We start from the raw sequence: 125,604 nt of genomic DNA, 5'->3' as shown, positions 1-125,604 counted from the left end.
TTACTTATAGTGTAGGTTTACACAACCATTGAGGGACTGTGAGACTAACAGGAACCCCGCCCGGTACATACTTATAGTGTAGGTTTACACAACCATTGAGGGACTGTGAGACTAACAGCAACCCTGCCAGGTACTTACTTATAGTGTAGGTTTACACAACCATTGAGGGACTGTGAGACTAACAGCAGCCATGCCAGGTACATACTTATAGTGTAGGTTTACACAACATGGTGGAGCTCTGCACGTAGCTGTCTTCTACTGCGGAGACAGTGCCAGTAACCATGACGACATGTACCATTAAAAACACGTGCCAAACAGCACGCGTTGCTAGGTGATATAGTCAAGAATACCACCACTTATATTGGTACTCACGCAAAGGTCAAGAGGTCAACATGTCAAGGGCTGCCACTTCTACGTTTGTACTGTTCACATCGATATTTTCATCGTGCCCTCTGCTGAGAGTTTTCATCGTGCCCTCTGCTGAGAGTTTTCATCGTGCCCTCTGCTGAGAGTTTTCATCGTGCCCTCTGCTGAGAGTTTTCATCGTGCCCTCTGCTGAGAGTTTTCATCGTGCCCTCTGCTGAGAGTTTTCATCGTGCCCTCTGCTGAGAGTTTTCATCGTGCCCTCTGCTGAGAGTTTTCATCGTGCCCTCTGCTGAGAGTTTTCATCGTGCCCTCTGCTGAGAGTTTTCGGTGCGATACTTTTACATCCACAACATAAATAAAGATAAAGGACACATTGTCTCACACGGTAAATACTTCGTGGTGCAACCACGTCATCACCATCATCGGGTTGTCGAAAATGAGCAAGTTGAATAATCGTATCATCTCTACAGCAATAATATCTGAACGTTTTATATGTACAACAATAATATCTGAACGTTTTATCTGCAACAATAATATCTGAACGTTTTATCTGTACAACAATAATATCTGAACGTTTTATATGTGTAACAATAATATCTGAACGTTTTATCTTAGCAGCAATAATATCTGAACGTTTAATCTGTGTAACAATGATATCTGAACGGTACATCTTAGCAACAATAATATCTGAACGTTTTATCTTAGCAACAATAATATCTGAACGTTTCATCTGTGCAACAATAATATCTGAGCAACAATAATATCTGAACGTTTTATCTGTGCAACAATAATATCTGAACGTTTTATCTGCGCAACAATAATATCTGAACGTTTTATCTGTGCAACAATAATATCTGAACGTTTTATCTTAGCAGCAATAATATCTGAACGTTTAATCTGTGTAACAATGATATCTGAACGGTACATCTTAGCAACAATAATATCTGAACGTTTTATCTTAGCAACAATAATATCTGAACGTTTCATCTGTGCAACAATAATATCTGAGCAACAATAATATCTGAACGTTTTATCTGTGCAACAATAATATCTGAACGTTTTATCTGCGCAACAATAATATCTGAACGTTTTTTCTCTACAACAATAATATCTGAACTTTTGTCTGTGCAACAATAATATCTGAACGTTTTATATGTACAACAATAATATCTGAACGTTTTATATGTGTAACAATAATATCTGAACGTTTTATCTTAGCAGCAATAATATCTGAACGTTTAATCTGTGTAACAATGATATCTGAACGGTACATCTTAGCAACAATAATATCTGAACGTTTTATCTTAGCAACAATAATATCTGAACGTTTCATCTGTGCAACAATAATATCTGAGCAACAATAATATCTGAACGTTTTATCTGTGCAACAATAATATCTGAACGTTTTATCTGCGCAACAATAATATCTGAACGTTTTATCTGTGCAACAATAATATCTGAACGTTTTATCTTAGCAGCAATAATATCTGAACGTTTAATCTGTGTAACAATGATATCTGAACGGTACATCTTAGCAATAATATCTGAACGTTTTATCTTAGCAACAATAATATCTGAACGTTTCATCTGTGCAACAATAATATCTGAGCAACAATAATATCTGAACGTTTTATCTGTGCAACAATAATATCTGAACGTTTTATCTGCGCAACAATAATATCTGAACGTTTTTTCTCTACAACAATAATATCTGAACTTTTGTCTGTGCAACAATAATATCTGAACGTTTTATATGTACAACAATAATATCTGAACGTTTTATCTGTGTAGCAATAATATCTGAACGTATTATCTCTACAACAGTAATATCTGAACGTTTTATCTGTGCAACAATAACCTCTGAACGTTTACAAATAGCAAAATATACTCTAAGCTTCTGATATCGTATTGTAGTAGAAACAGGTTTGAAGGTTGTTCAAAGCTCGACATGATAAACAAAAAGACAAACTTAATGTGTTATGTTCTGCTTCCGTTGACATATATCTGATCAAATAGCAAATAGTAGACTAGTTATATCACCTTTATAGTATTTTCAGCAGCAGTAGCAACAACAAAAACAACAACAACAACAACAACGCTGATTTCGAGTAACCTGGAGACAGGCCATCCCGACACGCCACCTGACCAACACTGCTGGACATGGCGGTTGAAGCGGTCATAAAATATTCAATGCGTAGATACGCAGCCATGGAGACCCGCCAAGACGTGGTGGTTTACCCTGGTGGTGTGACAGATACGCAGCCATGGAGACCCGCCAAGACGTGGTGGTTTACCCTGGTGGTGTGACAGATACGCAGCCATGGAGACCCTCCAAGACGTGGTGGTTTACCCTGGTGGTGTGACAGATACGCAGCCATGGAGACCCGCCAAGACGTGGTGGTTTACCCTGGTGGTGTGACAGATACGCAGCCATGGAGACCCGCGAATGGCGGTTTACCCTGGTGGTGTGACAGATACGCAGCCATGGAGACCCGCCAAGACGTGGTGGTTTACCCTGGTGGTGTGACAGATACGCAGCCATGGAGACCCGCCAAGACGTGGTGGTTTTACCCTGGTGGTGTGACAGATACGCAGCCATGGAGACCCGCCAAGACGTGGTGGTTTACCCTGGTGGTGTGACAGATACGCAGCCATGGAGACCCGCCAAGACGTGGTGGTTTACCCTGGTGGTGTGACAGATACGCAGCCATGGAGACCCGCCAAGACGTGGTGGTTTACCCTGGTGGTGTGACAGATACGCAGCCATGGAGACCCGCCAAGACGTGGTGGTTTACCCTGGTGGTGTGACAGATACGCAGCCATGGAGACCCGCCAAGACGTGGTGGTTTACCCTGGTGGTGTGACAGATACGCAGCCATGGAGACCCGCCAAGGCGTGGTGGTTTTACCCTGGTGGTGTGACAGATACGCAGCCATGGAGACCCGCCAAGACGTGGTGGTTTACCCTGGTGGTGTGACAGATACGCAGCCATGGAGACCCGCCAAGACGTGGTGGTTTACCCTGGTGGTGTGACAGATACGCAGCCATGGAGACCCGCCAAGACGTGGTGGTTTACCCTGGTGGTGTGACAGATACGCAGCCATGGAGACCCGCCAAGACGTGGTGGTTTACCCTGGTGGTGTGACAGATACGCAGCCATGGAGACCCGCCAAGACGTGGTGGTTTACCCTGGTGGTGTGACAGATACGCAGCCATGGAGACCCGCCAAGACGTGGTGGTTTACCCTGGTGGTGTGACAGATACGCAGCCATGGAGACCCTCCAAGACGTGGTGGTTTACCCTGGTGGTGTGACAGATACGCAGCCATGGAGACCCTCCAAGACGTGGTGGTTTACCCTGGTGGTGTGACAGATACGCAGCCATGGAGACCCGCCAAGACGTGGTGGTTTACCCTGGTGGTGTGACAGATACGCAGCCATGGAGACCCGCCAAGACGTGGTGGTTTACCCTGGTGGTGTGACAGATACGCAGCCATGGAGACCCTCCAAGACGTGGTGGTTTACCCTGGTGGTGTGACAGATACGCAGCCATGGAGACCCGCCAAGACGTGGTGGTTTACCCTGGTGGTGTGACAGATACGCAGCCATGGAGACCCGCCAAGACGTGGTGGTTTACCCTGGTGGTGTGACAGATACGCAGCCATGGAGACCCGCCAAGACGTGGTGGTTTACCCTGGTGGTGTGACAGATACGCAGCCATGGAGACCCGCCAAGACGTGGTGGTTTACCCTGGTGGTGTGACAGATGCAGCCATGGAGACCCGCCAAGACGTGGTGGTTTACCCTGGTGGTGTGACAGATACGCAGCCATGGAGACCCTCCAAGACGTGGTGGTTTACCCTGGTGGTGTGACAGATACGCAGCCATGGAGACCCGCCAAGACGTGGTGGTTTACCCTGGTGGTGTGACGTCATTGTTCCTTTGTTTGATTGTTTTACGCCGCACCCAACAGAGTCTGGACCAGACAGTCCAATGATTGACGCCATGAGCATACATCTAGGGACATCTATCAAATACATCAGCGTGCCTGAGCACCCGTTCCCACTCGTCCCCTCCTGTGACAAGCATATTCGTCTTTAGTGATGAAAAGGGTTGCTGAAGTCCTGCTCTTACCCGGATCTGCTGGGGGAAGAGGAGTGACCGATTCTAACTCGGGAGCAATGTTCACGAGTGACACAATGACAAATACCATAGTGGGTGGTCCATTCTACAGATGACAAATACCATAATGGGTGGTCCATCATAAAGATTACAAATACCATAGTGGGAGGTCCATCTCAAAGATGACCAATACCACAGTGGGTGGTCGATCTTAAAGATGACAAATACCATAATTGGTGGTCCATCCTAAAGATGACAAATACCATAGTGGGTGGTCCATTCTACAGATGACCAATACCATAGTGGGTGGTCCATCTCAAAGATGACAAATACCATAATGGGTGGTCCATCCTAAAGATGACAAATAACATAATGGGTGGTCCATCCTAAAGATGACCAATACCATAGTGGGTGGTCCATTCTACAGATGACCAATACCATAGTGGGTGGTCCATCTTAAAGATGAAAAATACCATAGTGGGTGGTCCATCCTAAAGATGACAAATACCATAGTGGGTTGGCCATTATACACATGACCAATACCATAGTGGCTGGTCCATCCTAAAGATGGCAAATACCATAGTGGGTGGTCCATCCTAAAGATGACCAATACCATAGTGGATGGGCCATCCTAAAGAGGACCAAAACCATAGTCGGTGGTCCATCCTACAGATGACCAATACCATAGTGGGTGGTCCATCCTAAAGATGACCAATACCATAGTGGATGGTCCGTCCTCAAGATGACAAATACCATAGTGGGTGGTCCATCCTAAAGATGACAAATACCATAGTGGGTGGTCCATCCTAAAGATGACCAATACCATAGTGGGTGGTCCATCCTAAAGATGACAAATACCATAGTGGATGGGCCATCCTAAAGATGACCAATACCATAGTGGGTGGTCCGTCCTACAGATGACCAATACCATAGTGGGTGGTCCATCCTAAAGATGACCAATACCATAGTGGGTGGTCCATCCTAAAGATGACCAATACCACAGTGGGTGGTCCATCCTAAAGATGACAAATATCACAGTGGGTTGTCCATCCTTAAGATGACCAATACCATAGTGGGTGGTTCATCCTAAAGAAGACAAATACCATAGTGGGTGGTCCATCTCAATGATGACCAATACCACAGTGGGTTGTCGATCTTAAAGATGACAAATACCATAATTGGTGGTCCATCCTAAAGATGACAAATACCATAGTGGGTGGTCCATTCTACAGATGACCAATACCATAGTGGGTGGTCCATCTCAAAGATGACAAATACCATAATGGGTGGTCCATCCTAAAGATGACAAATACCATAATGGGTGGTCCATTCTAAAGATGACCAAAACCATAGTCGGTGGTCCATCCTACAGATGACCAATACCATAGTGGGTGGTCCATCCTAAAGATGACCAAAACCATAGTGGGTGGTCCATCCTAAAGATGAAAAATACCATAGTGGGTAGTCCATCCTAAAGATGGCTAATACCATAGTGGCTGGTCCATCCTAAAGATGGCAAATACCATAGTGGGTGGTCCATCCTAAAGAGGACCAAAACCATAGTCGGTGGTCCATCCTACAGATGACCAATACCATAGTGGGTGGTCCATCCTAAAGATGACCAAAACCATAGTGGGTGGTCCATCCTAAAGATGACAAATACCATAGTGGATGGGCCATCCTAAAGATGACCAATACCATAGTGGGTGGTCCATCCTAAAGATGACAAATGCCATAGTGAGTGGTCCATCCTAAAGATGACAAATACCATAGTGGGTGGTCCATCCTAAAGATGACCAATACCACAGTGGGTGGTCCATCCTAAAGATGACCAATACCATAGTGGGTGGTCCATCCTAAAGATGAAAAATACCATAGTGGATGGTCCATCCTAAAGATGACAAATACCATAATGGGTGATCCATCCTAAAGATGACCAAAACCATAGTGGGTGGTCCATCCTAAAGATGACAAATATCATAGTGGGTTGTCCATCCTTAAGATGACCAATACCATAGTGGGTGGTTCATCCTAAAGATGACAAATACCATAATGGGTGATCCATCCTAAAGATGACCAAAACCATAGTGGGTGGTCCATCCTAAAGATGACAAATACCATAGTGGATGGGCCATCCTAAAGAGGACCAAAACCATAGTCGGTGGTCCATCCTACAGATGACCAATACCATAGTGGGTGGTCCATCCTAAAGATGACCAATACCATAGTGGATGGTCCGTCCTCAAGATGACAAATACCATAGTGGGTGGTCCATCCTAAAGATGACAAATACCATAGTGGGTGGTCCATCCTAAAGATGACCAAAACCATAGTGGGTGGTCCATCCTAAAGATGACAAATACCATAGTGGATGGGCCATCCTAAAGATGACCAATACCATAGTGGGTGGTCCATCCTAAAGATGACAAATGCCATAGTGAGTGGTCCATCCTAAAGATGACAAATACCATAGTGGGTGGTCCATCCTAAAGATGACCAATACCACAGTGGGTGGTCCATCCTAAAGATGACCAATACCATAGTGGGTGGTCCATCCTAAAGATGAAAAATACCATAGTGGATGGTCCATCCTAAAGATGACAAATACCATAATGGGTGATCCATCCTAAAGATGACCAAAACCATAGTGGGTGGTCCATCCTAAAGATGACAAATATCATAGTGGGTTGTCCATCCTTAAGATGACCAATACCATAGTGGGTGGTTCATCCTAAAGATGACAAATACCATAATGGGTGATCCATCCTAAAGATGACCAAAACCATAGTGGGTGGTCCATCCTAAAGATGACAAATACCATAGTGGATGGGCCATCCTAAAGATGACCAATACCATAGTGGGTGGTCCATCCTAAAGATGACAAATACCACAGTGGGTGGTCCATCCTAAAGATGACAAATATCATAGTGGGTTGTCCATCCTTAAGATGACCAATACCATAGTGGGTGGTTCATCCTAAAGATGACAAATACCATAGTGGGTGGTCCATCCTAAAGATGACAATGGATAATACTGCCAGTGCAAACAGTATTACATGATTAAAAGCGAGAGCAGAGTATTACACTGACTGACTGAGTTTGGTTTTACGCCGCTTTTAGCAATATTCCAGCAACATCACGGCGTGGAACACCAGAAATGGGCTTCATACATTGTACCCATGTGGGGATTCGAACCCGGGTCGTGACGAGCCAACGCTTTAACCACTAGGCTACCCCACCGCCCCCAGAGTATTAAAACTAACGTTGTATATGACAATGTCAAGGACACGACTACGAGTTGAAATGACGGTGTAGATACCACTGAACCCACTGTTGACCGACAACATACCCGGTAGAAGAATTACTAACATGAACAGAGAAATCAAACTTAAATCACGTTAGCCAGAACATTTTGTTTGTACAGACGGGCTTTATTACATGAATACCATCCGTTTACCCGGAAGTGTTTTTAATGTGGGAATAACGTTGGAATCCCTACGTTCGAATTAACAGAGATCTCTGAGATGGCTATGTTCGTAATTACAGGGATCTCTGAGATGCCTACGTTCGTAATTACAGGGATCTCTGAGATGCCTACGTTCGTAATTACAGGGATCTCTTAGATGGCTACGTTCTTAATTACAGGGATCTCTCAGAGGGCTACTTTCGTAATTACAGGGATCTCTGAGATGGCTACGTTCGTAATTACAGGGATCTCTGAGATGGCTACGTTCGTAGTTACAGGGATCTCTGAGATGGCTACGTTCATAATTACAGGGATCTCTGAGATGGCTACGTTCGTAATTACGGGGATCTCTGAGATGGCTACGTTCGTAATTACAGGGATCTCTGAGATGGCTACTGTCGTAATTACAGGGATCTCTGAGATGGCTACGTTCGTAATTACAGGAATCTCTGAGATGGCTACGTTCGTAATTACAGGGATTTCAGAGATAGCTACGTTCGTAATTACAGGGATCTCTGAGATGGCTACGTTCGTAATTACAGGGATCTCTGAGATGGCTACTGTCGTAATTACAGGGATCTCTGAAATGGCTACGTTCGTAATTACAGGGATTTCCGAGATAGCTACGTTCGTAATTACAGGGATCTCTGAGATGGCTACGTTCGTAATTACATGGATCTCTGAGATGGTTACTGTCGTAATTACAGGGATCTCTCAGATGGCTACGTTCGTAATTACAGGGATTTCCGAGATAGCTACGTTCGTAATTACAGGGATCTCTGAGATGGCTACGTTCGTAATTACAGGGATCTCTGAGATGGCTACGTTCGTTATTACAGGGATCTCTGAGATGGCTACTGTCGTAATTACATGGATCTCTGAGATGGCTACGTTCGTAATTACAGGGATCTCTGAGATGGCTATGTTCGTAATTACAGGGATCTCTGAGATGGCTACGTTCGTAATTACGGGGATCTCTGAGATGGCTACGTTCGTAATTACAGGGATTTCCGAGATAGCTACGTTCGTAATTACAGGGATCTCTGAAATGGCTACGTTCGTAATTACAGGGATCTCTGAGATGGCTACTGTCGTAATTACAGGGATCTCTCAGATGGCTACGTTCGTAATTACAGGGATCTCTGAAATGGCTACGTTCGTAATTACAGGGATCTCTCAGAGGGCTACGTTCGTAATTACAGGGATCTCTGAGATGGCTACGTTCATAATTATGACATTAAGTATTCCAAAGGTAAAGGGGTTACACAGGTTCTGGTCAGCCATGTCTGTCAATACCTAGTGTGACCGCCATTAGCATTGATCACGGCCCCACATCCCCTGTACATTGAGTGGATCAGACGATTTGTAAAGGCCCTAAGGATACTTCTGCCCAAACCCTGAGCAGCTGTGCGAAGTTCATCGGCAGTTGTGGGGACTGGATCGTACATTGTGCAGACTCCATTTAACCTCATCCCACAAGTGTTCCATGATATTCAGATCAGGACTGAGGGCTGGCCACGGTAGAACACAGTTGTTGTATTGTTGGAGAATGGCCATGGTGTCTCTGGCCACGGTAGAACACAGTTGTTGTATTGTTGGAGAATGGCCATGGTAGCTCTGGCCACGGTAGAACACAGATGTTGTATTGTTGGAGAATGGCCATGGTAGCTCTGGCCACGGTAGAACACAGTTGTTGTATTGTTGGAGAATGGCCATGGTAGCTCTGGCCACGGTAGAACACAGTTGTTGTATTGTTGGAGAATGGCCATGGTAGCTCTGGCCACGGTAGAACACAGTTGTTGTATTGTTGGAGAATGACCATGGTAGCTCTGGCCACGGTAGAACACAGTTGTTGTCTTGTTGGAGAATGGCCATGGTAGCTCTGGCCACGGTAGAACACAGTTGTTGTATTGTTGGAGAATGGCCATGGTAGCTCTGGCCACGGTAGAACACAGATGTTGTATTGTTGGAGAATGGCCATGGTAGCTCTGGCCACGGTAGAACACAGTTGTTGTATTGTTGGAGAATGACCATGGTAGCTCTGGCCATGGTAGAACACAGTTGTTGTATTGTTGGAGAATGGCCATGGTAGCTCTGGCCACGGTAGAACACAGTTGTTGTATTGTTGGAGAATGGCCATGGTAGCTCTGGCCACGGTAGAACACAGATGTTGTATTGTTGGAGAATGACCATGGTAGCTCTGGGCACGGTAGAACACAGATGTTGTATTGTTGGAGAATGGCCATGGTAGCTCTGGCCACGGTAGAACACAGATGTTGTATTGTTGGAGAATGACCATGGTAGCTCTGGGCACGGTAGAACACAGATGTTGTATTGTTGGAGAATGGCCATGGTAGCTCTGGCCACGGTAGAACACAGATGTTGTATTGTTGGAGAATGGCCATGGTAGCTCTGGCCACGGTAGAACACAGATGTTGTATTGTTGGAGAATGGCCATGGTAGCTCTGGCCACGGTAGAACACAGTTGTTGTATTGTTGGAGAATGGCCATGGTAGCTCTGGCCACGGTAGAACACAGTTGTTGTATTGTTGGAGAATGACCATGGTAGCTCTGGCCACGGTAGAACACAGTTGTTGTATTGTTGGAGAATGACCATGGTAGCTCTGGCCACGGTAGAACACAGTTGTTGTATTGTTGGAGAATGGCCATGGTAGCTCTGGCCACGGTAGAACACAGTTGTTGTATTGTTGGAGAATGGCCATGGTAGCTCTGGCCACGGTAGAACACAGATGTTGTATTGTTGGAGAATGACCATGGTAGCTCTGGCCACGGTAGAACACAGATGTTGTCTTGTTGGAGAATGGCCATGGTAGCTCTGGCCACGGTAGAACACAGTTGTTGTATTGTTGGAGAATGACCATGGTAGCTCTGGGCACGGTAGAACACAGATGTTGTATTGTTGGAGAATGACCATGGTAGCTCTGACCACGGTAGAACACAGATGTTGTCTTGTTGGAGAATGGACATGGTGTCTCTGGCGACATGGAGACAAGTGTTATCCTGCTGGAAAATGTGTTGACGACGTTGTGTGAAAAATGGAACAACGTGGGGTCTGATCACTTGGTCGATATAACGCTGAGCAGTGACGCCGTGTCCCCGACCTTGATCAACATTCTGGAAGCACCTGGTCCAAGTCTCTCACTAAGTCCAATCCCGGGCCAGCTGCAGATCAGGACGCTAGGTCAACCTCATACATCCTATTCCAAAACGTTTCTGTCAGCGAAACGATCACCTCGACGCCGCAACATTCTGACTCTTCTGTCTGCATGGGACACACAAAATCGACTCTCATCAAAGAAGATGACACGTCTCCACTCACGATGACGCCACTGATGACTCTGTGCCCACTGAAATCGTGCACGACGTTACCGTGGTTGAGGAACAGGTCGACGCTCTGGTCGGCGACGTCTGAGATTGTTGGAACGGAGGCGTCGGATCACAGTGTCCCAGCTAATGCGTCGAGGTGTTCCTATAGTGCCAGTGTCTTGAGCATTTTGGTTTGCAGACAAGAACAGATCTCGCCGGTGTTGGCGGGTAATGTGCCGATCTTGCCGAGGTGACCCTAGGACGACCGCTGTGGTCTGTTGCGTTGTATCGAAGATGGAGGCGGTAAATCGTGGTTATGTTTACGTTGAAATGACGGGCAACATCTGAAACGTCTGATTGCCTGGTTTCTCTCAATTTGAGCTACGCGTGGCATCGTTGAACAAAGTTTGTGCACACTAATGGTGGTGACAATTCGTGCATGTTCGATTTCACGAGAAATGTGTGCATGCTACCCACATGTTCATTGGTTTTGGTGATTCCTTCTGTTGATGTGTTTTTATTCGGGCCTTCCAAAATGCAACAAAAATATTGATAATACCACCAGGCTTCACTATATACCATAACTATCTTTCAATTAGGACTCCGTCACATAGATGAACACTGTTTACAATCCACCGTCATATAGTTGAACACTGTTTACAAGCCACCGTCATATAGTTAAACATTGTTTACAATCCACCGTCAAATATAGTTGAACATTGTTTACAATCCACCGTCATATAGTTAAACATTGTTTACAATCCACCGTCATATAGTTAAACATTGTTTACAATCCACCGTCATATAGCTGAATATTGTTTAGAAACTGCTGTCATATAGTTGAACATTGTTTACAATCCACCGCCATATAGTTGAACATTGTTTACAATCCACCGACATATAGTTAAACATTGTTTACAATCCACCGTCATATAGTTGAACATTGCTCACAAGCTGCCGTCATATAGCTGAACACTGTTTACAAGCTGCCGTCATATAACTGAACACTCTTTACAACCCGTCGCCTTATAGTTGAACACTTTTTACAATCCACAGTCACATAGTTGAACACTGTTTACAAGCCACAAGCTGCCGTCATATAGCTGAACACTGTTTGCAATCCACCGTCATATAGACTAACATTTCTCACAAGCTGCCGTCATATAGCTGAACATTGTTTACAAGCCACTTTCATACAGCTGAACACTTTTTACCAATTGCTGTCAGATAGTTGAACGCTGTTTACAAGCCACCGTCATATAACTGAACACTGTGTACAAGCCGTCGCCTTATAGCTGAACACTTTTTACAATCCACCGTCACATAGTTGAACACTGTTTACAAGCCACATTCATACGGCTGAACACTGCTTACAAGCCACGGTCACATATTTGAACACTGTTTATAAGCCACCGGCATATAGCTGAACATTGTTTACAAGCTGCCGACATATAGTTGATTATCGATTACAATCCACTGTCATATAGTTGAACATTGTTTACAATCCACCGTCATATGGTTGAACATTGTTTACAAGCTGCCGACATATAGTTGAACACTGTCTACAAGCTGCCGTCATATAGCTGAACACTGTTTACAAGCCACCGTTATATAGTTGAACACTGTGTACAATTCACCGTCATATAGCTGAACATTGCTAACAAGCTTTCGTCATATAGATGAACACTGTTTACAATCCACCGTCATATAGATTAACATTTCTCACAAGCTGCCATCACATAGCTGAACACTGTTTACAAGCCACCGTCATATAGCTGAACACTGTTTACAAACTGCTGTCATATAGTTGAACACTGTTTACAAGACACCGTCATATAACTGAACACTGTTTACAAGCCGTCCCCTTATAGCTGAACACTTTTTACAATCCACCGTCACATAGTTGAACACTGTTTACAAGCCACATTTATACGGCTGAACACTGTTTACAAGCCACGGTCACATAGTTGAACACTGTTTATAAGCCACCGGCATATGGCTGAACACTGTTTAAAAAACTGCTATGATATAGTTGAACACTGTTGAGAAACTGCTGTCATATTGTTGAACACTGTTTACAAGCCACCCCCATATAACTAAACACTGCTTACAAGCCGTCGCATTATAGCTGAACACTTTTTACAATCCACCGTCACATAGTTGAACACTGTTTACAAGCCACATTCATACGGCTGAACTCTGTTTACAAGCCAAGGTCACATAGTTGGACACTGTTTATAAGCCACCGGTATATAGCTGAACACTGTTTACAAACTGCTCTGATATAGTTGAACACTGTTTACAAACTGCTGTCATATAGTTGAACACTGTTTACAAGCCAAAGCCATATAACTGAACACTGTTTACAAGCCGTCGCCTTAAAGTTGAACATTGTTTACAATCAACCGTCATATAGTTGAACACTGTTTACAAGCCAAAGCCATATACCTGAACACTGTTTACAAGCCGTTGCCTTAAAGTTGAACATTGTTTACAATCAACCGTCATATAGTTGAACACTGTTTACAAGCCACATTCATACGGTTGAACACTGTTTACAAGCCGTTGCCTTATAGCTGAACATTGTTTACAATCAACCGTCATATAGTTGAACACTGTTTACAATCTAACGTCATATAGTTGAACATTGTTTACAATCAACGGTCATATAATTGAGCACTGTTTACAAGCCACCGTCATATAGTTGAACACTGTTTACAATCCAACGTCATATAGTTGAACACTGTTTACAAACGGATGTGATATAGTTGAATACTGTTTACAAGCCACCTTCATACGGTTGAACACTGTTTACAAGCCACCGTCATACAGCTGAACACTGTTTACAAACTGCTGTGATAAAGTGGAACACTGTTTACAAGCCACCCCCATATAACTGAGCGCTGTTTACAAGCCGTCGCATTATAGCTGAACACTTTTTACAATCCACCGTCACATAGTTGAACACTGTCTACAAGCCACATTCATATAGCTGAACACTGTTTACAAGCCAAGGTCACATAGTTGAACACTGTTTATAAGCCACCGGTATATAGCTGAACACTGTTTACAAACTGCTCTGATATAGTTGAACACTGTTTACAAACTGTTGTCATATAGTTGAACACTGTTTATAAGCCACATTCATACGGCTGAACTCTGTTTACAAGCCAAGGTCACATAGTTGAACACTGTTTATAAGCCACCGGTATATAGCTGAACACTGTTTACAAACTGCTCTGATATAGTTGAACACTGTTTACAAACTGCTGTCATATAGTTGAACACTGTTCATAAGCCAAAGCCATATAACTGAACACTGTTTACAAGCCGTCGCCTTAAAGTTGAACATTGTTTACAATCAACCGTCATATAGTTGAACACTGTTTACAAGCCAAAGCCATATACCTGAACACTGTTTACAAGCCGTTGCCTTAAAGTTGAACATTGTTTACAATCCACCGTCACATAGTTGAACACTGTTTACAAGCCACATTCATACGACTGAACTCTGTTTACAAGCCAAGGTCACATAGTTGAACACTGTTTATAAGCCACCGGTTTATAGCTGAACACTGTTTACAAACTGCTCTGATATAGTTGAACACTGTTTACAAACTGCTGTCATATAGTTGAACACTGTTTACAAGCCAAAGCCATATAACTGAACAATGTTTACAAGCCGTCGCCTTAAAGTTGAACATTGTTTACAATCAACCGTCATTTAGTTGAACACTGTTTACAAGCCAAAGCCATATACCTGAACACTGTTTACAAGCCGTTGCCTTAAAGTTGAACATTGTTTACAATCAACCGTCATATAGTTGAACACTGTTTACAAGCCACATTCATACGGTTGAACACTGTTTACAAGCCGTTGCCTTATAGTTGAACATTGTTTACAATCAACCGTCATATAGTTGAACACTGTTTACAATCTAACGTCATATAGTTGAACATTGTTTACAATCAACGGTCATATAATTGAGCACTGTTTACAAGCCACCGTCATATAGTTGAACACTGTTTACAATCCAACGTCATATAGTTGAACACTGTTTACAAACGGATGTGATATAGTTGAATACTGTTTACAAAGCCACATTCATACGGTTGAACACTGTTTACAAGCCACCGTCATACAGCTGAACACTGTTTACAAACTGCTGTGATAAAGTGGAACACTGTTTACAAGCCACCCCCATATAACTGAGCACTGTTTACAAGCCGTCGCATTATAGCTGAACACTTTTTACAATCCACCGTCACATAGTTGAACACTGTCTACAAGCCACATTCATATAGCTGAACACTGTTTACAAGCCAAGGTCACATAGTTGAACACTGTTTATAAGCCACCGGTATATAGCTGAACACTGTTTACAAACTGCTCTGATATAGTTGAACACTGTTTACAAACTGCTGTCATATAGTTGAACACTGTTTACAAGCCAAAGCCATATAACTGAACACTGTTTACAAGCCGTCGCCTTAAAGTTGAACATTGTTTACAATCAACCGTCATATAGTTGAACACTGTTTACAAGCCAAAGCCATATACCTGAACACTGTTTACAAGCCGTTGCCTTAAAGTTGAACATTGTTTACAATCAACCGTCATATAGTTGAACACTGTTTACAAGCCACATTCATACGGTTGAACACTGTTTACAAGCCGTTGCCTTATAGTTGAACATTGTTTACAATCAACCGTCATATAGTTGAACACTGTTTACAATCTAACGTCATATAGTTGAACATTGTTTACAATCAACGGTCATATAATTGAGCACTGTTTACAAGCCACCGTCATATAGTTGAACACTGTTTACAATCCAACGTCATATAGTTGAACACTGTTTACAAACGGATGTGATATAGTTGAATACTGTTTACAAGCCACATTCATACGGTTGAACACTGTTTACAAGCCACCGTCATACAGCTGAACACTGTTTACAAACTGCTGTGATAAAGTGGAACACTGTTTACAAGCCACCCCCATATAACTGAGCACTGTTTACAAGCCGTCGCATTATAGCTGAACACTTTTTACAATCCACCGTCACATAGTTGAACACTGTCTACAAGCCACATTCATATAGCTGAACACTGTTTACAAGCCAAGGTCACATAGTTGAACACTGTTTATAAGCCACCGGTATATAGCTGAACACTGTTTACAAACTGCTCTGATATAGTTGAACACTGTTTACAAACTGTTGTCATATAGTTGAACACTGTTTATAAGCCACATTCATACGGCTGAACTCTGTTTACAAGCCAAGGTCACATAGTTGAACACTGTTTATAAGCCACCGGTATATAGCTGAACACTGTTTACAAACTGCTCTGATATAGTTGAACACTGTTTACAAACTGCTGTCATATAGTTGAACACTGTTTACAAGCCAAAGCCATATAACTGAACACTGTTTACAAGCCGTCGCCTTAAAGTTGAACATTGTTTACAATCAACCGTCATATAGTTGAACACTGTTTACAAGCCAAAGCCATATACCTGAACACTGTTTACAAGCCGTTGCCTTAAAGTTGAACATTGTTTACAATCAACCGTCATATAGTTGAACACTGTTTACAAGCCACATTCATACGGTTGAACACTGTTTACAAGCCGTTGCCTTATAGTTGAACATTGTTTACAATCAACCGTCATATAGTTGAACACTGTTTACAATCTAACGTCATATAGTTGAACATTGTTTACAATCAACGGTCATATAATTGAGCACTGTTTACAAGCCACCGTCATATAGTTGAACACTGTTTACAATCCAACGTCATATAGTTGAACACTGTTTACAAACGGATGTGATATAGTTGAATACTGTTTACAAGCCACATTCATACGGTTGAACACTGTTTACAAGCCACCGTCATACAGCTGAACACTGTTTACAAACTGCTGTGATAAAGTGGAACACTGTTTACAAGCCACCCCATATAACTGAGCACTGTTTACAAGCCGTCGCATTATAGCTGAACACTTTTTACAATCCACCGTCACATAGTTGAACACTGTCTACAAGCCACATTCATATAGCTGAACACTGTTTACAAGCCAAGGTCACATAGTTGAACACTGTTTATAAGCCACCGGTATATAGCTGAACACTGTTTACAAACTGCTCTGATATAGTTGAACACTGTTTACAAACTGTTGTCATATAGTTGAACACTGTTTATAAGCCACATTCATACGGCTGAACTCTGTTTACAAGCCAAGGTCACATAGTTGAACACTGTTTATAAGCCACCGGTATAAAGCTGAACACTGTTTACAAACTGCTCTGATATAGTTGAACACTGTTTACAAACTGCTGTCATATAGTTGAACACTGTTCATAAGCCAAAGCCATATAACTGAACACTGTTTACAAGCCGTCGCCTTAAAGTTGAACATTGTTTACAATCAACCGTCATATAGTTGAACACTGTTTACAAGCCAAAGCCATATACCTGAACACTGTTTACAAGCCGTTGCCTTAAAGTTGAACATTGTTTACAATCCACCGTCACATAGTTGAACACTGTTTACAAGCCACATTCATACGACTGAACTCTGTTTACAAGCCAAGGTCACATAGTTGAACACTGTTTATAAGCCACCGGTATATAGCTGAACACTGTTTACAAACTGCTCTGATATAGTTGAACACTGTTTACAAACTGCTGTCATATAGTTGAACACTGTTTACAAGCCAAAGCCATATAACTGAACAATGTTTACAAGCCGTCGCCTTAAAGTTGAACATTGTTTACAATCAACCGTCATATAGTTGAACACTGTTTACAAGCCAAAGCCATATACCTGAACACTGTTTACAAGCCGTTGCCTTAAAGTTGAACATTGTTTACAATCAACCGTCATATAGTTGAACACTGTTTACAAGCCACATTCATACGGTTGAACACTGTTTACAAGCCGTTGCCTTATAGTTGAACATTGTTTACAATCAACCGTCATATAGTTGAACACTGTTTACAATCTAACGTCATATAGTTGAACATTGTTTACAATCAACGGTCATATAATTGAGCACTGTTTACAAGCCACCGTCATATAGTTGAACACTGTTTACAATCCAACGTCATATAGTTGAACACTGTTTACAAACGGATGTGATATAGTTGAATACTGTTTACAAGCCACATTCATACGGTTGAACACTGTTTACAAGCCACCGTCATACAGCTGAACACTGTTTACAAACTGCTGTGATAAAGTGGAACACTGTTTACAAGCCACCCCCATATAACTGAGCACTGTTTACAAGCCGTCGCATTATAGCTGAACACTTTTAACAATCCACCGTCACATAGTTGAACACTGTCTACAAGCCACATTCATATAGCTGAACACTGTTTACAAGCCAAGGTCACATAGTTGAACACTGTTTATAAGCCACCGGTATATAGCTGAACACTGTTTACAAACTGCTCTGATATAGTTGAACACTGTTTACAAACTGTTGTCATATAGTTGAACACTGTTTACAAGCCAAAGCCATATAACTGAACACTGTTTACAAGCCGTCGCCTTAAAGTTGAACATTGTTTACAATCAACCGTCATATAGTTGAACACTGTTTACAAGCCACATTCATACGGTTGAACACTGTTTACAAGCCGTTGCCTTATAGTTGAACATTGTTTACAATCAACCGTCATATAGTTGAACACTGTTTACAATCTAACGTCATATAGTTGAACATTGTTTACAATCAACCGTCATATAATTGAGCACTGTTTACAAGCCACCGTCATATAGTTGAACACTGTTTACAAACGGATGTGATATAGTTGAATACTGTTTACAAGCCACATTCATACGGTTGAACACTGTTTACAAGCCACCGTCATACAGCTGAACACTGTTTACAAACTGCTCTGATATAGTTGAACACTGTTTACAAACTGCTGTGATAAAGTGGAACACTGTTTACAAGCCATCCCCATATAACTGAGCACTGTTTACAAGCCGTCGCATTATAGCTGAACACTTTTTACAATCCACCGTCACATAGTTGAACACTGTCTACAAGCCACATTCATATAGCTGAACACTGTTTACAAAATGATGTCATATAGTTGAACACTGTTTACAAACTGCTGTGATATAGTTGAACACTGTTTGCAAAATGATGTCATATAGTTGAAAACAAATAAGGCAAGTGTTGACGAGATGTCCAGTGTATGAGGTGACACACTTGTGAGTATTTAGATGACTGAATGATGACCAACCAGGTATAAAGCGTACTGAAAACCCTTACATACCGGACTGACGTTCTAACCGGTTGAGTGGTTATAGGGTACCAGACATATTCCAGCACTGTCATGGTGGGATACCGGAAATGGGCTTCACGCACAGCACTGATGTGTGACGAACGAACGTTGTAACCAATGGCTACACCTCACTCCACGAGTGAGTAGACTGCCACTACAACACATCATCGAACCCAGAAATACAATGTAAATATGTTAAACCAAACAATTAAAAGCCGTTATAGAAACCTGCAATGATGGCAGGTATATAGGACCTACCCATCCGTCTCATCCCAACCACGGGTTTCATGAGTGTGAGAACCTAAGTGCACAATAAATATGATTTAAATATGAACTAGATGTGATAGATTATGTTTACTATATAGCTGGGATGGGTTCTGCTGCGTTGTGAAGGTTCGTTGCCAACAACTGAAGTCATAACGCTAATGGAAGGGCACATTGCCAACACTGTGCAGGACTCCTGTGAAATTGATTCTGTCAAAGCCTAACTGAAACCCCTTTAATGAAAACGTGCATTTCAACGGTAAAATTGATTTGAAAGAGTATCAGGACTTAAACCAAATCGATCAGAGATAATGAACATTCGTGATCGAGACGGGCACAGTCATCAGCCAAAAGCTTTCACTTGGCCGGCGAGAGAAACCGACCACAGCGCCTATGCTGTAAACAGAATCAGACCAATCAAATTAATATTTTATAGTCCCAACTGTCGATACATAGCATTGCATGCAGGTGCTACTCTTCAAGCTGGCCTCTCTTGTTTCTTTAACCCTTTTTATCCCAACTTGTAGCAGGACTCAATCAGTTGGTTAGCAGTGAATGTTACTTAGAGAGCTATCACAGAACGTATACTGGCTTTCCATTCGTTAACATAGTGGAGCAAAGGAGTTTTGATAGCATGGCAACTGTTGTTATATAACGCTATACTGAAAGTGATTTAAAGGGTTAATAATTTGGTTAGCTTCATTTCTGCAGTTCAGTTTCCCGGTATTGGGAGAAGTGTTATCGTGTATACTCGACAACACTGACGAATCGTCTTACACTTCCTGTGGCCAATTAAACTGAGGACCTGAAGCACGTTACAGAGACGCTGTGTACAAGTCCTACAAGTAGCGGGGACGACTCCGACCTATGTCACACCATGGAACATGCGCAACGTCCACGACTGTGACGGATTCTGGGGTAGCGGTTTACTAGAGTTCCATGTTTTCAAGCACTCAGGGTGATTACTGAGTGGCTTGACTATCGACCTTCAGCCTCGCTCATAGACTCCTGAACATTTGTGCATAATTATTCTATTGAAGCTGTTTCTCTGTGCCATCAAGTCCTTGAGAAGTCGTCGCCGAACATTTGATACTCCAGGCGAAATGGGGCATTTATCAGCGTGTGTCTGGGTGGTGGCCGCTTCTCTTTGTGTTGTGGAATTTTCTCAGTCTAAGCCGATTAAAAACGACAAATGTGAGTATGACTTGGACCTCGTCGAGAACAACATCCGGGTGGTGTGTCAGGGAAGGGGGGGCCAAGGTCAACATCTACGCTACAAACGCTGAGTTGAAGGACGCGGGAGCGTTACCCTCGAAAAAGGACAGGCGACCGATGAGGCCTCAGCGAGACTCGGAACACACCAGGGCTAACTTGTACTATTTCCGTGACGCCAGTCCGATGTCCTATACCATACGGAACTCCACGAAGAAGATGGAAAGGATCAAACGGAAGTTGTCCCGAGTGGCTTCCTCCATGACCAACATATCCCATCATCTGGCTTCCGGTGACGAGAAGTTGCAGTCCGACCTGGACGCGATGAGGCGCATGCAGTATCAGTCGGTGACGTTGAAAGACACCATGTTGGCCGCCATTCAGAACCAGTACTCGTTCATGAGAACCGCCATTCTGTCACACAGCGCCGAGATGTCCAAAATGATGGACTCGCTTCAACTCATGATTGACGTGACCTCCAAAAGTCTCCAGAGCGCCGCGAGGTCAGAGGTCGATCTGTACTCCGAGCTGGGGTTCGTTAATCAGACAATGTTGACGATGAGGCGGATGTTGTCCCGAGAACTCAAGAAGAAGAGAAGGCGGCCAAATATCAACAAAGAAGAAATAGGTGAGTACCTGTTTTAACGTCCTCTTCGTCAGGTGAGGCGACGTTTTGACGTGGTTTGCTTCTCTGTGTCCACGGTATAGTGTATGTATCACTCTGTGTCTGGTGTCTGTGTCAATCTGTGTCTGTGTCTGTGTCTGTGTGTAGTGTCTGTGTCTGGTGTCTGTGTGTTTCTTTTGTCTGTGTCTTGTGTCTGTGTCAGTCTGTCTGGCGTCTGTGTCAGTCTGTGTCTGGTGTCTGTGTTAGTCTGGTGTCTGTGTCTAGTGTCTGTGTCAGTCTGTGTCCGGTGTCTGGCGTCAGTCCGTGTCCACGGTTTGGTTTCAGTGTCTAGTGTCAGTGCCCGTCTGTGTCTGTTGTCTGTGTCTGTTGTCTGTGTTTGTTGTCAGTGTCAGTCTGTGTCAGTCAGTGTCTGGTGTCTGTGTCTGTTGTCTGAGTCAGTCATTGTCTGGTGTCTGTATCTCTTGTCCGTGATTGTCTGTGTCTGTCTGTGTCTGGTGTCTGTGTATCTCTTGTCCGTGACTGGTGTCTGTGTCTGGTGTATGTGAATTCTGTAATATACAAGATGCTGGCATAAGTGTAGACACATTACGACACGCAATTCATGCTTTGTGTCCATGGGGATTATTCGATGGTCAGTTATGGCACGATTCCGGCAGAGGCCCTCACTGGTGAAGATGTGGTCACTCACTCACTGTGACAGTGTATGGAACGTGACAGTGTATGAGACGTAACAATGTATAAGACGTGACGTGACAGTGTTTGAGACGTGACAGTGTTAGACGTGACAATGTATGAGACGTGACAGTGTATGAGACGTGACAATGCATAAGACGTGACAATGTATGAGACGTGACAATTTATGAGTCGTGACAATGTATATGACGTGACGTGACAGTGTATGAGACGTGACGGTGTATGAGACGTGACAATGCAAAACACGTGATAGTGTATGAGACGTGATAATGTATTTGACGTGACAATGTATGAGACGTGACGTGACAATGTATGTGACGTGACGGTGTATGAGACGTGACAATGCAAAACACGTGATAGTGTATGAGACGTGATAATGTATTTGACGTGACAATGTATGAGACGTGATAATGTATGTGACGTGACAATGTATGAGATGTGACAATGTATGAGACGTGACAGTGTGACACGTGACAGTGTATGTGAAGTGACAATGCATAAGACGTGACAAAGTATGCGACATGACAGTGTGAGACGTGACAACGTAAGTGACGTGACAATGTATGAGACGTGATAATGTATGTGACGTGACAATGTATGTGAAGTGACAATGTATGAGACGTGATAATGTATTTGACGTGACAATGTATGAGACGTGATAATGTATGTGACGTGACAATGTATGAGTCGTGACAATGTATGAGACGTGACAGTGTGACACGTGACAGTGTATGTGAAGTGACAATGCATAAGACGTGACAATGTATGCGACATGACAGTGTGAGACGTGACAACGTAAGTGACGTGACAATGTATGAGACGTGATAATGTATGTGACGTGACAATGTATGTGAAGTGACAATGTATGAGACGTGACAATGTATGTGACGTGACAATGTATGTGACGTGATAATGTATGAGACGTGACAATGTATGAGACTTGACATAGTGTTGTTGGCAGGTGTTATCAGCGAAACAATTTTTCAAAATTGAAAGTCTGTTCACAATCTAATTACTTTCGAGCGAGCTGTTGCCGAGATTTGTTTAAGATACACGTAAGCAAGTTATAAAATGAAAATGTCTGACCCCACCATGGTCCCTAAATATTGTTCAAATGCTACTCTCATGGGGGTTATATTTGGATGAGAAGAACTATGTACTACAGTAAATCATATCATCACCCCATAGCACCGACATGGAGCAGCCTGTCTAAATGGCCGTCGTGTGAGAGTGGCGGAGTGACCTGGCGTTACAGGGCAGACACAGTGTAAACAGTCCACACAGTATCGCTACGCTACTGATCCCCCAAGCATTACGTTAATTGGTAGCGGAGTAACACATGGACCTGAGTGAGTCACACGAAGCCTACTTGACAACATCTACATTGACTTTCCTGTATAGCATGGGAACTAGGAGCTGAGGGGAACTTCGCGCTGAACGTTATTGAACTATCGACGTGCATGCGCGTGTGTGTCTGTGTTTGATTGTGTGCATGTCTGTGTTAGTGTGTCTGCGTGTGACTATGTGTGTGTCTGTGTCTGTCTGTGTGTTAACCTGCACCAGCCCTGCTGATGCCTGTTCTATGGCGCCCAGGGATACCATGACGCAGTTGATGGCGCCTAGTTGACCAGCGTTTGTCTCAACCCTTCATACCGAGCGCGTTTCCCTAAGAGTGAGTGAGAGTGGGGCGCTCTGGTCAGTATTTCAATTACATCACGTCGAGCCAGCCTAATGTGGGAGTGACGTCCAAGGTAATGCAGGCTCACGATTCCGTGTTTGGTACTGACAAACCTAGATTCAAAATCGCATTGAACCGGGAGTCGAACCCACGAACCTATTGACACGTTTCCTGACGTGAAGGGGCTCATCGCTGTAACCACACGTTACTTCAATGATATATATTATGTCCCACCAAGACATGTCTTGGAAACCTGCCTGCGTATATATAGGATTGGTTTATCCCTGATTTGTGTGAACACGTGGCAAGTATCATAAACACGCAAAAATAAAAGCTTGACTGTCTAATTTAGCCAACTTCATAATTACAACAAAGGTCTATATTTACCCTAGCAATTAACCTTCGTTATATAGCTGCAGGTAATCTGCCTTATTGCCCAGAGCGTTTTCTATGGTTTTGTTTAACGTCAGTGTCAGTAATATAACAATTAATGATCTCGATTCATAAATATTAGATTCTCGACCAGATAGTCCTGTCATCTTCCAATAAACGGAAGAACACTGTCTCCAGAGGGCACAAAATGAGACTCTACAACACGTGTATTTGAGAAAACAATAACTGACTTTGTTTTTTTAACGTTCCAGGAACTTGCCCTCAACAAATCGTGGCCATTGGCGCCGGGGACGTCATTAACGTCAAGGGGAAACGTGGCGCTTTCATGAAGGACGTAATGGACGACACGGGGACGATCTACATCATGTCTGGAAGTGGGAGCTCCGACAGACTCGTGGAGTACGAGTCAGAGATTGACCTTCAGTACGCGTTCACCTCCATAACCTTTGACCTGCCATTCAAATGTCAAGGCACTGGTCACGTGATCTACCGGGGCTGCCTCTTCTGCCAGAAGGAAGGCACGAGCAAGATAATCAAGTACAAGTTGGACCGGATGGAGAATATGGGGGAAATCGACGTCACCAAGACAGGCATGGAGAACCAATATGCGTATGAGTTCGGGGACATCAACGACATCGACCTCGCTGTCGACGAGTACGGGCTGTGGGCCATCTATAACACGCCGGAAACAGCGGGGAAGATTATGATCAGCCGCATCAACGACGCCAGCATGGAGATTGAACACACATGGCTGACAAGCTACCCCCGTAGCCTGGCTAGCAACACCTTCATGATCTGTGGCGTCCTTTATACCGTGGAATCCTTCAACGAAACGCCCAACTACATCAAATATATCTTCGACACCGCCACGGCCAAGGACACTGTTCTGAAGGGAGGGAGTCTTGTGTTCCCCGCCCTGGACGACTCTGACGTCCACGTGTCCATGTTGGACTACAACTTCAAGGACGGCATCCTGTACGCGTGGGGGGGAGGCAAGGTGTACTCCTTTCACGTGTTTCTGGAAGATGGTTCCAGGATCCCGTAGTTCATGGGCGTCGCCATTCCAATCTGGTTTTTGACGCCTCGATGGCGGATTGAGGGCAACGTTTTCACTTCCTGAATTGCAGCGTCGTCATCGGCACTGTTAGGGAGATCTGATCCGTTCAGAATACGTGTCACGGTCACGTGTTGTCACTTGTCGTGGTGCACTGGATTTTGTGTCGGCGCCAGAAGGACTTCATCTGACGTGGATTGGTAGAGTGACCTAATGACCTCGTGACGTAATGTCATTGTTCTCACAAGCAGCTTACTTTCTGCATCTGTACCTGGCAGGTATTGACAGATGCTGTGTGTGGATGCCGCGAGGGTTTAGTTGAAAAACGTGTGATTCACAATTAGAAAACACGTAGAATATGAAGGAGAGGTTATTCGTTCTCAACGCATAGTTTTATAGTTTTGCTTCATAATTTGTTCAAGGCCAAACACAATCGTATCTTGTCGCGTCGTCTCAGCTTCACGAAGATTTACCGCAGGCCTTTGTACATTATTGACATCACAGTGCATGCCCCCAGTCTAGAGCGCTTTTTAGGGTATTAGTGGTATTAGAACACCGGTACCTAATGGGAAATTAGTTTATTCTAGACATTGGACGTAAACAATATTCCAGATATTGGAAGAAAATATATCTACGACACACCTAGAGAGATAATCAAGGTACCTGTAAAATGGAATTAAAGGTGTAATCACGTTTGTATCCAAGGTGTTGGCATGGTAAAGGTCACTCACGGCATTTGGGATTTCCAGGTATGAAATGTTTGTGGATATGACGGTCTCTCAAAAAATGTTTCATGTACGGCATTTTTTTATACATAATATATGAAGGTATTGTGTTTACGGATTTACGGCACTGTCCGCATGGATCCACACACTGTCTTGTTTCAAACCGTCAACATTTATTTGTATTCGCGAAACTGTTGTCTGTCCTCAGACCAACTGAACATCGTGTGATGTTAAAATTCTTGAAAAAAAATGCTAGTCATTCGTTTCGAAAGCATCAAAATTGGCATCACGAGATGGGTAAAACGGGAGGCAGTAACTTTTGACTTTGAGTATAAGTCTACAATCGGAAAAATCAAAGCTACAAAGTAAATCAAACGGATTCGTAAAATCGTTGGAACTAGTCGATTTTGTATTTTCTCATTTTTTGCAGATAGCTAAGTCTATACCAGTAAATCGTATCTGGTTAGCTTTGTCAGGGGAGACGATCCTAATGTTTTTTTCAGGAGAGAAAAATCTCCACGTTTCAGGGGAGATAACCCTGATGGTTTTTTATCATGGGAGACAATCCTGATCTACCTCCACTTTCGCTTCTGCAACTTTACAGATTTTTTCGCAAATATGTCTGTTATGTACAGTCGTATAGAAAATACAGTTTGCTGAAATAAAGAAACTCTTTCTAAACATAGAATTATTGTTGTGAAGACCGAGACTTCGATTCTGTGGGTGCATCGGTCAACTTTGTTTCTAAAACCATTTAAATCAACCATTACATGTCATGCCAGTACATACAATTATGACCCGTGAAGGTCCGGGTTAGAATGAGCCATCAGTAACCAATGCTAGTCGTAAGAGGCGACTAACGGGGTCGGGTGGTCAGGCTCGCTGGTTGACACATGTCATCGGTTCCCAATTGCGCAGATCGATGCTCATACTGTTGCGATCACTGGATTATTTGGTCCAGACTCGATTATTTAGAGACCGCCGCCATATAGGTGAAATATTACTAAGTGCGACGTAAAACTAAACTCACTCACTCACATAAAATTATGTGAACAAATTATCTCTCACCTCGGTTGCCTCCCTTAGTAGATCGCTAGTCCAGGTTTGGAATCTTGATTTTTTTCAGCATCATCTATTAGCAATAATATTCCACGATGTTACATTCCCTGTACAGTGTTAGGTGGATGGACAAACCAGGGTGTTGGGGGTGAAAATGATAGGTCATAATTAATAATCCAGTTGTCATAAGTGTTAAAGACTAAGCACATAGAGATTAGACTTTTTCACTTACATTTTTTCCGGTATGTTTCAGTATATTATATTGTAATTTTAGATCTTTTATGAAAGTGTCAATATTACAATCACTTCCAGTGACTTTGCAGGGATACACTATAAATTTAGCAAACATCAATACATAATTAAATAATTTACAGTCTGCAGAGTCTCCATCAAGGCCATATAAGACAACATCTCTGTAATATGTATATACCCTACCCTGAATATTTGCTTCTGTCCGTTTAATATAGGAAATCCAGAATGGTAATACACGAGAGCAATAAAACATATAATGTCTGATAGTGTCAACATTGCCACAGTGTTCACACAGTTTACTATCTTTAACGTTTAACCAGTTCAGATATATGATTATACCTGATCTAAGAGGACCTGCCCCGTGTTCGGGGTTCCACTGACGGGATAAGCAAGTTGCCCTCCTGCATCTGTTTTCGGGTTTGTATACCCAGTTGGCCCTTGTTGGGAAACGAACCCGGGCCATCGGCGTGACGAGTGAACGCTTTAACCTCGAGGCTATCCCACCGCCCCCAAGTACCTGTGAATTACACTATAACAAGTATGTTGGAAAAGGGAATAGAATCTGACATGGTTGGCATGGATGTGAAAGGCGAGGGTAGTGTTGTGACAATATACAGGCATGTACGTATCGCGTGTTTTGTGTACGAATAACTGGTAGCATGGAACATACGTTATATTTGGGAGTACACCTTCTCAGTAAATAACAGATTCTAGTACTGTTCTTGGGCTGCGTCCCATCCGGGATTCGAACCCACACCCTCAGAGTCAGACACCTAATCGTCAGCCCACAAAGTCAGCCGCCTAACCAACTCAGACAACGCGGGTTTGGGTTCGAATCCCGGATGGGACTCAACCCAACACAAGTACTAGAATCTGTACTTTACTGAGAAAGTATAATCCCGAATATAATATATGTTACATTCGTTTATTCATGACTAGTAACTTGTCTAACAGTACATATACCGAAGGAACACCCTTTCACTCTAGTACAAAACATTGTGCATTCTAATTGTATTCAGAAACTTGAACCTTGATAACACGAACACTTCAATAATCCACACCACCCCATCTCTAGCTTGGTCTTAGTAATTGTAATCCGTCTCCCTGTGAAACACTGTGAGATATGTTGAGTTTTACTGTAAGTTTTAGGTGAGAAAATGGGTGATCGACACCACACTGCACGAAGCGTAATAAAATCTTCCCCCTTTGTGATCAGATATTGGGCGGTGGTGCGCATGGGTGTGATGTCATTGAGATGGTGACAGAGTGAGTGAGTGAGTGAGTTGGGTTTTACGCCGCTTTTAGCAATGTTACAGCAATATCACGGCGGGGGACACCAGAAGTGGGATTCACACATTATACCCATTTGAGGGATCGAACCTGTGGCCTCGGCGTGAAGAGAGAACACTTTAACCACTAGGCTACCCCGGATGTTGAAAGAGATTCGTTGTACTGCGTAATGTATCATCAAATTGTTGGTCACATTTATCTTCAGATATTCGTTATCTAAACGCGAAATTGTCTTGAATTCAGGTTTCCAGACATGGACTGTGAACTGATTAAGCAATTAGAGATAAACAGTGATGAAGCGTTGACCTAGTACTAGGACCTAATAATTCGAAGGGGTAATCAATTCATGTTTCTATAGACATTTTATGTTACAGTAAATGGATAAATTGCAACATCAAGTGTTCATAAGAAGCAAGGGATAGTATAACAATATATAATAATATTAATAATAATAATAACAATATATAATAATAATAATAATAATGAGAAGTCTTATAATGCGCTAATCTCCACGCAACAAAGCATGCTCTAAGCGCTAACACCCTTATTATTATTACCCCGGATAACCCAAGCTGCCTGTTATATGTTTCTATAGATAATTGTTTACGTACTTAGATCCTTAAAGGGAAACAACTCCAACTTTAAAAGCATCGATATGTGGTTCGGTTGTTTCTTCGCGGAATATAATTTTGCTAATTATGGACTATACTTTTGACCGGTTTTACTTGTGTTCAGCGCTATTGTCGCCACGCTGCACAAAGGTATCCTTTTGGAGGACCAGACAATGGGAAGCTGTCTTTCATATTATTTGAGGATATACAGCATAGAGGAACCAGCAAACTGACAAGTGTTTTCCTTACTGATTAATGCATACAAGATTTAAAGTGTGAAGCTATCAGTGAACGTCAGTATTACTCACAATAAATATACAGTATCCCTGCAGGTAGATTTCAGGTAAACGAACAGGTGATATAAACATATCTGATATTCATCATTACTAGATATGCTAATTTACCATTGTTATTGTATTTTCGGTTCACCTAGGCATAGTTATGCACAAACCTACAGGTGATTCGTCTAAAAAAACTCAATAATATTACTTTAAAGAATTTAGCATCATGATCAAATGAAACTTATTTTATCAGAAATTATATCTTCCAATATCGAGTCATTTTACTTGCAGCTTTTACTACATGTTTTTTAAAAAATAAAAACACTTTGGAATAATTACTTGCTGTTACCGGATTGAATTTTTACAGTATGGGGAAGTTTGATCAGTAAACATTGGGGCCTCGCGGGTTCCTGCTGCAGCCACCGAATGAAGACAAAATGCAGCATTTCTCAGCACAGTCCAGATTCTAGCATTTTTGTTGGGCTGAGTCCCTTACGGGATTCGAACCCACAACCTCAGAGTCAGACACCTAATCGCTAAAGTCAGCCATCTTGCCCAATCAGCCTCAACAAAATCAACAAAAGTACTAGAATCTATACTTTACTGAGAAAGAGTAATCCCATATAACGTGTTGGATTTGATCACTTGCTAAAAGGCGTTGTGTATTCAACATGCATATAGCATAACAACCAAAGCAAGTTATATGATTGATATCAGGCAGTTACCTTGTTACAGGAATATCCATAAATAGGATTCAGTTCTTGTGTAACGCCACCCTCAGCAATATTCCATGCATATGGTTTCGGTCTGTAAATAATCGAGTCTGGACGTGAGCATCGATCTACCCATCGACAAGTAGGTAACGCGCAGTTAATAGTAAGACAGTTATATGACAGGGTAATATCACACGGAAGTTCCTGTCAGGAATTGTCTTGTAAGGAATGTCCAAGAAAACTCTCCATTCCCTTAACATAATGGAGCTTAGCAGAGGATATGGCCCGTCGCAAGAAACGCATTCCTACTTGTACACCTTGACACACACACACACACTACTGTCTCTACTCTCTCTCTCTCTCTCTCTCTCTCTCTCTCTCTCTCTCTCTCTCTCTCTCTCTCTCTCTCTCTCTCTCTCTCTCTCTCTCACCGCACTGACCCCGTACACGTGCATGGAAGTGCATGGGGTGTCATTCTTGATTTTGACGGTCTTTTAGAAAGTCGATAAATCACTGTAGACCATCAATTTTGACAATTAACTTGTTTCACACAGTTGTTAGTGTTTGTTTCCAGACAAAATATTAGAATGTCGCCACAGATATGTTTTAATAGTATTTCATAAAGTTGTATATCCACAGAGTAGTTCAGAAAGGTATCAACTAGCCTAAACAGCACGCATATCCCCATAGTTGGAAATATTTTGCACAGAAACAAAACAAAACAACAATATTGCAAGATGAGCACAAATCCGAAAGATATAGATTCGAACCTGAAATGTACAGTGCAGATGCGAGATGCGAGGAACAGCTAGAGCACCAAGAGTGACGTCCCTTGTATTCACGACGTGACAGACCGGTGCATTGATTTTGTGATCATCAACAATCGACCTGGAGAGCAAGTGGAACACAGCAGGTAACACAGATGGTGTTAGATCGTCAAATAGGATTTCCATGTTATACAGAGCTTTATATTCCTCTATGATGAGTGACAGCGCCGGCGTGACTGCCCGGCGCCCCGACCCGCCCTACTTACTCTCATGCTCTCACTCTCAGACAGTGACACTGACAGATAGATCCCCTAATCTTATGTTTTCATCTCATCTGATGTTTGGCCCGTCATCATGAACAGGTGAAGGGCGTGGCAGGTGTGATCTGAATGTTGGTTTATGTCAACCCCTCACGGTATTCATTAATTTAAAAAACGAAATCAGACAGGGATTTTATTTTTATTTGTGTTATCTTAATTATGTTTTAGAAATGTCATATTTGAATTGTAATTTTTTTCCAAGTGAGCTTTTATGTTCTGATGAGCTATACTTGTTGAAATATTCAGCAATGGTTTATAAGGCACCGTTCATAGTTTATGGCTAGTGGGGGTGATGATGATTTTCATGGGGAAGCATGTACGAATGTGAATGACCCTCCCCCCCAAAAAAAATCTATATGTACAAAGTAAGCGACCCCCCTGTATGTCATGTACAATTATCCCCCCTCCCTTCCCATAATTTTTAAGCATAATATTGTAATATTTTTGTGTACACAATTGCTGATACTATTGCAATAGTGTTTTTCTCCTTGAATTGTCTCATCTGAAGTCATTTCCCAAATGAATGTATAGTTTTGATGAGAAAAACATAAGTTGAAGTAGTTTGAGTTTCTTTTAATAATTGACAAGAAACATGAAACCCAGATGAAGTAAACAGTTAAACAGAAACTTATTGTTATTCACAAAATCCAACTCTGTGTCGCATGTCTCATGTTTACAATAATCCTAGTAACTGTTTTACATAACACAGTGTGCCCCATCAGGACCCCCTTAGTCTATGTCATTAATTTGACTATTTAGTATAGATAAAAGTGTATGAAGGCTGTCGTACATTGATTTCCGACAGAATCAATTCTGCTTACATTCCTGACTCTGACTGCAGGCAGGTGGCTGAAGTCCGGCTTGGCAAGTCATTATCAGCTTATCAACACAATCAGTGAAAGGCTTGTCCCTGTTTACCTGGTCCATATGTTTAAGCTGGTCTTACGACACTGTGGGGGTCCAGTGTCAGGGGGACACCTGTATCTGCAGGGGGTGAGACGCTGCTGTGTGACGTCATGAGCTTTAGACAGGGAATCCTTGGTTTGGGCAGAGGGAATCCTTGGTTTGGGCAGAGGGAATCCTTGGTTTGGGCAGAGGGAATCCTTGGTTTGGCAGATCCTTGGTTTGACAGAGGGAATCCTAGGTTTGGTAGAGGGAATCCTTGGTTTGGGCAGAGGGAATCCTTGGTTTGGGCAGAGGGAATCCTTGGTTTGGGCAGAGGGAATCCTTGGTTTGGCAGAAGGAATCCTTGGTTTGGGCACAGAGCATCTGAACATTTGTCGTGTGTATTATCAGAACACATATATCAGATAAAGCTTAAATGTACATAGTGGTATTCATAAATACTGACACGCGTTGAAAACGTACACTGGAAATTGGAATCAATGAATTTTATTTAGGAAAGTGATCCGTCATAAACTGACCGTAGGTCATCACCATGGATTAGCCAATAACAGGTTTGGAAATCGACCCCACTTTTTTTTTGTTTCCTTATGTGGGTTTTTCATCAACAGATTCTTAAGAAAATATTGTTCTATCAACTAACAGAAAGCCAAGTAATTGGTGTTTGGTAGTTATGTTACAGTTGTCTGAGTTTGAAACCTCATCCCGGTTGTCCTCCCTGGTGAGGTGAGGTGAAATTGGGTTTAACGTTGTGCTGGAGAATATTTCGCTCATATGACGACGTGCATGCTTGTGTATGTGTATGTGCGGATGCTTGTACTAGCCCAGACTTAAGCTGGTTTTATAGTGCTAGCCCGCTGAGATACCATGCTGCAGTGAAGCATGAATACCCACTCAGACCGATTATACTGACTCCGAGCCGACCAGTCCTTGTTGTACCCATTTATGACGAGCGCCAGGCAGGGACCAACAAGTACCATATGTTAACGTCTTTTGGTATGACGCGGTCGGGGATCGAACCTGCGACCTTCCGCTCTCCGTCCTACCTGGACAGTTGTCTGAGTTTGAGTCCTGCCAGAACAGTTGTCTGAGTTTGAATCCTCATCCCAGTAGTCCTCCCTGGACATAAGCTTCCGGTCACCTTTCCCTTGTGACTGTCAACAGTCAACAGCTGTGTGTTTTCTGTTCCAGTGATATTTCACGAATGCTTGTACTACGTGGAACGTGTGGCGGAGACCTTTGCCTCCTTTCTCAAGTCATGTTCTCTACGGGGTGAATATTTGACATCCATGGAGACACAACATAAGTTTAATGAACATACGTTTTATACCAAGACGCCGCTGACAAGGATGAACAGACATATCACTCCTGTAGTCACATGACATCAGATGATCAGATGATAAGTTGTTGATATGATTACCATAGTTACGTAACATCCAATATGATGTTGGTATCATGGTTATCTAACATCAGACGATAGCAACATCAGATGTTGGTACAGTTACCACGGTTTTGTAACATCAGATGTTGGTACGGTTACCACGGTTTTGTAACATCAGATGTTGGTATGATTACCACGGTTTTGTAACATCAGATGTTGGTACGGTTACCACGGTTTTGTAACATCAGATGTTGGTACGGTTACCACGGTTTTGTAACATCAGATGTTGGTATGATTACCACGGTTTTGTAACATCAGATAAGATGTTGGTAAGGTTACCATGGTTACTTAGCATCAGATATTGGCCATGTTTACCATGATATATGTAACATGAGATAATTACATGTTGGAACGGTTACCATGTCTTCCTTCAGTGTATGATTTTATGGGGAACTTTTATCGGGATAATCACTTTTTCGAAGCATTGATAATTATTAGAAACAAACGCTTTCATTGAAGTAACAACAAAAAATGAGAAAAATAATTATTCTGATTTTAAAATACTGGTACATTTACTTCTGAGATCCATGGTAACAGATGTTTGCATTACGTGTTACACTCTGTTACAGTGTAGCGCCATCTGGTGCCAGCAATCACTGAGCAGGTACTAGGCTCATTAAACGTGTTCCTTTGTTGAGCTATCGGAAATAAATATGTCAGAAATATGAACAATTTTGTCCAATAACAATGCAATACTGATGCAAACATGTTGTTTCCAGCACTGTGTCTCGGGTAAAACTCAATGTTTCTACATTTTCTGTATTTTAAGTAATGATTTTGAAAGTGTTTGGGTGGGGTTAGGAGTGAGTTAGTGAGTGAAAGTGGTTGATCATCATGAGTGTGGGATGATGGTTGAGTGAGTGAGTGAGAGTGGTTGATCATGAGTGTGGGATGATGGTTGAGTGAGTGAGTGAGAGTGGTTGGTCATGAATGTGGGATGATGGTTGAATGAGTGAGTGAGTGTGGTTGATCATGAGTGTGGGATGATGGTTGAGTGAGTGAGTGAAAGTGGTTGATCATGAGCGTGGGATGATGGTTGAGTGAGTGAGTGAAAGTGGTTGATAATGAGTGTGGGATGATGGTTGAGTGAGTGAGTGAAAGTGGTTGATCATGAATGTTGGGTGACGGTCGAGTGAGTGAGTGAAAGTGGTTGATCATGAGTGTGGGATGATGGTTGAGTGAGTGAGTGAAAGTGGTTGATAATGAGTGTGGGATGATGGTTGAGTGAGTGAGCGAGAGTGGTTGATCATGAATGTGGGATGATAGTTGAGTGAGTGAGTGAAAGTGGTTGATCATGAGTGTGGGATGATGGTTGAGTGAGTGAGTGAAAGTGGTTGATAATGAGTGTGGGATGATGTTTGAGTGAGTGAGTGAAAGTGGTTGATCATGAGTGTGGGATGATGGTTGAGTGAGTGAGTGAAAGTGGTTGATCATGAGTGTGGGATGATGGTTGAGTGAGTGAGTGAAAGTGGTTGATCATGAGTGTGGGATGATGGTTGAGTGAGTGAGTGAAAGTGGTTGATCATGAGTGTGGGATGATGGGTGAGTGAGTGAGTGAGTGAGAAAGTAAGTGAACGTGGTTGAGTTGGTTTAGTTGATGAAGTTGGTTGAACAACGTTGAGTGAGGCCTGTAGCTCAGTGAGTGAGTGAGTGAGTGAGTTTGGTTTTACGCCGCTTTTAGCAATATTCCAGCAATATCACGGCAGGGGACACAAGAAATGAGCTATACACAATGTACCCATATGGGGATTCGAACCCGGGTCTTCGGCGTGACGAGCGAACGCTTTAACCACTAGGCTACCCCACTGCCTCTGTAGCTTAGTGTGTGGATGGTTGTTAGGAAGAGTGGTATGATGATAGTTGTAGGGTTTTGGTGAGTGAGTGTTATTTTATGACAGATGTGCATTTGTCTAAAGAGCTGAGGTATATTAATTCCGTTTATTGATGTTATGAGGAGAATTACGGTATGGCTACCATGAAAGAAAAAATACTATCGAACCATTCCAGTTTGTCTAGTGGTTGTCCAGTTGGCAGACTGTTGTGGATTAGTGGATTGTACTGAGAGGGTGAGTAGTTTAGTTGGGGGACATTGTGGGTCCAGTTGGCAGACTGTTGTGGATTAGTGGATTGTACTGAGAGGGTGAGTAGTTTAGTTGGGGACATTGTGGGTCCAGTTGGCAGACTGTTGTGGGTTAGTGGATTGTACTGAGAGGGTGAGTGGTTTAGTGGGGGACATTGTGGGTCCAGTTGGCAGACTGTTGTGGATTAGTGGATTGTACTGAGAGGGTGAGTGGTTTAGTGGGGGACATTGAGGGTCCAGTTGGCAGACTGTTGTGGATTAGTGGATTGTACTGAGAGGGTGAGTAGTTTAGTGGGGGACATTGTGGGTCCAGTTGGCAGACTGTTGTGGGTTAGTGGATTGTACTGAGAGGGTGAGTGGTCCAGTTGGGAAGATTGTAGATAAAGCCCGCAAAAACTGATCATGCAGAGACATGGGCCTGTCTTTGAGACCCATAACTTCAATAGAGTCACAGACATGGGCCTGTGTTTGAGACCCGTAACATTGATAGAGTCACAGACATGGGCCTGTGTTTGAGACCTGTAACATTGATAGAGTCACAGACATGGGCCTATCTTTGAGACCGATACATTGATAGAGTCACAGACATGGGCCTATCTTTGAGACCGATACATTGATAGAGTCACAGACATGGGCCTATGTTTGAGGCCCGTAACATTGATAGTGTTACAGACATGGGCCTATCTTTGAGGCCGATACATTGATAGAGTCACAGACATGGGCCTATCTTTGAGGCCGATACATTGATAGAGTCACAGACATGGGCCAATGTTTGAGACCCGTAACACTGATAGAGTCACAGACATGGGCCTATCTTTGAGACCGATTAATTGATAGAGTCACAGACATGGGCCAATGTTTGAGGCCCGTAACATTGATAGAGTTACAGACATGGGCCTATGTTTGAGACCCGTAACATTGATAGAGTCACAGACATGGGCCTATGTTTGAGACCCGTAACATTGATAGTGTTACAGACATGGGCCTGTGTTTGAGGCCCGTAACATTGATAGAGTCACAGACATGGGCCAATGTTTGAGGCCCGTAACATTGATAGAGTCACAGACATGGGCCAATGTTTGAGACCCGTAACATTGATAGAGTCACAGACATGGGCCAATGTTTGAGACCCGTAACATTGATAGTGTTACAGTCATGGGCCTATGTTTGAGGCCCGTAACATTGATAGAGTCACAGACATGGGCCTATGTTTGAGACCCGTAACATTGATAGAGTCACAGACATTGGCCTGTGTTTGAGACCCGTAACACTGATAGAGTCACAGACATGGGCCTATCTTTGAGACCGCTCAATTGATAGAGTCAGAGACATGGGCCTGTGTTTGAGACCCGTAACATTGATAGAGTCACAGACATGGGCCTATCTTTGAGACCGATATATTGATAGAGTCACAGACATGGGCCAATGTTTGAGACCCGTAACATTGATAGTGTTACAGACATGGGCCTATGTTTGAGGCCCGTAACATTGATAGAGTCACAGACATGGGCCTATGTTTGAGACCCGTAACATTGATAGAGTCACAGACATTGGCCTGTGTTTGAGACCCGTAACATTGATAGAGTCACAGACATGGGCCTATCTTTGAGACCGCTCAATTGATAGAGTCACAGACATGGGCCTGTGTTTGAGACCCGTAACATTGATAGTCACAGACATGGGCCTATCTTTGAGACCGATACATTGATAGAGTCACAGACATGGGCCTATCTTTGAGACCGATACATTGATAGAGTCACAGACATGGGCCTATCTTTGAAACCGATACATTGATAGAGTCACAGACATGGGCCTATGTTTGAGACCGATACATTGATAGAGTCACAGACATGGGCCTATGTTTGAGACCCGTAACATTGATAGTGTTACAGACATGGGCCTGTGTTTGAGGCCGGTAACATTGATAGTGTTACAGACATGGGCCAATGTTTGAGACCGATACATTGATAGTGTTACAGACATGGGCTGTGTTTGAGACCGATACATTGATAGAGTCACAGAATTGGGCCTATGTTTGAGACCCGTAACACTGATAGAGTCACAGACATGGGCCTGTGTTTGAGGCCTGTAACATTGATAGTGTTACAGACATGGGCCAATGTTTGAGGCCCGTAACATTGATAGAGTCACAGACATGGGCCTATGTTTGAGACCCGTAACATTGATAGAGTCACAGACATGGGCCAATGTTTGAGACCCGTAACATTGATAGTGTTACAGATATGGGCCTATGTTTGAGACCCGTAACATTGATAGAGTCACAGACATGGGCCTGTGTTTGAGACCCATAACATTGATAGAGTTACAGACATGGGCCAATGTTTGAAAGACATAACATTGATAGAGTCACAGATATGGGCCAATGTTTGAGGGCGGTAAGATGGCAGGCTGCAGGTTTCTTTCAGTTGTTATGTAGCCTGTAAACTATAACTCGCTCATATTATCGCGCTCCCCCTACCTCCCCCCTCTTGACTCATATTACACCAAATAAGTCAAACATCCTTTGCTGATTGTATTACTGGACATTATGGTCTCAGAGGCTTGCTACATTGGATTTAATATGTACTGTCAAATATGTTTCAATAATTCAAACAGACAATGTACTTGTCTCAACTAATCTCTCTTCCACTCACTCACTCTACTATTCTACCTCTCACTCAACCACTCAACCACTGACTCACTCATCGTCTGTCCGACTGACTCAACTATTCAACCACTTAACCACTCGCTCAACCACTCAACCGCTCAACCACTGACACTGACTCACGCATCGTCTGACTGACTGACTCAACCATTCAACCACCTAACCATTCACTTAACCACTCAACCACTTAACCACTCACTCAACCACTTAACCACTCACTCAACGACTGACTGACTGACTGACTGAGTCAGCTAGAATCAGATAACATTAGCTGGTGATTGCTGAGATTGCTAACCTGTCGACTCGTAACACCAGGTTAGATCCCACTGACAGAAATGGAACACTGATAAACAAACTTGGGTCTACTTCTGGGGGCTCGTAGCACCAGCCCACCTGGGTTGTGTGGGGAGTGTGTGCAGTGTGATCAGTAGGAGGTGTTTCACCACATCTGTACCAACATCAGCAATTGTAACAAAAGTAAATAGTTCTGGACAGAAGGGCCAGTCTCTGGATCCTTCAAGCTTTCTGCAGTAAACATCCCCTGTTTGAAGTTTAGACCTATGGTTGAGGAGCTGATACCCTTGAGTTCAGGAGATCATTGCTTGGTGGTCGTCAACTGTCAACTTTAAAGTTAAATATTTTGAGTATGTGAGTATGTGTTTACGCCACGTTCAGCAGTGTCGAGGTTGTGCCTGTACTCCCTGTACCCATGAGGGGAATCACACCTTACGTTCTATGTTAACAGGAGCAACAGTTATGTTAACAATGCGACTTCCGTGGACGGAGAATGAGAGTTGACGGAGGATGCGCCTCACCCTCATCCTCCTGTCACCGCTACAGCGACAGGGCGGCAACTTCTCCACCATCTCCAGAATCAGGTGAGCGTCCATTTATAACACCCATGAGCTTCACTCACAGAATTAGGTGAGCATTTAAACATTTCCAGAATCTCGTGACCTGCCATCTAAAACACACGTTAGCACGTGTTGGAGAAGGTCTGTAACTAAGACTGTTGGATAAACATGATCATAGTCAAAACTGAGCTCAGTAACGAAAACATAGTTTGGTATTGCACTGTGTCGCTACAAGGGTGCTGAACGCTGAAGTTCTGTGTGGCGATGCATCATGGGCATGCCAAAGTGAGTGAGTGAGTTTAGTTTTTCGCTGCACGTAGCAATATTCCAGCTATAGGGCGGTGGTCTGTAAATAATCAAATATGGACCAGACAATCCAGTGATCAACAGCATGAGCATGATATGTGCATTTGGGATACGATGACATGTTGCGTAGATCGATGCTCATGCTGTTGATCACTGAATTGTCTGGTCCAGACTCGAAAGGATACTAAAAAAATGTTAGTGCTTAGAGTTTGTTTCCAAATGTAACTGCTCATAATTAGGGGTGCATATTATATATGAATAAGTATTCTACACAGATATATATGGTTGCTTTCACCATCTCTAAATTCAAATGAGCTTTCAGCCCCAGAAACAGCTGAGCTAATATGTTAGTGAGAACATGTGAGCTACAATCTCCAGAATCAGGTGAGCTACAATCTCCAGAATCAGGTGAGCTACAATCTCCAGATTCAGGTGAGCTACAATCTCCAGATTCAGGTGAGCTACAATCTCCAGAATCAGGTGAGCTACAATCTCCAGAATCAGGTGAGCTACAATTTCCAGAATCAGGTGAGCTACAATCCCCAGATTCAGGTGAGCTACAATCGCCCGAATCAGGTGAGCTACAATCTCCAGAATCAGGTGAGCTACAATTGCCAGAATCAGGTGAGCTACAATTGCCAGAATCAGGTGAGCTACAATCGACAGAATCAGGTGAGCTACAATCTCCAGAATCAGGTGAGCTACAATCGCCAGAATCAGGTGACCTACAGTGTCCAGAATCAGGTGAGCTATCAAGTGAGCTATCCCTACCTTGATTTGATTTAAACATATTTATTTAAGAGGTGAGTTGAGGTGAAATTGGGTTTAACGTCGTACTTGAGAATATTTCGCTCATATGACGACATGCATGCGTGTGTATGTGTATGTGCGGCTGCTTGTACTAGCCCAGACTGAAGCCTGTTTTATAGTGCTAGCCCATTGACATACCATGCCGCAGTGAAGCATGAATACTCCACTCAGACACATTATACTTACTCTGAGCCGACCAGGCAGGGACCAACAAGTACCATATTTTAACATCTTTTGGTATGACGTGGTCGGGGATAGAACCCGCGACCTTCCGCTCTCCGGGCATTTATTCAAGAGAATGAATTGGGTACAAGTTATTCCAACTTAGTGAAACCATCTCCTGTTTACAGTGCTTACATGCAAAAGTGAAACAAACTATATGTACAGGGATAGAAACATATATACACAAGGAAACAAGGAAAATAAGACATTTAAATAAAGGAATACACTGAATGCATGAATTATTTAGATCATAAACATTACATCCAATTACTGAACCATTTGGAGTCTGATATGTATTTTGAACTTCTTTAAAAATTTGAATATTGTCACTGCACAGAAGATCTGCACTGCCATTTAATAGTACATCTAGGTTTGTTGGTGCTCTAATGTTACAAATTCTGCTAATATTTTGAAACATTTCCTCTCTGATATTAGAATACAAAGAACATTCCATAAAATAATGATGAGAAGTTTCACAGTAAATTTCCAATTACATTCGGGGTTCTCTATAAGACCAATCCTATATAGGTCACCACTATTTGAATATCTTAGCTGGGTATGAATTACATTGAGTTTTCAATTACCAAATGAGAAATATCCTGGTGCTTTTGACTTACGCAAGCTCATATGCGATTTAAAACTTTTAAGGGAAACTGATTCTCTAACGTATAAAGAGAGATTGTTCCAAAGTTGTGAAGATGATGGGAAAAATGATTGACTCTACAGATTTGTGCGGGAATAAGACAGGGAAAGATCACGAATGTTTCTAAGATTATAATTTGTCCTAGATTCAACAGTTTGAGGCATCAGATCACAAAGGTAGGATGTAGCGCCTTCAGTACTATCCCTAGCGTAAGTACTAGCGTGACATCTTCTGTCTCCAGCTCCTACCTGACCAGTCATGGCCACCGGTGCCTCATGGAGGACCCGAAGACCTTCCAGTCCATCACCGAGTTCCAGGCATTCCTGCACCACAAGAGCGTGGACCTTGTTATTGGGATCCATGCCTACAGATCGGGCTGCCTTATCAGAGGTATCACTGTGTTGTTTGTGTTGGGGCACAGCAGTTCCTTACAGTCCATGAGAGTGATAAATGTCTGACAGGTTATATTTACCAGAAATGGCTACTGTATAGCACAGAGATCAATAACATTAAGATGCATTTCCCAGTTTTACCTCGTCACCAATGTTGCCAGATGAAGACTCACCTTGTCGTCAAGGTTACACATGCTGTCTTTCCATTGTAACATGATGCAAATCCCAAGAGAATCTGAGTTAGAATTCCGCGACACATGCCTTGTGTAGGAGGCTTTAGTCAGTTGCAATGTCTATCACTGCTCTGTGTTGAGCTGGACTCATTACAGACTTCTTCCATAGGGCAAGAATATTGCTAGTCTAGATGAACTCATTACTTACATACTTCTTCCATAGGGCAAGAATATTGCTAGTCTAGATGAACTCATTACTTACTTACTTCTTCCATAGGGCAAGAATATTGCTAGTCTAGATGAACTCATTACAGACTTCTTCCATATGGCAAGAATATTGTTAGTCTAGATGTAATCCGCACAAACATGCAGACAGGAAGGAGGCTGTTTCTCTTCCAGCCAGCACCGTACCCTCCATCCTCATCCTCGGGGGCACCGATGTCAATGAGTTCTACAAGGACATCAACAAACTGTCCATCATGACGGAGGCCGTTCACACTGCCAGGTAACTCCAGGCTCCTGTCTGCTGTTGATAGTCCAATATTGCTGGTTGACTATTGCTGGTTGAATGTCTGCTGCTGAAAGTCCAGTATTGCTGGTTGACTATTGCTGGTTGAATGTCTGCTGCTGAAAGTCCAGTATTGCTGGTTGACTATTGCTGGTTGAATGTCTGCTGCTGAAAGTCCAGTATTGCTGGTTGACTATTGCTGGTTGAATGTCTGCTGCTGAAAGTCCAGTATTGCTGGTTGACTATTGCTGGTTGAATGTCTGCTGCTGAAAGTCCAGTATTGCTGGTTGACTATTGCTGGTTGAATGTCTGCTGCTGAAAGTCCAGTATTGCTGGTTGACTATTGCTGGTTGAATGTCTGCTGCTGAAAGTCCAGTATTGCTGGTTGACTATTGCTGGTTGAATGTCTGCTGCTGAAAGTCCAGTATTGCTGGTTGAATGTCTATTATTGCTGGTTGACTATTGCTGGTTGAATGTCTGCTGCTGAAAGTCCAGTATTGCTGGTTGACTATTGCTGGTTGAATGTCTGCTGCTGAAAGTCCAGTATTGCTGGTTGACTATTGCTGGTTGAATGTCTGCTGCTGAAAGTCCAGTATTGCTGGTTGACTATTGCTGGTTGAATGTCTGCTGCTGAAAGTCCAGTATTGCTGGTTGACTATTGCTGGTTGAATGTCTGCTGCTGAAAGTCCAGTACTGAAAGTCCAGTATTGCTGGTTGACTATTGCTGGTTGAATGTCTGCTGCTGAAAGTCCAGTATTGCTGGTTAACTATTGCTGGTTGAATGTCTGCTGCTGAAAGTCCAGTATTGCTGGTTGACTACTGATGGTTGAATGTCTGCTGCTGAAAGTCCAGTATTGCTGGTTGACTATTGATGGTTGAATGTCTGCTGCTGAAAGTCCAGTATTACTGGTTGATGGTTGACCAGACTGTTAGAACAATATTACCACAGTTGGTTGAAACATGGCACTGCATCTCACATATTATTAATTCTAAGATGCTTCATTATAAGATCAAAGGCACCGACAGTACTTTATCAGGTGACAAAGTACACTATTTGCATTACGTTACACTGTATTGACGTCACCACGGGATCCTTGTCTGTCCCCTAGTAATGGAACGTAACCCTGTCAGTTGTCATCGCCCCTGCAGTGAACATAGCACCCCATTTCTTGGTTTGCAGTTGCTTCACTCAGCTAACATCACTGGTGGAAACATTATGTTTAACTTTTTGCGATGGATTATTATTGGATATTTATTGGATATTTATATAGCGCACATATCCAGGCAACTAGTACATGCACAAGATGCTGGTATTTTTTCCCTTGATCACTGGATGTTAATGGGTGCAACGGCACATCGTATTATCAATCTCAACTCTCCGGAGAGCATACAACTCTTGCAGCCGCACCGGGTTATTGTGGCTTTCTTATCCTTACGAGGTACCCATTCACAGCTTGGTGGACTGGGACACATAGTCACAGTACTTTGTCCAAGTTAAGTGCATGTTGCTGTACCCGCAACTAGGTGTTTGCACGTATTCATGTGGCCACCATCTGGTCATATACCAACGGATTCGTGGATTCTTTTAAGTGAACAGGGTTGTGTACTGTACACTAGGGGTTGTGACAACACTGAAAGAGTCTGCACACAAAGTTGACTCCAAGTTTTTTTACACCCGGTCACAAGTGGGCTCGATCCCGACACCTCAAGCTCGCTGGATCACTAGCCTGGCGCTTTAGCCAGCTCGCCCACCGCGCCCCAGATGGATAAATGTCTCAGCTTGAATCACAAGTAAACAGCGACACGGCAATGTTTGCTGACTGAGCCTTTGTCCACAGTCACCACAATACATCCGTGCAATGTCACGTGACTAGTCAACTTCATCTCTATTTACTGTTCAAACGTTGGTATACCCTTGAAGATCCGGGTTAGAGTATTGATCTGAGTAACCCATGCTTGTCGTAAGAGGCGACTAACGGGATCAGGTGGTAAGACTCACTGACTTTGTTGACATATGTCATTGGTTCCCAATTGCGTAGATCGATGCTCATGCTGTTGATCACTAGATTGTCTGGTCCAGACTCGATTATTTACAGACCACTTTCATATAGCTGGAATACTGCTGAGTGCGGCGTGAACCTAAACTCACTCACTCAAACGGTGGTAGTAGAATGTGTTCCCAATGTGGTTTACGATAATCACAGATGCAACCAAAATAATACAGAGAAGATATTTAACCTGAACATAAACCAGAAAAGTTTAAATCAAGAAATCTTAGAAAAGAAATACAGTTCGCTCTGCCACCATGTATAGTGTAATGACATACACTTTTACCCTGTCCTGTTATAGTTGAAGTACGAGGATGTTTATTATTTCTTAATTATATGTCATGTAACTATATCGCTGTTGAGAGTTTATGTGAATGTTACGTGCTTGGAGCAGGACATTAGCAGATACAAATTATTATAGAATTTAGCCATTGGCCAGACCTGAAGGAATAGAACTATAGCACTTAAAGAAACCACCAGGGCCCAGTGTGAATGACTACTTGTATATATAAACGCAATCACAATCGGGGTATTTTTCTCTTTTGGAACTGTGTCAGAAAAGGAACAAATGTCTTCTCCATAGAGATGTAATAACATGCATTAAAACTTGGTACATGCCTCTTTTTGTATGGCTCTCTCAAGATTAGTCAACGGTCAAGGTCAGCAAGGTTTTGTTAATCGGGTTCATATCATTGGTATTGTCCTGTCCCCATGCAACTTCACAAATCCAACCAGAGTAGCTGCTGGTGCCATGTCTACCAAGGTCAAGGTCATCTGTAAGGGTATTTTAAAATGGCTTACTTTTCCAGCTGCTGTTGCTCCCATACTTGTCTAATGCAGATATTGGATAATTTATATGAACTTGTATTGAATAAAAGGAAATAAAGTTTTTACTGAAAGCAAAATAAGTGTTTTTCAAGACTTAAGGAAATGCCTGCAACGCCTGTTGTTTATATTTGTCTGCTGTAAATTGTCTAATGTTGATGTAATAAAAGTGTACTAGACCTGTCACATGACTGCCTCACTCTCTGGTTGCAGATATGTTGTGGTGTTCAGTCCGTCAATGTTGTCGAGAACATCGTCTTTATGGGTGAGAAGGGACGCTATTAACATCATTAAACATAACTTGTGCTTCATGCAAAATCTAACTATCTTAACTAATCCTTCTGTTACCATGGCTACAATACATAACTGCTGCATTTATGAATCTATGGTAAAATATATGCTCTAGACACTATGTGTTTTTAAAGACAGTTGTAAAACCCGTGTTATGATTAGAACTACTGACCTCCCATCAGTATGTAGACAGCATCTTCTGACGGAACTTGTGGGATGGGTGACCAGCCATCTGAGATGTAACCTAGGACTCCGGCTTGGATTCCTGGTTAAACATTCATCTTGTTTGTTGGTTTGTCAACCAAACACCCTGTGCAGATGGTTTTCACCTGAGTGGAGAACATGTTTCACCTGTATCACTGCGGTATTATCTCTCTAATAGAGCTTACCCAGTGTATGTAACTGAAATAATGTTCAAAGCAGGTTTAAACTGAACTCGCTCACTCACATGGGCTTTATTGAGATTGTAACCTTGATGACAACAAATCAGGAACATGTGGGGAGGTGTTTTAATTGTTGTTATTGTTTATTGTTTTTCACAGCCAGAAATGCCGAGTAACAAAGTCAAGGAAATCAAACAAGGTTTGTATTCATCTACTGCTTTTACTTGTCGTCCTGGGCTAGCTTAGTGGATAAAGTGTTTGTTCATCAAGCTGAGGACTTGTGTCTTCATGATGCAGCTGTGATAACTGAACCCCTTCTGTGTTGCAGCTGTGATAACTGAATCCCCTGTGTTGCAGCAGTGATAACTGAATCCCCTGTGTTGCAGCTGTGATAACTGAACCCCTTCTGTGTTGCAGCTGTGATAACTGAATCCCCTGTGTTGCAGCTGTGATAACTGAATCCCCTGTGTTGCAGCTGTGATAACTGAATCCCCTGTGTTGCAGCTGTGATAACTGAATCCCCTGTGTTGCAGCTGTGATAACTGAATCCCCTGTGTAGCAGCTGTGATAACTGAATCCCCTGTGTAGCAGCTGTGATAACTGAATCCCTCTGTAGCAGCTGTGATAACTGAATCCCCTGTGTAGCAGCTGTGATAACTGAATCCCCTGTGTAGCAGCTGTGATAACTGAATCCCCTGTGTTGCAGCAGTGATAACTGAATCCCCTGTGTTGCAGCTGTGATAACTGAATCCCCTGTGTTGCAGCTGTGATAACTGAATCCCCTGTGTAGCAGCTGTGATAACTGAATCCCCTGTGTTGCAGCTGTGATAACTGAATCCCCTGTGTAGCAGCTGTGATAACTGAATCCCCTGTGTTGCAGCTGTGATAACTGAATCCCCTGTGTAGCAGCTGTGATAACTGAATCCCCTGTGTTGCAGCTGTGATAACTGAATCCCCTGTGTTGCAGCTGTGATAACTGAATCCCCTGTGTTGCAGCTGTGATAACTGAATCCCCTGTGTAGCAGCTGTGATAACTGAATCCCCTGTGTTGCAGCAGTGATAACTGAATCCCCTGTGTTGCAGCTGTGATAACTGAATCCCCTGTGTAGCAGCTGTGATAACTGAATCCCCTGTGTTGCAGCTGTGATAACTGAATCCCCTGTGTTGCAGCTGTGATAACTGAATCCCCTGTGTTGCAGCTGTGATAACTGAACCCCTGTGTTGCAGCTGTGATAACTGAATCCCCTGTGTTGCAGCTGTGATAACTGAACCCCTTCTGTGTTGCAGCTGTGATAACTGAATCCCCTGTGTTGCAGCAGTGATAACTGAATCCCTCTGTGTTGCAGCTGTGATAACTGAATCCCCTGTGTTGCAGCTGTGATAACTGAACCCCCTGTGTTGCAGCTGTGATAACTGAATCCCCTGTGTTGCAGCTGTGATAACTGAATCCCCTGTGTTGCAGCTGTGATAACTGAATCCCCTGTATTGCAGCTGTGATAACTGAATCCCCTGTGTTGCAGCTGTGATAACTGAACCCCTTCTGTGTTGCAGCTGTGATAACTGAACCCCGTCTGTGTTGCAGCTGTGATAACCGAACCTTCCTCCTCCTTCTGCTTGCTAAAGTACCTGAAGTCCCACAACCACATCCCTGCGGGAACTACATCGCTCCGCAACATCACAGTGTTCCTCCTTGTCGGGGGCATCAGGCCGGTCAAGGACCCGGTGTTTCTTATTGACAAGTTTTCAGGTAGGATCAATGTCTGTCTGGTTGGATATCATCATTACTGTGTCAGCATTGTCAAGGTTACAGATGTGTGTGTGTCAGCATCGGCAAGGTTACAGATGTGTGTGTGTGTCAGCATGGTCAAGGTTACAGATGTGGCTGTGTGTCTGCCTCGTCAAGGTTACAGATGTGTGTGTGTGTCAGCATGGTCAAGGTTACAGATGTGGCTGTGTGTCAGCATGGTCAAGGTCACAGATGTGTCTGTGCCTGTGAGTGTTTGTCATGTGTAGGAGTTGGTGTTTTTGTCATCCATCATGCTCGGGTCAGGTCTCAGAAATCACCATCAGACATCATAATGTCTGGACCAACTGGTTTCCTCTGTAATAAGTATAGCATTTTCCAAATAATAATGGCAATATATCAACAAACATCTGAATTGTGAATTGCTTTCTTTCCAGAGTGGCACAGAGAGGACTGCTCAGTGTATTATGTGATCATTGGACCGAAGGTGAGTTAGTTAGGACAGGGATTGTCACTCTCCACTTGCCTGTCGATGCACACCTAGCCACAGAGATGCTCGGGTGGAGCGCCACGGAGATCCTCGGGTGGAGCGCCACAGGGTGCATGCACTGTGTACTTTTGCCTACTCTCCCAAACTGCAGCAATCACACAAACTTGACTCGTGTTTGTTGAGCTGCACATGCTACCGTGTGTGTGTCCGGAAATGTTCATCATGTTTATGTGTCTGTCTTTCAGATTGATGCAGAATACTTTGAAGAAACTTTCTGGCCAGCTGTGAAACAGTAAGTTGAACTGATGATTGTCTCAAAAACAGAAAACATGAAATTGCTGAAAAAATAAGTTTTTTTAAATGTAATAAAAGTAACTCTAAATAAACATTTAGCAAGGCACTTTGCATGAAATTTGATGTCACATCTTGTGCAGGACTAAGGAAGCACAACATCCCCAACAACGTGCAATACATGCAATTTTGCTCCAGCGTCACTGACAGGCACGTCTTGTCTAATGCAGACAGCATCTCCGGTACGGGAGACATGATTGGGATGGTGTTTTGTTCACTGACGAGTCGAGATTTCATCTGGGCAACTCAGAAGGCAGGGCAACGGTGTACAGACGGTGAGGTGAACGGTATGCTGATGCGGGCATTGTTCAATGTTGACAGTTTGGTGGCGACAGCGTAATAGTATGGGGAAACATCACATCTCATGGTCAACACAACTTGTCATTGTCAATGGCTATCTGACAGGTCTGCGATACAGGGATGAGATCATTGGGCCTCATGTGCAGCCATTCATTCAAGGACAGAGATGTAATTTCACACTTCAGCAAAATAATGCCCGTCCACATGTTGCTTGTGTTGTGACAGATTTCCTGAGACAGCAAAACTTTCTGGTATTCCCCTGACCAGCTGTTTCTCCGAACGTGTCCCTTATCGAGCTACGTTTACGTCAAACCCAGAATCAGCCATTGGTGTTAGCTGAATTGGGTCCAGGTTTGGTTAGACATGGAACAACACTCCCCAAGCTTTCTTCAATCGCTTACTGTTGTCTATGCGTCGTTGTTGTCAAGCCTGCATTAGCACCAATGGTTGACACACACGATATTGAATTTCTGAACTGACTCTTCACACCACATCTCTTCAAGGGGTGTCATGATGCCACGTATATCCAGTTATTGCTGTATTCCTCGGAAATCCTCGCCATCTCTCAAAGGGCAGAGAGCCTCGATGAAATGAGTGCTACATGATCTGCTGGAGTGGGAGAACACACACTTACGTCCATCACGACAGCACCAAGATTCGACTCAGAGAGTTTCTGGAGTAGGGAGTTTATGTACAGCAGGTACAACTTCCCTGACAGCACACCACCTTGTCTGATACCCTGCATCATGGGGATAGGCCTAGAGCACATTGAGTCAAGGAAAACTCGACACATCATTCCCGTGTACATGTCGTCAAGAACAGTCCACAAGGAGCCTTTAACTCCACACTCGAATAACTTGTATTTGAGACCACTGTGCCATACAGTGTCGAAGGCCTTTGATGTATCCAGGAACACAACATGGGTATCCTCCTTTCGCTCGCGGTAATGGTGTTTTGTCTCTTGCACGTTGAAGGGTGTGTGAAGAGCAGATAACTGAGATTGATATGCCATTTGTTGTGGGTCAGGAAAGGAATCAGTTTGATTTAGTACATCCAGTCGAGAAAGGAGCACCATCTCAAACACCTTGGACAACACGGGGGAGAGTGATATGCCACGGTAAGAGTTCGAGTCTTTGATATCAAGGTCATGGGTAAGTCTGTGAGATGTGGTTTTCACTTGCTTGCCTCATGTGCTTCCTGAAGTCAGATTTTGCTGCCTTGTATTCTCTGTAGGACGTGTGTGCAGGCCCACGAGGTTTGCCATCAGCAAGCCACACACAATGCTTAGCAGTCATGTGATTATGACAATCATTCACAACCTTGTTCCAGTATGGTTTCCGGAATCACCGGAATGGTTTTATTGGTAGTTTCTCTCTGCTGGTATGCAAAATAATACATGTTATTGCTGAATAATATTCGTCAATATCAGTCAATTCACAATCCTCTGCAGGAGTTTTAAAGAACAAATAAACTTTGTATTTTTTGTACACTTTTGACCATTACATATGAAAGACTTGTGGTTAGTGTTCAGCGGAACACCGAATTCATTCTTAAAAAACATATCGCTAATTAATACTGAGTAATTAAAAGTTGCCAAAAAGCTGTCTACTTCACTCTCACCCACCAACGAAACCACAAAGAGGTTATGTTACTCTGTTGCCAGAGCACTGCAGCGAACTAGGAGTGACGTCATGTGAGGAAGGATTTTCAGTCAGTTGTGTATGAAGTGTGTAATAAGCTCATAATTCTTTTGATTTCTCGACGTTTTCATCGAGCAAAAAAAATCAAAATTACTTACCAGTTGTAGTAAAATATGTATATGATTGATGACCAAAAACATTTTGCATGACACAACTTTTAATATAACAATTTCTTCCTCGGAAGCAAGGTTGTGGTCGAAGTGGTCTAGTTATGGCCAGTGCGTTCTAGTTATGGCCAGTGTGGTCCAGTTATGGACAGTGTGGTCCAGTTATGGCCAGTGTGGTCCAGTTATGGCCAGTATGGTCCAGTTATGGCCGGTGTGGTCCAGTTATGGACAGTGTGGTCCAGTTATGGCCAGTGTCCTCTAGTTGTGTAAGGTATGTCAGGTCTCTTTATATACTCTGACAAAGTTCCAACATTTTTCACAATATAGAGACCAAACAGGAGTGTTTCCAGACAGCAGCAATATGGCTGCTGTACAACTGACAGGTGAAGCAGTGCTTAAAGTGGTACAAGAATCTTTATTGAAACATTGCATTCATGAAATAAAAGAATTTATTATCCATAAAATGTACCATCATTGCACTTCCAAACTTCTAAAATGTCCCTCACAGAAGATTTTCCTTCAGTTGTAGAAACAGTGCTATTAACTATAATAAAAGATGGTACATTAACTGTACAGACAAGCCCTTCTGACAACTGTGGAAAGACATCATCATCTGTTGAAATACATTGAAACCTGTTTAAACTGGCACCCCACGGGACCGAAATATGCCGGTTTAGACAATGTGCCGAATTAGACAGTGACGATCATTTTCAATATGTTTTTGTCAATAAAACCAGTGCTATTTATTTAAAATGACACATGTCACTCAGTTGAAAACCGTTAATGCAATCCCCCCAGTGTTTATAAAGCATAACCATGGTAATCCTACGAGCATTTGATCCACCGTGCAATCACGACTTCCTGATTATCTAGCGTACCATGAGGATTAATTAGTGTACTGGATTATGGGTCCTTGATTGGACTGCTCATACCCATGCTGGTTTAGACAGTGTTAATTTCAGTTAAAATTGCTTGTTGGGACCGGAAAGTTGTGCCGGAATACAGAATAGACAGGTGCCGGATTAGACAATGTTTTAATGATCATAATATCGTTGTAAGATGGCAGGACCCAAATTTTATGCCGGTTTTGACAGTGCGCGCTGGATTAGACAGGTGCCGGTGTTGGCAGGTTTCACTGTACTGTTGTGTGATGATAGATGAAGGATGAAGTTAAGAGAGATCACAGATTGGACGTTCTCACTGTGGTTGTGTCAACAGGGCAAGGGTTTTCTCTTTGAAATGAACGCATTGCTTATACAGTACAACCAGAAATTATTGACAATTTAAAGATTGTAATTTTTTATATTTCTTTCACTCATTACTCACGTATTAAATGTGAATTTTAGCAGAACATAACTCCAGATTCAAAGACAGGTGAACAGTTAGTATTTTGTCAAGTCACCATGGGCAGCAATGCAGGCTTCAATGCGGCGGGGCATACTACTGATCAAAGAAGTTAGAAAGTCCTGGTCCATGCTGTCCCAATATGGGACCACCTCTTCTTTCGTTCCAGCAATATTTGTCAGATTTTTCTTATTGACACTTTCCTTCATAAGTCCCCAAACATTTTCTATTGGATTTAGGTCAGGGCTATAGCTTGGGCAATCTAATATATTTTGGGTCAGAAACGAGGCTTGCGAATGCTTTGAACGATGTTTTGGGTCGTTGTCCTGCTTGAAATCCAAAAGATTTCCATAGAACACGTGAGCAGTTGGAAGTAAATGTCCCTCGGGAATATCTATGTACCGCTCACTGTTCATATTCCCTTCAAATACACAGAGGGGCGTTGCCCCTTACACAGATATGCCACCCCACACGTTAAATTTTGGACTGTACTTTGGGCGCTGATACAAAGGTTTTTCAGTTTGTTTGGTCCAGAATTTCAGTGTATTAGGAAACAGCCACACATAACTTTCATCTGAGATAATCACATTGTCCGAGTTAAAATTTCTATGCTGTAAGCACCAGTTCAACCTTCGCTCCTTTTGTTCAGGTTTCATGATCGGTGATGGAATTCCTCGACTTTTCTGCCAACCCATTGTATGCAACTCAGTTCTAATTGTCTCCTTACAGACAGCCACAGTTCCTCTATCAGCCTTAAGTTTTCTAACCTCCTTCATTTGTTTTTAGAAACAAGAATACCAAGCCGCCTCCTGTCACCGACAGTAAATTTTCTGGGCCTACCTGCGCCTCCCTGGTGCTCAATGCCATATCCATTTGCAATATTTTTCAAACCACGATAAACAGTGGACAAAGGGATGCCTGTTCTACTTGAAATCGCTTTAGCTGATCTGATGTCCTTGTTATAATACTCTAAAATCAACTTCCTCTTCTCTAAATCATCCATACTGAGGATTACTGAAAATGTCGTCTTCTAGCAAGTAAACAAATGGGGATAACTCTTCACAAACTAATGAAAAGGGATTAACGGAGTTGTCTCTCTTGAATGAAACCAAGCACTTGATAGCTGGTCAAGGTTGATTATACTAGAAATCCAATTAAACATATTCCTAAAATTCTCAATAATTTCTGGTCATACTATATATCCTCAGTTCTTGAGTTGACAGCAGGACTAATGTTGATCTGTGAAGTATTGTGGGTGTGGTAAGAACTACACAGCAAGGTAAACAGAGAATCTCATCCTCAGAGTTGTAACTTTTATCAACTTTAGAAGTTTGTGGACCCTCATGACCAGTGAGTTGACTATACCATGTTTTTTTTATTTTCAGATCTCCTGGTGTGATCTACATCCCAGGCCTGTCTAAGGAAGACACCCATGCAGCTATGAGAGACTGCTTCTCATTGGTCAATTCTTCAAAGAGTGAAGGAATGTCATTGGCTATTCTTGAGGTATGACAGTCTTCCTTTGTTTTCATTTGGTTCTGGAAGAAATATATGTTGTTGTCAAGTAGCTTTACAACCCTCTCTGTCTGGGACATTGTTGGATAAGATCATGAGTCTCCCATTACATGGCAGAGCTGTCAACCCCTAAAGATGGTTTGGAGTGAAACTGAAAAAAATAAGATGGGGTCATGTCGAGGGTGACACCCTGGTGGGGGGTCTCTGGGCGAAAGCCCCCTGCCCCCGAAAATGAAGTTTAGTGATTTTCAGGAGCATTTGGAGCCTTCTGGTGGCATTATTTTGACACTAAAAGATGCATGCTAATAAATAATAATAAGCCGAATCATTCGCATAAACATCGTTTTAGTACTTCGTTCATTCAGGCTTTCTTTCAATGTTCAACTTTAAGCAAAAACGAACGAAAATGCGTATTAATTTTGAAATTATTTTTGGCTACCAGATATGCGTGAGATTATTATTTGGAGGCGTGAGAGCGTGACATTTGTCAATAAAGCGTGAGATTCACGCCAACTGCGTGAGAGTTGACAGGTATGACATGGTCCAGTAATGTTCTTATACTGTCTTCCTATCAACTATTACAAGTGACTGCATCTAACTTCAACCTTCTTTTGTAAATTTCTAGTAAATACAAATCAACAACAAAAAGTGAAGTGGTTATGAAGGTTAATTGTTTAAGACGTTCCCACTGCGGTGTTGTGTTTGTGGACAGGCGATGGATGTGGGGGTGCCCGTATTGGCCCGCAGAGTGACCGGGAACCGGGATCTCATCCAGGATGGGGAGACCGGCCTGCTGTACGACACACCTCAGGTAACTCGAGCTTTGTTCCTAGACCGGTTTACATCACTCTTTATTCTTTTTAGCAGTAACAGGATTTATCTAAAATAGTGGAACCTGTGCTGATTCTTGTTCAAGTCCATGTGTCATGACTGATGAACATCAAGTCTTCCACGAGTTCTGACTATACACACTTAAGGTGGAGTGATACAGTAAACATTTGGAGTTAGTTGGTTAAATTATTTTGTCACATCGGCAATATTTCAGCCATATTCGTTGGTTTCACATTAATTTTCGACTCGCTGTGCGCATGCGTAGAGCGTGTAAAAATATCCACTGGTCAATTCCGGTTTGGTCGTAATAGCGATATTGTAAACACGCTCTAAATAAATGCTGTATAAAAATTATTTACACGTGACAACTGTTCATAGTTGAGTACATACATCCATTTGCCTATGCTTTTCAATAATTGATGTCCTATTTTGGTGGCATTGCATCAGAGATGTGTTTTTTTACTTGTGAGAAGGGGATGTGCAGGAAGGACGGTGGACGGGTGGTGGTGAGATGTGTTTATACAAGAGCTTGTTAACAAACGTTAAGCTATTTATGTAACTGATTCCGGTCCCTTCCATTCATAAATGAATTGAGATTAGTTAAATTCGACATAAAACCATATATTTGTTTTGATTTTTGCTTTCTTTAGAGTGCTTCGCGATCCTGACTAGCCCCGCGATCCTGACTAGCCCCGCGATCCTGACTAGCCCTGTGATCCTGACTAGCCCTGCGATCCTGGATTGCCCCGTGATCCTGATTTGCCCTGTGATCCTGACTAGCCCCGCGATCCTGATTTGCCCTGTGATGCCCTGCGATCCTGACTAGCCCCACGATCCTGACTAGCCTCACAATCCTGAGTAGCCCCACGATCCTGATTTGCCCTCTGATCCTGACTAGCCCCATGATCCTGACTAGCCCTGCGACCCTGATTTGCCCTCTGATCCTGACTAGCCCCACGATCCTGACTAGCCCTGTGATCCTGACTAGCCCTGTGATCCTGACTAGCCCTGTGACCCTGACTAGCCCCGCGATCCTGACTGGCCCTGTGACCCTGACTAGCCCCGCAATCCTGACTAGCCCTGTGACCCTGACTAGCCCCATGATCCTGACTAGCCCTGTGATCCTGACTAGCCCTGCGACCCTGATTTGCCCTCTGATCCTGACTAGCCCCACAATCCTGACTAGCCCTGTGATCCTGACTAGCCCTGTGACCCTGACTAGCCCCGCGATCCTGACTGGCCCTGTGACCCTGACTAGCCCCGCAATCCTGACTAGCCCTGTGACCCTGACTAGCCCCATGATCCTGACTAGCCCTGTGATCCTGACTAGCCCCGCGATCCTGACTAGCACCATATATGCAGCAGCCATCTGTTCGTAGTTACAGCTGTTAATTATTTTGCAGGAATTTGTTCTCAAGGCTCGTTCCATCATGTCTTCTCCTGAAAAGAGGGATCAAATTGTTGCCATGGCGAGGGACCAGGTTGCCCAGCAACACTGCTACAAGGTAGAGGGACACGCCTACATGAGGCTGGTCCAGACTGCTCTGTCCGAGGAGTGCTCTGTCTAACACTCACATACACATGATCAACAACAAGTGTATGGGGATCATTTTAGAGTTATGAGGCTTTTTCCTCAGAAGGTTTTTTATTTATCAAATCCACTTATTACCTGGTGAAATATTCCTGAAATGTGTAATGAAGTTTAAGGCTAGTGGGCACCCGTAGCTAGGGTAACCATGACATTATTTGTGTAGCAATATTTTAATATTTTTGATTGACATGTAACAACAATTTTCAATTTTTGATGTATTGCAATATGACATTATTGAAAGTTTAACATGTTTACATGTAGTGAATTAGAGCTCACATGGCAGGCAGAAATATTCATAAACATGTTGATCGTTGTAACGTTAGAAACAGATTAGCGACTTCCTTCTAATGCAGTGAGATATTTTAACTGTTAGATAAAGACAATTTTTCAACATATATTTAATAGTCTAATCTATATATAGAACTGCTTTGGAAGATGTTTTACATTGGAAGGACAGGGAGAGATCCTGTGTAGTGACAGACCGAACCACCTCATTGTGATCCTGTGATGACTGTTTAACTTCACAGTCATACTCGTCCCAGGACAGAACTTCCCTCGGCAAACCCTCAGTCTGGTCAAATAATAACACTCGTCTATTATTCGTTTTGTCAGAATTTTGACGAGAACAAAATTTCAATTTCTCTTTTTGCTAGTAGGAGTTGGCAACAAGGGATCAGGACTACAGAGGAGGAGGGGAGTGTGTTGAGATTTCACCTCTGGCAGTCCGGCTGGAGACGATTTATGATTTGTAACATAGCCATCAGGACTACAGAGGAGGAGGGGAGTGTGTTGAGGTTTCACCTCTCGCAGTCAGGCTGGAGACGATTTATGATTTGTAACATAGCCATCAGGACTACAGAGGAGGAGGGGAGTGTGTTGAGGTTTCACCTCTCGCAGTCAGGCTGGAGACGATTTATGATTTGTAACATAGCCATCAGGACTACAGAGGAGGAGGGGAGTGTGTTGAGATTTCACCTCTCGCAGTCCGGCTGGAGACAATTTATGATTTGTAACATAGCCATCAGGACTACAGAGGAGGAGGGGAGTGTGTTGAGATTTCACCTCTGGCAGTCCGGCTGGAGACGATTTATGATTTGTAACATAGCCATCAGGACTACAGTGGAGGAGGGGAGTGTGTTGAGATTTCACCTCTGGCAGTCAGGCTGGAGACGATTTATGATTTGTAACATAGCCATCAGGACTACAGAGGAGGAGGGGAGTGTGTTGAGATTTCACCTCTCGCAGTCCGGCTGGAGACAATTTATGATTTGTAACATAGCCATCAGGACTACAGAGGAGGAGGGGAGTGTGTTGAGATTTCACCTCTCGCAGTCCGGCTGGAGACAATTTATGATTTGTAACATAGCCATCAGGACTACAGTGGAGGAGGGGAGTGTGTTGAGATTTTACCTCTCGCAGTCCGGCTGGAGACGATTTATGATTTGTAACATAGCCATCGGGTTCAGCGTTAATAAAAGACAAAGTTTTAAAACTCACATTATTAGTTCTTCAACAGTCCAGATTTTTAGAAATGGCACAATTTTCTGTTCACGAAGAAAGGTACAATAATCGTAAGTGAATAAGAGCAGCTTTACTTCATATCAAGAAAAGAAACTATCCTTGAGTTAGGTGAGCATCTCACAGAACTGAGATGTTTCTGTGCTGACAAGGTCAACAACATGCACTAGACTGTAGACCACGCAGCATCATTGTTTGTACGTGGCGTCGCGGGGAGACTCACTGAACTGAGATGTTTCTGTACTGACAAGGTCAACAACATGCACTAGACTGTAGACCACGCAGCATCGTTGTTTGTACCTGGCGTCGCGGGGAGACGAATTTTCATTGCACTCATGAACTGCTGTTGTACAATCCACGCCTTCCTTTAGGCCTTCCAGAATTTTCTTTAGTTCAGTTTTCACATGTTGAATTGAGACCTTTGGCAAAATAGTTTTAAAATTATAACCTGGAATGGAAGTTGCAGGTTTGAAAGTAGACCTGTGAAGCTCAAGAAAGCTGCATTCTTGTTTGTCATTATATTGCTGGGTGAAAGTTTGTGACATGTAATGGATGTTCACAGATGTTTCTGTACAGGGTAGCATGCACAAAGGTCTTTGTTTTTCTTTTCTTTTTTTTTTTTGTGCACAAAGGTCTGATTTGAATGATATTGGGTAGAAAACTTCTTAATGTGAGATAAATGCTGTGTAAACTGAATCAAAGTAATTTTTTTAATTTGTAAATGGGAAATGTCGATTTTCCTCAAAAGATGAATTTTGTAGTGAAGATTCTGGTCAGTTCTTGTTTAGTTGTTAAATACGTCTGAACTGAATGATATTGTTATTATGGGCTGAGCCCCATACCACAAGTCTATCTTAGCTTTAAAGCCGTTGTAAATGTGTGTTAATAGAAGGGTAATGCTATTTTTGAGGGCATTATCATTTGCAGAAGCCTGTGGTCTTCCAGTTGGAAAAGACTGAGGACTTCTGCAAATGATAATGCCCTCAAAAATAGCATTACCGTTATTATTGCTAAAATACATGGAATTTGTGTTGAAAAGTAAAAGGAAACAATGAAGGAATTTGACTGTAGATTTACTCAAAACCAACTTCTGACGGGGTTGACTGACTGAATGCAATTACGTCATCGAACAATTCAAGTGACGTCACAACAGAAAGTGATGTCACAACAGAAAGTGATGATATTCGACCTTGGCCTTTGACAAGACCATAGCCTGCTGCATGTCAAACTATGTCAGTGTTCGGTTTTGGTCCAACAACAACGTTAATGGTGCAATTGTTAAGGTTAGCACCAACAAGAAAGCCAATATTACCGCTATTTAAAGCGGGAATTCAGGTTGCTTTGACTTGTTTGAGCCAGAATATCTGCCAGTCCAAAGCCAATGCCGAATGAACGTAAGCCCACGCACCCACTATGACGTCACTTGACAACAGTACTGATAGTGGCCCGTCGTTAAGGTTGAGCAGTCCAATATCATTTGCAGCGGCCCGCAAATTTCTGATAATTGGAGGGCCGTTTCATGATAATTCCATGTACTTTAGCTATAAGATGAGGTAGTTTGCTTCCATGGTATAGTGGTACAGGGCTGTAGCTACTTTACATGTGATCAGTATCATAATAATCCTAGACAGGGAAGTGGCTGTATGTTATGTGTTTGTTATTTAAATAGCTTACAAGGTATAATGTATTCATGCATTGTTTGTGTGTTAGAAACCTATTTTTGGAAACACTCATTTGAATATTTCTATTTTTAAACCTACATGATATGCCATGTGGTAGTGAGGGGGTGGGGGTACTTAGCCCCCGGTGTTAGGACCAAGTGTGACTGTCAACTTTTTACATGTCACCATCAGTCTGTTCAATAATCAGGTCATTACTTGTGATTGTCATCATTTTGTGAATCAAAATATATGGTGAAATAAACTATTTTACACTTACTGAAGGAAAAAATATGATGTGCAGCCAAAATGTGTTTTGATATAACCTGTCATTGTCAGTCACTGCTCTATCTGTCAGAGATGAGTCTGTCCTTCCAGACAAAGGTGCACAGGATTCTGTGTTACTGTGGTAACAGTTGACAGGATTCTGTGTTACTGTGGTACCCGTTGACAGGATTCTGTGTTACTGTGGTAACCGTTGACATGATTCTGTGTTACTGTGGTAACAGTTGACAGGATTCTGTGTTACTGTAGTAACAGTTGACAAGATTCTGTGTTACTGTGGTAACAGTTGACAGGATTCTGTGTTACTGTGGTAACAGTTGACAGGATTCTGTGTTACTGTGGTAACAGTTGACAGGATTCTGTGTTACTGTGGTAACAGTTGACAGGATTCTGTGTTACTGTAGTAACAGTTGACAAGATTCTGTGTTACTGTGGTAACAGTTGACAGGATTCTGTGTTACTGTGGTAACAGTTGACAGGATTCTGTGTTACTGTGGTAACAGTTGACAGGATTCTGTGTTACTGTGGTAACAGTTGACAGGATTCTGTGTTACTGTGGTAACAGTTGACGGGATTCTGTGTTACTGTAGTAACAGTTGACAGGATTCTGTGTTATTGTACCTTGGTAACAGTTAAGGCGATACCAGGTTACCTATGTTAGTTGGCAGTATCAGAAGGGCCGAGATCCGTCGCTTTTGGGGTTCGAATCCTGTGAGGCATATTATTTTCTCGTGTTTGCTTTCACCATAAGTAAACCAGCACGACGTGGACAAGCTGCTTAGCGCGCCATTGCTTCAGTATGTTAAACGAATCAAGAATCCGATTGTGAATAAAAATTAAATTTAATCATCGCTAAAAGAACCAAACTGCAATATCACAGAAAGGTGCCCATTCTAGTAGACTAATCTCTATAGAGGACAATCTGTGATGTAACACCGCTTAAAATTTACAAACAAAACATGAAAACATATAAAAGAAGTTATTGCCGCGAAGCTCTGACAAATCACTAAGCCAAGGGAGATAACCGCCATGGCGGCCTGGCAGGAAGGACATTCTTCATCCCAACGACCAGATACAGCCATTGATGTCCACCAATCGGGCCATGCATGTGATAAGTTATATACTGTTGCTTGTGATAACTATAACGATAACACAAATAACGATGTGATAACATGGGTTGGGGAAGCAGCAGGGTCACGTGACGTGTGCTGAGTCTGCGCGTTGAGACCCTGAGGTTTGCTTGTGATCCCTGATATGATCTGCTACGAGAACGTGAACAGAAACACTGCACGACATGTGGAGGTACAAACTCGAATGAAAAATAATATATGTAAAATTGCCATACTAACATTACTTCCTTAACTAAAAACTAAATAGAAATTGTATGTTTAGACTACAAACTATATAACAAACAAACTATACAACAAACTATACAACCCTAAACTTAAAGCTAAACAATCGTAAACTTCCAGAAACACGAAAAATGGAAAATATATCTCAGCTGACAAAGCTGAACGTGAGACCTATCACTACATCAGAGGAATGCGCAGCACCCAGGCTGAGAGGTGACTTTCTTTTCCTTGACTCCCGGAGTAGGGGTGGGTGTCACCGGTGGGGTGGGGGTGGGTAGGTTCACAGGATCAGGGGTCTGCATTTGGATCTCGACTTCAGTTTTAGGATCCTCGAGGATTAGTTGGTGGCTCTGGGTTGGTTCTGGGCTCTCGGCCTTGTCGTTGTTGGCGTTGTCGTCGCTTAGCTCACGTGAGGAAGTATCGTCTGCCTGTGTGAAGAAGGAGATGGCGTTGTGATATGTTGTACCTCCCTCCCTCACTCGCTCAGACACACAACTCCCCCATACCGCAGTGACACACTGTCAGACACATTTACCCTTATAAGTAACATCATTTACCCTTGAAGAATCCCCAACCCTTGATATATTTAAAACCAGCCCAAAAAAACTTTCTTTTCAGAAAGTTCTATCCCCAGTGACTATCTCTTTCCGTGAACTTCCCATGTGTGACTATTGTAGCGTCTTGAGCATGCACCTTGTGGATGGAAGCCAGCACAATACAAATAGACATTATATATAATGATCTGCGACCGGGTATATAATGGGGGACTGAGTATGGTTTATATGTATATATATAATACATTTGTATAGCGCCAATATCCAGCTCAGCTCAGCTGTTTTTCCCTCGATCATAGGATGTCAATCTCAACGCCACATCGTATTTTTCAATTTCAACTCCCTGGGAACATACAACTGTTGCAACTATTTAGGTGCACCGAGTTACTGTGTCTTTCCCATCCTTACGAGGTACCCATTCACAGTACTTTGTCTAAGTTTACTGCACGTTGCTGTACCCGCAACTATAGTTTGGCATGAAATGCATGTGGACCCGTTTTTTGGTAAATATCTCTTCATCCAATGAACCAATCGATCTGAAAATGTGCAAGTGGATGTTCTGTCAGACAACCTAATCACATTGTAAATCACCGATTTTATGCATTTGTATTAAAGAATCTGTCTATGTAACTGTCAACAAAATAAACAGCAGAACGCAGACGGCTTGCAGAGGGAGGGAGCCAATGACCTGTAACTGCGGCAGTGTTGGGTCATAAAGGGAAATGCACGTGCAGTTCATGATAGTTACCTGTGCACTGCACAGTGATAGACCGTTTGGATCATTTACATTGACTACTTCTAGCTGTCATCATGAAAGCTTATTCAGATGATGCTAAACGTTTAATTAGAAATGTGTTGAAGTTTTTTTTTAAAAAGAGAGCAAACGTAGCAAACCAATTTATAAGTTGTCGGATTAGATGAAACTTACAACCTTTGCTCTTGGCATGAAAAAGAACGTGCTAAAAATTGTGAAAAATAAACCAACAACCAATAAACAAAACCTTGTACAAAAAGGTAGGCATCCAAAGTTAGATTCTTTTGACATCAGGGTCATCAGCATAGCTGACCTACATTGACGAACGTTGACCTTTATGACCCAACACTGCAGCTGTTACAGGTCATTGGCTCCCTCCCTCTGCAAGGTATCTGCGTTCTGCTGTTTATTTTGTTGACAGTTACATAGACAGATTCCTTAATACAAATGCATAAAATCGGTGATTTACAATGTGATTAGGTTGTCTGACAAAAACATCCACATGCACAGTTTGAGATCGATTGGGTCATTGGATGAAGAGATATTTACAAAAAACGGGTCCACATGCATTTCATGCCAAAGTTTAGATGTTTGCACGTATTCATCTGGCCACTATCTGGTCATTTACCAACGGAGACGTGGGTTCTTTTAAGTTCACAGGGTTGTGTACTGTATACTAAGGATTGTGACAACACTGAAAGAGTCTACACACAAAGTTGACTCCAAGGTTTTTACACCCGGTCACAGGTGGGCTCGATCCCGGCACCTTAAGCTCGCTGGATCAGTAGCCTGGCGTCTTATATCGCTCGCCCACAGCACCCCTGCTCTAGCAATACTCTAGCAATATTACGCCGGGAAGCACCAGAAATGTGCTTTACACATTATACAGATGTGGGGAATCGAACCAGGGTCTTCAGGCTAAAGGTGTAACCACTATGGGCTATATACGGTGATTGGTGTACCCACTACAGACTCAAATATACATATATACCTCTTTATCGGGTCGCTCTGAAACAGACAAACCGTCTTCAGGCTCTACGGGATGTGCCTCTGCTTTCGGCTTGTCTTTGGGAACCAGGCCTCTGTTCTTGGGAGCCACGTCCACCAGGTACAGATCAGGTTTAGGTTTCTTGTAGAACAACCTTTTCTTCTGATCCATATCTTTCTCAAAAGCTTCCATGTCGGCTGTTTGGAACATCATTCTGACCGCCCGTGAGATCGGGATCCCCTCCTGTCTGTAGGACTCGTTGCATTCAGGCATTTCAAACTCCAGCTGCCGGACCAGTGAGTGTTGACTGAACAGAGGTAGAGGACCACATTTCTCCTGCTCATCTCTCGCCATCAGCCTCATCTGCCGCTTCCCCTGACACACGAGGTACGACAACCGCCATGAGTACTCGCGGAACGATGTGTTCCGCTTGACGGGGCTGAGTCGGGCGATCTCGCCATCTTTGCTCATAGCCACCCGCCATGACGCGATGCCCGTGTCACTGTAGAAGAGGTGGCACTGCTTGAGGTCTAAGGGGACGGTGTTGTTGCCGTTCTGGTTGATGCCGTTATCGCCACGAGGAATTGCAGCGTTGATGACATGGCTGTGTTCGGTGCCGTCAGCTCGCGACGTCAACCAAGGTGCATCCTTCTTGATTGTAGAATGAGAGTTGGTTTCAGGGATGGGCAGACGGTAGGCGTCGCAGAAGCTGGAAATCCTCCTCTCCATCTTGACAGCCGAGACCTTCTTCTCCTCGTGGATCCGCTCGCGTTTTTCTTGTATTTCCGCCGGCGTGGCTGTTGTATGTCTCAAGATGGGAACGTTGACGACGGTGGTGTACGTTCTGCTGACAGTCTTGGCTTGACGTTCCCTCAAGACGGTCAGGCCAGGGTACTTCGCTTCCGGCTTCTTTACCCATATACCTCTGCGAGCGGTAGGGCCGCCGGTCAACTTCCGGTCCGTAACACCTCGTGTTACAGGGGTCTGCATGCTGGAAAGTGTACTATAAATAGAAACAAAAAACTTTGATGTAGAAACACTGACTGACTGACTGAGTTTGGTTTTACGCCGCTTTTAGCAATATTCCAGCAACATCGCGGCGGGGGACACCAGAAATGGGCTTCACACATTGTACCCATGTAGGGATTCGAACCCGGGTCTTCGGCGTGACGAGTCAACGCTTTAACCATGATGTAGAAACAAAGTATGGAGACAAAAGATTAGTGTAAGCCACAGAACCCTACAGCGATGTTATACTACGTAACAGTGGACGAGTGAGTGAGGTTACTTTCATTACTCCATCAATATTATGGCGGGGGACACAGGAAATTGGCTTCACAGATTGTAACCATGTGGGGAATCAAACCCGGATCTTCGACTTGACGAACGAAAGCTTTAACCTCGAGGCTACCCCACCGGCCCTCGTCACAAGATATAAGCCAACGAACAAAACGATAACCCTCAGAGGAAGAGAGTTGGATTTCAGCTTCTTTATTATGAGGAACACAACGTTTCGGGGAATATCCTTACTCTTTCATCAGATCACCCATGAAGGTCCGGGTTAGAATGTGCCTTCACCAACCCATAATTGTCGTAACAGGCGACTAACGGGTTTGGGTGGTCAGGCTCGCTGACTTGGTTGACATATGTCATCGGTTTCCCAATTGCGCAGATCGATGCTCATGCTGTTGATCACTGGATTGTCTGGTCCAGACTCGATTATTTACAGACCGCCGCCATATAGCTGGAATATTGCTGAGTGCGGCTTAAAACTAAACTCACTGACGCAAGTATTCACTCCTTCATCAGGTGGAATATAACCATACCCCTCCTAAACGTTCCATGTCTCACTTCCTCATGTGTATCACTTCTTAACGCCATTCCAAGACCTAATACAACTCTTTTTCTGTTTGTGTCCAAAAGGAGTAGTCGTACAATCGTTAAAGCTACACTCGTGTATTGCTGAATTTGTTTAAAAAGGTTTAGTCTTTTTTTTCTATGTGAAACAAATTTAATATTATTTACTCAAAAAGAGAATCTACTTTAATTATTCTCTTCTATTCATCTATATATTACAAGTGTAAATTTCCTAATATGATTTTACCATCCCAATACACGGGCATATGTGCCAGTACAAGACCAAATGTAAGCATCAAGTCTGGTTATTGTGAACTATTAATTTATTATATTTCATTCAGTTTCCGTCACCATTTTCTCTTAGGTTTTCATTTTGAACCTATCCACAATTACTAGTGTGTAATGACGAGCTTGTTTCATTCGTCTTTGGGTAGACGATTCTGGTTTGAACTATTATAGTAGGAAGGCAAGAATTACCATTATCAATCATGCTCCATCATCCACTGATTGGACCCGTGAAGATCCGGGGTAGAATTGGTCTTCAGCAACCCATTCTTGTCATAGAAGGCGACTGCTTGTCGTAAAAGGCGACTAACGGGATCGGATGGTCAGGCTCGCTGACTTGGTTGACACATGTCATCGGTTCCCAATTACGCAGATCGATGCTCATGCTGTTGATCACTGGATTGTCTGGTCCAGACTCGATTATTAACAGACCGCCGCCATATAGCTGGAATATTGCTAAGTGCGGCGTAAAACTCAACTCACTCACTCACTCACTCATCCACTGATTGCAAAACAGAAGAGTGAGTGAGTATGGTTTTACGCCACTTTTAGCAATATTCCGGCACTATCACGGCGGGGGACACCAGCAATGGGCTTCACATATTGTACTCATGTGGGGAATCGAATGTGCGTGACGAGCGAACGCTGTAACCACTAGGCTACCCCACCGCCCGTCAAACATAAGAAGCAACAGGGTGATATGAAGCAGAGAATGTTCACGTTTCGGATATTAACAAAGAAAACTTGAATATCTCCTTTTTCCAAAAGAATCCAGAAAACCTAACTGTTTTTAATTATTTTGTAACATGGATTGTGAACACTATAATTTTTCTGTTATCTCAAGATATCCGTATGGTTTAACTTTTGTGGATTTTAACAATTTGTAAATAGATTCATAAATAATATATTGATATAATATACTGTTTTACTGAATACGGAATACATTTAATCTTTGGTAATAAATTTAACTTGGTTGATATAACGAAGCAACTGTAGATACACGTTATTCAGAAACATAAACCAAAAGCCAAGAAAATTCAGACTTCTGGAGAATTCGGCTATAATTCACGCGCCGAGATGTCCGCTGAAAATATCAGCTAAGTTGGCACCTAATTGATGGTATTAAAAATAACCATTAAGTTAAAAAACAACAATAATACTATTGTCTATGTAAGTAAGCACCATGAAATACATTTTCTTTGTTTCCTGTTAAATCTTCTACTTACCAGGTGGTTTCTGAGCTCTGCGAAATCCAACCGACTCCCCGATCCTGTCAATGGTGATAGAGAGGGAGGTCATAGGTCACGCATTGTTGATGACGTCATCGATATGGGGTATGACGTCGCCAGCGCGACACGGCTTTTCTTTGTGTAACAACGTCTAATCTCTGGCAAATACCCATGTTTTATCTAAATACATGAAATGATTATGAAAAATCATCATTATATATTTTAAAATATCCTAAACATCTATTGTGTTTTGTTTTATATAGTCGAATATTGCTTAAAGCCACTGCTCACTCACATAAATAGTGTCTCGCATGTGATTATTGTCATAAGTAGATTCTGGTGCTCCTCATGTAAGTGAGTGAGTGAGCTTAGTTTTACGCCGCTTTTAGCAATATTCCAGCAATATCACGGCGGGGGGACACCAGAAATGGGCTTCACAAATTGTACGTATACCTATGTGGGGAATCGATCCCAGGTCTTCGGCGTGACGAGCGAACGCTTTAACGACTAGGCTACCCCACCAACCGTTTCTAATTAGGGGTTTTAGGAGGAAATGTTAAGAGTGGAAGAGTATTGAAAATGGATTCATCTGCTTAGACTTGACATATAACAGTTTGAAAAGCTACTAAAAGCCTGTCGACATACGAAGCTTGCAAGTTACCTTTGTGGCGGTGTGGCGGTGTGGCGGTGTGGCGGTAATTTCTATTTTACTCTTACATGTATGAACTGAATGTATCCCGTCAATAGATGATGTCTCATTAAATTGTACAGAGTTATTTTTACAGGGTTGCATTTATATACAAAAATATCTATTTCACGGAGTCAATAGTTTAGTTGTAAAAATGCGAGATCCACGTGGGGGGTAAAACAGGGGACATAACTCTTGTTTCTGGTCGGGGTGTGGCGGGTGTGGCGGGGTGTGGCGGGCTCTGTGGCAGACAATCCATTGTACCAAAACGTTGCTGTTTTGTCCGTTGTGAAACAGGTCTTTAAGCTATGGATACACACGAAAATAACAATCGATTTCAGGTTTAATTCTGCCTTGATGATGACGTCGTGTCGCTCACTTGGGAGTGTGTAAAGGGAAAGAACGCTGACAAAAATAACTGCGGAAAGCGCCGTAAAATCTCGGACTGTTCAACCATCCCTACGCGTGAGTGAGTGAGTGAGTTTAATTTAACAATATTCCAGCAATACACCAAGAATGGACTGCACACATTGTATCCATGTAGGGAATGGAACCAGGACAAACATTACTTCGCTTACAAAGGCGGGCACCACAATCACCCTCCAAGCCGTGACGTTCACATTGGTCTTCAGCAACCCATGCTTGTCTACCGTGAGGATCCGAGTAAGTCTTCGGCATCCCTTTCATGACGTAAGAAACGACCACGTGATCGGGTGCTCAGGCTCGCTGACCGGATCAGTGCATGTCGAATATCGAAGATCGGTGTTCATGCTTCCAATCACTGGATTGTCTGGTCCAGACGCCATTATCTACAAACTCCCCTTTTTATTGCTGTATAATTGCTAAGGGCGGCGTTAAACAACAAACAAACTAATATACAAACTACGGCCTTCCAGCTTAGAATCCTTTCCCCATCTTACCAAAGCCTTGGCGCCACGAGTATGTTTAGAGTGTTATGTGTTATGCAGGATCTCGACTGTTGAGTGTCTGCAGTACCATGACCCCAGTTGCTGGTCGCGCGATCATTCCGAACATTTGTCTTGTACATGCATATAGACGTGTTCCTCAGTAGCTGCCATTACACTTTTCAACTAGAATACAAAAAAATTTCTCTTGACGGAAGCTAGATGGTAGTGTAGATCCTAAACTACGCGAATTTAGTTGACACGAAAGAGCACGACAAGCATGGGTTACTGAAGATCAATATACTTACCCGGAACTTCACGGGTATGACACGAAAGACCAACGTAAGCCATGTGTATATTTACATGTAAACTTTGTAGTCTACTCCAGACCCTGTTAAACCACCCGTGAATGTCCGGGTTGGAATTGGTCTTCAGTAACTCATGCTTGTCTTAAGAGGCGACTAACGGGATCGGGTGGTCAGGCTCGCTGACCTAGTTGACACATGTCATCGTATCCCATTGTGTAGATTGATGATCATGATGTTGATCACTGGATTGTCTGATCGAGAATCGATTGTTTACAGACCGCCGCCACATAGCTAGACTAATGCTTAGTCCCTGAATATATATAATTTTGATAGTAACAAACAAGCGCATTTAAATTGAAAAGGAGCCCCTGGGAGACCAGAGATTCAGAACTTGAGGAAATCTAGACTTGCTTTATTTAGGGCTTTGGCACTGCAGACAGGGCTTGGCAGTAGGGACAATAATGTGGTTCAGGGACTGTGAGACAGACTACATTGCAGGGAGGGCTTGGCAGTAGGGACAATAATGTGGTTCAGGGACTGTGAGACAGACTACCATATTGCTGGAATATTGCTGAGTGCGGCGTTAAACGACAAACAAACCAACCTTTAGCTGTGGAAGAACGTTGGATGCTCTGAATGTAAGCAAGGGGCATAACTCTGTACAAACGATGTGTCCAAGTACCATTCTGTACATAAAACGGTGTGTAGATATTTAGCTGTAAATCTAAAATATAAATAGGGGCCCAGAGACCCTAATTTGAACAATTCAAGTGATCTAGACTTGCCAACTATTACGGACGTGCATGGATATTATATATTACAGAGGTGGATCCAGAGGGGGTGTGCAGGGGTGCGCCTTCCGTTTGTCCTGAAAGTTTATTAAAAGACCATTGAAACGCCCGTGAAAATGTAGTGTGCACCACCCACCCACCCACCCCTTTCTCAAAAGTGTGCAGCCCCCTTTCTCACAATGCAGTATCCGCCCCTGGATATTAGTGTTGAGAAATGGGTAAAATTGATGATTGGTTCATTACAAACGATCAATCATCGAAAATAATTGGTTAGCATCATTTATCAGATTTTCCTGGTTATGTTTGTATGCACAAAAACATAAAGAAAAAACATGTAATTCTTTGTGTTTTTGGGGGGAAATTGCTCATCTTTACAGGATGACTAGTATGTTAGGAACATAAAGTTATTTGGGGTCTTTAAGATAAATTCAATCATGACTTGGACGAGCTTGTAGTGCTCATGAAATGTATCAGACAAAACCCACCGTGTGAAATACATTGTTAATGCAACAAGTGTTCCAGAATTGTTTGTGTTCGATTATGAGAAAACATGATCGATTGCTTGGTCGTTTAGTCACTGCGACCAATCTTCGATTATTTCAATTAATCGGACCACCACTACTGGATATCGATATTTCAGGATCCGTCCGCCACGCATAACCTCAGATGGAAGCGCCCATACAATCACAGGACACACTCCAACCACAACCTGAACACACTCCAGGACACACTCCAACCACAACCTGAACACACTCCAACCACAACCTGAACACACTCCAACCACAACCTGAACACACTCCAACCACAACCTGAACACACAACGAAACGCGACATTTCATTGATATATTATTTAATATCCGTAAAAAAATATACAAAATTAAACAAATGGAAATATTCCAAATCTGAACCGTGACATCTGACATGTTAACCATGTGGAATATTGAGGCTGCTGTGAGTTCTAACACCATCCTACGAACAAGTGAAGTGCCTCTCATTTTCATTTCTTAAGGAATGTAAAACTGTATCTTTGTTCGGTTGTTGAAATCAAAATACAATGTAATATTCGAACAGCTTATGAGATCGTAGTTGATTGTCTAGCGAGACCATTAAGAAATCCAATCCTATGCATGGAGAGACAATGGGCAGTGCCCTTTCTCACCCGAAAGGTAGTTTTTCACTTGACAAGCGACAGGGAGAGAACGACCATTTTATTCAACTTCCCAACTGCAGCGCCGGAAAGCAAGTACGTTGAAAAACCGCTTACCGTGGTATAATGTGATGGTTGATTCTGGTTACAGCAGTGATGGTTTACTCTGGTTACAAAGACAGGCCCTAGTTACAAAGACAGGCCCTAGTTACAAAGACAGGCCCCTAGTTACAAAGACAGGCCCTAGTTACAAAGACAGGCCCTAGTTACAAAGACAGGCCCAGTTTCATGCGACACAAAACAGGACGCTCAACAGTGACGTCAATTAGGCCGAACAAACAGTAAAGTCCGTTTCTAACATCCCTGACCACTCGTGTCTTTACGGAGCAAACCGTGTAAGGCGGCGAAAACCAACGAGTGATTATGAATTGATTAAAACCGTCATTACTTTTGTAATGGTTACAGGTGGGATACCTTACAGTTTGTGCGACCAGTTGACGAATCAGTTGACCTTCCTTTACCATGTTGGCGACAAGTTTAACAAGAAACCGTTCAATTTAACAAGAAACTTTACACGAAATACACAATGCCATTTAGAAAGTGGTCAAACGTAACATATGTTATATTTGGAATTACACTTACTTTGTAAAGATTCTAGTACTTTTGTTGAGTTGAGTCCCATCCGGGATTCGAACCCACACCCTCAGAGTCAGGCACCTTATCGCCAGGACACAAAGTCAGACGCCTAGACCGCTCAGCCACCGCGGCTTCCCAAATTAACGAAAACAGTAGACCTTACTTTACAGTTTGTGTCATCGGTTTAACGAAAACAGTAGACCTTAGATTATAGTTTAACTGGTTCTACGCAAACATTCAAATTAACTCTGAATTTAAACTTGCGTATATACTGTGTTACGATACTTTAGGATCGGTGATATTTTTCTCTGAGCCATATATTGCAAGATGTTCACGCAGGTAAACCAAACAGGGTGGTATTCAGGGCCGTATATTGCATGATACACCTGCCCGTTAGCTCACCTTACATTGCAGTTAGCTCACCTTACATTGTAGTTAGCTCACCTTACATTGCAGTTAGCTCACCTTACATTGCAGTTAGCTCGTGTTACGTACATAGTAACTTAACGTACAGTTTGTTGAACTCAAACAGTAGACCTTACATGCAGTTTAACCCGATATCTTGGCGAGGTTACATCATGCAGAAACAAAAGCCGTTTCCCCCTTGTAACCGATCCAGAATTAATTGTCTGCCTTCTGTACATTGTAAAACATGATGCGAAGTAAACAATATATTTTGCATCTGTAACTTCAAAAGTGGGGAGTTGAATAATCCCATGAAAGTGAAACTGGGTTTAAAGCATATGTACCGCTTATGATCCAGTGGAAGAACACGTGTAAACTACATCCTCGACGTTCCCATGGTAACACTTGTAAATACATGCATGTCAGTTGATGTAAACTTTATAACGGATGTGCCGATCAATGCTTTTACAAAGTGATCAATGCGTTTGATACCGATCAATGCGTTTACATACCGATCAATGCGTTTACATACCCGATCAATGCGTTTACATACCGATCAATGCGTTTATATACCGATACCGATCAATGCGTTTACATACCGATCAATGCGTTTACATACCGATCAATGCGTTTACATACCGATCAATGCGTTTACATACCGATCAATGCTTATACATACCGATCAATGCGTTTACATACCGATCAATGCGTTTATATACCGATCAAAGCGTTTACATACCGATCAATGCGTTTACATACCGATCAATGCTTATACATACCGATCAATGCGTTTACATACCGATCAATGCGTTTATATACCGATCAAAGCGTTTACATACCGATCAATGCGTTTACATACCGATCAATGCGTTTACATACCGCTCAATGCTTTTACATACCAATTAATGCGTAGGCATACTATACATGCACGTACCGATCTGTGCGTATACATACCGATCTATACGTACACGTACGGATCTATGCATGCACGTACGGATCTGTGCGTATACGTACCAATCTACGCATGCACGTACGGATCTATGCGTATACGTACCAATCTATGCAGGTACGTACGGATCTGCGTATACGTACCAATCTACGCATGCCCGTACTGATCTGTGCGCATACGTACCGATTTATACGTACACGTGCATGCACGTTTAATCTCACAACTCATGTAATCTACTGTGTGGAATGATTCTTTGGTATTGTATTGGAATAAGATGATAAACCTAGGGATGACGTCATTAATATCCATCTGGTGCCCCGAACTTCCGGATGTCACTGGCGGCGTGCAGCATGCTTCCGGTCACGTGAATCGCATTGACAACTGAGCCCGGATTGTCGAGGGTAAAATTGTGGCCTTTGGCCTTTAATCCATCCAAAATTTCCTGCAAATGATAAAAATTAAACATAAATCATAAAATACATAAGATAACGAAAATATACTGTACATATCTTTTCGTCCTTATGAACCTAATTCACGTGTCTTGGATAGCCAAGCCCTGCGTCAGGGTTTCGGCATGTAAGACTGGAAGTGTTCGCTTGAGGGCATGTTGGACGTGTTCGAACCTAGACCAAGACAGGCTGAAGAGATCAGTCCCATATATGTACGGCAACAAGTGAACCATATCGGCCCCTTGTGTATTTTGATTGGCTGGTTTAATGTTTAATGCCGTACCCAGCAATATTCCAGCTATATGGCGACGGTCTGTAAATAATCGAGTCTGATCCAGACAATCCAGTGATCAACAGCATGAGCATCGACCTACGCAATTGGGATACGATGACACGTGTCAACCAAATCAGCGAGCCTGACCACCCGATTCAATTAGGCTTCTCTTACGACAAGCATGGGCTACTTAAGACCAATTCAAACCCGGATCTTCACGGGTCTTGTGTATTTAGAAGTGAGTTGGGTTTTACGCCGCTTTTAGCAATGTTCCAGCAATATTTCGGCGGTGGACACCAGAAATGGGCTTCACACATTGCACCCATATGGGGAATCGAACCCGGGTCTTCTGCATGGCGCGAACGCTTTAACCACTAGCCTACCGCCCGCCATCTTCGGGTAGGTCGGATGGTTCTACAGGTGGGTATAAACTAGACACAACCCACACTCAGTCACGTAGTGGAGTCGGAAACGCAATTCATATCCTCATCCATGCCCGTGGCTGGAAATCCGGGAAAATAGGTCCTCATGTAGAAACTTATCTAACCATATTTACCTCACTCACTCGATAACTGATGCTCATACCATCACTCACAGGTTTGCCTGCTCCATACCGGATCTTGTAACAGATCAATATCAATGTTACCAATAACGATGTATGTTACACATTAGGGACCCTGTGTGACTGTACCTGGGGAAATCCCTTCTCTACACTGAGGGTCTTGGGCAGCAGCTGATGGTGTAGGCGTCTGCTGTCGATGGCGTCCCCGACAGGCAGCCCGAGCCGGAGGGTGTACAGACTCACCTAGAGGAGGAACCAGGGACAGGTGTGAGTCATCAATAACGGTCTCTGTTCTGCATCACAGACAAGGTAGTGACGGGTGGAGAACGAGGATGGTATAATACTGATGCAGCTGATGGATGGACACTAATCGTAATGTTGTCAAAATATCTTTACACCATTCATGTTTATAGCTGTGAATAAAATATATATATTGATGCTCTCCGGCTTTGAAAATGCTGTCCTAATAATTAAGGGAGCGTTATGAAAAATTACGAAGTTCGATATAACAAGATCGATCACACTGCCCAACAGTAGGCTACTCACACCCATGGTAACGCAAGAAACTACGCTTGTAACGAACTGACAGATATAACGAACCGGCCAATTGCTCCATACATAGGCACAATGCGTATGTCGAACTACGGTTGTGACTCACTAAGGCAGTGGTAGCATTGAGTTAGTTATTAACGTAGGTTACTGTAGATCCCTATACACAGCTATGTGGGTTATTCCAAGCTATCGGCAGCAACACCATCATCATGATCACCATCAGCATCATAATCTTACCAGCATGGTAGAGGTTGTGATCTTGGTGCCTCCTGCCGCCCCGACTGCCAGCACAACGTCTCCGGTGTTGTTGTCGACGACGATGCTGGGACACATCGACGACAAGGGGCGTTTTCTAGGAACGATAAAATTAGCGGGAGATGCCGGCACGCCGAAGTAGTTGACCTCCCCGGGTGTTGAGAAGTCGTCCATCTCGTTGTTGTAGGCGATGCCCGTGACGTTGCCGCGTACCTTGGAGCCGAAACTGACAACAGAATAACACACGATATAATGGTGAGCGAACCCTAGTTAATCCTTAACATATTAACCATAATTTATACTGACTAGGTGACGTGATAAAATCAAATCAAATCAAATTCGACATTTGTAAAGCGCTACATATCCAGAGTCCTGCTCATGTGCGCTTAGTCGAATGCTCGTTTGAAGAGGGTGGTTTTGAGACAAGGTCGGAAACTGTTGATATTTTCTGATTTTCTGACATTTTCAGGTAATCCATTCCAGAGTACGACACCCGCTCTGCTGAATGATCTGTCCCCGTATGTTGTGGTTCGGACAAATGGAACATCTAAGCTTTGCTGTTTAGCTGATCTGAGTGACCTTCCAAGCTTGTGAATGTTGACTAGTTCCTGGAGATAGAATGGAGCAAGCCCATTAATGGACTTGTAAACAAACACAAGAAGTTTGAATACAACTCTGTCTTTTACAGGGAGCCAGTGTAAGTCCTTCAGGACTGGTGTTATGTGCACATACATATGTGTGCATGTTATGAGCCTGGGAGCTGTGTTTTGAACACGCTGTAACTTGTCCATGCACTTCTGATGAGTAGACTGTTGCAGTAGTCCAGATGTCACAAATGCATGGGTTAGGCATTTTACTGATGGTCTGTCCATGTACCTGCTAATCTGTCTGATGTTAATTAGGTGGTAATAAGCAGATTTGCAGATGTTACTGACGTGATTTCCCATGCTTAATGTTGAGTCAAAGATGACACCTAGATTTCGAGCATGGCTTTCTGGTTGAACAAACGTGTCTCCAATTTGAACTCCAGGGACCTTGAACTTTGATTTTGTCTGTTGGGAGCTGATGATGAGAATCTTAGTTTTGTCATCATTCAATTTCAGAAAATTACTGTTCATTCAACATTTGATCTCAGCTATGCAATTTGTTATTGCCAGCAGGGTATTCTGTACAGAAGATGCGGTTTGTGGCTTGAATCCGTGATATAGTTGAGTGTCATCAGCATAGAGATGATAGCTGAGATTGTGGGCTCGGGCTATATCACCAACGGGTATGGTATATACAGTGAACAGGATTGGGCGTAGGACTGAGCCTTGTGGCACTCAAACCTTAATTCTCTGTTCTCAGACCTAACCCCATCGATGATAACTGATTGCTTGCGTCCTGTGAGATACGATTGAAACCATGATAACGCATCGCCAGTGAATCCATGACGTAACTGTAGCGTTTCCAAGAGAGTGGAATGGTCTATTGTGTCAAATGCCGCTGATAGATCCAAGAGGACAAGAATTGCCGCTCCCTTGGAAAAAACAGCATGCAGAAGGTCATTCTGCACACGCAGCAAAGCTGTTTCTGTGCTGTGACCTATTTTGTATGCTGACTGCATGATATCACCAAGATTGTTGTCCAGGAGGTGTTGTTTCAGTTGGTTTGCTACAACACGCTCTATCAATTTGGAAATGAATGGCAGATTTGAAACTGGACGATAGTCCTAAAGACATTTGGTTTCAATGTTGGCTTCTTTAAAAGAGGTGTTATTAGTGCTTCCTTCAGTGACGATGATACCTGGCATTGACTTAGTGACTGGTTCACTATGGATGTAATAGTTGTTATGACGGCCTGTGGGCTGTTTTCCATAAGCCATGTTGGACAAGGATCGAGAGAACACGATTTAGTTGGACTTTTTTGCAATTAACATACTGATCTCTTTCTCAGTGGTTGGTGCAAAGCATGTCAAGTGAGTATGTACAGATATGACTGTCTCCTCACGAGCTGCACAGAGCGCACATTGGTCGCGAGATGTGCTCAAGATGTTTCTGATGTTGAGAATCTTGTCCGTGAAGAAACTGATGAAGGAAGAGGCTAACTTCCCAGTTGATGAATGAGAAGGAAGTGCTCGTTGTTTGTTCTTGAAGAGCAACTGGTTTCCAACCTGGAAAACTTCTTTTTGATTTTTTGCCTCATTCAGTTTGGATGTGAAGTAATTTCTCTTTGCATCTTCAATTAGTTTGTTCACTTTGTTGCGTTGTTCAGCATGTATCTGACGATCAATGGTCAGTTGTGTTTTCCTCATTTTCCTCTCCAGTTTCCGTCGCTTTTGCTTGGCTGATCTTATGTCGCCATTGTACCAGGCACTTTGTTTGTGCAAGGTTACTGTCCTTGTGTTTTGTGGAGCATGCCTATCCAGTATGTCACTGAGATCTTGGTTGTAGGTGTTAACTGCATCCGGCAATGAGTCTGACGTTACTGAATCGAGTGATGACTTAACATCGGCTGTGAAGGAATCAGTATCGATATCCTTCCATTTTCGGCATTTGATTCGAATGGTTAATCGTTGGAGATTGTGAAGATTTGTGGAACAGAGTAAACCAACATGGTCGGACAGAACAGAGTGGTAATAGATGAAATCATAAACATTTATTTTATGGGCCCTTGTAATCAATAAGTCTAAAGTGTGTCCATTCTTGTGAGTTGGGTGGATAACGACCTGGACGAGTTTTTTTGATTTCAGCAAGAAGTTCAGTTGTTTGGCGTTGTTGTCATTTGTTTTGTCAACGTGAATGTTGAAATCTGTACAAATGATAAACTTTCCGCCCTGGTTGTTCAACTTGTCAGTGAAGTCTTCAAATTCTGTGAAGAATGTGCTTATTAGATTTGACTACAGTTGACGAGTACCCCCTTTGAGCCTCTGTGTGTTTGTGAAACACCATAAATGTTAAGTTGTTTTAAGCTATTATAAACAATTTCAGGTACCCTTTTGGTGGCAGTCTCACTGAGTGCCTTTAACTCAGAAGGCAGGTGAGTGATTGGTCCCATTGTTACATATACACATACAAGTAGAGAGCACAAAAAATGTAAGCCGTATTCCACTGTTTGGAGGTTAGACACACAAAAGGCTTCAATCAATCCATGTACACAACTGAGATAAAATGTCAACTTCTGAAATGTAGAATACTCTGTATGTTGGATGTAAATCCAGTGATGAGTAATGTAGATGATCCAGATACTTGACACACTGTTCGAATGCTCCCTTGAGGTGTGAGACACGTCTTGTCAGAAGTGCATAACATATGCAAATTTCAGATTTTCTTCAGAGCCTGTGATATAGACACCATACTGACAAGGTGGAGTGATATAGACGTTATACTGACTAGGTGGAGTGATATAGACGTTATCCTGACTAGGTGACGTGATATAGACGTAATATTGACTAGGTAACGTGATATAAACGTTATATGGACTAGGTAACGTGATATAGACACTATACAATACTGACTAGGTGACGTGATATAGACGTTATACTGACTAGGTGACGTGATATAGACGTTATATTGACTAGGTGACGTGATATAAACGTTATACTGACTACTGAGGTATACGTGATACCGACTAGGTACGTGTACAATACTGACTAGGTGACGTGATATAGACGTTATACTGACTAGGTGACGTGATATAGACGTTATACTGACTAGGTGACGTGATATAGACGTTATACTGACTAGGTGACGTGATATAGACGTTATACTGACTAGGTGACGACTAGGTGACGTGATATAGACGTTATACTGATGACTGACGTGATATAGGTTATACTGACGGTGATATATAGACGTTATACTGACTAGGTGACGTGATATAGACGTTATACTGACTAGGTGACATGATATAAGATGTTACGTGATATAGACGTTATACTGACTAGGTGACGTGATATAGATGTTATACTGACTAGGTGACGTGATATAGACGTTATACTGACTAGGTGACGTGATATAAACGTTATACTGACTAGGTGACGTGATATATAACGTTATACTGACTAGGTAACGTGATATAGACGTTATACTGACTAGGTGACGTTATATAGACGTTATACTGACTAGGTGACGTGATATATAGACGTTATACTGACTAGGTGACGTGATATAGACGTTATACTGACTAGGTGACGTTATATATATAGACGTTATACTGACTAGGTGACGTGATATAAACGTTATATACTGACTAGGTGACGTGATATAAACGTTATACTGACTAGGTAACGTGATATAGAGGTTATACTGACTAGGTGACGTGATATAGATGTTATACTGACTAGGTGACGTGATATAGACGTTATACTGACTAGGTGAAGTGATATAAACGTTATACTGACTAGGTGACGTGATATAGACGTTATACTGACTAGGTGACGTGATATAGACGTTATACTGACTAGGTGACGTGATATAGACGTTATACTGACTAGGTGACGTGATATAGACGTTATACTGACTAGGTGACGTTATATAGACGTTATACTGACTAGGTGTTGATGGTAGATGTTATAGCAACAGCGTTGCCCTGAGCGTCTATGATTGAAGTGTGCGTCGTCCCCGTCTTGGTGCTGTCGTAGTACGTAGGGCCGTAGTAGTCGGTGTCCTGCGTTCGGAAGTCGTTTATTTGAGCCCGAATGGAATCGGCATAGTCGCGGGATGTCATGTTCTTTATCAGCTGAAGAGGAATAGGCTTATAATGTTAAAACCAGGCGAGGTCATGCCGTTTCACACCTCTTCCAAGCAGACTCAATGCACATATTACACACATCACATGTCACAACACTATGGGCAAGACCCAGGCAGTGCCAATGCATACTTTAGTGCTGGTTTTCGCGTAACAAACCTGTGTCATATGTGGAATTTCTGATATATTTCGTCTGAAATATAGTCTAGGTAATTACTGATTCTTACCCTTCAAATATTTAGTACCGTAGATAACATTGCATTATATAATGGATAGAAGTACTGATAATGCTATTATCTGCTGAATATGTTGTTGATATTTTGCTCTGTGTGGCTTTCTGGTTATTTGTCACCCATGACCTTTCACCTCTTTCACTAACACATGACCTCTCACCCCTGCCACAAACACTTGACCTCTCACCCCTACCACGTATGACCTCTCACCTCTGTAACATCAACAAAGTCCTCGTCTCCGAGATCCGTTCTCTTGGCGTACGCAAACTTCATGGCTTCCACGATCCGGTGATATGTCAATACGCTTTTCTCATTGGTCGACAGGCTGTCGGGCGTTAAGCCGTAACCTAGCAACACCACAGCACATAATGAATGTGTGTCATGACATTGTGTGTCGTTAATGTACGCCTGCATTAATCCAAAATATTCACATAGCAGTTTCAGATTCCTTAACCATAGACACCGGTCTTTCTAATCCGGAGGTTCTTGTTGTTTACAAACAGGAATAATACTGACAGTCAGGTTCAAGTGCCCGGACTACTTACCGTCCAGAATGTTCATGATGTATTCATACACAGCGCCGCTTCCAGGTGGCGGGACAGAGAACAAGGTCAGGTTGTCTCTCATGGTCACTGACAACGGCGTCCTCCAGGTGGCGTTGTACTGGTTCAGATCTTCCCGGAGATTATTCCGCCTGTGGTTCAGACAGTTCAGATCAAGTTAATCCCACTGCTGGGCTGTGATTTCCGGGTTCAGTATAGGTCGACACAACGTGTCTTATCACATATATGGTTGTACTATTATTTACAACACTCACATCACGTTCTCCTTTGTAACGAAAGGCTGAGTGTAACCAAGAATGTTACATTTATGCTGCAACAATCATATATTACCATATGAAATCGGTGTCAGATGAACCTGCTGAGGTGGTAGGAAAATATGCAAATCCGGCGACTTCTTAAATATCATACTTAGAGAATAACCAACGAGGTACCAGTGATTACGGGAAATATGCCCGAGTTGAAATAATGTTCACAATGCCGAGCCTTGGGAAATATGCCCTCGTTAAAATAATGTTCAGTGCCTCGCAAAGGCTCGGCACTGAACATTATTTTAACGAGGGCATAATCACTCGTACCTCGTTGGTTATTCTATTTATTACCCATAATGTAATTTAAAAGGAAGAACCACGAAATAAAAACCACCCGGAGACAGGACTTGTGACCTTAAACAGCTGATTCGTATTCATGCGCGTATTAAACCTAACTTCTCCAGCGGTAATAACATAACTACGCTATGGAAATAGTACATCATAAAATCGCTTTAAAATACAACAAAATTATTATGCCTGGAATAATTAATTAACATTTGTTAATATGATAAAAATGATCTTTTAAATATATCATTGAACTTAATAAGAGCTAAACATTTATTCGATCAAGACAGCGCGACGGAACATCGTTCATTCACGACTGACGTGTTTTCTAGTGACGGGTGACGGTGTAGTGTTGAAACACACTCTGGCGAAAACCTGTCAATTTTCGTGAAAGTCAACGGTTAAAAGTTGGGAAATCTAAAAGACAACCATCCCACGAATACATCTAGAAAAAGTTTTCTGTCAAGAAACTCAACAAGTTTGAAGATTAAACAACATTTTGTTCTGTGGAAGGCGTGTTACACTCTCGTCTTAGTAGAGTACAGCAGTTCCAAGAAGGATAACTCTAGTCGGAATCCGAGTCTATAAAATGTGTCAATCTCTGCATCGGCCACTGGGACCAACCTCTCGGATTGATTAGGAATGCATGGATATAAAAAGTCATCTTGAAGACGAACACTGACTAGCACTGATTCCGGTAAGAAAGGAGCTGTTTTCTTGTGAGATGGCATGGACGCCGTGTCCGACTTACTTGTTACACTTTCAGATAACATCTTTAGTCGGTATCTTGCTGTTTCTATTTCAACAACAAACAGGTTTGGGGAATTCAAGGGCTGTAAAATTCTTATCACTCTTCCTATTTGGTCACCGTCAACTTTAACTAGGTAAGTGACCTTGATCGGGGTTAGCCTAACGGCGGCCATATTTGTTTACAAACAATGCAAACGATTGTTTGGTGGGTTTTGTAAAGATTATAATTTAAAAAGACTACTATTTATAACGCATTTTCATTCCAAAAAAATAAGGTCTAATAAAAAGGATATTCATATTCTTTAACCTTAATGTTTTCTTTTTTAGATCTCGGACTGTGTGATTACATTACTTAATGTCAATTTATCAATGAATCGATGAAACTTTAATAAATGAACGTAGTGTGTGAAAGTAGTTCCGGCATCCAATGAAAAAGTACAAATATACGATTAACCAATCAACGTCGAGAATCACTAAATTGCACACTGCAAATATCAAAAAGATATTACACGGGATCTCCTCACCCGTATGGGTAATAAAGGGATATCTCCTCCCTCTACACAATATTCCGCTGATGTTCGTGATGATGTGTATCATAATGTGTGGGTGTTTCAGTTGTCAAACATGTCAGTAGATCGTTCTACATATATGCAGTATATGATTAATGGGGCGGATGAAGGGCTATAGATCCAGTGGTGTGACATTGGTGTGCTTTATTTGGTTTACGATTTTGACGATTACATGCCACCAGTCAAGACGGAATTATATTTTGTCAGCTGTAATGATTGTGTAACATTGTTAACGATTTATATTACTGCAACATCGTCAACGTTGGCTGCCGAACCCTAACAACTCGGCCACGGTGGAATTACTGGTGGTATAAGTGTGTGGATTGGAATATGAATTTTCTGGTTGTGACCTGTTTTCATTCAGTGTTTGTCAATCTGTATTTGTATTGCTTATTAACGTCGCTACCAGTCTAACCATATCGCTGTATTTCGTCGACGATGATGTCGGTGAGGATGCCGTTGTAGAAGGCAGACTCTCCGTCCTCGGCGATGGTGTCCAGCGTGTCGGCCAGCATGGGAAGCTTCACCTTCTCACCCACCTTGACCGGCTCCCCTGTCGTGGCGTCGAAATACATCCTGAAACACAAATATGTTTTTAACTTTTCAACGAAACAATGGTCTCCTTTCACATGAAGCTCGCCATATAGCTGGAATATTGCCGACTGCGGTGTTAAACAACACTTAAAATTCAAATCAGGTTGAGAGAAGTCCATGACGATCGATGGCCTTCTGCAAGTATGTGGAATTTGAGTCGCAGTGGGCGATGACTAGTTGTAATATACTCAATGTCAAAAGTTATGGTTACGCACAAACAACCGACAGAATCAATGTGAAACGTTTGGTGCGGCGACTGTTATGTTTTTACATGGAAAGATGTTTCAAGTTATGACCATCAGTCCATACGAACAGCGCACTTGGCGGAGTTCCTGCAGCGCTGTTGGAGGATGACGTTGCAAACGTCGCCCCATTCCATTTTAGACATGTTCAAAAGGTAATAAATCAGGGGGATCGTGCGTTCGTTTCCCTCAATCACAACCACCGGCATTCTTGCTGCAGGTGTTATCCGGCACCAGATCACAACGCCCCATCCAGAACACATGGCCTGATGTAACGTTCAACTGTAGACTGTAGACACGTGTCCTGATGTAACGTTCAACTGTAGACTGTAGACACGTGTCCTGATGTAACGTTCAACTGTAGACTGTAGACACGTGTCCTGATGTAACGTTCAACTGTAGACTGTAGACACGTGTCCTGATGTAACGTTCAACTGTAGACTGTAGACACGTGTCCTGAGACACGTGTCCCGATGTTACGTTCAACTGTAGACTGTAGACACGTGTCCTGATGTAACGTTCAACTGTAGACTGTAGACACCTGTTATTGTTCAACTGTATGTAACGTTCTGTAGACTGTAGACAGGTGTCCTGATCTCAGCTCGGCGATGGACCTCGATTCACTCATGTAGTGAGTGAGTATGGTTTTACGCCGCTTTATATCACGTCCTGGGACACAAGAAATAGGCTTCACAAATTGTGCCCCATGTGGGAATCGAACCCGTGTCTTCGGCGTGACGAGCGTACGCTTTAACCACTCGGCTACCCCACCGCCCCATCTCACTCCACGTACATTCCGTGCAATTACACCAACTGTTTGGTTGCATTTCTTCGACCATTTTATCACACACTGTCATTCACAAGATTACCACTGAAAAATCCATGTCACAATAATGTTTGTCCCTGAGTATAATTGCATAACTCTTGTCGTGTAAACTATTGCTTGTTTCATGTCCCATGTTAGTTAGCGCATACGTGGAGGAGGATGTCGTGTGCCGGTTTTGGTTCACTTACGTATTGAAAAAGTCGTGAAATGTACCTTACGGGTTTGTGGTTCACTTACGTATGGGAGAAGTTCTTGAGAAGGTCGGGGTACCGGTTGATGGCCACTGACAGAGGTTTGTAGACGGGCACCCCCTCCCGACACAGTTTGATGGCGGGCTGGAAGAGATCCCTCCATGGAAGACGGCCATAACGCTGGTGCGCCTCCCAGTATCCCTTGATCTCCCCGGGGACCGCGATCGCCAGTCCACCTGCACAGGAATCACTTCATGTAAAGACTTAGGAGATCCATCTGCACATAAAACACTTGACAATGAAGGCTCGGGTGGTCCTGTTGTCTAAGATAACGACCTTCATCGTGCACCATAGCTACCTTAGGGCCTATCAGACACCTATGATTTAGGGTTCGAATCCCAGAATCCCATTCTCTCTGATGACAGCTTGATGTCTGTCAAGGTTTCAGCCAAGTGGTGTCCGTACACAAGAAGCTGACATGCTGTTCAGACTCAAACCTCCCTCACTCCCTCACCATGCTGACAGTGGGATATAAATAGATCAAGTGTGTGGTCAACTCACCCAGGGTGGAGGTCAAACCGTCGGTCCTGTTGATGTACATGGTCTGGTTGGCCAGTATTGGCGCCCGCTCACGGGCATCTAGGACATGAACTGTTTCCGAAGTTCTGGGACAAAATTTTACCTCAGTCAATTTCTACGAAATTCATTTGCAATTTGCAAAGTACATCTTCGTTGTAGGCTGCTGCCATAGTGGGTGACTAACATTTCACAAAGAACACTCCCTCAGACACCCTGTTGTAGATCTTCATGAAGAACACCCACACTCAGTGACACCCGCTTGTCGTAGATCTTCATGAAGAACACCTATCCTCACAAACACCCTGTTGTAGATCTTTTGGAGAACACCCACCCTCACAGACACCTTGTTGTAGATCTTCTTGGAGAATACCCACCCTCACAGACACCCTGCTGTAGATCTTCTTGGAGAACACCCACCCTCAAAGACACCCTGTTGTAGACACCCACCTGTTGTAGATCGTCATGAAGAACACCCTCCCTGACACCCACCTGTTGTAGATCGTCATGAAGAACACCTTCCCTGACACCCACCTGTTGTGGTAGATCGTCATGAAGAACACCCTCCCTGACACCCACCTGTTGTAGATCGTCATGAAGAACACCCTCCCTGACACCCACCTGTTGTAGATCGTCATGAAGAACACCCTCCCTGACACTCCACCTGTTGTAGATCGTCATGAAGAACACCCTCCCCTAACACCCACCTGTTGTAGATCGTCATGAAGAACACCCTCCCTGACACCCACCTGTTGTAGATCGTCATGAAGAACACCCTCCCTGACACCCACCTGTTGTAGATCGTCATGAAGAACACCCTCCCTGACACCCACCTGTTGTAGATCGTCATGAAGAACACCCTCCCTGACACCCACCTGTTGTAGATCGTCATGAAGAACACCCTCCCTGACACCCACCTGTTGTAGATCGTCATGAAGAACACCCTCCCTGACACCCACCTGTTGTAGATCGTCATGAAGAACACCTTCCCTGACACCCACCTGTTGTAGATCGTCATGAAGAACACCCTCCCTGACACCCACCTGTTGTAGATCGTCATGAAGAACACCCTCCCTGACACCCACCTGTTGTAGATCGTCATGAAGAACACCTCCCTGACACCCACCTGTTGTAGATCGTCATGAAGAACACCCTCCCTGACACCCACCTGTTGTAGATCGTCATGAAGAACACCCTCCCCTGACACTCCACCTGTTGTAGATCGTCATGAAGAACACCCTCCCTAACACCCACCTGTTGTAGATCGTCATGAAGAACACCCTCCTGACACCCACCTGTTGTAGACGTCATGAAGAACACCCTCCCTGACACCCACCTGTTGTAGATCGTCATGAAGAACACCCTCCCCTGACACCCACCTGTTGTAGATCGTCATGAAGAACACCTCCTGACACCCACCTGTTGTAGATCGTCATGAAGAACACCCTCCCCTGACACCCACCTGTTGTAGATCGTCATGAAGAACACCCTCCTGACACCCACCTGTTGTAGATCGTCATGGGGAACACCCTCCCTGACACCCACCTGGTGTAGATCGTCATGAAGAACACCCTCCCTGACACCCACCTGTTGTAGATCGTCAGCGGGAACACCCTCCCTGACACCCACCTGTTGTAGATCGTCATGAAGAACACCCTCCACCTGTTGTAGATCGTCATGAAGAACACCCTCCCTGACACCCACCTGTTGTAGATCGTCCCAAAGAACACCTCCCTGACACCCACCTGTTGTAGATCGTCATTAAGAACACGTACTCTGACACCCACCTGTTGTAGATCGTCATGAAGAACACCCTCCCTGACACCCACCTGTTGTAGATCGTCATGAAGAACACCCTCCCTGACACCCACCTGTTGTAGATCGTCATGAAGAACACCCTCCCTGACACCCACCTGTTGTAGATCGTCATGAAGAACACCCTCCCTGACACCCACCTGTTGTAGATCGTCATGAAGAACCCTCCACCAATCCCGGCGCTGTGACGATGTACCAGCCCTGTACACAACATGGAGGCGATGGCGGCATCTACAGCCGATCCACCCTGGCGCGCCATGATGGTCCTGGAAACGAAAGAAACATTCACATGAAGATAATCATCGACACACATGAGATGTGGGACTGTGAAGGAAGTGCACCAGTCGTTCTAACGTCTTCAATTAGTTCACGGAACAACGGCATACGCAATATTCCCGCTATAATTCAGTGAATGACGTCATAGCCAACGGTGACGTCAAGATTAATTGTTTGTGTGCTCTAGGTTATGGACAGGTCTCACGTAAATGAGATATATCAATCAGTCGCTGGAGAAATATACAGAGAAATGTACATCACCCCCACCTGTTCATATAACACCCCACAAAGCTGGATTAAAGAGTACTAGACTACATTTTAGAGTGTGTACCACTCCAGAAAAATTCAGGACTAGAACTATGCGAGGCGGTACATCAGGAATGGGCGTTAGACAGTGTGGTTGGGTACAGAACAGAACCCGTGACCATAGGCCCCCACTGCGGGTCAGAAAATCGATGAATTAGGCTCCGGTTTTAGTATCCACGCCCCTACTATATAATATGTAAAGTTTCATCTCAGAAATACGGTGACATGATCGAAAACCGAACAATTACGCACACGTCAATGACTATATCGTATTTTTAAGGTCTCACAAGTATCAAAAGCTTTTGTCCATATCTCCGATGTATGTAGGAGGCATGTACATGCGCTTTTCGTGGGGATACATTTTATGTTTTTTATTAAATCCCCAAAGACCGAGTTGCTGTGCCGGAAGTATACAAAACTAGGATCGTCTGCGCCATCAAATTGGTTAATAAAATGACAACAAATGCACGTGGGAAAACGAGAGGGAAACTCAAACGTCTTTCATCCAAGATGTCACGATCTGATGTTTTATCTTGATAAAAATAATTTTAAAACGAATAAAAATATTAGAATGAATAGAAACACATTCATTCAGTGTAATGTGTTAGCCAATCAGATCGCCGGAGGTAGTGAAGTCAAGCGCTGACGACCTAGGTTTGTATACTTCCGGCACAGCAACTCGGTCTTTGGGGATTTAATAAAAAACATCAAATGCATCCCACAGCCTGCTACATCACATTGGAGCATGGGCCATATGGACACACTGTAGTCTTCACACAAACAGCCAGTCTCTGTTCTCAAGGCTCTCTACTTGCATGCTTTCTATCTTGGTCTATGAAGTTCATTTACTTGCATTACTAAGAATTGTAAATTCAGTTGATAACTACATTACAACTACAGTGTGGATGATTGCTACTTACGTGCCTATCTCGGAACATATTTTGGAATCTGATGCAACTGAAGCAAATCTGTATGTGCCTGTTGCCGACTGCGCCTCCTCCACTGATGGTGTGGCGGTTGTTGGTGTCGCCGTCAAATCATCCTCATCGTCTCTCAGAGATCTCAGGCCCAAACCCAGACCTAGGGCGCGGGCCAAGCGCCACCAGTACTGCACCGGCGAGGATTGCGTAGATTATAGACCTTGACGCGGGCCTGGTAGGAAATAATTACCATGTTCCATGAAAGGCAACCTATTTGCCGCTATCCTTGCAACCATCAGCAAGCGCTACACTCTTGCGACACAACCTTGCAACCATCAGCAAGCGCTACACTCTTACAACACAACCTTCCAACATTGGCAAAGCGCTACACTCTTGCGACACTTCCAACCAACCCCAAGCGCTACGCTCTTGCGAGATAACCTTACAACCAACACCACTATTTTCTACAAGTAATCACCATGCGTAGAACCATTTTACATCACAACAATAATGTAAAAGGGACATTAAGACTCCTCCCTTTAAAACCATTGACTTTATTTTAGAGGAATTTTGCAGAGTTAGCTCACGATGTATGTACTCCCTGAACACACAAAACCAATCATACGAACAAAACACAAAACAATAACAACTTAACAACTTCACATATTGGATACTTAATCACGAATACAAACTAAATAAATAAATACATGTACACAACAATGCGAAGTCTTGAACAATAATGCCACTCAGTCTCCGCCCATTTTATTTCCAGCCAATCAGAAAACAGTATTTAAAGGCGTGGCCTGATATTTGTCAGTGTATAGTAACATGAAGATTTGCTTGCATGGAGTGACTTGACACATTGATCCTGAGTCCTAATCCTGGTTTACACTCACAGTTGTGTGTAGTAGGTAACAATATCAGACTTGACACACTGATCCTGAGTCCTACTCCTGGTTTACACTCACAGTTGTGTGTAGTAGGTAACAATATCAGACTTGACACACTGATCCTGAGTCCTAATCCTGGTTTACACTCACAGCTTGTGTGTAGTAGGTAACAATATCAGACCTGACACACTGATCCTGAGTCCTACTCCTGGTTTACACTCACAGCTGTGTGTAGTAGGTAACAATATCAGACCTGACACACTGATCCTGAGTCCTACTCCTGGTTTACACTCACAGCTGTGTGTAGTAGGTAACAATATCAGACCTGACACACTGATCCTGAGTCCTACTCCTGGTTTACACTCACAGCTGTGTGTAGTAGGTAACAATATCAGACCTGACACACTGATCCTGAGTCCTAATCCTGGTTTACACTCACAGCTGTGTGTAGTAGGTAACAATATCAGACTTGACACACTGATCCTGAGTCCTACTCCTGGTTTACACTCACAGTTGTGTGTAGTAGGTAACAATATCAGACTGACACACACTGATCCTGAGTCCTAATCCTGGTTTACACTCACAGTTGTGTGTAGTAGGTAACAATATCAGACTTGACACACTGATCCTGAGTCCTAATCCTGGTTTACACTCACAGTTGTGTGTAGTAGGTAACAATATCAGACCTGACACACTGATCCTGAGTCCTACTCCTGGTTTACACTCACAGTTGTGTGTAGTAGGTAACAATATCAGACTTGACACACTGATCCTGAGTCCTAATCCTGGTTTACACTCACAGTTGTGTGTGTAGTAGGTAACAATATCAGACTTGACACACTGATCCTGAGTCCTACTCCTGGTTTACACTCACAGCTGTGTGTAGTAGGTAACAATATCAGACCTGACACACTGATCCTGAGTCCTACTCCTGGTTTACACTCACAGATGTGTGTAGTAGGTAACAATATCAGACTTGACACACTGATCCTGAGTCCTAATCCTGGTTTACACTCACAGTTGTGTGTAGTAGGTAACAATATCAGACCTGACACACTGATCCTGAGTCCTACTCCTGGTTTACACTCACAGCTGTGTGTAGTAGGTAACAATATCAGACCTGACACACTGATCCTGAGTCCTACTCCTGGTTTACACTCACAGCTGTGTGTAGTAGGTAACAATATCAGACCTGACACACTGATCCTGAGTCCTACTCCTGGTTTACACTCACAGCTGTGTGTAGTAGGTAACAATATCAGACTTGACACACTGATCCTGAGTCCTACTCCTGGTTTACACTCACAGCTGTGTGTAGTAGGTAACAATATCAGACCTGACACACTGATCCTGAGTCCTAATCCTGGTTTACACTCACAGCTGTGTGTAGTAGGTAACAATATCAGACCTGACACACTGATCCTGAGTCCTAATCCTGGTTTACACTCACAGTTGTGTGTAGTAGGTAACAATATCAGACCTGACACACTGATCCTGAGTCCTAATCCTGGTTTACACTCACAGTTGTGTGTAGTAGGTAACAATATCAGACTTGACACACTGATCCTGAGTCCTACTCCTGGTTTACACTCACAGTTGTGTGTAGTAGGTAACAATATCAGACCTGACACACTGATCCTGAGTCCTAATCCTGGTTTACACTCACAGTTGTGTGTAGTAGGTAACAATATCAGACTTGACACACTGATCCTGAGTCCTACTCCTGGTTTACACTCACAGTTGTGTGTAGTAGGTAACAATATCAGACCTGACACACTGATCCTGAGTCCTACTCCTGGTTTACACTCACAGCTGTGTGTAGTAGGTAACAATATCAGACTTGACACACTGATCCTGAGTCCTAATCCTGGTTTACACTCACAGCTGTGTGTAGTAGGTAACAATATCAGACCTGACACACTGATCCTGAGTCCTACTCCTGGTTTACACTCACAGCTGTGTGTAGTAGGTAACAATATCAGACCTGACACACTGATCCTGAGTCCTAATCCTGGTTTACACTCACAGCTGTGTGTAGTAGGTAACAATATCAGACTTGACACACTGATCCTGAGTCCTAATCCTGGTTTACACTCACAGTTGTGTGTAGTAGGTAACAATATCAGACCTGACACACTGATCCTGAGTCCTAATCCTGGTTTACACTCACAGCTGTGTGTAGTAGGTAACAATATCAGACCTGACACACTGATCCTGAGTCCTACTCCTGGTTTACACTCACAGCTGTGTGTAGTAGGTAACAATATCAGACCTGACACACTGATCCTGAGTCCTAATCCTGGTTTACACTCACAGCTGTGTGTAGTAGGTAACAATATCAGACTTGACACACTGATCCTGAGTCCTAATCCTGGTTTACACTCACAGCTGTGTGTAGTAGGTAACAATATCAGACCTGACACACTGATCCTGAAGTCCTACTCCTGGTTTACACTCACAGCTGTGTGTAGTAGGTAACAATATCAGACCTGACACACTGATCCTGAGTCCTAATCCTGGTTTACACTCACAGTTGTGTGTAGTAGGTAACAATATCAGACTTGACACACTGATCCTGAGTCCTACTCCTGGTTTACACTCACAGTTGTGTGTAGTAGGTAACAATATCAGACTTGACACACTGATCCTGAGTCCTACTCCTGGTTTACACTCACAGTTGTGTGTGTAGTAGGTAACAATATCAGACTTGACACACTGATCCTGAGTCCTAATCCTGGTTTACACTCACAGTTGTGTGTAGTAGGTAACAATATCAGACTTGACACACTGATCCTGAGTCCTACTCCTGGTTTACACTCACAGCTGTGTGTAGTAGGTAACAATATCAGACCTGACACACTGATCCTGAGTCCTACTCCTGGTTTACACTCACAGCTGTGTGTAGTAGGTAACAATATCAGACTTGACACACTGATCCTGAGTCCTAATCCTGGTTTACACTCACAGTTGTGTGTAGTAGGTAACAATATCAGACCTGACACACTGATCCTGAGTCCTACTCCTGGTTTACACTCACAGCTGTGTGTAGTAGGTAACAATATCAGACTTGACACACTGATCCTGAGTCCTACTCCTGGTTTACACTCACAGCTGTGTGTAGTAGGTAACAATATCAGACTTGACACACTGATCCTGAGTCCTACTCCTGGTTTACACTCACAGTTGTGTGTAGTAGGTAACAATATCAGACCTGACACACTGATCCTGAGTCCTACTCCTGGTTTACACTCACAGTTGTGTGTAGTAGGTAACAATATCAGACCTGACACACTGATCCTGAGTCCTAATCCTGGTTTACACTCACAGTTGTGTGTAGTAGGTAACAATATCAGACTTGACACACTGATCCTGAGTCCTACTCCTGGTTTACACTCACAGTTGTGTGTAGTAGGTAACAATATCAGACCTGACACACTGATCCTGAGTCCTAATCCTGGTTTACACTCACAGTTGTGTGTAGTAGGTAACAATATCAGACTTGACACACTGATCCTGAGTCCTACTCCTGGTTTACACTCACAGCTGTGTGTAGTAGGTAACAATATCAGACCTGACACACTGATCCTGAGTCCTACTCCTGGTTTACACTCTCACAGTTGTGTAGTAGTAGGTAACAATATCAGACCTGACACACTGATCCTGAGTCCTAATCCTGGTTTACACTCACACAGCTGTGTGTAGTAGGTAACAATATCAGACTTGACACACTGATCCTGAGTCCTACTCCTGGTTTACACTCACAGCTGTGTGTAGTAGGTAACAATATCAGACCTGACACACTGATCCTGAGTCCTAATCCTGGTTTTACACTCACAGCTGTGTGTAGTAGGTAACAATATCAGACTTGACACACTGATCCTGAGTCCTACTCCTGGTTTACACTCACAGTTGTGTGTAGTAGGTAACAATATCAGACCTGACACACTGATCCTGAGTCCTAATCCTGGTTTACACTCACAGTTGTGTGTAGTAGGTAACAATATCAGACTTGACACACTGATCCTGAGTCCTACTCCTGGTTTACACTCACAGCTGTGTGTAGTAGGTAACAATATCAGACCTGACACACTGATCCTGAGTCCTAATCCTGGTTTACACTCACACAGTTGTGTGTAGTAGGTAACAATATCAGACCTGACACACTGATCCTGAAGTCCTACTCCTGGTTTACACTCACAGCTGTGTGTAGTAGGTAACAATATCAGACCTGACACACTGATCCTGAGTCCTAATCCTGGTTTACACTCACAGCTGTGTGTAGTAGGTAACAATATCAGACCTGACACACTGATCCTGAGTCCTACTCCTGGTTTACACTCACAGTTGTGTGTAGTAGGTAACAATATCAGACCTGACACACTGATCCTGAGTCCTACTCCTGGTTTACACTCACAGCTGTGTGTAGTAGGTAACAATATCAGACTTGACACACTGATCCTGAGTCCTACTCCTGGTTTACACTCACAGCTGTGTGTAGTAGGTAACAATATCAGACCTGACACACTGATCCTGAGTCCTACTCCTGGTTTACACTCACAGCTGTGTGTAGTAGGGTAACAATATCAGACTTGACACACTGATCCTGAGTCCTACTCCTGGTTTACACTCACAGTTGTGTGTAGTAGGTAACAATATCAGACCTGACACACTGATCCTGAGTCCTACTCCTGGTTTACACTCACAGTTGTGTGTAGTAGGTAACAATATCAGACCTGACACACTGATCCTGAGTCCTAATCCTGGTTTACACTCACAGTTGTGTGTAGTAGGTAACAATATCAGACCTGACACACTGATCCTGAGTCCTACTCCTGGTTTACACTCACAGTTGTGTGTAGTAGGTAACAATATCAGACCTGACACACTGATCCTGAGTCCTAATCCTGGTTTACACTCACAGCTGTGTGTAGTAGGTAACAATATCAGACTTGACACACTGATCCTGAGTCCTACTCCTGGTTTACACTCACAGTTGTGTGTAGTAGGTAACAATATCAGACCTGACACACTGATCCTGAGTCCTAATCCTGGTTTACACTCACAGTTGTGTGTAGTAGGTAACAATATCAGACTTGACACACTGATCCTGAGTCCTACTCCTGGTTTACACTCACAGCTGTGTGTAGTAGGTAACAATATCAGACTTGACACACTGATCCTGAGTCCTAATCCTGGTTTACACTCACAGTTGTGTGTAGTAGGTAACAATATCAGACTTGACACACTGATCCTGAGTCCTAATCCTGGTTTACACTCACAGCTGTGTGTAGTAGGTAACAATATCAGACTTGACACACTGATCCTGAGTCCTACTCCTGGTTTACACTCACAGCTGTGTGTAGTAGGTAACAATATCAGACCTGACACACTGATCCTGAGTCCTACTCCTGGTTTACACTCACAGTTGTGTGTAGTAGGTAACAATATCAGACTTGACACACTGATCCTGAGTCCTACTCCTGGTTTACACTCACAGTTGTGTGTAGTAGGTAACAATATCAGACCTGACACACTGATCCTGAGTCCTACTCCTGGTTTACACTCACAGTTGTGTGTAGTAGGTAACAATATCAGACTTGACACACTGATCCTGAGTCCTAATCCTGGTTTACACTCACAGTTGTGTGTAGTAGGTAACAATATCAGACTTGACACACTGATCCTGAGTCCTACTCCTGGTTTACACTCACAGCTGTGTGTGTAGTAGGTAACAATATCAGACTTGACACACTGATCCTGAGTCCTAATCCTGGTTTACACTCACAGTTGTGTGTAGTAGGTAACAATATCAGACTTGACACACTGATCCTGAGTCCTACTCCTGGTTTACACTCACAGTTGTGTGTAGTAGGTAACAATATCAGACCTGACACACTGATCCTGAGTCCTAATCCTGGTTTACACTCACAGCTGTGTGTAGTAGGTAACAATATCAGACTTGACACACTGATCCTGAGTCCTAATCCTGGTTTACACTCACAGTTGTGTGTAGTAGGTAACAATATCAGACTTGACACACTGATCCTGAGTCCTACTCCTGGTTTACACTCTCACAGCTGTGTGTAGTAGGTAACAATATCAGACTTGACACACTGATCCTGAGTCCTAATCCTGGTTTACACTCACAGTTGTGTGTAGTAGGTAACAATATCAGACCTGACACACTGATCCTGAGTCCTACTCCTGGTTTACACTCACAGCTGTGTGTAGTAGGTAACAATATCAGACTTGACACACTGATCCTGAGTCCTAATCCTGGTTTACACTCACAGCTGTGTGTAGTAGGTAACAATATCAGACCTGAATGATGTGCCGTGCAGGTCATCTTCCCGAAAAGAAGACACAAACATCTTTCGGGGACTTAAAAGATTTAACTAGGTCAAAAGGATCTATAATATAAGACGTAACTAGGTCAACACCATCTATAACACAAGACGTAACTAGGTCATCAGCATCTAAAACAATAAGACGTAACTAGGTCAAAAGGATCTATAATATATAACATAACTAGGTCAACTGCATCTATAATATAAGACGTAACTAGGTTATCAGCATCTATAATATAAGACGTAACTAGGTCAAACGGATCTGTAATATGTAACATAACTAGGTCAACTTCATCTACAATACAAGACGTAACTAGGTCAAAAGGATCTATAATATATAACATAACTAGGTCAACTGCATCTATAATATAAGACGTAACAAGGTCATCAGCATCTATAATATAAGACGTAACTAGGTCAAACGGATCTGTAATATATGACATAACTAGGTCACCTGCATCTATAATACAAGACGTAAGTAGGTCAAACGGATCTGTAATACATAATATAACTAGGTCAACTGCATCTATAATACAAGACGTAACTAGGTCACCAGCATGTATAATATAAGACGTAACTAGGTCACCAGCATCTACAATGTAAGACGTACATAGTTCGACATGATCTGCCATGTGAGACTAGGTCAGTATCATTATAAATATATAACGTTGCTAAGTCAACAGCTGATTCAAGTAACATGGAGGGAGTGGGGTACCCAGTGGTTAAAGCGTTTGCCTGTCACACACAAAGCTCGGGTTCGATTCCTTTCATGGGTAAAGTATCTACTCACTGACTCTACCCAGCACTGGACTACAAACAGACAGTGTAAAACATATGTCAGACCAGATTGTACTGGACTACAGAACTACTTCCTCGTCCAGGTAGGGTCGTCTGGACAAATCCATCAATACAATATGCATACACTTGTACACCAACAGACCCCGGGTTTATGTGTGTCAAATATGTCATTTCAAAGAGGACATGTTTGACCTGGGCCAATGTACCTATCCCCTCCACCCCAGGTTGTACCCGCTACTACGGTGTGTGTTTTAGCTGATCATATCACGGTATGTTTATTCCGTAATGTATCTACCCCGTAAATACACAGTTCGTGATTTGATGAAGCACACTTGCAGCCGGCCCTTAGTTCGTACCATGAACCAGTGTGACGTGGTGACAGTTGATACCTCCCCTTCCATCTCCCTCCAACACACACTGGTGGATATACACACCATATTGCCCTAGTCCCGTCCTTCAGGTCCGCCAGGTGAACTCATATGACAAAAGGGATATATTTTGGTTTGAATGATTGTACAGACATAGTGGGTTTAATGTTGTTCTTGTGTCAACAATACGAGTGTACCCTACATGCAGTAACAATGTGATGTTATCATAACAATACATACTCCCAGCTTCAACAAACACAAGTACATTAGCATGACTGTCTCCAAACAAATAAAAAGTGACTAGTCACAGTGAATGTCCAAACATGAAACGGTTGTCGGGTTCTGACTCGGAAGTATATAGGAATAATGCTGATCTTGTTCAGACAGGAGGAAGTATAGGAATAATGCAGATCTTGTTCAGACCGGAGGAAGTATAGGAATAATGCAGATCTTGTTCAGACAGGAGGAAGTATATCTTGTAGACAGGAGGAATGCAGATCTTGTTCAGACAGGAGGAAGTATAGGAATAATGCAGATCTTGTTCAGACAGGAGGAAGTATAGGAATAATGCAGGTCTTGTTCAGACAGGAGGAAGTATAGGAATAATGCAGATCTTGTTCAGACAGGAGGAAGTATAGGAATAATGCAGATCTTGTTCAGACAGGAGGAAGTATAGGAATAATGCAGATCTTGTTCAGACAGGAGGAAGTATAGGAATAATGCAGATCTTGTTCAGACAGGAGGAAGTATAGGAATAATGCAGATCTTGTTCAGACCGCAGGAAGTATAGGAATAATGCAGGTCTTGTTCAGGCTGCAGTGAGTTTAGGAATAATGCAGATGTTGTTCAGTCTGCAGGAAATATAAGAATACTGAGGTCTTGTTCAGGCTGCATGGAGTATGGGAATAATGCAGATCTTGTTCAGGCCGCAGGAAGTATAGGAATAATGCAGATCTTGTTCAGACCGCAGGAAGCCGCTACCGCTCCTTCAGACATTATCGTCGTTACACCTTTACTATCAGTTAAACATGTTCCCTTCCGTCTTGTCAGCATATATAGAAAACATGATGTCTACTTACCTTCTGTATTCGTCTCCTTTCTCGAAGTCGTGATTATGTCGCCCCATTCTGAAAACACAAAAACAGGTGATTTTCAAGATGAGATTTGTATATTCCTTGCACCTTCTCACACATCCGGCATGTAACGACTGCCAGGGACCCTACCATGTAGGTCACTCCGTGATGAAGCAAGAATACCCGTATACCCGTAGGAGGTACCTGGATGCTGCTGCTACTACTGCTACTGCTGCTACTACTGCTGCTGCTACTACTGCTACTGCTGCTACTGCTGCTACTACTGCTGCTGCTACTGCTGCTACTACTGCTACTACTGCTGCTACTGCTGCTGCTGCTGCTACTGCTACTACTGCTGCTACTGCTGCTACTGCTACTACTGCTACTGCTGCTGCTGCTGCTGCTGCTGCTGCTGCTGCTGCTGCTGCTGCTACTGCTGCTGCTGCTGCTGCTGCTGCTGCTGCTGCTGCTGCTGCTGCTGCTGCTGCTGCTGCTGCTGCTGCTACTGCTGCTGCTACTGCTGCTGCTACTACTGCTGCTGCTGCTGCTGCTGCTGCTGCTGCTGCTGCTGCTGCTGCTGCTGCTGCTGCTGCTGCTGCTGCTACTGCTGCTACTGCTGCTGCTGCTGCTGCTGCTGCTGCTGCTGCTGCTGCTGCTGCTGCTGCTGCTGCTGCTGCTGCTGCTGCTGCTGCTGCTGCTGCTGCTACTGCTGCTGCTGCTGCTGCTGCTGCTGCTACTACTGCTACTACTGCTGCTGCTGCTGCTGCTGCTGCTGCTACTGCTGCTGCTACTACTGCTGCTGCTGCTGCTACTGCTGCTACTACTGCTACTGCTACTGCTGCTACTACTGCTACTGCTGCTACTGCTGCTACTACTGCTGCTGCTACTGCTGCTACTGCTGCTACTACTGCTACTGCTGCTACTGCTACTGCTGCTGCTGCTGCTACTACTGCTACTACTACGAGCGTGGGACCCCAAGCCTGAAATCTTCCTCTTTCTGCCTGCACTGTCGAGGTGACAACAAGCCAGCTTGTTTTTTAGGTAAGAACCTCAGTTTGCTTCGATATTGCAACTGGGTCTTCTGTATTAAATTCCTATGTATAGTTATGTTGTTAGCAGGATAAGTAATTATCTGCGGCTTTTAAATTAATGTATTATTTAATTTGATAAATCACAATTAAAACAAGTGTTGGGTCACTGTCATCAATTATTCTTGCTGTGCCAAACTGGCGAAAGGTCACTCATCTGTGACTGTCCAAACGTGCACTCGATGGCAAGAATAAATGACATGTACTCATTGTAATATATTTTCATCTAAAAATTCATTTTAGTAAAGTACTTTGTGTGTTTAGCATTAATTTGCTTATTTGACCTGCCAGTCAAAATTGTCTCTAGCTCATTGCTAAATTCAAAATTCCATTTATTTACAACTTGTTGCTGCTAACAACAGAACTCTTTTTGCCATTTTAATCTAAATTAAAAAGTCTCTGTATCACTGTCCCGGTTTCCAAACCATGTGCTCAGTTGGAGTATCACGGTGTCAGCTGGAACCAATTAGTGGCGGTCATGCTCACTGACCAGTGCTGACCTCTCCACTGAGCAGCACACAGCCTGGGCTGTCTTCGGCTCTCCTCGGCATTCTCCGGCTCCCGTCCGGCTCCATTACAAAATGGCTGCACCGGATGTAAACAAAACTAGGGTCCGTCGTCTGCTTCATGGTTATCTTAACATAGCATTGACTACCGGTACCATGCCACTATATCAATCGTATTTTAGTATGTTCCCCCCACTTGATGTGAAAGTGAAGTCACAGTTTATTCAATAATAATATAATGTATTATATTATATGGCCAATAATATACCTACATATCGTAGTAATATAATTTATGTAATATCCGTTTATTACATACTGTCAATTTACTTACTACAATTAGGTGTTTATCCTGGGTAGCCCCAAGTGGTGTACCTACTGGGTGTATCGACATTCTGTTGGAGCTAGCCTCATATTGACTAGTATGATCATCCAACAGGCAGTCATACCCCATTTCCCTTAGCCACATGTGTCGTACAGGCCAGGTGTCCTGTCGTGGCTATTGTGTATATCAATCAACCGGTTTTCTGTATCATATATTCCAAATGTGTTGGGTATAGATATTGCCCCACTTTGTGTATATATATGTATTTTTATACTTCCCATTGGCCCTTAAAGTTAATGTGACTTTCACCTCACCTCAGGTGGGGCCCTATGTAAATCCTCTGATAGGAGGGGTGTGACGATTCTTTTGGGTTATGTAATTAAAGGTATTTTTTGTAAATACTCTTTGGGATTGTGTGCTCATATATGCACATATACTTTTGTACCAATATTGTATTTATTTGTCCTTTAATAATATTGTTGCCCCTATTAAGTATTGTCGTCACATCCTACATATCAGTCGGATTATTATGTATTTTCATTATTGTATCTGTACAATGGCTCTTTCTGCCTGCACTGTCGAGGTGACAACAAGCCAGCTTGTTTTTTAGGTTTCACCTGGACTGTGCAGTCGGAACTTGCAACTCTGTTACCAAGACTTTTATTTCAATATATATTATTACTGTCTTTTGTGTTGTGTCATCTTTGACTGGAGCACTTCGCGCAATAGACACACTTGCCCATCCCTTTTCCCGTGAGACGTAATTGTTACTTAATAACAGCAATTACCCAAGTCTTACATTGGCGCCCAACGTGGGGCAAAGTGTCGCAAGCGTTCATAGTACTCCTCAACGGTCAAAGATATACACTCATTGGCACATAAGGCATAATTTTGTATCTATACTCCTACCCTTAGTTGCCTTAGTCAACTAAGAATTCTCAGTACCTCAACCTCATCTCCGATTTTTGTCAACATGTCCTCGCTCACGAACTCTGAGCTCTTGGACACTATGTTGTCAATGAAAATTGACCCCAAGCGATCAATTGGAATAATTGGGCTCCCGGAGGAAACAAAAACGGAGTCGGTTGAGGAGGAGTTGTCCCCTTGCTATGGGAAGGTGCGGGTTCTCCAGGTGCTTGATTCTATTCATCAGCTGCACCTCGTGGAGTTCACGAGCCCTCAAGTCCCTCTGAAGCTTGGGGACACTGTACTCATCAGAGAGGAGGAGTATCAAGTTATGAAAGTGAACTTGGTTCGGGAAGGATCCTCTCTAGAAGACGTCGTGGCCAGGGCAGTAGATCAGGCCCTGGACAGGAAGACGGCCCTGATGATGGAGGCGATGAAGTCTCAGATGCTGGAACAGTTCCAGCTGCTACTACGACAGCTTCCATCAGCCACGACCAGCGCCGGATCCATAAAACCAAATCCACCAACTCCCACACCTGTTCTGGCGGCTAACGAGGTTGCTGCTGCCCACTCAGAATCCCCAGCCGCTAGCGACTCTAATGTTGCAAGCTCGAGTGCTGGGGTTGTGGGTAGCGGTAGCACTGTACGCCCAGACCCACAACAGGTGCTGGTGAATTGGGATCGTCCCTCATCCAGCTACTTCAGACTGAAGACCTTCTCTGGTGCAAGACCCATCAAAGCTGGAGAGGTAGCCTTTGAAGAATGGGCCAAACAAGCGAAGATCGTAATGGAAGATCAGGCCCTCTCAGAGACCGGGAAGCGACAGAGACTCCTCGGCAGCCTCCAGTCTCCAGCCTTCGATATGGCTTTAGGAATCGGAGAGGACAAGACAGCAGTGGACCTCGTCACCTACTTAGGGAAGCTGTATCTAGGATACAATGACGGAATGAGTACACTGAAGGAGTTCTTTGCCATGACACCCAGGCCTGCAGAAAGACCATCAGAGTACTTAATCCGCCTGGAGCTTGAGCTACAGAAGGTTTTGGCCCATGGGGGTGTTAGACGGGAAGATGCCAACAGCACGCGCCTTCATCAGTTCCGGTCTACCAACAGGAACCAAAGTGTTTATGGGCTCCTTAATCTAAAGTTCCCAAAAGGATCATCCCCAGACCTCCCTGATCTCATTGATGCTGTCAAAGAAGTCGAGATGGACGATGCCATGTTCACGGCGAGTAAGGTTCGGAGTCATGTCCAGAATGCATCACCTGCTCTGGGCTCCTCAGAATATGAAAGCCTCAAAGTTGAACTTAAGGCATTGCAATCCTTGATGTCTAAGTCCCACATAACATCTGGCACGAAGACTTTAGATGCTCCAACCTCAAATCCCAAGGACACACGTTCCAAGGGCGGTAGGAGAAATAGAGTCTGGCGCTTTTGTCACAATTGTGGAGACTATAATCATATGAGACAGGGATGCCAAAGTCCAGCGAATCCAGCTTTGGTCTGGGAACGAATGAAGGCAAGAGACGAAGAGAGACACAATCGCTCATCTAAAAAGAGTGATTTAAACTCCACCGGGCCTCTGAAACAGTAAAGGGACCAGAGGCCCAGACGATACCAACTCGTCCCAAGACAAACAATGACCACACGATATCTATTGGACCTGTATGTCTGCGCCAGAATTGTAAGATCGAGTTGCCACCTGAGAGGACCATGGAGCTCAGGGGCAAGAATATTTCCCCATACCTGGAGGAAGTTGAGCTTCGAAAACCTGAGCCCCATCAAGTACCTCCCAAACTTAACATCATTTCAACAGGAGTGGACAATTCTGGCTGCATCATTGTCAAAATACAAAATTGTGGAAACAAAACTTTGACTATTGGATCAGACCAAGTGCTGGCTAGGTGTTACACCCAGGTCAAATCAGATCTTCAAAGTGAAACACCTGATGACCTCATAGGCTCACTCGTTGGCCCCGCTTGTGAATCAAGACTTAGGGTCGAACGAAAACCTTGTACTGGACTTCTGGACAGTGGTTCTCAAGTGACTACCATTTGCCGGTCTTTCTACAAGAAACATCTGTCCCATTTGCCAGTCGAAAGTTTAAAGAACATCCCATTGAAAGTAGATGGTGCCGGAGGTCAACCTGTTCCATATGATGGCTTTGTCCGGCTTACTATGTCACTGCCAAAGGAAGTTGCTGGTACAAATGAGGAGGTACATACCATCGCCTTGGTGTGCCCAGATACCTCCTTCTCCTCGGAAATCCCTGTTGTAGTCGGCACCAACACGTTCCGGAGGATAGCAGAAAAATGCCAGAAGCGAAGAAATCAGCCCTATTTATGCACCCTGCCAATAAAGAGTGAAGTGGCCCACATCTTCAGCAGCATTGTTTCTGACCCTTCCGGACGCCTAGGAACAGTACGACTAACCGGGAGGAAAAGGATAATTGTACCAGCAGGACAAACTATGGAGATCCGCGGCACGGCAAGAAAGGTCAATATTCCATCTACTGCACAAACAGTTCTGATCCAGGAAAGCATTAACCATCAGCAGTTGTATGGAGACAGTCTTCAAGTCATGAATGCTGTTGTGTCTGTCACAGGAAGTGTCCCAAGAATAAGAGTATTAGTCCACAATGTATCATCTCGTGACATAACCATCTCTCCTCGGAAAGCACTGGCTGACTTGTACCTGCCCCAGGACGTCACCCCCCCTTGACTGGGTGTATAACCGTCTGAAGAAGGAAGAAGCAGCCAAGCCACCTGTTCACTGCCATGCTGCCCAGATGTCCACAGGGGAGTTATCACCAGAACTGAACTTTGACTTTGGTGACTCACCCTTGCCAAAAGAAGAGAGGCAAAGGATCATCGGGAAGCTTCATGCTATGAGAGATGTGTTTTCTACTCATGATTATGACATTGGGAAGACAGAGCAGGCCACTCATGCCATTAAACTGACAGACAACTCGTCGTTCAGGGAGAGAGCACGCCCAATACGACCTCAGGACTTTGAAGATTGCCGCCGCCACATACAACAGTCAATAGATGCTGATATCATTCAGCCTTCATCAAGTCCCTTTGCTAGTCCAATAGTCCTCATTCGCAAGAAGTCAGGAAAGCTAAGACTATGTGTGGACTACCGGAAGTTAAATTCTAGGACAATTCGGGATTCATATCCTATTCCAAAGGTTGAAGATCTCTTCGCAGCACTACATGGATCTGCATGGTTCACACAGCTTGACGTTAAATCGGCCTTCTATGCTGTCCCAATGGATGAGGAATCAGCAAAGTACACTGCCTTTGTGTGCCCATTTGGACTGTTTGAATACAAGAGAATGAGCATGGGTCTTGTGAACAGCCCTCTAACGTTTCAACGCCTGATGGACCGGTGTGTAGGGGACATGAATCTTAAGGAGCTGGTCGTCTACATGGATGACCTCATTGTCTTCGCTGAAGATATCCCCACACATGAAGATCGCCTGTTCCAGACTCTTGCTCGACTTCGCAAGTTTGGCCTCAAGCTGGACCCTGAGAAGTGCAAGTTTTTCCAAACAACTGTGACCCACCTTGGTCATGTGTGTTCCAAAGAAGGAATATCACCAGACCCTAACAAAATTAACGTTGTAAAGGAATGGTCTGTCCCAACCAACATCGGTGAACTAAAAAGCTTCCTTGGGTTGCAGGGTACTACCGTCGCTTTGTGGAAGGATTTAGTCGTCTCTGCAAACCATTAAATGCACTGACAGCCGGCTACATTCCAAGGAAGACCATGCTAAAACTCGGAAGAACTCCTGGGAAGAACAACCTCACCCTGAAGACGCCTTTTGGGGATAAGTGGACAGAGGAATGCCAAACAGCTTTTGAGAAGATCAAGGAAAAACTAACCACTCCTCCTGTGTTAGGCTATGCTGACCTGTCTGCCCCTTTTGAACTTCACACTGACGCCAGTGGCACTGGACTCGGAGCTGTCCTTTACCAACAACAATACGGTAGCCTGAAAGTCATCGCCTATGCAAGCCGAGGTCTTTCTAAAAAGTGAGAACAAATTATCCAGCACACAAGCGCGAATTTCTAGCATTGAAGTGGGCTGTTACTGACAAGTTCCATGACTACCTGTATGGTTCGAGAATTCACAGTCGTAACAGACAACAATCCCTTACATATGTCCTGAAGTCAGCGAAAGTTGATGCCATGGGATACCGATGGTTAGCAGCCCTAGCAGCCTACAACTTTAACATCAAGTATCGACCAGGAGTGCAGATGACTGATGCAGATGCTTTTAAGCCGCTTGCCACAGGAAGCTCAAGAAGAAGATCTAGAGTTTAAACAGGACACTGAAAGAATAGACTGGTTGATTGCTCGGAGCACACCCCTCGATGCTCCAGAATCTGGAGTGGTGGAGTGTTCCTCATGCTCAATCCGGGCTATTCTTCAATGTCATGGCATTCACAGCAGTTCAGAGGGTAGGCAGCAAGGAAATCTCAAAGAAATAAGCAGGCAAGAAAAGAAGTGCATGGCATACTCTCAAAACGCTGTCATGTCCAGCACAGAAGAACCTGTTCTGGTGGAAGCTCTTTCCTGTTCCAAGAAAGCAGTTCCTGACAGTTTGGTAATGCCCCCTACAGTCCATGATCGAGGGACATCGTCAGTGGATTGGAAAACAGCGCAAGGCCTGGATTCGGAAATCTGTCAAATCATGTCAGTAATCAAATCAAAGGAGGGATCATGCAAAGCAGAGAAATCCAAAATCCATCCCGACATGCATGTCTACCTGCGAGAACTGGAGAAGCTTGTAATTAAAGATGACATCCTCTACAGAATGGTCACTGATGCCAAGGGTATAGAACGACAACAGCTGGTCATCCCCAAACAATATCGCAAGGAGGCAATTCATGGAGTTCATGATCAAGTTGGACATCCCTGCAGCAACAGCACTTTATCCCTTGCCCGCCAGAGATTCTTCTGGCCATTCATAGGCTACCTCCATCCAAACTTACTGTTCAAACTGTGAAAGATGCATCAGGAGGAAAGCCAGGAAAGAAACTGCACCACTGGAAGCCATCTTACCATCTGTCCCACTTGAACTAGTCTGCATTGACTACCTGTCAATCGAACCAGACAAAGGTGGCTTTGAAAACGTACTGGTGATCACGGACCACTTCACAAAGTACGCAATGGCAGTTCCAACAAAGGATCAGAAAGCTACCACTGTAGCCAAAGCTTTATGGGAAAACCTCATCTGTCACTATGGTTACCCTCAGCACCTACTGTCGGATCAAGGACGGGACTTTGAATCAAAAGTTATCAAGAAGTTGTGCGATATGGCTGGCATCAAGAAAATAAGAACGTCACCATACAATCCAAGGTGCAATGGTGTAACCGAAAGGATGAATCGTACCCTCCTGGATATGCTCGGCACTCTCAACCACAGCCAAAAGAAAGACTGGAGAAAATATGTTGGACCTCTAGCCCATGCATACAACTGCATTGTACATGGCACCACAGGCTACTCTCCATACTACCTCATGTTCGGCCGTCATGCACGCCTACCAGTAGACATGGTGTTTGGAACAGATCCTGACAGCAGGACTTCAAAAGGACCTCAACAGTATGTCAAAGATCTGCGGGACCGACTCCAGTTTGCATTCCAAGTGGCCAGGGAGAATGCCCAAAAGTCAGCGATTCGCAACAAGGGCTACTATGACCGAAAGGCTCATGCAGCAGCATTGGAACAAGGTGATCGGGTGCTTGTCCGCAACATTGGGGTCAAAGGAAAACATAAGATTGCTGACAGATGGAAGTCGGGAGTCTTCATTGTCGAACGTCAACAAGGTGAACTGCCTGTCTATGTTGTTCGACCAGAAAATGGAGACGGGCCTTCAAAGACTTACCATCGCAACCTCTTACTTCCTGTTGGTTCATTACCCCTAGATATGGATGAACCAGAAAGAAACCAGTGTCACAGGCGGCCTGTCACCAGATCCAGAGCCCGAAATCATCAACCGGAGGACACCTTGGAATCCTCTGAAGATGAAGAACTACACACTGTCAATGTATGGTATCCACAGCCTGATACCATTAAAGCTGTACCCACTAGCAGCTTGAACCCTGAGGCTCAACCTTTTGAACCACAAGAGCAGGTGCTGCCATACTCACAACCTACTGTAGAGGAAGTCCCCGCAATCCAAGTGGTTCCCGGTATGCAGAATGAGGCAACCACTGCAGGACCCCTCACCTGGGAAACGGTTGCAGTGGAAGCTGAAGCTGCTCCATCAGAACCCATGGAGAGTGGGGACTCAGGAGAACTACATCAAAAAGAAGATAGGCTGCCTGAAGATCCGGACAATGAGGATACATCGCTCATCGCCCCTTGTGATCTGGTAGAATCATCTGGTGGTGAGCCAGACCTATCTGAGAACTCTGTGGACTCTGCTATAAGTGATCCAGTTGCTGCGGAGGAACCACTTCAGTCTCTCCCCTGTGAGGAGACTGTTATCATGACCTTGCCGGAAGCTCCTCGTAGATCCCAGCGCCAGCGACGAAGCACTAGGTTCTTTTCCTGGGATCCATTTACGAAGAAGTATTCTCAGGTCATACATGTGTGTGATACAAGAGGGTTACGAATGATTGTTCAGCTGAAGCATTGTTTAATCATGTATTTGTATTTATCAATTTCAATCCGGGTTACAAAATTTCCTTAAAGGGGGGGAGAGTGTAAAGGCTGGATATTTTGTCCTAGTCTCTTGCACAAGTAACCCAATATCCTGCCCTTTACCAGTTATCTGATAGGGTTCTGGGGCTCAAGGCACTGGTGCCATGGTTTCCATAGCAACAGTTTTTTAGCCAATCCCCAGGGGCTATGTTGTCACATGACAGGGGCAAGAGGGAGCGTGGGACCCCCAAGCCTGAAATCTTCCTCTTTTCTGCCTGCACTGTCGAGGTGACAACAAAGCCAGCTTGTTTTTAGGTAAGAACCCTCAGTTTGCTTCGATATTGCAACTGGGTCTTCTGTATTAAATTCCTATGTATAGTTACGTTGTTAGCAGGATAAGTAATTATCTGCGGCTTTTAAATTAATGCATTATTTAATTTGATAAATCACAATTAAAATAATTGTTGGGTCACTGTCATCAATTATTCTTGCTGTGCCAAACTGGCGAAAGGTCACTCATCTGTGACTGTCCAAACGTGCACTCGATGGCAAGAATAAATGACATGTACTCATTGTAATATACTTTCATCTAAAAATTCATTTTAGTAAAGTACTTTGTGTGTTTAGCATTAATTTGCTTATTTGACCTGCCAGTCAAAATTGTCTTCTAGCTCATTGCTAAATTCAAAATTCCATTTATTTACAACTTGTTGCTGCTAACAACAGAACTCTTTTTGCCATTTTAATCTAAATTAAAAAGTCTCTGTATCACTGTCCCGGTTTCCAAACCATGTGCTCAGTTGGAGTATCACGGTGTCAGCTGGAACCAATTAGTGGTGGTCATGCTCACTGACCAGTGCTGACCTCTCCACTGAGCAGCACACAGCCTGGGCTGTCTTCGGCTCTCCTCGGCATTCTCCGGCTCCCGTCCGGCTCCATTACAAAATGGCTGCACCGGATGTAAACAAAACTAGGGTCCGTCGTCTGCTTCATGGTTATCTTAACATAGCATTGACTACCGGTACCATGCCACTATATCAATCGTATTTTAGTATGTTCCCCCACTTGATGTGAAAGTGAAGTCACAGTTTATTCAATAATAATATAATGTATTATATTATATGGCCAATAATATACCTACATATCGTAGTAATATAATTTATGTAATATCCGTTTATTACATACCGTCAATTTACTTACTACAATTAGGTGTTTATCCTGGGTAGCCCCAAGTGGTGTACCTACTGGGTGTATCGACATTCTGTTGGAGCTAGCCTCATATTGACTAGTATGATCATCCAACAGGCAGTCATACCCCATTTCCCTTAGCCACATGTGTCGTACAGGCCAGGTGTCCTGTCGTGGCTATTGTGTATATCAATCAACCGGTTTTCTGTATCATATATTCCAAATGTGTTGGGTATAGATATTGCCCCACTTTGTGTATATATATGTATTTTATACTTCCCATTGGCCCTTAAAGTTAATGTGACTTTCACCTCACCTCAGGACTAATATAACACACTTGCCCATATTGTTCAAGATGTAGGTAACGTTCAAGTGTGTTACTGTTGAAGTCTGTGGAGTGTAATATAAGTATTGTTCAAGATGTAGGTAACGGTGTGTTACTGCTGAAGTCTGTGGAGTGTAATATAAGTATTGTTCAAGATGTAGGTAACGGTGTGTTACTGTTGAAGTCTGTGGAGTGTAATATAAGTATTGTTCAAGATGTAGGTAACGGTGTGTTTCTGTTGAAGTCTGTGGAGTGTAATATAAGTATTGTTCAAGATGTAGGTAACGGTGTGTTACTGTTGAAGTCTGTGGAGTGTAATATAAGTATTGTTCAAGATGTAGGTAACGGTGTGTATTTGTTGAAGTCTGTGGAGTGTAATATAAGTATTGTTCAAGATGTAGGTAACGGTGTGTTACTGTTGAAGTCTGTGGAGTGTAATATAAGTATTGTTCAAGATGTAGGTAACGGTGTGTTACTGTTGAAGTCTGTGGAGTGTAATATAAGTATTGTTCAAGATGTAGGTAACGGTGTGTTTCTGTTGAAGTCTGTTCAAGATGTAGGTAACGGTGTGTTACTGTTGAAGTCTGTGGAGTGTAATATAAGTATTGTTCAAGATGTAGGTAACGGTGTGTTACTGTTGAAGTCTGTGGAGTGTAATATAAGTATTGTTCAAGATGTAGGTAACGGTGTGTTACTGTTGAAGTCTGTGGAGTGTAATATAAGTATTGTTCAAGATGTAGGTAACGGTGTGTTTCTGTTGAAGTCTGTGGAGTGTAATATAAGTATTGTTCAAGATGTAGGTAACGGTGTTTACTGTAACGGTGTAATATTTGTTCAAGATGAACGGTGTGTTTCTGTTGAAGTCTGTGGAGTGTAATATAAGTATTGTTCAAGATGTAGGTAACGGTGTGTTACTGTTGAAGTCTGTGGAGTGTAATATAAGTATTGTTCAAGATGTAGGTAACGGTGTGTTTCTTTCTTGAAGTCTGTGGAGCGTAATATAAGTATTGTTCAAGATGTAGGTAACGGTGTGTTTCTGTTGAAGTCTGTGGAGTGTAATATAAGTATTGTTCAAGATGTAGGTAACGGTGTGTTACTGTTGAAGTCTGTGGAGTGTAATATAAGTATTGTTCAAGATGTAGGTAACGGTGTGTTACTGTTGAAGTCTGTGGAGTGTAATATAAGTATTGTTCAAGATGTGGTAACGGTGTGTTTACTGTTGAAGTCTGTGGAGTGTAATATAAGTATTGTTCAAGATGTAGGTAACGGTGTGTTTCTGTTGAAGTCTGTGGAGTGTAATATAAGTATTGTTCAAGATGTAGGTAACGGTGTGTTACTGTTGAAGTCTGTGGAGTGTAATATAAGTATTGTTCAAGATGTAGGTAACGGTGTGTTTCTGTTGAAGTCTGTGGAGTGTAATATAAGTATTGTTCAAGATGTAGGTAACGGTGTGTTTCTGTTGAAGTCTGTTCAAGATGTAGGTAACGGTGTGTTACTGTTGAAGTCTGTGGAGTGTAATATAAGTATTGTTCAAGATGTAGGTAACGGTGTGTTACTGTTGAAGTCTGTGGAGTGTAATATAAGTATTGTTCAAGATGTAGATGTAACGGTGTGTTACTGTTGAAGTCTGTGGAGTGTAATATAAGTATTGTTCAAGATGTAGGTAACGGTGTGTTACTGTTGAAGTCTGTGGAGTGTAATATAAGTATTGTTCAAGATGTAGGTAACGGTGTGTTACTGTTGAAGTCTGTGGAGTGTAATATAAGTATTGTTCAAGATGTAGGTAACGGTGTGTTACTGTTGAAGTCTGTGGAGTGTAATATAAGTATTGTTCAAGATGTAGGTAACGGTGTGTTACTGTTGAAGTCTGTGGAGGGTAATATAAGTATTGTTCAAGATGTAGGTAACGGTGTGTTACTGTGAAGTTGTGGAGTGTAATATAAGTATGTTGAAGTCTGTGGAGTCTGTAATATAAGTATTGTTCAAGATGTAGGTAACGGTGTGTTTCTGTTGAAGTCTGTGGAGTGTAATATAAGTATTGTTCAAGATGTAGGTAACGGTGTGTTTCTGTTGAAGTCTGTGGAGTGTAATATAAGTATTGTTCAAGATGTAGGTAACGGTGTGTTTCTGTTGAAGTCTGTGGAGTGTAATATAAGTATTGTTCAAGATGTAGGTAACGGTGTGTTTCTGTTGAAGTCTGTGGAGTGTAATATAAGTATTGTTCAAGATGTAGGTAACGGTGTGTTTGAAGTCTGTTGAAGTCTGTGGAGTGTAATATAAGTATTGTTCAAGATGTAGGTAACGGTGTGTTTTGAAGTCTGTGTCTAATATAAGATGATGTAGGTAACGGTGTGTTACTGTTGAAGTCTGTGGAGTGTAATATAAGTATTGTTCAAGATGTAGGTAACGGTGTGTTTCTGTTGAAGATGTCTGTGGAGTGTAATATAAGGAGTGTAATAAGTATTGTTCAAGATGTAGGTAACGGTGTGTTACTGTTGAAGTCTGTGGAGTGTAATATAAGTATTGTTCAAGATGTAGGTAACGGTGTGTTTCTGTTGAAGTCTGTTCAAGATGTATTGTTCAAGATGTAGGTAACGGTGTGTTACTGTTGAAGTCTGTGGAGTGTAATATAAGTATTGTTCAAGATGTAGGTAACGGTGTGTTTCTGTTGAAGTCTGTGGAGTGTAATATAAGTATTGTTCAAGATGTAGGTAACGTGTGTTGTTACTGTTGAAGTCTGTGGAGTATTGTAATATGTGTTTCTGTTAACGGTGTGTTTACTGTTGAAGTCTGTGGAGTGTAATATAAGTATTGTTCAAGATGTAGGTAACGGTGTGTTACTGTTGAAGTCTGTGTTCAAGATGTGTAATATAAGTATTGTTCAAGATGTAGGTAACGGTGTGTTACTGTTGAAGTCTGTGGAGTGTAATATAAGTATTGTTCAAGATGTAGGTAACGGTGTGTTACTGTTGAAGTCTGTGGAGTGTAATATAAGTATTGTTCAAGATGTAGGTAACGGTGTGTTTCTGTTGAAGTCTGTGGAGTGTAATATAAGTATTGTTCAAGATGTAGGTAACGGTGTGTTACTGTTGAAGTCTGTGGAGTGTAATATAAGTATTGTTCAAGATGTAGGTAACGGTGTGTTTCTGTTGAAGTCTGTGGAGTGTAATATAAGTATTGTTCAAGATGTAGGTAACGGTGTGTTTCTGTTGAAGTCTGTGGAGTGTAATATAAGTATTGTTCAAGATGTAGGTAACGGTGTGTTACTGTTGAAGTCTGTGGAGTGTAATATAAGTATTGTTCAAGATGTAGGTAACGGTGTGTTACTGTTGAAGTCTGTGGAGTGTAATATAAGTATTGTTCAAGATGTAGGTAACGGTGTGTTACTGTTGAAGTCTGTGGAGTGTAATATAAGTATTGTTCAAGATGTAGGTAACGGTGTGTTACTGTTGAAGTCTGTGGAGTAATAATATAAGTATTGTTCAAGATGTAGGTAACGGTGTGTTACTGTTGAAGTCTGTGGAGTGTAATATAAGTATTGTTCAAGATGTAGGTAACGGTGTGTTACTGTTGAAGTCTGTGGAGTGTAATATAAGTATTGTTCAAGATGTAGGTAACGGTGTGTTTCTGTTGAAGTCTGTGGAGTGTAATATAAGTATTGTTCAAGATGTAGGTAACGGTGTGTTTCTGTTGAAGTCTGTGGAGTGTAATATAAGTATTGTTCAAGATGTAGGTAACGGTGTGTTTCTGTTGAAGTCTGTGGAGTGTAATATAAGTATTGTTCAAGATGTAGGTAACGGTGTGTTACTGTTGAAGTCTGTGGAGTGTAATATAAGTATTGTTCAAGATGTAGGTAACGGTGTGTTTGATGCTGTTGAAGTCTGTGGAGTCTGTTCAAGATGTAGGTAACGGTGTGTTACTGTTGAAGTCTGTGGAGTGTAATATAAGTATTGTTCAAGATGTAGGTAACGGTGTGTTTCTGTTGAAGTCTGTAATATAAGTATTGTTCAAGATGTATAACGTATTGTTCAAGATGTAGGTAACGGTGTGTTACTGTTGAAGTCTGTGGAGTGTAATATAAGTATTGTTCAAGATGTAGGTAACGGTGTGTTACTGTTGACGTCTGTGGAGTGTAATATAAGTATTGTTCAAGATGTAGGTAACGGTGTGTTACTGTTGAAGTCTGTGGAGTGTAATATAAGTATTGTTCAAGATGTAGGTAACGGTGTGTTTCTGTTGAAGTCTGTGGAGTCAAGATGTATTGTTCAAGATGTGTAACGGTGTTTTCTGTTGAAGTCTGTGGAGTGTAATATAAGTATTGTTCAAGATGTAGGTAACGGTGTGTTTCTGTTGAAGTCTGTGGAGTGTAATATAAGTATTGTTCAAGATGTAGGTAACGGTGTGTTACTGTTGAAGTCTGTGGAGTGTAATATAAGTATTGTTCAAGATGTAGGTAACGGTGTGTTACTGTTGAAGTCTGTGGAGTGTAATATAAGTATTGTTCAAGATGTAGGTAACGGTGTGTTTCTGTTGAAGTCTGTGGAGTGTAATATAAGTATTGTTCAAGATGTAGGTAACGGTGTGTTACTGTTGAAGTCTGTGGAGTCTGTGGAGTGTAATATAAGTATTGTTCAAGATGTAGGTAACGGTGTGTTTCTGTTGAAGTCTGTGGAGTGTAATATAAGTATTGTTCAAGATGTAGGTAACGGTGTGTTTCTGTTGAAGTCTGTGGAGTGTAATATAAGTATTGTTCAAGATGTAGGTAACGGTGTGTTACTGTTGAAGTCTGTGGAGTGTAATATAAGTATTGTTCAAGATGTAGGTAACGGTGTGTTTCTCTGTTGAAGTCTGTGTTTCTGTTGAAGTCTGTGGAAATATAAGTATTGTTCAAGATGTAGGTAACGGTGTGTTACTGTTGAAGTCTGTGGAGTGTAATATAAGTATTGTTCAAGATGTAGGTAACGGTGTGTTACTGTTGAAGTCTGTGGAGTGTAATATAAGTATTGTTCAAGATGTAGGTAACGGTGTGTTTCTGTTGAAGTCTGTGGAGTGTAATATAAGTATTGTTCAAGATGTAGGTAACGGTGTGTTACTGTTGAAGTCTGTGGAGTGTAATATAAGTATTGTTCAAGATGTAGGTAACGGTGTGTTTCTGTTGAAGTCTGTGGAGTGTAATATAAGTATTGTTCAAGATGTAGGTTTCTGTGTTACTGTTGAAGTCTGTGTGTGTTTGTAGGTAACTGTTGAAGTCTGTGGAGTGTAATATAAGTATTGTTCAAGATGTAGGTAACGGTGTGTTTCTGTTGAAGTCTGTTCAGAATATAAGTATTGTTCAAGATGTAGGTAACGGTGTGTTACTGTTGAAGTCTGTGGAGTGTAATATAAGTATTGTTCAAGATGTAGGTAACGGTGTGTTTCTGTTGAAGTCTGTGGAGTGTAATATAAGTATTGTTCAAGATGTAGGTAACGGTGTGTTACTGTTGAAGTCTGTGGAGTGTAATATAAGTATTGTTCAAGATGTAGGTAACGGTGTGTTTCTGTTGAAGTCTGTGGAGTGTAATATAAGTATTGTTCAAGATGTAGGTAACGGTGTGTTTCTGTTGAAGTCTGTGGAGTGTAATATAAGTATTGTTCAAGTGTTTCTGTCAAGTCTGTGGAGTGTAATATAAGTATGTGTAGGTAACGGTGTGTTACTGTTGAAGTCTGTGGAGTGTAATATAAGTATTGTTCAAGATGTAGGTAACGGTGTGTTACTGTTGAAGTCTGTGGAGTGTAATATAAGTATTGTTCAAGATGTAGGTAACGGTGTGTTACTGTTGAAGTCTGTGGAGTGTAATATAAGTATTGTTCAAGATGTAGGTAACGGTGTGTTACTGTTGAAGTCTGTGGAGTGTAATATAAGTATTGTTCAAGATGTAGGTAACGGTGTGTTTCTGTTGAAGTCTGTTCAAGATGTAGGTAACGGTGTGTTACTGTTGAAGTCTGTGGAGTGTAATATAAGTATTGTTCAAGATGTAGGTAACGGTGTGTTACTGTTGACGTCTGTGGAGTGTAATATAAGTATTGTTCAAGATGTAGGTAACGGTGTGTTACTGTTGAAGTCTGTGGAGTGTAATATAAGTATTGTTCAAGATGTAGGTAACGGTGTAACGTTTTACTGTTGAAGTCTGTGGAGTGTAATATAAGTATTGTTCAAGATGTAGGTAACGGTGTGTTACTGTTGAAGTCTGTGGAGTGTAATATAAGTATTGTTCAAGATGTAGGTAACGGTGTGTTACTGTTGAAGTCTGTGGAGTGTAATATAAGTATTGTTCAAGATGTAGGTAACGGTGTGTTACTGTTGAAGTCTGTGGAGTGTAATATAAGTATTGTTCAAGATGTAGGTAACGGTGTGTTACTGTTGAAGTCTGTGGAGTGTAATATAAGTATTGTTCAAGATGTAGGTAACGGTGTGTTACTGTTGAAGTCTGTGGAGTGTAATATAAGTATTGTTCAAGATGTAGGTAACGGTGTGTTTCTGTTGAAGTCTGTGGAGTGTAATATAAGTATTGTTCAAGATGTAGGTAACGGTGTGTTTCTGTTGACGTCTGTGGAGTGTAATATAAGTATTGTTCAAGATGTAGGTAACGGTGTGTCTCTGTTGAAGTCTGTGGAGTGTAATATAAGTATTGTTCAAGATGTAGGTAACGGTGTGTTTCTGTTGAAGTTTGTGGAGCGTAATACATCTGTTCCAGAGAGTCCCTCCTATGTTGACATTCCTTATTCGGCAGAGATCGGGGTACATTAATATGGGTAACCAGAGCAGAGAGCCATTTGAACAACAATACTCCTTTGTCAGCCTTCAGGCTAAAACTTTTGAAAACGTCTCTAGTTAGAGTGAACACGCGGGGTATAGTCACAGGCAAACATGAGCAAGTCACTGTGACCCTGTGACATATGACATAACAAAACCCAGGTCAATACCAATGTATGTCAAACGTTAGACCAACAACCTAAATATGCTAAACTCAAAATGCCCGAGGTGTATCGCAGCGTGATCATACATATTTCTCCCGGCAGGCGACCGATGTCGCCTCAGGGGCCATGTCAGATGTGTCTGCAGGGTATTTGTTTGTGCTCTTATCGTGCACGTCCTAAATCCAATTTGATATAAGAGAGTTTTTATTTCTATTTCTGACGATGTCCCCAATATGTGTAAACTACACTACATCGGTAAGCACTGCACGGTGTGATAGCGATTGTTTTCATCCGTTATACTTAACGTCAGATCGTTACGGGTGACGAAATAGGATGTTTGATCTGTTCCTGAACTAACGTCTAAGAGTCAACTTGTTTTTTCCGCAACACGCGAGCTGCTTGTAGCATGTTTGTTATGTACACTGTGAGTAGTAAACAATATGGCTTCTTGATTGGGCGATTTGCTGAATTCTTGAAAGAATATATATAATATATATCTTATGTTTTATAGTGATGAATGAAGGAATAGCCAGCGTTTGTCTCTAATGGGACACTATTCTGGAAATACTACGTAGAAGACTGCTAGTAGGCAGTTTCTGATTAATGCTTAAATTCCTTGAATGCACGAACTGTAGAACTGTTTATGTCTGTCTCACATGCGTGTGTGTTTGAGTGAGTGAGTGAGTTTAGTTTTACGGCGCACTCAGCGATATTCCAGCTATATGGCGGCGGTCTGTAAATAATCGAGTCTGGACCAGACAATCCAGTGATCAACAGCATGAGCATCGATCTACGCAACTGGGAACCGATGACATGTGTCAACCATTTTAGCGAACCTCACCACATGATCCCGTTAGTCGCCTCTTACGCCTCTTGGGTTGCTGAAGATCAAATCTAACCCGGATCTTCACGGGTCTATTACCAATGGAAGCTGATCATAAATGCTGCATGGAGAGTGGACGTGATGGTTGACATGCATCCTGTGTACAAGCAACATGCTCAACCTGTTCCGTTTTCCGAGAACTTCAGCACAACAGGATATCAGGAACAAATCAAGCTTGTGATGTTTACATCTTGAATCATGTGATACCGTCTAGCTGACTACTTGATTATTCATATAATATGTAATTATCAAAATCACTAAGGTTCACGCGATGTTATCAATTTCGAATTAAACCATTTTTACGTCTCCAGCAGTCAAATATAGCATGCTGATGAGGATGCCCCCTTGGTTGATACAGGCGGCCTTTGTACACTCGTATCGTCATACATTCTTATTTATCCATCTAAAAGGTTACATTTCATAAAAAGACCAATGTGGTCTCCGGTTTCGTCAGATGGAACTTAATAGAAGCAAACCAAATGTAGGGGCATACATTTGACACTCACGGACATGAGCATAAGCTCAAGTTTTTGTCTCGAGTTTTCCATTACTCAAATACATTTGTTCTCTACTGTTACTTTCTGGTTTGGTTCAAGTCCCTCTTTGCTTTTGTATCGGGGTATCAAGTCCCTCTTTGCCTTTGCATCGGGGTATCAAAGTATCCCACGTCATCACGTGACAATCTTCTATTGTGCAAAGGGCTTGACCAGAGCGTGGGATGTTATTGAGGCGTTTTGTCATGCTTGTACTGAATGCAGGCTGTTGTGACAGACTAACGGCGAGTGTGATCGCCTCCAGCGAGCTTAGCCGGCGTGACCTCAGTCTACCTCGAGGAACAGTACAAGCCTGTTGGTCAGTGGGACGAATAACACAGAAATTCCCGATATATAAGGTTCCACTGCAATACAGGGATAAAGGCGTACTTCCAATTAAAAAATATACTGGACAAAATAAGATTGGGATATTGGTATTTTTAAGATTGAAATTTTATCAGTGTGTCAATGAATGAATAAATTTTATTTATATCTTTATTGATAATATCAAAATGTATATATATCCCTAACTATTTTTGTCATTTTAATAGATGATCTTACTATTGACCTCTCGTTTTCTTCATGATAATGACAGTTCCCCGGTTTACACTGGCGGTGCAGTATATAGTATAACAGGTACGGCGTTACATGTGTCAACTAAACATCAACACCGACAGAAGCAAGCGCTGTATAAAACACTGCCAGCTAATGAACTTTGTGGCGCACCTGTTGACATCACTTATTGTAAAGCTTTGCTTTTCTGGCGTTTTTCGTCTTCAAATCGTGACCCGTTAATAATGAAAGTTAAAGTAACGACGGGTTCACCTTTCCCTTAATGATCAAACTTTGTCCCGGATATAACGCGGCTGTCCATATAGAAGGTGAAGCATCGATATGTTAAATGTAAAACAGAAGAATAGTCAACGTAAACGGGAATAATTTAGATTTCAGTACATACCTTCCCTGTCAGCTGTCAACCAAACTGTTGTACGTTGAGAGCTCCGATCACCGTTAATAACTGGCACACAGTGAGAGAGCGAGTACTTGAAGTGTGCCTCGTATAATCTCGCGAAAGACGAGAGTAAACAAGGGTCGTAACCTTTAGTAGTCGGACCTGCAGGTCAAGTGTAGAGGGCGGGGCAGAGGAACTTGTTTATGCGTGCGTGCGTGTGGGTGTGTGCGTGCGTGTGGGTGTGCGTGCGTGCGTGCGTCTGGGCGTGTGTTCGATGTTCTAGATGCTAGTGTAGAAAGAATCCAATACTACACGGGCATAAATGAAAAGGTTTAAAAGACCAAGGTACATAATTATCAATTGCGCAGTAAGGTACCACCAGGTGAGACGGGTTAGATACCACCAGGTGAGACGGGTTAGGTACCACCAGGTGAGACGGGTTAGGTACCACCAGGTGAGACGGGTTAGATACCACCAGGTGAGACGGGTTAGGTACCACCAGGTGAGACGGGTTAGGTACCACCAGGTGAGACAGGTTAGATACCACCAGGTAAGACGGGTTAGATACCACCAGGTGAGACGGGTTAGATACCACCAGGTGAGACGGGTTAGATACCACCAGGTGAGACGGGTTAGATACCACCAGGTGAGACGGGTTAGATACCAGGTGGACGGGTTAGATACCACCAGGTAAGACGGGTTAGATACCACCAGGTGACGGGTTAGATACCACCAGGTACGGGTTAGATACCACCAGGTGAGACGGGTTAGATACCACCAGGTGAGACGGGTTAGGTACCACCAGGTGAGACGGGTTAGGTACCACCAGGTGAGACGGGTAAGGTACCACCAGGTGAGACGGGTTAGGTACCACCAGGTGAGACGGGTTAGGTACCACCAGGTGAGACGGGTTAGATACCACCAGGTGAGACGGGTTAGATACCACCAGGTGAGACGGGTTAGGTACCACCAGGTGAGACAGGTTAGGTACTACCAGGTTAGATCGGTTAGATACCACCAGGTAAGACGGGTTAGATACCACCAGGTGAGACGGGTTAGGTACCACCAGGTGAGACGGGTTAGGTACCACCAGGTGAGACAGGTTAGGTACTACCAGGTTAGATCGGTTAGATATAACCAGGAGAGACGAGTTTCACAAGAAGGGTAGTGAACATTATGTTGTCAAGAATAAAGTACTAGTATTTAAATCACTTTTTGTTTGTTTTAGTACCATTTATTAGTTCTACAAACGTTAGCAAATGTATTCCAAAGATATGTCTTCGTTCAAGTGTTGTCATTTCATCTTCAAACTAGTCAGGGTTACAGTAAAGGTTGTCAAACATCGTATTTTTGGATTTACCCTGTTACGTGTATCACACCTAAGTTGAAATTGTTAGCCTTAATAGAATCCAGGCGTCAAACCAACAGACAACAGACAACTGATGTTTTTGCATTCTAACATTTAAGTTCACAAGTCAATACAAGGGTATCACTATGGCATTGCAACATAGAGTTACATACAGATTCAAAGGTAACATAATACAGAGCGGTGACTGTAGCAATAAAGAGTGTGACGGAAATATTCAACTCTTAGTTGCAGTATTCCGGCTTGTAATGAAGGTCTGAGCAGGGTATTACAGTATTCCGGCTTGTAATGAAGGCCTGAGCAGGGTATTACAGTATTCCGACTTGTGATGAAGGCCTGAGCAGGGTATGACGATCATTACACACAAGCCTGGACTCCTTGTTACGCGAGATGTGATGAAGCAGGACACACTGATGACAACACCCTGCAGTACTTTCCAGATCCTTTTGTCTAATTCTAGTACAAGTATAAATATAGACACACAGTATCCAGCTGTAATGGGTGAACGACAGCCATCTTTTATTTCATCGGACAGGTAAGCTACAGGCGACTCATGATCGTATGATGACAGGTGAAAAGTAGGAAATGAATATCTCTTTTACACCAATCAGAATCAAGCATTGCCATGAGCAGCAATATCGTTAAGTTGATGTGTATCAACATCACAAACAGCAATATCGTTAGGTTGATGTGTATCAACATCACAAACAGCAATATCGTTAGGTTGATGTGTATCAACATCACAAACAGCAATATCGTTAGGTTGATGTGTAACAACATCACAAACAGCAATATCGTTAAGTTGATGTGTAACAACATCACAAACAGCAATATCGTTAAGTTGATGTGTAACAACATCACAAACAGCAATATCGTTAAGTTGATGTGTAACAACATCACAAACAGCAATATCGTTAGGTTGATGTGTAACAACACCACAAACAGCAATATCGTTAAGTTGATGTGTATCAACATCACAAACAGCAATATCGTTAGGTTGACGTGTATCAACATCACAAACAGCAATATCGTTAAGTTGATGTGTAACAACATCACAAACAGCAATATCGTTAGGTTGACGTGTATCAACATCACAAACAGCAATATCGTTAAGTTGATGTGTATCAACATCACAAACATGAATATCGTTAAGTTGATGTGCATCAACATCACAAACAGCAATATCGTGAAGTTGATGTGTAACAATACAACGAACAGCTTCACTGGTCGGTAATCCCGCCATGGAGAGATACAGCCGTACCATGATCGGATTATGACCCTGGATCTAGCTGCCCGGAAAACGTCAGTGAGGATTGTGACCCTGGATCTAGCTGCCCGGCTAACGTCAGTGAGGATTGTGACCCTGGATCTAGCTGCCCGGCTAACGTCAGTGAGGATTGTGACCCTGGATCTAGCTGCCCGGCTAACGTCAGTGAGGATTGCTGACTCCTGAATCTAGCTGCCCGGCTAACGTCAGTGAGGATTGTGACCCTGGATCTAGCTGCCCGGCTAACGCCCGACAACGTCAGGATTGTGACCCTGGATCTAGCTGCCCGGCTAACGTCAGTGAGGATTGTGACCCTGGATCTAGCTGCCCGGCTAACGTCAGTGAGGATTGTGACCCTGTGAGGATTGAGGATGACCCTGGATCTAGCTGCCCGGCTAACGTCAGTGAGGATTGTGACCCTGGATCTAGCTGCCCGGCTAACGTCAGTGAGGATTGTGACCCTGGATCTAGCTGCCCGGCTAACGTCAGTGAGGATTGTGACCCTGAATCTAGCTGCCCGGCTAACGTCAGTGAGGATTGTGACCCTGAATCTAGCTGCCCGGCTAACGTCAGTGAGGATTGTGACCCTGGATCTAGCTGCCCGGCTAACGTCAGTGAGGATTGTGACCCTGGATCTAGCTGCCCGGCTAACGTCAGTGAGGATTGTGACCCTGGATCTAGCTGCCCGGCTAACGTCAGTGAGGATTGTGACCCTGAATCTAGCTGCCCGGCTAACGTCAGTGAGGGTTGTGACCCTGGATCTAGCTGCCCGGCTAACGTCAGTGAGGATTGTGACCCTGGATCTAGCTGCCCGGCTAACGTCAGTGAGGATTGTGACCCTGGATCTAGCTGCCCGGCTAACGTCAGTGAGGATTGTGACCCTGGATCTACCTGCCCGGAAAACGTCAGTGAGGATTATGAAAGTTGTCCTTTTAGGCCAGTAGAAACTGCACTGAACCTAGACATTTCTGATAACAGGCCAATTTTTGGGTTTTTTCATACTTTGATGTTTACTGATTCACCAAAAAAAACCCAAGAAAAATCAAGAGTGGGGAAATTTTATTTTTCAGTCTTTTGTAACGAGAGAAAAAAATGATTTTTTCTGAAAATGTATACCAATATTCGCACTTGCTAGTCTTGTGCATTTCTGAAACAATTGTTATTTTTTACTTTTCCACCTTACTCACATTTAGCAATTGCAGGGCAAAGTTAAAACTGTATTAAAAAATAAAATGTGTATTTTAATCACATGACCTATATACCATGGCGGCCATCTTGATTCAAGATGGCCGTTCTCTCAACATTCACAGATCCTGCAAATTTACTTCCAGTATGTACATTGTATTTTGATGGAATAGCAGATATAACAAATTCAAAAGTTGAACATCACTATTGAAACATTCAGAAAATTAAAATGTTAAAAGATACAAACATTTTCTCTGATACCTGCATATTAATTAGTTTTGAAAAGGCTGAAAATCATAAAATCATGTGCTTCAATGTTCTATTCCATTTTTCAGACAATTTCTATGTCTCTATAAAGGTTATTTACAAACTCTTAATCAAAAAGGATTTCAGGAAAAGTTTATATTTTCCTTAATAATGTATTATTTTAAAAGCTGTTACATACAGAATCACTCACCAATATTACTCTGGTGCTGTGAAAACCATCTGAATAAATGTTTAATTCCAGCAGAAAATGGTATCACAAGTTATCACTGTCACTGTTATATGACTGTCCCTGACCTAATTCTGAACAACTTCTGTTCACATTTAACTTTGAAATAACATATATCACTTTATCCAATACACAATTAGTCACTTTGTTCTGAAATAGTGTATGGAACTGTCAGACTATATATATGTCCCTTTGTATTCCCTGAGGTGCAGTTCATGCTGGGCCAAGTCCAGTCATTCTTCTGAGATAGCTCCAACAATAGAAGATGGATTTGAACATGATCCCCTACACTTGCAGTGGATGCTACAAGGAATTCTCTTCTTGGAACATGTACAGTTATTACACAGTTGTGTACCAGCTATACATGAACATCGGATTTCCTTCAATAGGTTGGCTGGGGCAGCACACTTATCAGTTATTATAGGTGTAACAGTGTTGCAGATAGTTTGAAACCCATGTTCATGTTTGTCCAGCACAGTCTTGAGATGGATCCATGTACATACCTGGTGATGCACTCGTAGGGAATGGAATGCACATGCTCGGCTTGTTGGCGGCATTCTTTCAACAGATGTGAATTTTGTTGATACAGCAAAGAGATATCTCAAATCATCTAACCTGTATATGTCATCTGTGTTGCTATACAGAGAACTCACAAACTTTTCTCCAGCTTCTATGACAGATTCTTTTGAAGAGGATGGATTTCCAAATCTTGACACAGTCTTTCTGAGTGGTTGAGATTTCTGCAACAATTTGAGATGTTTAACCTTTCCAATCCCAAACATTGCTGAAGTGGTGTCACATCCTGACATGGCATGTACAAAAGGAGCAAATGACATACATCATTTCCCAAACCTTGTTTGCACTGATTGACAGAGACTAGTTGTTTCTTGGTCTTCATGAAAATGTTGGTGTTGGGTTTGCTGTGGTGAAGGAGTAAGACAAGGATGTCTGTGTCATCAGCCAAAACAACAACTTCAGCAGAGGCCCTCAGCCATTTCCAGTGCTTTTCGGACAACAACAACATCGGCATCACCTTCCTCGCCTGCATGTTCGACAGTAATGCCATCCTCTTGAAGCTTTGCTCCAATGAGGTTGATCAGAGCTTGTTTGTTGTGCTTGTTTGACAAAAATGCAGACTTGTCTTGAGGAACTGGTGTTGTAGCTGAAACTACAATGTCAGGTGATGATACCTTCATGAACTTTCTTCTTTTCTGCTCTGGTTCCTTGGTGGTTGATGTTAGGTAGCTGTCAAATACAACACATAATGGGTGATACCTCAGTGTTCTATGCTTAACATTGTCAATAAACATTTGACAAAGATCAACAATGCATCCAATCTTTGGCCACGGCACTTGTTGAAGAAGTGCACATCCGTCGATCACTGTTCCTGCTTCAGCAGCATGCACTATTTCCTTGTGGTGGCTATCAAGTATGAAATTAGCCAGTGTGGACTTTTTGACATTTCCTCATTGACCCGTCATCGTTAAACAGAGCTGGCGACACTGCTGCTAGCTCATAGGAGAAGACACTTGGTGATGGAGGACCATTGACGAGAGTCATTGCCAACAGTCGTTGGTAGAGCTCTGTTGATGACATTCGCAGTTCTTCTCCATCAGAGAGGCGTACTGATTTCTTCATGACAGCAAATGTGACCACTTGATCAGATTTCTTCATGACAACATCTCCAAATCTCTTTCCAGTCAGATTTGCTTGAATCTTGAGACCAATCTCAGCTGCATCATGAGCATTAACCTTGTCGATTGCAACCACACCAGTAGCAATATTTCTCAGCTGATCTTGATGAGGTGTGTCAAAAGGGTTGTGTGCTCGGAGAAAAGTGATGAAAGTTTGCAAATCAGCCAGATCTTGCTTTATCCTGCCTGGGTTGACATCTCTGTGATGATCTGTAACCTCTGTTGTCGTGCCAGTCATCAGTCGCAGTGCATCAGTGTATTGTGCAACAATGTGAGCTGATAACAACCATTTTGTTCTGGCAGAGTCCTTATGGGTGATATTGATTAACCCTCCTTGTGTTTTCCTGCTCTCATGAGGCACTGTTCAATGGTCATATCGCTCCAGGTTCCACTCCAAAATCTCTTGGGGATTCCTTCTGACTGTGAACAATCCTCTCTCCATTGGACCACGCAGACATTGACATAGATCTTGGCAGTCTTGCAAATATAAGCGACAGAACTTGGCATAATTGTTGTGACCTGAGGCAGCAAATAGGGGAAGCATATCTTCAGTGGCCTTGAGATGCAACATCCAGTTACCAGATCGTTCAGCTCTGGATGAACATTCTCACATTTGAAACAAAGTCCATAAACATCAGCCAAAGTTTACTTGTCTTCGTTTTCTTTTTCCTCTTTCAGGTTCAACAGTTTCAGGTGAATCTCCTTGAGTGTTTCTTCTGAGCCTGAAACTTCATCATTTCTTTGAAATAGCTTATGTTGCAGTGTGGCAAGGTTACCTTTGCTTCTTCTGAGAGAAATAGTTCACTGGACGAGAACATAGATTCATCATCTCTCCCTTCATTGTCAAGTGATGGTTTGACAGACTCAGTAAGTACAGCATGGAGTGCAGCATCAGTCAACAGACAAGCACGGAGTGTCTTAGTGTAAGATTTTCCATCTACCATTTTGGGGAGACTTTTACATGCATAAACATTTGCCCACAGTTCTTCTAAGCCGCTGTCCTCCATAATTTTGCAGCCTGCACCTAGATACGACATGAGTTGATGAAAGCCTCCAAGACGCAACTGAATATGAGAAAACTCATCTTGATTGTCACTCTTTATCTTGTATGCTTTGGCATAAAGTGGCTGGTCAAAAGTGAGTTGGGCACAACACTGCTCTCGTTGTCTTCTCTGGGAGTCAACATATTTCATTGTGCTGTATACTGCTTCATTGGTCTGTGGATTCAGTGGTATCATTGGATTATAGGTCACAGAAGTGCATATGCAATGGCCACTGGTAATCTCTGACATAAAACCTTGCCAATTTGGTGTTGAGTTCAGGTAAACACTAGACAGCAGCCATAGTGTATCTAGCTCAAGAAAGTTCTGCAAAGAAATGGTGACGTTTGGCATTTGCTTGAATTTCATGTCAGACATAAGACTTCTGAGAGGCTGTTTATACGGACGAACAATATTTCCAAAGTTGCCCTCTGTAAGTACATCTGATGATGAAACTTTTCTCCTAGGTATGTTCACTAGACAATGTTGCGCTGGAGTCTGGCAGGTGACAATACCCATCACATGAGTTGACTGCTGCCCATTCAGCGTGTCTTCATTGTGGTCAAAGTTATCGGCCACCCACTGAGAGAACCCATGGCTGGTAACATCTCTGGATGGTGATTCAGTTGAATTGATGTTGGCCTGACTTACAGCAGCAGCCTTCTGAAAATCCATAACCTGGTCATAAGACACACTTACTCCCAGTGATGACAGGAGATTGAGAGCAACTCTTGATCTTGTAGTCTGGTGAATGAATAGTCCAGTCGACAGAAGAAGTGGTGATGTAAATGACTGATGCGAGGCTTGCATGAGGATATGGCACACAGATGCTATCAGTATCCGTTGTTTGAGAGATGCTGATGTTGTACGAGGTTTGTCAAAGATGCTTTGCATAAACTCATGGAGGATTTGAGGAATTTGGTGTTCAAGAGTATTGATGTCAACTTCAGATGGCTCAGGATACCTTTCAGAGTCAGTCGTTACATTTTTTATTAGATCCTTAATTGTTCTTCCCAGATCCTTTGCTGTCTTAATGTCTTGGTCAGCTAATGTATCAAATGCATCATGGTATGACTCAGACAATATTGAACTTGCCTGATGTTTAAGTGTAACAATATCTGGTCTTCCATCAACTTCTGAGATAGTA

The 125,604-nt window shown here is 42.9% G+C and overlaps 4 protein-coding genes across 4 annotated transcripts; 2 read left to right on the top strand and 2 right to left on the bottom strand.

The window, feature by feature from the left end:
- The first annotated feature begins 20,417 nt into the window (after positions 1-20,417).
- On the top strand, positions 20,418-26,910 carry LOC124291872 (noelin-3-like). The gene is made up of 2 exons (XM_046728941.1): positions 20,418-21,689; positions 24,702-26,910. Exons 1-2 carry the CDS (start codon positions 21,050-21,052, stop codon positions 25,493-25,495), a joined length of 1,434 nt encoding a protein of 477 aa, XP_046584897.1. The 5' UTR covers positions 20,418-21,049; the 3' UTR covers positions 25,496-26,910.
- Positions 26,911-31,266: 4,356 nt separating this feature from the next.
- LOC124291861 (glycosyltransferase 1 domain-containing protein 1-like) lies at positions 31,267-58,503 on the top strand. Its single transcript, XM_046728930.1, has 12 exons — positions 31,267-31,348; positions 39,357-39,489; positions 41,688-41,836; positions 42,411-42,516; positions 45,606-45,657; positions 46,226-46,265; positions 47,649-47,813; positions 48,248-48,297; positions 48,546-48,592; positions 53,488-53,608; positions 54,330-54,428; positions 55,852-58,503. The coding sequence occupies exons 2-12, from the start codon at positions 39,416-39,418 to the stop codon at positions 56,014-56,016; spliced, it is 1,068 nt and encodes a 355-aa protein (XP_046584886.1). The 5' UTR covers positions 31,267-31,348; positions 39,357-39,415; the 3' UTR covers positions 56,017-58,503.
- Positions 58,504-60,948: 2,445 nt separating this feature from the next.
- Positions 60,949-66,581, bottom strand: LOC124291923. Its single transcript, XM_046728995.1, has 3 exons — positions 66,517-66,581; positions 63,152-64,151; positions 60,949-61,280 (listed from the first exon to the last, which is right to left on the bottom strand). Exons 2-3 carry the CDS (start codon positions 64,136-64,138, stop codon positions 61,035-61,037), a joined length of 1,233 nt encoding a protein of 410 aa, XP_046584951.1. The 5' UTR covers positions 64,139-64,151; positions 66,517-66,581; the 3' UTR covers positions 60,949-61,034.
- A 5,392-nt stretch (positions 66,582-71,973) lies between these two features.
- Positions 71,974-99,970, bottom strand: LOC124291909 (glutathione hydrolase 1 proenzyme-like). Its single transcript, XM_046728983.1, is given in 14 exon segments — positions 71,974-72,790; positions 73,763-73,876; positions 74,423-74,666; positions 78,972-79,159; positions 79,612-79,748; positions 79,947-80,081; positions 80,084-80,095; positions 82,292-82,452; positions 83,776-83,965; positions 84,291-84,394; positions 86,261-86,386; positions 87,623-87,829; positions 97,105-97,152; positions 99,960-99,970. Coding segments are annotated over 14 exon segments (1,821 nt in total). The 3' UTR covers positions 71,974-72,646.
- Between the last annotated feature and the right edge of the window lie 25,634 nt (positions 99,971-125,604).

This window comes from Haliotis rubra, unplaced genomic scaffold (genome assembly GCF_003918875.1).
Source record: "Haliotis rubra isolate DU_JTF1 unplaced genomic scaffold, ASM391887v1 Scf1132, whole genome shotgun sequence".
Classification (NCBI taxonomy): Eukaryota; Metazoa; Mollusca; class Gastropoda; order Lepetellida; family Haliotidae; genus Haliotis; species Haliotis rubra.
The sequence above is the reverse complement of the archived record's forward strand: the minus strand, read 5'-3'. Positions and strand labels throughout refer to the sequence as shown.

Excerpts from the sequence above, each read along its gene's own strand:
- LOC124291872 (XM_046728941.1), top strand. The coding sequence starts at position 21,050 with ATGACTTGGACCTCGTCGAGAACAACATCCGGGTGGTGTGTCAGGGAA. Across the intron at positions 21,690-24,701 it reads TATCAACAAAGAAGAAATAG|GAACTTGCCCTCAACAAATC; the intron begins GTGAGTACCTGT and ends TTAACGTTCCAG.
- LOC124291861 (XM_046728930.1), top strand. The coding sequence starts at position 39,416 with ATGCGCCTCACCCTCATCCTCCTGTCACCGCTACAGCGACAGGGCGGC. Across the intron at positions 48,298-48,545 it reads ATGTGATCATTGGACCGAAG|ATTGATGCAGAATACTTTGA; the intron begins GTGAGTTAGTTA and ends TCTGTCTTTCAG. Across the intron at positions 54,429-55,851 it reads TGCTGTACGACACACCTCAG|GAATTTGTTCTCAAGGCTCG; the intron begins GTAACTCGAGCT and ends ATTATTTTGCAG.
- LOC124291923 (XM_046728995.1), bottom strand. The coding sequence starts at position 64,138 with ATGCAGACCCCTGTAACACGAGGTGTTACGGACCGGAAGTTGACCGGC. Across the intron at positions 61,281-63,151 it reads CAGAGCGACCCGATAAAGAG|GCAGACGATACTTCCTCACG; the intron begins GTATATATGTAT and ends TTCTTCACACAG.